General features: G+C 45.9%; 1 protein-coding gene across 1 annotated transcript; it reads right to left on the bottom strand.

Annotated features, from left to right (window-relative positions):
* Positions 1-27,236: 27,236 nt before the first annotated feature.
* Positions 27,237-134,656, bottom strand: LOC139275278 (CD99 antigen-like). The gene is made up of 11 exons (XM_070892529.1): positions 134,379-134,656; positions 76,977-77,033; positions 66,102-66,128; positions 63,173-63,235; positions 49,870-49,908; positions 47,457-47,516; positions 43,803-43,862; positions 36,109-36,126; positions 34,471-34,581; positions 31,108-31,170; positions 27,237-27,618 (listed from the first exon to the last, which is right to left on the bottom strand). The coding sequence occupies exons 1-11, from the start codon at positions 134,437-134,439 to the stop codon at positions 27,575-27,577; spliced, it is 603 nt and encodes a 200-aa protein (XP_070748630.1). The 5' UTR covers positions 134,440-134,656; the 3' UTR covers positions 27,237-27,574.
* Between the last annotated feature and the right edge of the window lie 9,523 nt (positions 134,657-144,179).

Below are 144,179 nucleotides of genomic sequence, written 5' to 3'. Positions count from 1 at the left end.
ATTTGGGCTGCCGCATTTCCTACATTACAACAGTGACAACAAAAGCACTTCATTGGCTGTAAAGCGCTTGGGACGTCCTGACAGCATGAAAGGCGCTATAATAATGCAAGTCTTTTTTTAAAATTTCATAACGTCGGTGACTTCCACTCGATCTCAGTCTATCTGCTGCAGAAACCCTCTTCCATACATCTGTCACTCCTAGATCTGACTATTCCAATGTTCCCCTTGTTGACCTTCTAACCTCCACCCTCTGAAAATACTGCTCATCCAAAGCTCTGTTGCCTGTATTTAATCCTGCACCAAGTCCTGCTCTCCTACCTTTCCTGCCCTTGCTAACCTACACTAACTTTCAGACCCTCCAATTACCCCCAATATTATGATATTCAACCCTCATGTTTAAACCACTTCACATATCTCTGTAATCCCCACCAGCGGTACAACTCGCCCACAAACTCACCATCCTGACGTGGAAATATATTGGCATTTCTTCATCGTGGCTGGGTCAACATCCTGGACATCCCTCCCTAACAGCAGTGTGGGAGTACCTTCACCACACGGACTGCAGCGGTGCAAGAAGGTGGCTCACCACCACCTTCTCAAGGGCAATTAAGGATGGGCAATAAATGCCGGCCTTGCCAACGAAGCCAACATCCTGTGAACGAATGTTTAAAAATTGTGTGCTCCTGGTCCATTGTTGAGGCACACACCTATTGTAAAAGAGAACAGTGGGTAGGAAAACTAAGAAGGATGGAAAATCATGCTCACAATGTGAACAAGATCACAATATAAGGAATGGTGAGGGAAGGGAGGTAGGGGGAATTCGGCCATGCAGAATCCAATTAAAGCCATAATAGGGGTGACCTGAAACGAGTAGTGGAAATCTGAAAAGCTCTCCCCGAAAATCTGTTAAGGCTGGGGGTCAATTGAAAATTTCAAAACTGAGATCGATGGATTTTTGTACGGTAAGAGTATTAAGGGATATGTAACCAAGGTGGATAAATGGAGTTAAGATAGAGATCAGCCGTGATCCAATTGAATGGTGGAACAGGTTCAAGGGGCTGAATGGCATCCTCTTTTTTCTTTGCTCCTATGCTACTAATGAAGTATACCCTATGGCTGTTGCCATTATATCATCATCATCATAGGCAGTCCCTCGGAGTTGAGGATGACTTGCTTCCACACTAGAATTGAGTCCTCAGGTGACTGAAGAGTTCAATGTGGGACCCACAGTCTCTGTCAGTGCTGAGGGATGTAGGATTTGTTCCTCCCAGCCCAATAGTAAAAATTGGACTATTAAATATAAAAACTGAGAACTGCATTACAGCCCGCAAAAAGAGCTGGCCAGGGAAGGGTTATTCATACATTGCAGCCCAACCATCAGACATCATGAGAGACAATGATATCTGCCATCAATCTAAATCACCAGACAATGGCAGCAAAAGAGAGACATTCACACCTTCAATGGTTTTCTATCTGAAAAGATAGAGGAACATTCACATATTCATTTACCTTAAGGGGTTACATTGTTAAAAAGCAAACCCTGGACCATGGCTCCAGAAAGGCTGATATCAGTGTAGGCCCAGTCAGTGGACTGGACCTTCAACCATTTGAATACGAATGCTACTAGATCATCATCATCATCATAGGCAGTCCGCAAAGGCACGGTGGGGAAGGGCCACAGTTTAAAGCCCTTCTGCCCCGGTAAACCCGGGGGCAGGAATCAGTACAAAACTCCCCTCGGGCTGTACTTGTAACTTCTTTTTTGTGTACATGGAGCACCATGATCTGTAAACACCTATGTAGGGCCATGTACAATGCAAGGTCTGTTTCGTAATGCACGTTGGAAAGAAAAATGTAAATGTACCGTCACCCATTCCGTGTACTGTATAGTGACACATGTAATGTAATTTGTTGAATGTACTACAATGTATCCCATATTGTACCGAATTGTACTTGAACTGAAAAGCAAGGAAATGTATCGAACAGAACTGCTGTCAGCACCCAAATGTAGTGTATGGGATTGCTGACTGCAGCGAAACGTACTGAACTGCTTTTGAATGTACTGTACAAATTTTTATATGAATAAAGTATATTTTGAAATTAAAAAAATCATCATCATAGGCAGTCCCTCGGAATCGAGGAAGACATGCTTCCATTCTTAAAATGAGTCCTTAGGTGGCTGCACAGTCCCTGTCACAGGTGGGACAGATAGCCATTGAGGGAAAGGGTGGGTGAGACAGGTTTGCCGCACGCTCTTTCCGCTGCCTGTGCTTGATTTCTGCATGCTCTCAGCTACTAGAAACCAACAATTAAGTCACCTTGTGACAGTTACATTGTAAAGGAACTCACCCTATAGACAGGCGGGGGCCAAAGTAATCATGGAAAATGAGGGACAATTAGCCATCAAGAGTTCACATTCGAGATCAACAGCTGGTTTTTGGTATAAAGAAGACCCATTTTCGAAGGCAAAGCAGTACAGGAACAGAATCGAAACAGCAACAGAAGCCAGTCAGTCTTCGGGACACAAACTGCAACCAAGAAAAGGGCCTACAGTCGACCTCAGAAGACAGCCGAGGAACTGGTGATTGTATGTTGGTTCCAGCCGAATCATAGAAGGGTTTTGTGATTGGGTCTGGGTAACTTAATATGTAACAGTCAAATCGTCGACGGGTTTAACTGTGCCATATTGTGCGAAGCAAATGACCCTTTGGTAGGGGTTTGTATTCTGGGGTTTGTTTGTCCCATATAAATCCTCAAGTATTTATACAGGGAAGGTAATTGAGTGTATGTTCAATAAACAAACCAATCTTGGTTGAGCCAAAGCCCTGTGCCGTGTGTATTTTTGTTCTTATAAATCCTGACATCAAAGAACTGTGTAACGGGGGACTAGGTATTTAGGAACCCTTACAGGGAGTACTGTACTGTTGGAGGTGCCGTCTTTTAGATGAGGCGTTAAACCGAGGCCCCATCTACTCTCTCGGGTGGACGTAAAAGATCCCATGGCACTATTTCGAAGACGAGCAGGGGAGTTATCCCCTAGTGTCCTGGCCGGCATGTAATCTATCGCCTATTGACAGATATTAGAAGTTAGAATTAAGAAGCTTATTTTACACGTCTCTAATTAATGAATGACCTTTATGTTTGTAACTTCCTTTATATGCATTGATTGTGTGTAAAACCCACTTATAAATGATAGAAAATGGCTGTATAACATAAAATGAGTTTTAAAATGTCCAAAGGCTAAGAAGCAAAGCATCATGGTGAATTGAGCCATTATTATGTTAACCATTTCTGTAACTGCTGATACAGCTTCATTTAGAACTAGAATGCTCAAGGCCAAAATTATTAATCAATGCAGCATGTACCATTTCTTATCATAATTTTGTAAAGCCAAGCTCAGTAATGAATTCTGTGTGACATGGTCTGTATAATTGTTCTCAGAGAAGTGATTCCTGCCACAGAGGGAGAGGGGAGATAGAGATAACATAAATGTAAAAGGCAGTAGATTCAATATGCTCTATTGTGAGGCTGAAAAAGCTACAGATTTTCACAACATTTGAATGGGAGCAAAAGGGTATAAAGTAACAGCTATTCTACTCAGAAGGCAGTGCGAATCAAGACAACAGGAAGAAAGAATCTTCAGAAGGAAAAGAGGATAAGGGTTCAGCACCACGATCTCTCTCAAGAGGACACCATCGAGAACAGGCTGTGACTATCATTTGTTAAGTATTACTTTTTGTAACAGAACTTAATATACTTGATAAATCTCTGTTGTTTATACTCAATATACCTGTATTAAAAGCATTTGTTATAATCTGAACAAGAGTCTCCTAGTTTGAATTAAATATAAACCCTGAGAATATTTGAATTGTTATAATTAGCAAAATGACAAAAAGTTAAAAATGTTAAAAACTACAGATATTTATCCCTCAATCAACATCAGTAAAAATCAGATTATCTGGTCATTATCGCATTGCTGTGTGTGGGAGCTTGCTGTGCTCAAATTGACTGCCGCATTTCCTACATTACAACAGTGACTACACTTCAAAAACAACTACATTGGCTGTAAAAGGCTTTGGGACATCCGGTGGTTGCAAAAGGCACTATATAAATGCTAGTCCTTTCTTTCTTTTGAAGGGACTGACTCACGCCCCTTAAAACAAAAGACCTATAGTTCTCTCAGATTCCGGAACATCACCCAAGTGATCATTCTTCAAATGTAGTCTTGACCATGAGTGTCGACATGCTACTTGTAGTTGGCGAGGGTTCACAGCTGAAATCGATCCCGTCCTCCACCCAATATTCACACATCACTGGTTTTCCAGCATTAGCATGGTTTTATGAAAGGGGAAATCATGTTTGACAAATTTGCTGGAGTTCTTTGAGGATTTAACGAGCAGGTTGGATAAGGGGGAACCAGTGGGTGTGGTGTATTTGGATTTCCAGAAGGCATTCGATAAGGTGCCACATAAAAGATTACTGCACAAGATAAGAGCTAAGGACTGGCTAACTAACAGAAAACAGAGAGTCGGGATAAATGGGTCATTTTCCGGTTGGCAAACAGTAACCAGTGGGTGCTGCAGGGATCGGTGTTGGGTCCTCAACTATCTATGATCTATATTAATGACTTGGATGAAGGGACCGAGAGTAATGTAGCCAAGTTTGCTGATGATACAAAGATGGATGGGAAAGCAAGTTGTGAGGGGGACACAATAAATGATGACCTTTCAATCAAACCGTTAGGAACTGCTGTACTGCAGGTCATGTATTATATAGGATCATGTGTGATACACGGCACAGAAACAGGCCATTCGGTCCAACCAGTCCATGCTGGCATTTATGCTCCACTCGAGCCTCCTCTTGTCTTTCCTCATCTAAAATCTGCAAAGGGATATAGACAGGCTAAGTGAGTGGGCAAACATTTGGCAGATGGAGTATAATGTGGGAATATGTGAGGTTATCCACTTTGGCAGGAAAAATAAAAAAGCAAATTATTATTTAAATGGAGAGAGATTACAAGATGCTGCAGTACAGAGGGACCTGGGGGTCCTTGTGCATGAAACACAAAAAGTTAGTATGCAGGTACAGCAAGTGATCAAGAAGGCAAATGGAATGTTGGCCTTTATTGCAAGGAGGATAGACTACTACAATTGTACAGGGCATTGGTGAGACCACACCTAGAGTACTGCGTACAGTTTTTGTCTCCTTGTTTAAGGAGGGATATACTTGCATTGGAGGCAGTTCAGAGAACGTTCACTAGGTTGATTTGGGAGATGAAGAAAGACGAAGACTTATGAAGAAAGGTTAGAAACATAGAAACATAGAAAATAGGTGCAGGAGTAGGTCACTTGGCCCCTCCAGCCCTCACCGCCACTTAACAAGTCCATGGCTGAACATGCAACTTCAGTATCCCATTCCTGCTTTCTCGCCATACCCCTTGATCCCCCTAGTAGTAAGGACTTCATCTAACTCCTTTTTGAATATATTTAGTGAATTGGCCTCAACAACTTTCTGTGGTAGAGAATTCCACAGGTTCGCCACTCTCTGGGTGAAGAAGTTTCTCCTCATCTCGGTCCTAAATGGCTTACCCCTTATCCTTAGATTGTGACCCCTGGTTCTGGACTTCCCCAACATTGGGAACAGTCTTCCTGCATCTAACCTGTCTAAACCCATCAGAATTTTAAAAGTTTCTATGAGGTCCCCTCTCATTCTTCTGAACTCCAGTGAATACAAGCCCAGTTGATCCAGTCTTTCTTGATAGGTCAGTCCCGCCATCCCGGGAATCAGTCTGGTGAACCTTCGCTGTACTCCCTCAATAGCAAGAATGTCCTTCCTCAGGTTAGGAGACCAAAACTGTACACAATATTCCAGGTGTGGCCTCACCAAGGCCCTGCACAACTGAAGCAACACCTCCCTGCCCCTGTACTCAAATCCCCTCGCTATGAAGGCCAACATGCCATTTGCTTTCTTAATCGCCTGCTGTACCTGCATGCCAACCTTCAATGACTGATGTACCATGACACCCAGGTCTCGTTGCACCTCCCCTTTTCCTAATCTGTCACCATTCAGATAATAGTCTGTCTCTCTGTTTTTACCACCAAAGTGAATAACCTCACATTTATCCACATTATACTTCATCTGCCATGCATTTGCCCACTCACCTAACCTATCCAAGTCGCTCTGCTTCATAGGATCCTCCTCACAGCTCACACCGCCACCCAACTTAGTGTCATCCGCAAATTTGGAGATACTACATTTAATCCCCTCGTCCAAATCATTAATGTACAATGTAAACAGCTGGGGCCCCAGCACAGAACCTTGCGGTACTCCACTAGTCACCGCCTGCCATTCTGAAAAGTACCCATTTACTCCTACTCTTTGTTTCCTGTCTGACAACCAGTTCGCAATCCATATCAGCACACTACCCCCAATCCCATGTGCTTTAACTTTGCACATTAATCTCTTGTGTGGGACCTTGTCGAAAGCCTTCTGAGACTCCAAATATACCACATCAACTGGTTCTCCCTTGTCCACTCTACTGGAAACATCCTCAAAAAATTCCAGAAGATTTGTCAAGCATGATTTCCCTTTCACAAATCCATGCTGACTTGGACCTATCATGTCACCTCTTTCCAAATGCGCTGCTATGACATCCTTAATAATTGATTCCATCATTTTACCCATTACCGATGTCAGGCTGACCGGTCTATAATTCTCGGTTTTCTCTCTCCCTCCTTTTTTAAAAAGTGGGGTTACATTGGCTACCCTCCACTCGATAGGAACTGATCCAGAGTCAATGGAATGTTGGAAAATGATTGTCAATGCATCCGCTATTTCCAAGGTCACCTCCTTAAGTACTCTGGGATACAGTCCATCAGGCCCTGGGGATTTATCGGCCTTCAATCCCATCAATTTCCCCAACACAATTTCCCAACTAATAAGGATTTCCCTCAGTTCCTTCCCCTTACTAGACCCGCTGACCCCTTTTATATCCGGAAGGTTGTTAGTGTCCTCCTTAATGAACACCGAACCAAAGTACTTGTTCAATTGGTCAGCTATTTCTTTGTTCCCCGTTATGACTTCCCCTGATTCTGACTGCAGGGGACCTACGTTTGTCTTTACTAATCTTTTTCTCTTTACATATCTATAGAAACTTTTGCAATCCGTCTTAATGTTCCCTGCAAGCTTCTTCTCGTACTCTATTTTCCCTGCCCTAATCAAACCCTTTGTCCTCCTCTGCTCAGTTCTAAATTTCTCCCAGTCTCCGGGTTCGCTGCTATTTCTGGCCAATTTGTATGCCACTTCCTTGGCTTTAATACTATCCCTGATTTCCCTTGATAGCCACGGTTGAGCCACCTTCTCTTTTTTATTTTTACGCCAGACAGTAATGTACAATTGTTGTAGTTCATCCATGCGGTCTCTAAATGTCTGCCATTGCCCATTCACAGTCAACCCCTTAAGTATCATTCGCCAATCTATCCGAGCCAATTCACGCCTCATACCTTCAAAGTTACCCTTCTTTAAGTTCTGGACCATGGTCTCTGAATTAACTGTTTCATTCTCCATCCTAATGCAGAATTCCACCATATTATGGTCACTCTTCCCCAAGGGGCCTCGCACAACGAGATTGCTAATTAATCCTCTCTCATTACACAACACCCAGTCTAAGATGGCCTCCCCCCTAGTTGGTTCCTCGACATATTGGTCTAGAAAACCATCCCTTATGCACTCCAGGAAATCCTCCTCCACCGTATTGCTTCCAGTTTGGTTAGCCCAATCTATGTGCATATTAAAGTCACCCATTATAACTGCTGCACCCTTATTGCATGCACCCCTAATTTCCTGTTTGATGCCCTCCCCAACATCACTACTACTGTTTGGAGGTCTGTACACAACTCCCACTAACGTTTTTTGCCCTTTGGTGTTCTGCAGCTCTACCCATATAGATTCCACATCATCCAAGCTAATGTCCTTCCTAACTATTGCATTAATCTCCTCTTTAACCAGCAATGCTACCCCACCTCCTTTTCCTTTCATTCTATCCTTCCTGAATGTTGAATACCCCTGGATGTTGAGTTCCCAGCCCTGATTATCCTGGAGCCACGTCTCCGTAATCCCAATCACATCATATTTGTTAACATCTATTTGCACAGTTAATTCATCCACCTTATTGTGGATACTCCTTGCATTAAGGCACAAAGCCTTCAGGCTTGTTTTCTTAACACCCTTTGTCCTTTTAGAATTTTGCTGTACAGTGGCCCTTTTTGTTCTTTGCCTTGGGTTTCTCTGCCCTCCACTTTTCCTCATCTCCTTTCTGTCTTTTGCTTTTGTCTCCTTTTTGTTTCCCTCTGTCTCCCTGCATTGGTTCCCATCCCCCTGCCATATTAGTTTAACTCCTCCCCAACAGCACTAGCAAACACTCCCCCTAGGACATTGGCTCCGGTCCTGCCCAGGTGCAGACCGTCCGGTTTGTACTGGTCCCACTTCCCCCAGAACCAGTTCCAATGCCCCAGGAATTTGAATCCCTCCCTGCTGCACCACTGCTCAAGCCACGTATTTATCTGCACTATCCTGCGACTCCTACTCTGACTAGCACGTGGCACTGGTAGCAATCCCGAGATTACTTCTTTTGAGGTCCTACTTTTTAATTTAGCTCCTAGCTCCTTAAAATCGTTTCCTAGGACCTCATCCCTTTTTTTAACCTATGTCGTTGGTACCAATGTGCACCACGACAATTGGCTGTTCTCCCTCCCTTTTTAGAATGTCCTGCACCCACTCCGAGACATCCTTGACCCTTGCACCAGGGAGGCAACATACCATCCTAGAGTCTCGGTTGCAGCTGCAGAAACGCCTATCAATTCCCCTTACAATTGAATCCCCTATCACTATCACTCTCCCACTCTTTTTCCTGCCCTCCTGTGCAACAGAGCCAGCCACGGTGCCATGAACTTGGCTGCTACTGCCCTCCCCTGATGAGTCATCCCCCTCAACAGTACTCAAAGCAGTGTATCTGTTTTGCAGGGGGATGACCACAGGGGACCCCTGCACTACCTTCCTCGCACTGCTCTTCCTGCTGGTCTTCCATTTCCTATCTGGCTGTGGACCATTCACCTGCGATAAGACCAACTCGCTACATGTGCTACTCACGTCATTCTCAGCATCGTGAATGCTCCAGAGTGAATCCACCCTCAGTTCCAACTCCGCAACACGGTCCGTCAGGAGCTGGAGGTGGATACACTTCCCGCACACGTAGTCGTCAGGGACACTGGAGTCGTCCCTGAGTTCCCACATGGTACAGGAGGAGCATAACACATGACCGAGCTCTCCTGCCATGACTTAAGGTTGAGCAGGTTGGGCCTCTATTCATTGGAGTTTAGAAGAATGAGAGGTGATCTTATTGAAACATAAGATACTGAAGCGGCTCGACAAAGTGGATGTGGAGAGGATGTTTCCACTCGTGGGAGAATCAAAGCTTTGAAGGCACAGTGGCCCCGACCTGCAAGGACCATCAGCAGGTCGGGGCCTTCAAAGGAGCGGCGTGGAGCATACCACTTCAAGGTGCAGCACAGGAGGGCGATGGCTGTGAAGAGGGAGACTGGATTGGACATCACCATAACCCAGTTCGGTGATTGGAGCGTGGGCAGGTACAGCAGGAGTGGCGAGGTCGGGGCAGAGGAGCAGCGAGAGATTGCAGAGTGACGTAATCAGGGCCCAGGAGAAGTGCGAGTTCGGGGCCCAGAAGAGGCGAGGGCCCAGGGGCAGCACGAGCCAGCCCCACACTACGATATGTGTGCGCAGTAGGCCCGTGCAGCAGAGTTGGTCTTCAGTCGTCTTGGTTAATCCTTGCCACTGGACAAAGACCTAGCTCTGTCAAGCCCGTGTGGCGGCTGGTGTGCAACGGCCACCCCACGTTAAAAAAATCCACGCACAGGCATCTTCCACCCTTCAACATGTAGTTCGGGACCTGGAATATTAGGTCCTTCATTGAAACACCTGTGAACTCATCCCTTTTTGGCGTGAAAGCAAGTCATCCTCGATACGAGGGACCATTGATGATGATGATGATGAGTAGATATCAATTAAGAATGAGAACCCTGGACTTTCCTTCTCTCTCTAGGCTCTGGGCTCTGTGGTCAAACCCTAACTGCCAGGCCAACTGAGATCAACTAAGTCAATGCGTACTGTAATGTATTTGCTTCATGGGTTCTTTGCTTAAGAATGCATAGTAACACATTGCTATTAAGAAAGAACTAGTTGGTTTATTAACAAAGGTTTAACAATCGCACTACACAAACCAGTTCATCCACTAGGCTCACAACTGCATACCTCTTCATGGATGGCCTAGACCCAACTGGCTGGGGTTTTATTGATTCTTGTGAATATCACATGACTGGCTAAGCCATTCACAATGCAATAGCTCTACAACTATTTTTGTTGTATCTGTAAAACAAATGTAAATCAAATGACCCCTTATTAAAGGGGCACTAAAACCGACAATTTAAACAAATTAAACTTTAAACTTTAAACGGTTAAATTAAAATTTGGTTGCCGGGGGTGATGATGCACTCCTGTCCCTCCGGCGCCCACCTTTCACAAAAGGCCGCGAGCGTACCGGTGGACACCCCGTGCTCCATCTCCAGGGATACCCTGGCTCGGATGTAACCGCAGAAGAGAGGCAGACAGTCGGGCTGAATGACCCCCTCGACCGCCCGCTGCCTGGACCAGCTGATGGCCCCCTTGGCCGTGCCCAGGAGCAGTCCTACGAGGAGGCCCTCGGACCTACCCGCTCCCCTCTGCAGAGAGTGCCCAAAGATCAGGAGTGTGGGAGCAGCCCTTCAAATATTGAAGGAGAGGCAACAGTTCTACAAGCGTGTGAGCATACTCACCAGTTCAAACGTTATGCACACCAGGGCTTAAAACTAGGACAGTCCTGGTCTCTGTGACTCAGTACCACCCCAGGCAGTATGTTGAGTCACCAGGAGAGCTTGCTTCACAGTATGAATAAAAATATCAAATAAACTGTGGCATTATTATTATATACGGAGACCACAGTCGTGTTTAATCTCTAGCATATCTACTGCCGATTGAATTCTTACAACCTTCCATTGATTTACATTTTAAATGGGGCTGTCACAACAGAAAGGTTTTGAATAGCATAATGATTAATCTCATCCCAGAGATCGGATCACATATATCAAAATGTCTATGATATTGTCAACAATGTGGATAACAATGAATAATCTTTATAATAATTTTACAACAGCACTAAAAGCACATTAATAGTGCTGTCATGAGATTCCCTCTGGTAATAACTTCACTAATAACACAGCCTGTATTGTTGACTGTAACTGCTAGGATTTTGTGTTCTCTTCTCTCTTTCCCGTCCTCCTCCGAATATTCCTCCAATTTCCTTACACCCTGTTCCCAAAAATGGTGACTTATGCCGGGTTGTGATTTTATAGGTTATAACCAATAACCTTTATTGGTTAAAAATCTATCTATCTGTGACTTGAATACATTCAACGAGCTAGCCTCAACTGCTTTCTTGAGCAGAGAATTCCACAGATTCACAACCCTCTGGGAGAAGAAATTCCTTCTCAACTCGGTTTTAAATTGGCTCCCCCGTATTTTGAGGTTGTGCCCCCTAGTTCTAGTCTCCCCGACCAGTGGAAACAACTTCTCTGCCTCTATCTTGTCTATCCCTTTCATTATTTTAAATTTTTCTATAAGATCACCCCTCATCCTTCTGAACTCCAACGAGTAAAGACCCAGTCTATTCAATTTATCATCATAAGGTAACCCCCTCATCTCCGGAATCAGCCGAGTGAATCGTCTCTGTACCCCCTCCAAAGCTAGTATATTCTTCCTTAAGTAAGGTGACCAAAACTGCACGCAGTACTCCAGGTGCGGCCTCACCAATACCCTATACAGTTGCAGAAGGACCTCCCTGCTTTTGTACTCCATCCCTCTCGCAATGAAAGCAAACATTCTATTCGCCTTCCTGATTACCTGCTGCACCTGCAAACTAACATTTTGGGATTCATGCACAAGGACCCCCAGGTCCCTTTGCACTGCAGCATGTTGTAATTTCTCCCTATTCAAATAATATTCCCTTTTACTGTTTTTTTTCCCAAGGTGGATGACCTCACACTTTCCGACATTGTATTCCATCTGCCAAACCTTAGCCCATTCGCTTAACCTATCTAAATCTTTTTACAGCTTTTCTGTGTCCTCTACACAACCCGCTTTCCCACTAATCTTTGTGTCATCTGCAAATTTTGTTACACTACACTCTGTCCCCTCTTCCAGGTCATCTATGTATATTGTAAACAGTTATGGTCCCAGCACCGATCCCTGTGGCACACCACTAACCACCGATTTCCAACCCGAAAAGGACCCATTTATCCCGACTCTCTGCTTTCTGTTCGCCAGCCAATTCTCTATCCATGCTAATATATTTCCTCTGACTCCGCGTACCCTTATTTTCTGCAGTAACCTTTTGTGTGGCACCTTATCGAATGCCTTTTGAAAATCTAAATACACCACATCCATCAGTACACCTCTATCCACCATGCTCGTTATATCCTCAAAGAATTCCAGTAAATTAATTAAACATGATTTCCCCTTCATGAGTCCATGCTGCGTCTGCTTGATTGCACTATTCTTATCTAGATGTCCCGCTATTTCTTCCTTAATCATATCTGTAGTGGGAAAAATGCTTGAAGCTGTTAAACTAACCGGCCTATAGTTACCTGCCTTTTGTCTGCCCCCTTTTTTAAACAGAGGCGTTACATTAGCTGCTTTCCAATCCGCTGGTACCTCCCCAGAGTCCAGTGACTTTTGGTAGATTATAACGAATGCATCTGCTATAACTTCCGCCATCTCTTTTAATACCCTGGGATGCATTTCATCAGGACCAGGGGACTTGTCTACCTTCAGTCCCATTAGCCTGTCCAGCACTACCCCCCTAGTGATAGTGATTGTCTCAAGGTCCTCCCTTCCCATATTTCTGTGACCAGCAATTTTTGGCATGGTTTTTGTGTCTTCCACTGTGAAGACCGAAGCAAAATAATTGTTTAAGGTCTCAGCCATTTCCACATTTCCCCTTATTAAATCCCCCTTCTCATCTTCTAAGGGACCAACCGTCCCATTTTAATCAGCGTGTCCGGATATCGTCCTCCGAGGAAAACTAGCTGTGGTGGACGGAACTCACAACCCAACAAAATCATCCGACTTGCTGATTCTAAAGAGTCCATGGACTAAATTTAATTTCACCCGTTTGATAGGATAGACGTGCTTGACATGTTAGGTCTGAATAGTGAGTGCCAGGAGGTTGCTTATTTAACCATCAGGGCCATCATAGCTGAGGCTGAGGTTGCTCCCTATCCTTGCTCCCCTGGCTGGCCTCCCATCTTCCACCCTCTGTATATTTCTGCTCACCCAAAACTCTGCTTCCTAACTCACACTGAGTCCCCTTTACCCATCGTCCCTGTGCTCACTGACCAACATTGGCCCTTGGTCCAGCAACACCTTGAACTTATGATTCTCTCCCTTGCGTTCAACCCCCTCCATGGCCTCGCCCCTCCCTATCTCTGCAACCTCCTTCAGCTCGACAATTTAAGACAGAAATAGACAGTTTCTTAAACAATAAGGGGTAAGGGGTTATGGGTGGAGCTGAGTCCATGATCAGATCAGCCATGATCTTATTGAATGGCGGAGCAGGCTCGAGGGGCCGTATGGCCTACTCCTGTTCCTATTTCTTATGTTCTTATGTAACCCTCCGAGATCTCTGCAATCCTCCAATTCTGGTCTCTTGTGCCTCCCAGATTTCCTTCGATCATTGGTAGCCGTGCCTTTTGTTGCCTAGGCCCTAAGCTCTGGAACTCCCTCCCTAAACCTCTCTGCCTCTCTACCTCTCTTTCCTCCTTCAAGATGCTCCTTAAAACCTACCTCTGTCCAAGCTTTTGATCACCTGCCCTAATATCTCCTTCTGTGGCTCAGTGTCAAATTTTGATTGATAACGCTCCCATGAAGCACCTTGGGACATGTCACTACGTTAAAGGCACTATATAAATGCAAGTTGTTGTGGAGTGGCTAAATACTGATCAGGAGCTTCTACGTTGCATGATTTCAGGCCTCCTCCCCCACCGCCCTTATTCCTGTGATGCTGAGACCAGTTGTAGTACCCTACTTGAGCTCGATCTGTAATAGGCTATTTTCACCAGAGGCCAGGGGTCAAACTTGGGACCTTTGTAAAGTTATTAATCTTCAGAGAAACACAAAAGGAGACCATGACCTAAAATTGATTAATCCAAGCTTTTGGAATTTAATACAAGCTTTTGGAAGTATAGTTGGACAATTAAGGACATTCTGTGGTCAGGAACCAAAACTGACTTCATGCATAACAACAATGGAGTTATTACATGAGGCCCTGAACTTGATTGACCAGGGTGGAGGAAACAAGCTCACTGGAGACTACAAATCTGCAAAAAGACCGGACAACAAAGGACCTTACAAAATACACATTTTTGGATAACAGAACATTTAGCATAAGGAAATATCTTTTGCATTGTCGACTCTGTGTACAAATTAGTAGCCATTCAACCTCATCACCACAGCCAGTTAAACAAATCACCACATCGATAATTGGATCTCGGCCCAGCGGGAAACTTATTCATACTATGGATATAAATATGCCAGCTAGAAGCACCTCAGCAGAAGAAGGACAGGAAGACAGAAGGACAGGAAGACAGAAGAAGAACAGGGACAGAAGAAGAGCAGGCAACACAGAAAGAAACAACAGGCAGGCATGGAAGGAAAGGAACAGAAGCTGCAGAACCAACAGGTTACGGAATCAACGACCACGAATCTCTGGTGATTGTATGCCTAAAGTCAAATTTCTCTCAGAAGTCTAGTCCTGTAGTTTTAGTCGTTTTTTGTTGCGTATTAAAACGGATACTGGGTTAAGCCTACAATTTTGTGTCACGTGTTGTCCTTTCCCCACTGTAAGTTCTGAGGTCTAAGAGTCAGGGTAGAGTAAAAAACAAACACCCTACGCCTTCCTGGGCATATGACTCACTAGCGCATGGCACTTGCGACCAGGAAGCGTTTCAATTTTCAATCAACAAGTATTTGAATTTCCCTGCTAAAATCAATGCCCGTGACGGCAAACGGAGGGAGCCACTTACACATCACGCAATCCTGTCAGTTTGAAATGAAGTGCTCTTTGTCAGTGCCTTGCATTGCTTCAGTGCTTCTGGCTGGCTGCATGACATCATCGACACTTAGACCTCCAAGCCTTTGTTAGAATGGTAACCTTCCAGTCTGTGTCGATCTCATTGGACGGGGATACGGCTTTTGGGACCCTTCAAGATCCAAAAGCGATGCAGTTTTTTTTTTGAAGAAGAAGACCTCTCCCTTTAAACAAGTACCTACTCAAGGCACCACGAACGGCTTGCAATATTAAAACCAGGCGTTTCCGAATGGCACTAGCATTCGAGACCAAACAAATCCCCTTCCATCAGGCGAGATGCTGGCAACACCAGCTGTAGTTGTAGTTTAAATCTAAGCAGCTGATGTCAGAACATTCTATCACTATGGTAATTAAAGAGAAAGGACATTCCAATGAAGGGTCAAGGACGAGTGAGAAACAGCAGCGCAAAAGATTTGAAAAATGTCGTGAGGTAATATTTCAACACTGTGGCCAATCCCACCAATTGAAGAAGAGGCTTTCCTGGGGCGGGGAGGGGAGATGGTTTACAAAGCATGATAGGATTTTTTATATACGATGGTGTGTTATCTCTGAGGTAAACACGTCAGTTGGATGCAGTTTAAAATTCAACAGGGTGAAAAGAAAGAAGGGTGACACATACAGTGTCTGACAGGGAGATGATTGTGACGTCACTTAACACATAGCAGAATTGTGATGTCACATTCCACATGGCAATAGGAACAATTCACATTGTGTGCAAGCTGCAGATTAGAATTGCAATACCTCATAGTCAAATCATTGTCTATGGAAGCTCAATGCAAGATGCAAATCTAGATTTTTAATAAAGACTTTCATTTATAGAGCGCCTTTCATGGCCTCAGGATGTCCCAAAGTACTTAGCAGCCACTGAAGTACCTTTGAAGTGCAGTTGTAATGTAGGAAATGGGGCAGCCAATTTGCACTCATCAAGGTCACCGAAGGAATAGAGTGTTTGAAGACCAGAACCTCAAAACCGGCACAAAGCTCATGGTCTGCAGAGCAGTAGTGATACCTGCCCTCATATATGCTTCTGAGACATGGACTATATACAGCAGGCACATCAAAGTACTGGAGAAGTACCACCAACGTTACCTCAGGAAGATCCTGCAAATCCATTGGCAGAATATGCTCAGCAATGTCAGTGTTCTCGCGCAGGCCAACATCCTCAGCATCGAAGCATTGACCACGCTCAATCAGCTCTGATGGATGGGCCACATCGTCCGCATGCCCGATACGAGACTCCCGAAGCAAGCGTCTACTCAGAGCTTCGACGCGGCAAATGAGCCACAAGTGGCCAGAGGAAACGCTTCAAGGACACCCTCAAGACCTCCTTGAAGTTCAACAACCCCACCGACAACTGGGAATCCCTGGCACAAGATCGCTCAAAGTGGAAGAGAATAATCCCACAGTGAGATAATGACCAGATAATCTTAATTAATGATGCTGGCTGAGAGATAAATATTGGCCAGGCTACCAGGGAGAAATAAAAACAGAAAATGTTGGAAATACTCAGCAGGTCAGGCAGCATCTGTGGAAAGAGAAACAGAGTTAACGTTTCAGGTCGATGACCCTTCGTCAGAACTGTCGAGGAGAACTACCCCGTTCTTCTTCGAAATAGTTAATGACAAAGTTTACGTCTAACTGAGAGAGCAGAAGGGACCTCGGTTTAGCGTCTCATCCCAAAGACGGCACCTCCGACAGTGCAGTGGAGGCTCCCTCAATACTGCACTGGAATGCCGGCTTAGATTTTGTGGCCAGGTTTCTTGAGTGGGGATTGAACCCACAACCTTCTGACTGAGATGAGAATGCTAGCAACTGAGCCACAAGAAATGTATTGTAATTACCCGCCCCCCTCTCCTGATACAATGGGATACGGTCCCACAGGATCTGGCTGCCTTCAGTTACTTAGCCGAGTGGCCAGTCTTTGTGTGCGAGCCCAGGCAATGAGTCTGAGCCGGCACTGCGACCATGGGGGCCCTCACAGATGAGCTTGAACTTGTCTTCATCCAATGCCCACACACACTTTCCAGTAAGGTCACTGGAGAGCAACTAGCAGCAGATACTTTTGTTGTTCTTCCCCCTCCGTCACCCCACGGGTGCACTGGCCAACTGTACTGTTTGCTCACTTGGCACATAGAAACATAGAAACATAGAAAACAGGAGCAGCAATAGGCCATTCGGCCCTTCGAGTCTGCACCGCCATTCAATATGATCATGGATGATTCCCTACCTCAACACCATATTCCCGCTTTTTCCCCATACCCCTTGATGCCTTTTGTGTTTAGAAATCTATCTATCTCCTTCTTAAGTATATTCAGTGACTTGGCCTCCACAGCCTTCTGTGGTAGAGAATTCCACAGGTTCACCACCCTCTGAGTGAAAACATTTCTCCTCATCTCGGTCCTAAATTTCCTACCCCGTATCCTGAGACTGTGACCCCTTGTTCTAGACTTCTCAGCCAGGGGAAATATTCTCCCTGCATCCGGTCTGTCCAATCCAGTCAGAATTTTATACGTTTCAATGAGATCCCCTCTCATTCTTCTAAACTCTGGTGAATACAGGCCGAGTCGACCCAATCTCTCCTCATACGACAGTCCTGCCATCCCAGGAATCAGTCTGGTGAACCTTCACTGCACTCCCTCTATGGCAAGTATATCCTTTCTTAGGTAAGGAGACCAAAACTGCACACAATACTCCAGGTGCGGTCTCACCAAGGCCCTGTATAACTGAAGTAAGACATCCTTGCTCCTGTACTCAAATCCTCTTGCAATGAAGACCAACATACCATTTGCCTTCCTAACTGCTTGCTGCACCTGCATGTTTGCTTTCAATGTCTGGTGTACAAGGACACCCAGGTCCCTCTGTACGTCGACACTTCCCAAGCCATCACCATTTAAATAATACTTTGTCCTTATGTTTTTCCTACCAAAGTGGATAACTTCACATTTAGCCACGTTATACTGCATCTGCCATGTGTTTGCCCACTCACTCAACCTATCTAAATCGCCTTGCAGCGTCTTTGCATCCTCCTCACAACTCACAATCCCACCTAGTTTTATGTTGTCAGCAAACTTGGAAATATTACATTTGGTTCCCTCATCCAAATCATTTCTATATATTGTGAATATTGTGAACCAAAGATGAAACTAGGACAGTCTAGATCTCATCAGTCTCCATTATCCTTTACACAGTCCATTTAAGACTGAGGTGAGGAGGATATTTCTTCACTCAGAGGGTTGTGAATCTTTGGAGTTCTTTACCCCAGAGGGCTGTGGATGCTGAGTGTCTGACTATATTCAAGGCTGAGATCGATTTTTGGAGTCTAGGGGAATCAAGCGATACGGAGATCGGGCGGGAAAGTGGAGTTGAGGTCGAAGGTGAACCATGATCATATTGAATGACGGAGCAGGCTCGAGGGGTCATATGGCCTACTCCTGCTCCTAATTCTTATGTTCTTATTGACACACTGATCCTAAATTGAGCCCTGAGAGAATTTATAAAACAAAACCATTTTAAGGAAATTTAGGATTAGGTTTGGATCAAGATTAAATCAGTTCCAAATAGCAGCAAGAAAAGAAATCCAGCATTCTCATTTTTAAATCACTGAAGGTAAATAAAATTAGGCTGCGATAACAAAACATACAATCCTCAGCAAGTTATGCCCAGAGCGAGGTTTAATAATGGAAATACTCTGGTACCCTAACAGAGTAAAAACAGCTTAAACCAAAGCACAGCCTCGTCTTTTGGAGATATGACTCATCGTTATCTCAAGGTCAGTTGTCAAAGATTGAAAAAGAAAAGAAAGACTCGCATTTACGCAGTGCCTTGTCAAATTACTGAGAAACATCTCAGAGGGCTTGGCGTACAATGGGCTGCTTTGAAGTGCAGTGATCGTTTCAGTGTAGGCATTGCTCTGCAAGATTCCACAAGCAGCAATGAAATGAATGACCACTGCTCTGCAAATAGCAACACACTTTCAAACAGGCAGACAAAGCCACAAAGCAAAATCTCATCTGAAAGGACAGCGTGTTTGATGGTGCCAGACTCCCTCTCTATTACATTCGATGATTATATTCCAGTGGCGCACTGAGGGAGTGCTGCACATTGTCGGAGGTGTCATCTTTCTGATGAGACGTTAAACCGAGGCCCCGTCTGCCCTCTCAGGAGGACGTAAAAGATCCCATGGCACTGTTTTGAAGAAAGGCCAGGGAGTTATTCCCGGTGTCCTGGGGCCAATATTTATCCCTCAGCCAACGTCACCACAACAGATTATCTGGCTATTATCTCAATTGCTGTTTGGTGGAGCTTGCTGTGCGCAAATTGGCTGCCATGTTTCCTACGTTATAATAGTGATTACACTTCAAAAATATTTCATTGGCTGTAAAGCGTTTTGGGATGTCCCGAGGTCGTGAAAGGTGCTATATAAATGCAAGACTTTTTCTTTCAGTGTGCTAGCCTAGATAGCTCAAGTATTAGAGCAAGGAGCTTAAACCCACAATTGCCTTGATAGTAGCTTTTATGCAGGAAAATGGGTTAAAAATAACTGCATGGCTTTCTGCTATCCAGTTTGGTATTTGATCTTTTTTCCACTTGAACCTCGGTAACCCTTCAGTGGATTTTGTTACGAAACTTATATAATCATTACAGTGATAATGAGGTCACTTTAGATGAAATCATGTCAAGGGTTCGGGCTGTGAGCAGAAGAGTAAACACATTGATCGTTTTTATGCTGTGGTACAGTAGAAATAGTCCATTTAACATTCTTAACTTGCAGCAGGCAAAAGCTGTCCAGGAAAGTGGGACACTGGACTAGGTTGTACTGAGGTTAGATTTAGTTTCCCATGTGTTATCTAATCCCAATTAGAATCCCTGAATGCTTCGTGAAGCATCACCGAGCCAAAGAATTAAATAGAAGAATTGGGTGATATGTGCTTTCTTATTGTGAAAGTCCTGCAGATGCAATGATCCTCACCTAAACTCCAGAAGTAACCCAACTTCTGAAGGTTATATATACAGACAAAGGCAGGAAACACTCAGCGGGTCAGGCAGCATCTGTGTTGCGAGAAACAGAGTTAACGTTTCAGGTCGATGACCTTCCGTCAGGAATCCCCCAAGGATCTGCCCATGGTCCCCTCCTATTTCTGATCTCCATGCTGCCCCACAGAGTCCTCCTCTGTTTCGGATGCCCCCAAAAATTTGTCACCATCCTCCGCCTGCTCCACGATGACATGCAGGCCGTGATCCTGACCCAATCCGCGTCCGGACCGGGGTCAAGCTTTTGGTCACCTGTCCTAATATCCCGTTACGTGGTCCGGTGTCAAATATTGTTTGATACTTGCTCCTGTGAAGAGCCTTGGGATGTTTTACTACGTTAAAGGTGCTATATAAATGCAAGTTGTTGTTGTGAATTTCTCTCCACACACTAGCTTAAAGAAAACTGCAATATTTATATTTTTCATACAATGTTAATTAGCCTAATCCTTCAGAGTAGCCAAGTGCAGCTGAGTATCAGCTGTGGCTCAGTGGGTAGCACCCTCAGCTCTGAGTCACATGTTTGTGGGTTCAAGTCCCACTCCAGAGACTTGAGTATAAAAATCTGGTGCTGCACAGTCAGAGGTGCTGTCTTTTGGCCCCGCCTGGTCTCTCAGGTGGATGTAAACAATCCCGTGGCACTATCTCGAAGAGCACAGGAGTTACCCCAGGTGTCCTGGCCAATATTTATCCCTCAATCAACATCACCAATCGCAACATGGCTGCCGCGTTTCCTACATTACAGTACAACACTTCAAAAATACTTTATTAGCTGCAAAGTGCTTTGGGATGTCCGGAGTCGTGAAAGGGGCCATATATATGCAAGTCTTTCTTTCTTTGATATTGTTTCAGGCAACCCTTTCCAATGTCATCTTTTCCCCTGAGATAGCAGGGAGTTCTCATCCAGGATGAAACCTCTGGACTTTGAAATACTGTCCTCTGCAGGAGTAAAGTGACAGGATTGATTTTCAATAGAAATTCACAAATTGGACAACTTCTAAAACCATGCACTGCACAGGCCATGGAGGAGATTATCGAGCAAACGTTTAAAGCACTCGCATTATATTCCCCTCTGCTGTATTAATGGAGGTATTGAAAATAAACAGGCCAATTCTTCATTAAAATGACAGCGCAGGATTTGGTCTGGGTATGGTAAACTGTTGCCGATAGCAACCGTTCCCATCTAGTCTCTGCACTGTGCCCCGCGCTGCTGCTTAGTGTAATGGCCACATTTCACAGATGATCAAAGAAAAGTGAGACTTGCATTTATATAGCACCTTTCACGATCCCAGGATGCTCCAAAGGGCTTCACAGCCAATGACGTACTTTGCAAGGTAGGAAGCGCGGCAGCCAATTTACACATAGCAAGATCCCACAAAGAGACATGAAATAAATGACCAGATAATCTCTTTTTTTTAAATAGCCATTGATTGAGGGATAAATGTTGCACCAGACTGCAGTTATACACCAGGTGTGAAGCAGATGGTGTGTGACACTACCTCAGCGCTAGTGTCACACCACTTTACTAAATTTAATTTGGGCAACTTGCACGGAAATTACACGAGTTTATTTTCAAACTCTGCATGGCCTCATCTCTGTAACCTCTATGTTCCTATCTCTGTAACGTCCTGCAGCCCTACAACCCTCCATGATCTCTGCGCTCCATCAATTCTGGCCTTTTGTACATCCCCAATTTGTATCGTTTCACCATTAGCGGCCGTGCATTTAGCTGCTTAAGCCCTAACCTCTAAAATTCCATCCCTAATCCTCTCAATCTCCTTTATAAGCCACTCCTGAAAACCACCTTCTTTGACCAAGTTTTTGGTCACCTGTTCTAATGTATTCTTAATGTCAGCTCCAGGGACTTGAGAACAAAATTCTAGGCTGACACTCCAGTGCAGTGCTGAGGGAGTGCCGCACTGTCGGAGGCACCGTCTTTCGGATGAGACGTTAAACCGAGGCCCCGTCTGCTCTCTCAGGTGGTCGTAAAAGATCTCATGGCACTATTTCAAAGAAGAGCAGAGGAGTTATCCCTGGTGGTCTGGCCAATATTTATACCTCAATCAGTATCACAAAAACTGATTATCCTGTCATTATCACATTGCTGTTTGTGATAGTTTGTGCTGTCTCTGGAGTGGGACTTGAACGCACAAACTTCTGACTTACAGAGACGAGGGTGCTACCCACTGAGCCACAGCGACACTAGACATGCAAAACTATGCAGTTTGTAATTAAAAGGCAGAGCCCAGTTAAATTGGGATTAGCTGGTTTGAAAGTGACTTTCCTTCAAAGCATTAGTTGTGTGTGTTTTTATTATTTTCTTAGAACAAGGAGTTGTAGAATCAGATCTTTGTGGAAAACTATTTTGTTCATTTTTTTCATGCATATTATATAAAATAAACCAGTTTTGTTAGTTTACAATTGTGTCTCATAAATGCAAGAGAAGGCCCATGGTGCCATTAAGTTGGATTACAGTAGCTTGCATATGCGATAAGTGTTCAATGCTCCAATTCCTGAATCACACTATTATTTAATTAGATATTGGGTAGTAAAAGTTGCACTCCAGAGCGCACAGGATGGGAGGTCCACTTGGGAAAGTGACCAGTGATGCTGAGCCTAAAATAATTACAGTGCAAAACTTGAAATGTGTATCCTTTTAACTGGGTTCTTCTATTTTAATATGCAATTAGAAATTAACAGTCTTATACATAAGAAATAGGAACAGGAGGCGGCCACACGGCCCCTTGAGCCTGCTCCGCCATTCAATACGATCATGGCTGATCTGATCATGGATTCAGCTTCACTTCCCTGCCCACTCCCCTTAACGATTAAGAAACTGTCTATTTCTTCTTATATTTATTCAATGTCCCAGCTTCCACAGCTCTCTCAGGCAGCGAATTCCAGATTTACAACCCTCAAAGAGAAGACATTTCTCCTCATCGGTTTTACATGGGTGGCCCCTTATTTTAAGATCATTCCCTCTAGTTCTAGTCTCCCCTATCAGTGGAAACATCCTCTCTGTATCCATCTTGTCAAGCCTCCTCGTAATCTTATACGTTTCAATAAGATCACCTCTCATTCTTCTGAATTCCAATGAGTAGAGGCCCAACCTACTCAACCTTTCCTCATAAGTCAACCCCCTCATCCCTGGAATCAATCTAGTGAACCTTCTCTGAACTGCCTCCGAGGCAAGTTTATCCTTTCGTAAATGTGAAAACCAAAATTGCACGCAGTATTCCAGGTGTGGCCTCACCAATACCTTATATAGCTATAATAAGACCGCTGCTTTTATACTCCATCCCCTTTGCAATAAAGGCCAAAATAACATTGGCCTTCCTGATCAGTTGCTGTACCTGCATACTATCCTTTTGTGTTTCATGCACAAGTACCCCCAGGTCCCAATGTACTGCGGCACTTTGCAATCTTTCTCCATTTAAATAACTTGCACTTTGGCAGAAAAAAATCAAACTCACACTTTCCAACATTATACTCCATTTGCCAAATTTTTGCCCACTCACTTAGCCTGTCTATGTCCTTTTGCAGATTTTAGATGAGGAAAGACAAGAGGAGGCTCGAGTGGAGCATAAATGCCAGCATGGACTGGTTGGACCGAGTGGCCTGTTTCTGTGCCGTGTATCATACATGATCCTATATAATACATGACCTGCAGTACAGCAGTTCCTAACGGTTTGATTGAAAGGTCATCACTGCTGAAACTCCCTCCCCATTCTTGGTAGGTGACCCGGCCAGATAATACCACTGGGTGCCTGCTACAATTATAATTAGCTCAACCATAAAAGATCTGCTCGTGTCAAGGCAGAGCAAGATGGATAGGCACAAAGCCACATCCAAATAATCCAGGCCCTGGTGACTTTTTCTCCATCTTGCAGGGCACACTGTAATCCAAATATTTACTCGTAACAATTTCCAACCAGGATGGACAATAGTATCCCAAGTACACAGACATTACAACATGGAACCAAGCCATGCGACCCAACTTGTCTGTCAATGTTTACGCTTCACGTGAGCAAATACTTCTAACCCACCCTGTTCCCATATCCTTTCACTCCCCTTTCCCTATAACCACCAATCCAATCTAATCTGCAAAGGACAGAGGAGAAATTTCTTCACTCAAAGGGCGGTGAATTTTTGGAATTCTCTACCCCAGAGAGCTGCGGATGCTCAGTCGTTGAGTATATTCAAGATTGAGATCAACAGATTTTTGGAGATGAAGGGAATTGAGGGATTATGGGGATCGGGCGGGAAGGTGGAGTTGAGTTAGAAGATCAGCCATGAATTGCCTACTCCTGCTTCTATTTCTTATGTTCAATGTTGATAGTTTCTGCCTCAACCACTGACCCCAGAAGTGAAATCCACAGCCCTACATTTTACTGTGTAAAGTTTTTCTGTGCAGCTTGTAGTTTCCCAAATCAGCATGGTTAAACTAATTAGAGCTCCTTGACAGGGCTCCTTGGTGATGAATTCAGTAGTGGTGTGAATTCAGGAGTGGAGTGTGAATTGATGTCATGCAGATTTTCAAAAGGCATGTAAAGAGATTGTAAAACAAGATTGTCAGCTAAAATGGAGATGTATGGAGGTCACGTTTGATTTTTTTTGACCATTTTGCCACACGAAGGAGTTGGAGAAGGGTACTTTTAGAAGCAATGTGTACTTTCAAGTTAAACAAGCGGCACCCAAACAAAAAGGTGGTTTATTGATGTTGATTCTGTCAGAAACTGAGCAATGTGTTAGTTTGGATATTCGAAAGCTACTTTGCTGGTCACTTGGTCGGCGTTTTGACAAACGTTTAACAGAACAGAGACCATAAAAGGCAGTCTCTGTGCCCAGGACTGCCAGATAGAATGCAGAGGACTGCAAGACAGAACAGAGAGGGGTTCTGAAGAGGGATGGGATTGCTGTCATTTAAAAAATTTCTATTTAATATACACACCATTTATAAAGCCAAATTAATTGAACGAAGCGAATCTTATCACAGCTATTTCTCGCTAAGTCAGGCAGCATCTGTGGAGAGAAACAGAGTTAATATTTCGGGTCTGTGACCCTTCGTCAGAACTGGCAAAGTTTGAGATGTAACAGATTCTTAAGCAAGTGTTCCCATGGCAGCTGGTGATCATTCCACCCACATCTAGACTCATCTTTTGTTTGCTAACTTGTGCTATTACCATCTCATTTTTGCACATCATCCCTTTTGTCACTCAAATCTCTCCTGCCTTCCACCATATCACAGGCCTTCCCTTTTGTCCTTGCCTCCCCTCCCTTCCCTTCAGAATCTGCTTCATCCTGAACATTTCTAGTTCTGACGAAGGGTCGCAGACCTGAAACGTTAACTCTGCTTCTCTCTCTCTCTCGCTCCACAGATGCTGCCTGGCCCGCTGAGATTTCCAGCTTTTTGTTGGTTTTATTTCAGATTCCAGTATCCGCAGTATTTTGCTTTTGTATTTCTCTGTAGGTTTGCCTGAACAGTAGCTGAATGATTCAAACCAAGCTTTGCAACAACTCGTTGAAGTGGGTCCTCCTTTAGATAGATTGAAGAGTTATACACGCAAAGAACAAGAGTATCTGGTCCTGATGCCCAGAGGAAGGACTTCAATTTGTTCCTGTTGGAGTGCTGTGCACGCGCCACCCAGTGGCCGGGAATGGTTCTAGACGAAGGGTGGTTCTGGATAAGGGAGTTCTGGATAAGAGAAGTTCAACCTGTATATCCAAGTTTGTAAAAAAGGTAAATAGGGAAAATTATTTCCACTGGTTGGTGGCGCAACTTAAAAAGAAAGTGCAGGAAAAAAACACTGATTTTTCTGATTTTTTGCAGATTGCTGAAAACTCTGGGAACTTGTCTAGAGTAATGACTACTGGGTATTTGGATCAGAGACTAAACAAACAGTCAGGTTCACAAACAGTGCGAGTTCTTTAATCACATAGTATAGCATCGAAGTTACATGTATGCAAATTGTAACGTTGTATTTTATTACACAGTTCCATGTTTGAAGTAGAGTAAATTCAAAACAGTCGTGCCTGGTCTGGTTCCTTTCCCAACACGCACCACCCCCCCCACCCGCCAACTTCTATTGCCCTCCCACCGCCCCCGCCAACTTCTATTGCCCTCCCACCACCGCCTCCACCCCCCCCACCCCCCCACAACTCCTATCGCCCTCCCCTCCCACCTTCTTTGTGTATTTGCAGGTTGGAATAAAAATAGCATTTTTTGCGTCTCATTTACTTTGAAACCCAGTTTATATACCTGTAAATCAGGGAGTAGTCAACCAGCACTGTGCAAAATTAACTTCTGTGCCCAAATATAGTAAAAAATTGATGAGTGAACATTTCCTGAATTACTGGAATCGGAGTTATTCAGGTCAGGAATGGGAGTTGTGGGGTAGGAAAGAACAAAACAGTACTTAAAATAATCTCTATAGGCCATGCAGTATTACAATCACTCTCCACTACCAATTCGCTCTACCTAACCCCCCCTCCCCTCCCCTCCCCTCCCCAAACCAGCACCACTCTCCAAAAATCAGTAACAAAACTCTATTGGGGGAGGAACAAAGAATTATTCCTTTTTTTTCAATTCCCCAACAAGTTTCGACTCAATTACCACAACATAAAATGCACAGCACTGCAAGTCTCAATGAAACACGATACAAACTTTCTGAATGACATTTAACAGTATGATCACTCGAGAGTAAAAACACCAGGTTTTTAAATATGCGCCAGTCATTAAACTACACAAAATTAAACATTACCTACAAGTATTCCAAGATCTAAAACCTTTAAAATATGCCACTGTGTGCCCTTTCGACTTGCTTTAAAAAAAAAAATCAAGATATTATTTGCTCCACAATGTCAGGCTGATTTTCAGCGCACAGAGGGTGCATTCTTTAAAAAATAAGCTGTTATATTCAAAATTTACCATTTCTATAAAAAGCTCAAGTACGTGAATTCATTTACAGCTGCACCAGAAAAATAGTGCTTGTGTCACTCTTTTAAATTTCAATTTTGTACTTTATATAAAAAAAAAGGGAACGGTTCTGGCACTTGGCAATTTATTTTACAAACAGCTTTAAAAAGTTTCTCATTTAAAAGCAAGGGTTAAAAAAAAAAAAAAATCCACATTACTAAAACCAGGGTTGGTCAAAAATCAAAAAATGAAATGTCAAAAATAAATCTGAACCATAAAGACCCGAGAGTGCACAAGAAACAAGTCGGATGTAGGCGAAAGTGTCTGGTCGGACGACAGCCATTAGCTTCCAGCTTTTTTTCCCCTTCAGCCACCTTCTAGTTAGTGCCAGCAGGCTGTGATTGCAGAAGAGTACTGTAAGCTAAAGAACACACACAAAGAAAATTATTAATGGCTTTGTACTAAATACGCGGATGGAAATTTTGCTTCCCAGTTTGCTAGCCCATGATTTTCCACCCAAAATGATCGGAAAATCACAGGTTTCCACCTCATCACATCTAAACGCCACGTTAAAATTAGGATTTCACCCCCCCCACCAATCGATAATGAGGTGCACCGTCCAATGGCTCACCGATTACATGCACCTTCCTGTGCGGAACTGCGAAATGCCAACAGACCAGAAATGCCCCACTCACTCCTGGTCTATGCAGTCAGCTAATCACAGCAGGTCTGAGAGAGCTGGGCCTCGTAAATTTAGACAGATTTTTGAACGATAAGGGAGTCAAGGGTTATGGGGTGCGGGCAGGGAAGTGGAGTCCATGATCAGATCAGCCATGATCTTATTGAATGGCAGAGCAGGTTAGAGGGGCCGTATGGCTCACGCCTGCGCCTATTTCTTATGTTCTTACAACCAGCCTTACACAATTGCTGAACCACTTTTCACATTAGATTTTAGTGTTTTCCTCGTCATATTGTAGTTTGCCACCCCTATCTAATGCCATAAATATAACCGTGAAATAACAAAAACAGAACACACAAGCTTGAATAAATTCTGACTTCAGGAAGTCAGAAGCGAATAGCTACTTTAATCGTTCAAGAATTGTATAAAAAAGAAATGATTGCCTATCTGGGAGAGGAGGAAAAGACTGCAGGTTAATGGAGGGATTGAACAGCAAGTAATAACTGAATGGGTTTGATTGATTAGCTGTTTTCATACAGTCAGGCCCAGGACACCAGCTCCCGGTATTTACATCATTAAATCTGGCTCCTTTGCCCCAGCAACACAATTGGGAGATTATCTTTGAATTGCTACTCCCTTGTAACAATAAACCAAATCTGCAAATTACCACAGAGACCAAAAACAAATTGCTCGTTTCAGCTTGTAAGTGAACTGAATTGAAAGCATTTCTCCCCTCACAGTGTTGATTGGTTCCAGCAGCCACGGACAGAACTGAAAAAAACATAGTATAAATTTAGATCCATTCTTTCCAAGCCGAATAGGAATTTTTAAAGTTCTCCCATTTGTATTTCGCCACATTCAGAGGGACATAGGAGGAGGCCATTCAGCCCCTCGAGCCTGTTCCACCATTCAATTAAATCATGCCTGATCTGTATTTTAACTCCATCTACCCGATTTGGTTCTGTAACCCTCAATATCCTTGCTTAATAAAAAATAATAAAAATCGATCAATCTCAGTTTAGAAATTTTCAACTGACCCCCAGCCTCAACAGCTTTTTTTTTTGGGGGGGGGGGGGGAAATGTTCCAGATTTCCACTCACTACCCGAAGTGCTTCCTGATCTCACCCCTCAACGGCCGAGCTCGAATGTTAAGGTTATGTCCCCTTGTTCTGGATCACCCCACCAGAGAAAATAGTCTCTCTGTACCAAATAAACTCCCTTAATCATCTTAAATACCTCAATTAGATCTTCTATACTCAAGGGAATACAATGTAAGCACCAATTCTTGTACAACACAGAAATTGGTGGCCAAATGCCCCACAAAAGGTCCCTGGCCCAGCCCCCTGGCCTACAGTGGCTTCCGGTTAAGCAACGCCTCAGATTTCAAAATTCTCACCCTGGTTTTCAAATCCCTCCATGGCCTCGCTCCTCCGCATCTCTAACTCGCCTCCAGTCCCACAACGCACCCCCCCACCCCACCTACCCACTGACATGTCTGCGCTCCTCTAATACTGCCCTCTTGAGCAACCCTGATCATAATCGTTCAACCACTGGTGGCCGTGCCTTGTGTTGCCTGAGCCCCAAGCTCTGGAACTCCCTGCCTAAACCTCTCCACCTCTCTTTCCACCTTCAAGACGCTCCTTAAAACCTACCTCTTTGACCAAGCTTTTGGTCAGCTGCGCTAATTTCTACTTGTGCGGCTCAGTGTCAAATTTTTCATCTCAATACTCCTGTGAAGCGCCTTGGGACGTTAAAGGCACAATATAAAGACAAGTTGTTGTTGATCTCAACTAGAGCATCAAGAGGGGGGGGGGGGGGGGAGAAAGAGGAAATATTGCATGATGACTGTGGTGTACCAGTTTCAAGTTGCCAGCCAGCTTCTTCAGCAATGTCCCTTTAGCGACGGGGACAAATGTACGAGGAAGAAGCTTGTGGGTTGTGAGCGTCATTGGCAACGCAAGACCAGCAATTATCGGCCATGCCTGGTTTTCCCGAGAAGGCGATGGTGGGCTGTCTCAAGTCCCGCTGTGCAGGGGGTGAACACGCTCTCACAATGCTGTTGGGTCGCGTGTTTCAGGTTTATGACCCAGTGGCACAGCCTCGCCACCCCATCGTCCTACTGTTGCGTGTCCCGGGACCCTCCCAAAAACGTGTGTTTTTCCCACCCCTAAAATTAAAGTTGCTTCTTGGCCAGGTTGTGGTGGCTGGTGTCCACGGAGATATATCCCAATGTAACTTCAGAAAGGCAGGGACAAACACAGGGGAAAAACAGGAAGGCAATACACAGTGGCTATTTCAGAATCACGCGGTCAAGCTCAACTCCTTCGCACGAGGGGCGGCTTGTAATTCTCAACAACAAATAAGCTGGAGGTCCAACCAATGACCCCCATCACCGCAGTCGGATCCAGGTTGGAGTCCCGTGCATCACCGACTTTGAACCTCAGCTCGGGGAAGTTCAGAGTTCAAGTGGAGACCGAGCTCTAACCCACGGGTAGAAGTGGGAAAGATATTGGGGGGAAAAATTCGGGTCATGTGCACAAACGGCTTCCGGGCGGGTCCCCACGACCGGCTCCCGCGCAAATCTGCAAGGTTCAGCTGCGGCGTTAACCGGTAGCATCTCGGGCCGCTGCACCGGCGAGGACAATGTCACCACCGTGCGCGGTAGTCCGCACCCCACAATGAAAATTGGTTAGCGCCGCACAGAGCCGCCGCGGGCAATGCCGGTGACAGCGTCATGGGCTGAAGGACGCTCGCAGGGTGATGATGAAAGGGGACGTGTGGCAGTAAAAAAAAAAAATTACCGGTCTACCGGTCGTGCCTGGTTTGTAGATAGCGGGGCCCGTGCGGCACTCCCCGGTGGTCCAGTGATGGCCCCGTTTCCCACCCGCAGAGTCTGCAGCGACCCGCCCCTTTAAAAAGGTAGGGGAGGGGCCCCGTCAACGCGGCAGCACTGTGTGTCCCACCACGCGTGCCTTTGCACCCCCCCCCCCCCCCAAACGAGGAACGGCAGTGCAATATTTTGTGCTGAAGTTCCCGTCGGGAACGGTAAGCCCGATATCGGTCGCAGGGCGAGACTCCCGTGTCGGGCACAGGATCCCGCGGCTGGTACCGCCACTCTCGCCCCGATTGACTTGAATTGACGAGCTTTCTTCCGTTATTGTATTTGTTGCATTTTGAAAAAAAGAGTTCCCGAGAGGCGAGGACTGTTGGATTGTGCAATGGAATACATACACTGAGGGTCCTCTCGCTTGCCAGCTACGTTATCCTGCTTGGCGGGCTGCTCGCTCGAGTTCCCTGGTCACAAAAACAAGAGTAAGTTGAGAGAGTTCTGAAGCAGCTCGATTCATTTCCCCCCCAAACCAATCGAAAACCAACAAAAGTTCCTAACCCCAAATCTTGCCGCCCCTGTTGGACACAAGGGGATGGTTGGGAAGAGACATCAATTCAATGAGTGCCGCAGGTGATCGAAGGGCTACATTGCCCCTGGCATTGATGCCTCACCAGAATACGACCATGGCAATGGTGCTATCCGGTTCACGTATCCCTAAAATGTTATTAAGCACTAATGTGTCGGCACTGGTTGTGGGAGACAACCACGAAAATGTTTTTAAAAACTGGATTCCCTGGGGGAGGGGGCATTTAAAGTGCTAAACGATTGGCTTTGCGTTAGGGTTCGGGTAAACTGAGCCGGAATCCACCAGCATGCCCTGTCCTGAACCCGGAAGGAAGGCGTGTGGTATATTGGCCTTTACTACAAGAGGATTTGAGTATAAGAGTAAAGTCAACTCTCTGCAATTATATAGGGCCCTGGTGAGATCACACCTGGAGTATTGTGTGCAGTTTTGGTCTCTTTACCCAAGGGACGATATGCTTCCCATTGAGTGAGTGCAATGAAAGTTCACCAGACTGATTCCTGCGATAGGGGGATTGTCCTACAAGGAGAGATTGAGCAGACTAGGCCTATATTCGAGAGTTAAGAAGAATGAGAGGTGATCTCATCGAAACATACAAAATTCTTACAGGGCGGATGCAGGGATCACGTTTCCTCTGGCTGGGGAGTCTAGAAACAGGGATCACTGTCTCAGAATAAGGGGTTGGCCATTTTAGGACTGAGATGAGGAGAAACTTCTTCACTCAGAGGGTGGTGAATCTTTGGAATTCTCTAGCCCAGAGGGCTGTGGAGGCTCAGTCTTTGAGTAGATTCAAGACCGAGCTGGATAGATTTTTGAATATGGAGGAAGTGCAGGAAAGTGGAGTTGAGGTAGAAGATCAGCCATGATCTCTCATTGAATGGCGGAGCAGGCTCGAGGGGCCGAATGGCCTACTCTGAATTCTTGGAGGAGACGGCAGCACTTCCGTCAGTTCAGTCCCAAGTCCAGCATCGGTTCCCACTTTGCACCAACCTACAATTGCGGATTGCGAAAGCACCAACTCGGCATTGGACCCAGCTGCATTTCATTCACAAATATAAAAAAATCACGATATACCCTTCTCCGTGTTACCAGCCGGAGTGGAACACGGGGGCGAATTCACTCACACTGCCCCAATTCTGCTGGACACACAATGTTCTCTTCGAGCTGTGAGGCCACGCAGGTCTCTGCCAGTTCTACACAGCCCGAGACCGGCTTTGCCAACGTTAAATTTATTTCGCACATTGGCGCCCCCTCCCCCAAAACAATTATGGGGGAAAACATTGCACCCAAACTATGTCCTGCTGAGTCTAACTGTTAGCTTGCATCCTAAAAGGAGGGAAGGGAAAGTAATGGAGGCCATCTTCGTGGCATTTTAGCAGCTCGAAGGGTTCTCTCAGCACCAACACACATCCTGCCCCCAATCAGATCCTCTGACCCATGCAAGCTGGGTGTTAGCAGCAAGGCCCATTTACTGTGGGACAAATGTAACACCCCTATTTAAAAAAGGAGGCAGACAAAAATCAGGAAACTATAGACCAGTTAGCCTAACATCTGCCGTTCGGAAAATGTTCGAGTCCATTATTAAGGAAGCAGTAGCGGGGCATTTGGAAAAGCATAATTCAATCAAGCAGAGTCAGCATGATTTTATGAAAGGGAAATCATTTTTGACAAATTTGCTGGAGTTCTTCGAGGATGTAATGAGCAGGGTGGATAAAGGGGGAACCAGTGGATGTGGTGTATTTGGCTTTCCAGAAGGCATTTGATCAGGTGCCACGTAAAAGGTTACTGCACAAGATAAAAGCTCACAGGGTTGGGGGTAATATATTAGCATGGGTAGAGGACTGGCTAACAAACAGAAAACAGAGAGTCGGGATAAATGGGTCATTTTCCGGCTGGCAAACAGTGATTAGTGGGGTGCTGCAGGGATCGATGCTGGGTCCTCAACTATTTACAATCTATATTAATGACTTGGATGAAAGGACCGAGTGTAATGTAGCCAAGTTTGCTGATGGGTGGGAATGCAAATTATGAGGAGGACACAAAAAAATTGCAAAGGGATATAGACATGCGAAGTGAGTGGGCAAAAATCTAGCAGATGGAGTATAATGTCGGAAAATCCATTTTGAGGTTATCCACTTTGGCAGAAAAAAATAGAAAAGCAAATTATAATTTAAATGGAGAAATGTTGCAAAGTGCTGCAGTAGAGAGAGACCTGGGGGGTACTTGTGCATGAAACACAAAAAGTTAGTATGCAGGTACAGTAAGTAATCAGGAAGGCAAATAGAATGTTGGCCTTTATTGCAAGGGGGATAGAGTATAAAAGCAGAGAAGTCCGACTACAACTGTACAGGGTATTGGTGAGGCCACACCTGGAGTACTGTGTACAGTTTTGGTCTGTATTTAAGGAAGGATATACTTGTGTTGGAGGCTGTTCAAAGAAGGTTCACGAGGTTGATTCTTGAGATGAGGGGGTTGACTTATGAAGAAAGCTTGAGTAGGTTGGGCCTACACTCATTGGAGTTCAGAAGAATGAGAGGTGATCTTATCAAAACATATAAGATAATGAGGGGGCTCAACAAGGTGGATGCAGAGAGGATATTTCCACTAATAGGGGAAACTAAAACTAAGGACATAGTCTCAGATTAAGGGGCCACCCATTTAAAACTGAGATGAGGAGAAATTTCTTCTCTCAGAGGGTTGTAAATCTGTTGAATTCTCTGCCCCAGAGAGCAGTAGAGGCTGGGTCATTGAATATATTTAAGGCGGAGAGACACAGATTTTTGAGCGATAAGGGAGTAAAACGGTTATGGGGAGCGGGCAGTGAAGTGGAGCCGAGTCCATGATCAGATCAGCCATGATCTTATTGAATGGCGGAGCAGGCTCGAGGGGCCAGGTGGCCTACGCCTGCTCCTATTTCTTCTTATGTTCGTGCATTCCGGCATCATGAGTTCGCATCCCCTTTTTCCTCAGCCCTGTGCCTGGGAAATAATGTGTCCGGATGCCGACATATGGCTACGTGGTAAAGTCCCTTGGATGCCTCCCCAGTTACGGGAGGTTTATAAAATTCCTAAAATCAAACAGCCTCCCATCAGTTTTTCTGCTGCTGTCTTCCTGCTCCTCTCAAAAAAACATTTTTCCAAAGGGACTGGTTAGCCTCCAATTTAATTGCAAATAATCTTACCCATTCCGAAACACAGCTTCTTCTTTTGGTAAAGGACGTAACTAGATACTCCACCTCCCAAAGCCAGCAGCAGGCCAGTGACGATGCCTGTAATGGTACTGTTTCCACCACCTAAAAATAATTTTATGAGACAGAATTAAATTATTTCTCCTTAAAAGGATCCTGCCTGTTTTGACGAGCACAGCACTTTTGTAGAGCATTCTTTTCTGTCGGTCAGAGGACGTGTGGCAAAGAACCACTAGGTGGCAGCAAGGTACAAATTTGCAAGCACACGACCACTTCACAACAGCAGTTTTGTTGTGCGCGATACTCTCGGCTCACCCTGTACAGACTCGCGTGCCGTAGGCAAGCTTCCCAAGTGCGCAGTTGCAGAAAGCCGGGAGGGGCGACCGACCGGCGCTTCTCTCCGTCAGAGCGACAGGCTGGCACTGAAATAGCCGGCGGACACAGTCAAGTTGTTGGGTAACGGCGTGTACCACCGCACATCCGATCGAAACGCTGCACCCCGACGGCAATGGAACAAAGCGACTTAAATGTGGCCTAGTGGGGCAGGAGTCATGTTTTGGGTGCGACGGTTCACCTCTTAGCGCGAGGGGTGAGGCACAAGCTCAAGGTACAGAGTCTCTGCAGGAGATACCACCCCCCCCCCCCCACAAAAAAAAGCCAAAAACCTATCAGGCTCTTGTTCGCAACGGAATTTGATGAATTACAGAGCTGACCGAGTCAAGCAGTCAAGCCTGGGGCCAACTTTAACTCGCTCCGTCCAGCGAACGGCCAAATAACTTGTCCCGCTCTCGCTCCGCCGCCATTTTAACTCCAGCCTTCTGCTGGGGCTCCCGGGTGACAGCCCAAACAAGGCGGGGAGCATCATTAAATCACTTTGGGATGGCCCAGGGCATCTTACATAAATGCAAGATCTTCCTTTCTACGCAGATCACCCCTTGCAGAGGAGCCCCATGCAATTTTTTTGAAGGCCGACAGGGTTTAAACACCCCCCCCCCCCCCACCGCCGGTGATTCCATAAACTTTCTCCACATAACCTATCCGCAATAGCCGCGGCTGTGATGCTGACCTCGTGATTAAAATATGCAATCAATTTTACTGCAGTACCACTGCTTTTATGAGACGTTCCCCTCACAGACCTGGTTAATGCCGCAGTAAGCCGAGCAGAAATGGGGGGCCGACAGCATAAAGATTCAGATACAAAGGCTAAATACTGCGGATACTGGAATCCAAAATTAAAACAAAATGCTGGAAACACTGAGCAGGTCAGGCAGCAACTGTGGAGAGAGAAACAGAGTTAACGTTTCAGATCTGTGGAGAGAGAGAGAGAGAGAGAGAGAGAGAGAGAAACAGAGTTATCCTTTCCAGGTCAATGACCAAATTCTGACGAAGGATCATTGAACTGAAACGTTAATTCTGTTTCTCTCTCCACAGATGCTGCCTGGCCTGCTCAGTGTTTCCAGCATTTTCTGATTTTATATAGATTCTGAAATCAGAGGCTCTATTATGGGCTGCCCGATTTGTCACCTCATTACTCAGTGTATAGTCCTTTCAATAAATATTTTATTTTTAGCCAATGTATATTCCTTTAAATAAATAATTTATTTTTATGTAAAATGATGATTATAGCCATACCTTCGCCACCTGCAGCGTCTGAAAAAAGATTTAAGAAAAAAAATTAGATAACATAAGAACATAAGAAATAGGAGCAGGAGTTGGCCATTCGGCCCCTCGAGCCTGCTCCGCCATTTAATACGACCATGGCTGATCCGATAATGGTCTCAGGTCCACTTCCCTGCCCGCTCCCCATAACCCTTATTCCCTTATCGTTTAAGAAACTACCTGTTTCTGTCTTAACTTTATTCAATGACCCGGCTTCCACAGCTCTCTGAGGCAACAAATTCCGCAGATTTACAACCCTCAAAGAAATTCCTCCTCATCTCGGTTTTAAACGGATGGCCCCTTATTCGAAGATGATGCCCCCTAGTTCTAGTCTCCCCCATCAGATCTTCCTGGGAAAGGAACTTCGAAGACAACCAACCAACCTGTACAGCACTGAAGGAAAAGAAGTCTCTGGGAGTAATGGACACTAAGCAGGAAATGTCAGGAATTGAGGGGGGGGGGGGGGGGGGTGAGAGGGCAAAGGTCAATCCAAACGTGTGGTTAAAGAAGTGAGCTTTTAGGAAGGCTTTTGAAGGTTGGTAGAAAGACAGCAACATCGAGGAGTTTGTCGAGAACATTTTTGAGCAGAGGAACTAGGCAATTAACGAGCAAAATCGCAAAGCATTTTTTCACCCAAAGGGTGAAGGAAATATAGAGCTCTCTCTCCCTCCCTTCCCCCCAACCCTCTCTCCCTCCCACTCCCCTTAAAAGGCTGCAGATGCTGGATCAATTGATATTTTCAAGACGGAGATTAACAGATCTTTGAGAGGCGAGACTATCAAGGGATTATGGATCAAAAGGTGGGAAAATAGAGAGAAGGTTAGAACAGCTCCGATCTGACTGAACGGCAGAACAAACACAAGGGGCTGAATGGCCTACTCCTGTTACCATCAACTGCTACTTCCCACCACCACATAAATGCACCCCGACAGGGTTTGGAGCGTTGTGTATTTGATGAAAATAGTGGAGACATTTCACCGGCTCACATTCTCAGATGAAGAACAATGCTTGAAATAAAAATGAAAGGGGGTGGGAAGGAACGGTTAATTATTCCAGTAACTTTACGGGCAGACCCAACAAGGCCGTGGTCACAGAGAACATTAGAAGCAGTTACAATGGCGTGCCCAATATTAGTAAATCCTCTGAACCGCCCCCCACCCCCCACACACCTCAGATGAATGACCTATGCAATGAAACAAGAACAAATAACACATTCCGTCCTGCAAGCAATCAGGAAAAGACTGCTTTATACAGTGTTACTTGGTAACTTTGTTAGTTGCCACAATCTCAACCACTGTCTTCCTCCATGTGCATCCTCAGAATGCTCCAAGTGGCTGCCACATGGAATGAAGGCTCATGCAATACAGCGAAGGCCTGATTTACAAGGACACTCTCAAAGCCTCCCTAATAAAGTGCGACATGCCCACTGACACCTGGGAGTCCCTGGCCAAAGACCGCCCCAAGTGGAGGAAGTGCATCCGGGAGGGCACTGAGCACCTTGATTCTCATCGCCGAGAGCATGCAGAAAACAAGCGCAGACCGCGGAAAGAGCGTGCGGCAAACCTGTCCCACCCTCCCTTACCCTCAACGACTATCTGTCCCACCTGTGACAGGGACTGTGGCTCTCGTATTGGACTGTTCAGCCACCCAAGGACTGATTTTAAGAGTGGAAGCAAGTCTTCTCGATTCCGAAGCACTGCCTATGTTGATGGGATTTTAATCACGCCACCAGTGGAAAGGGCAAAGAGCGATAGTATTGCTAAGAGGGCACTTAACTTGTGGCATGGATGCTGGGATAACACTACCTTCCTATTGCCTTCTTGAATAAAGGGAGGAAACAGCACCGAATTCAAGCTTGGTCAACATACAAAAGGAAGGTGGGCTACAAATATTACCTGAACCTTACTAGGAGTACCACTCAGTACTCAAGTTTCAATTAAAATAACTGCATTCCTCCTCAAATGTTATTACAATTCAGTAAAATGTTTACCACACACCAGATTCCACAACACAGAGCAGGCTATTTACAACAAAAACTTGTATTTATATAGCACCTTCAATGTAGTGAAACGTCCCAAGGCGCTTCACAGGAGTATTAGGAAATAGAAAATGTGACACCGAGCCGCACAAGTAGAAATTAGCGCAGGTGACCAATAGCGTGGTCACAGAGGTATGTTTAAGGAGGAAAGAGAGGTAGAGAGGTGGAGAGGTTTAGACCGGGAGTTCCAGAACTTGGGGCCTAGGCAACAGAAGGCATGGCCACCAATGGTCGAGCAATTATAATCAGGGATGCTCAAGAGGGCAGAATTAGAGGAGCGCAAACATCTCGGGGGGGGGGGTTGTGGGGCTGGAGGAGATTACAGAGATAGGGAGGGGGCGAGGCCATGGAGGGATTTGAAAATAAGGAGGAGAATTTTGAAAATTGAGGCATTGCTTAACCGGAAGCCAATGTAGGCCATTTATTTTAGGACCCAACTGATCTACGCCAGTGACTATGCTCCACACAAGCCTCCTCCCACCCTACTTTATTTAATCCCATCAGCATATCCTTCTATTCTGGTCTACCTCACGTGCTCATCTAGCTTCCCCGTAAATGCAGCTGTGCTATTTGCCTCAACCACTTCCTGTGGCAGCGAGTTCCACATTCTCACCACTCTCTGGGTAACGAAGTATCTCCTGAATTCCCAATTGGATTTATTAGTGAACATCTGAATTATTGCCCAGAGTTCCGATCTCGCTCGTAAGTGAGATCTAGGCGTCTACCCTGTCAAAAACCGTTCATAATATTAAATGCCTTTCATCAAATCACTCCTCAACCTTCACTTTTCTGGAGAAGAGAGCCCCGGTCTGTTCAACCTTTCCTGATAAGTATATCCTCAGAATTCTGGTAAAAAGAAATTTGCACCTTCAGTACTTCGATATCCTTTTTATAATATGGAGACTAGAACTGAGCACAGATGTGGTCTAACCCAGGTCCTATAGAAGTTTAACAAACTGCTCGGTTTTTCAATCCCTTTAGAAATGAACTCCAGTGCTTGATTTTCCTTGATTTAATGTTACGGCACCTCAGACAGTGCAGCACTCCTTCAGTACTGCACTGCAGCGTCAGCCTGGATTAGAACATAAGAACATAAGAAATAGGAGCAGGAGTAGGCCATACGGCCCCTCGAGCCTGCTCTGCCATTTAATACGATCATGGCTGATCTGATCATGGACTCAGCTCCACTTCCCCGCCCGCTCCCCATAACCCCTTATCCCCTTATCGGTTAAGAAACTTGTCTATTTCTGTCTTAAATTTATTCAAATGTCCCAGTTTCCACAGCTCTGAGGCAGCGAATTCCACAGATTTACAACCCTCAGAAGAAATTTCTCCTCATCTGTTTTAAGTGGGCAACCCCTTATTCTAAGATTATGCCCTCTAGTCTCCCCAGAGTGGAAACATCCTCTCTACATTCACCTCGTCAAGCCCCCACATAATCTTATACGTTTTGATAAGATCACCTCTCATTCTTCTGAATTCCAATGAGTAGAGGCCCAACCTACTCAACCTTTCCTCATAAATCAACCCCCTCATCTCCGGAATCAACCTAGTGAACCTTTTCTGAACTGCCTCAAAAGCAAGTATATCCTTTCGTAAATATGGAAACCAAAATCGCACGCAGTATTCCAGGTGAGGCCTCACCAATACCCGATATAACTGTAGCAAGACTTCCCTGCTTTTATACTCCATCCCCTTTGCAACAAAAGCCTCATTTTCTTGGAGCAGGTCTTGAACCCACAACCTTCAGGCTCTCAGGCCAGCATGCTACCAACTGAGCCAAGGCCGACACAGAATTCAAATCCTTGATGAGAATTCAATTATCATATCAGCCTGCAAGCTACGTTCCACTTCGACTTTAAATAACAGGAGTAGGCCATTCAATTAGTTCATGGCCAAAGTTCCCTTTAAGCTGTGCGGCCGTGTCTAGCCCCAGGGGTCCCGCACAGCCCGTGAGCCGTCTTTTAAACTGAAAAAACCTGCTCATACACAGACTTTCAAATGGGCCGCACGGCCCCCCCACCAAAAAAATTACTACAAGCAACATCGATAATGGCTGATCTGTACCACAACTCCATTTACCCGCCTTTGCTCCTTATCCCTGAATAAACTTACCGAACGAAAATCTACCAATCACAAATTTGAAAATTTCAATTGACCCAGCCTTTTGGGGGAGGGGGGGGGGAAAAGAGTTCCATATTTCCACCACCCTTTGGGTGGAAAAAGTGCTTCCTGATTTCAATGGCCTAACTCTAATATTAAGATTGTGCCCCCTTGTTCTCCATCATCATAGGCAGTCCCTCGAAATCGAGGAAGACTTGCTTCCACTCTAAGAGTGAGTTCTCAGGGGACTGAACAGTCCAATACGGGAATTACAGTCTGTCACTGGTGGGGCAGACAGTGGTTGGAGGAAAGGGTGGGTGGGTAGTCTGGTTTGCCGCACGCTCCTTCCACAGTCTGCGTTTGGTGTTTGCATGCTCTCGGCGACAAGACTCGAGGTGCTCAGCACCCTCCTGGATGCTCTTCCTCCACTTAGGGCGGTCCTGGGCCAGGGATTACCAGGTGGCGGTGAGGGTGTTGCAACATCGAGAACAAGGCATCAGCAGCAGATGGAATCCCCACCGAAGAAGCACTATTGGCACGAATGCACGACCTCATCTCTCATCTGGAAGGATGAGAGCATGCCAGGAGATCTCAGACATGCGGTAATCGTGACCAAAGGGGACAAGGGCAACTACAGAGGAATCTCCCTGCTGTCGGCCACTGGGAAAGTCATCGCAAGAATCCTCCTCAACCGTCTTCTCCCTTTGGCTGAAGAGCTCCTCCCAAAGTCACAATGCGGATTCCATCCACTAAGGGGTACAACGGACATGATCGTCACCGCGCAGCAGAGAATGCGCAGCAACTACAAGAGAAACGCAGCGAACACACCAACCCTTGTACACGGCCTTCTTTGACCTCACAAAGGCCATTGACACTTAAAAAAGGAGGGAGAGAAAACAGGTAATTATAGACCGGTTAGCCTGACATCAGTAGCGGGGAAAATGTTGGAATCAATCATTAAGGATGAAATAGCAGCACATTTGGAAAGCAGTGACAGGATCGGTCCAAGTCAGCATGGATTTATGAAAGGGAAATCATGCTTGACGAATCTTCTAGAATTTTTTGAGGCTGTAACTAGCAGAGTGGACAAGGGAGAACCAGTGGATGTGGTGTATTTGGACTTTCAAAAGGCTTTTGACAAGGTCCCGCACAAGAGATTGGTGTGCAAAATCAAAGCACATGGTATTGGGGGTAATACACTAACGTGGATAGAGAACTGGTTGGCAGACAGGAAGCAGAGAGTCGGGATAAACGGGTCCTTTTCAGAATGGCAGGCAGTGATTAGTGGAGTGCTGCAGGGCTCAGTGCTGGGACTCCAGCCCTTTACAATATACATTAATGATTTAGATGAAGGAAGAGAGTGTAATATCTCCAAGTTTGTGGATGACACCAAACTGGGTGGCGGTGTGAGCTGTGAGGAGGACGCTAAGAGGCTGAAGGGTGACTTGGACAGGTTAGGTGAGTGGGCAAATGCATGGCAGATGCAGTATAATGTGGATAAATGTGAGGTTATCCACTTTGGGGGCAAAAACACAAAGGCAGATTATCTGAATGATGACAGATTAGGAAAAGGGGAGGTGCAACGAGACCTGGGTGCCATGGTTCATCAGTCACGGAAAGTGGGCACGCAGGTACAGCAGGCGGTAAAGGCGGCAAATGGTATGTTGGCCTTCATAGCTAGGGGATTTGAGTATAGGAGCAGGGAGGTCTTAATGCAGTTGTGCAGGGCCTTAGTGAGGCCTCATCTGGAGTACTGTGTTCAGTTTTGGTCCCCTAGTCTGAGGAAGGACGTTCTTGCTATTGAGGGAGTGCAGCGAAGGTTCACCAGACTCATTCCAGGGATGGCTGGGCTGTCGTATGAGGAGAGACTGGATCAACTAGGCCTTTATTCACTGGAGTTTAGAAGGATGAGAGGGGATCTCAGAAACATAAGATTCTGACGGGACTGGACAAGTTAGATGCGGGAAGAATGTTCCCGATGTTGGGGAAGTCCAGAACCAGGGGACATAGTCTAAGGATAAGGGGTAGGCCATTTAGGACTGAGATGAGGAGAAATTTCTTCACTCAGAGAGTTGTTAACCTGTGGAATTCCTTGCCGCAGAGAGTTGTTGATGCCAGTTCATTGGATATATTCAAGAGGGAGTTAGATATGGCCCTTACAGCTAAAGGGATCAAGGGGTATGGAGAGAAAGCAGGAAAGGGTTACTGAAGGAATGATCAGCCATGATGTTATTGAATGGCGGTGCGGGCTCGAAGGGTCGAATGGCCTACTCCTGCACCTATTTTCTCTGTTTCTAACCGCGAGGGTCTATGGAGCATCCTCCTCAGTTTCGGCTGCCCCCAAAAGTTTGTCACCATCCTCCGCCTGCTCCACGATGACATGCAAGCTGTGAACCTGACCAACGGATCCACCACAGGCCCAATCCACATCCGGACCGGGGTCAAGCAGGGCTGAGTCATCGCACCAACGCTCTTCTCGATCTTCCTCGCTGCAATACTCCAGCTTACTCAACAAGCTCCCCACTGGAGTGGAACTAAATTGCAGAACCAATGGGAACCTATTCAACCTTCGTCACCTCCAGGCTAGATCCAAGGTCGTCCCATCCTTGTTCTCCATTCACCCATCAGAGGATTTATTTTTTATTGATTCTTTTCTGGGATGTGGGCGTCACCAGCAATTACTGCCCAGCCCCAATTGCCCTCGAGAAGGTGGTGGTAAGTTGCCTTCTTGAACAGCTGCCATCTATCACTACAATACCTTCATCCACAAAGCTACAAGGGGAGCTCGTTGAAAGTTACATTTGGAAGAAGTGGACTGGCAAAATGGCAGGCAGATGATCAGTTCCTAGGCTTCGACTACAACAAGCACTGTTACACCAGCCAAGAGCAGCTCACCAATCATCATCTTGGCTTACATTCAGAGACCCCCTCCACCTGTGCAAAAAAAAAAACCAGACCCACAGCAACAACTAACATCTGAACTGTGTGGAGGGAAATCAGGATTAAATACATATTCTACAGTAGCAATCCCACACACTACCAGTCTACCTTAGTCAAAAGAATGACCTTGGGCTAGAATAATTTCTGCCCGACGTACGATGAGACAATATGTACAAGTTGAACCTCCCTTATCCAGAACCCTCGGGACCTGGCCTGTTCTGGGTAAGGGATTTTTCCGGACGAGGGGTGGTCACGTTAAATTGGATGGTACAGGTACTGAGCAAGGGGTTATCGGGGCTGGGAGTGCGGCAGAGAGATCATGGCCGGGGGCAGGGGGGTGGTGGAGAAGGATCATGAGGGGTCAGGCCAGCGATTGCGAGAGTCGGCAGCGAGGAAGGACTTAAATTTGTTCATGTCGGATTTCTGCGCATGCGCCACGCGGTGGCCGGGAATGGTTCTGGACGAGGGGTGGTTCTGGATAAGGGAGTTTCAACATGTACCAGTTATTCAGTAATACGCCAAAGTATGTGGTTTGCATATCGAGGTCATTGAAAAGGAACCAAATAATGACTTTAAAAGGTGTTACCGTCAACATTGGGCTTGACAGGGAGACCATCTTCGAGATCACTATCCGCAAATTGACGACCTGCCAAATTAAAAGAAACAAGAGAAGGTGGTGAGGAACATAATAGAGAATGGACTGAGGAACTGCTTACTCTGAAAAGTCAAGGAACTTTTACTCACACCACTTTCCAGTAAAGATCGATCATAAATTAGGGCAGCAGCCAGGCTGGCTAACAAGAGCCATTTAAAATAATCTTTGACACAGCAATTAAACTTGGAGAAAGAGTGACTGATGCCAGAAGACAGACACAATGCAATTTGCCAGTGTCAGTGTTTTGCATTCCACAGTACGGCTAAGTATCAGCCGTGGCTCAGTGGGCAGCACTCGCGCCTCGGAGTCAGAAGGTTGTGGGTTCAGGAACTGGAACCCAAAAAAAATCCAGGCCGACACTCCCAGTGCAGGGAGTGCTACACTGTCGGAGGTGTTGGTCTTTCGAATGAGACGTTACAACGATGCCCCGTCTGCCCTCTCAGGTGGATGTAAAAGGTCACATGACACTGTTTTGAAGAAGAGGGGAGTTATTCCTGGTGTACGTTCCAATATTTATCCTTCAATCAACATTAACAAAAACAGATTATCTGCTCATTACCGCATTTCTGTTTGTGGGAGCTTGCTGTGCGCAAGTTGGCTGCCATGTTTCCCACATTACAACAGTGACAACACTCCAAAAAAAAAAGTACTTCATTGGCTGTAAAGCACTTTTGAGACGTGCGGCGGTTGTGAAAGGCGCTATACAAATCCAAGTCTTTCTTTCGTTTTATAGCCTTGGCACATTTCTCTTCTGGCAGCCTTTCCGGGGTGCCGAATGGGCAGAGCCTGCGCCCAGGTTGCCTGGCGGTAGGGAGGCTCGAACCATTTTCGTGTACAGGCGAGTTGGAGGAGCCAGACGGGCACTCCCACTGCAGCGCCCTTATCTGGCGAGAATGAGGTACGCCCGGCTTGATGGGTGGAGCAAGGTTCGGATGCTGGTGGAAGTTTTGGCGTGGGTCCCACAAGACCACCCACCCCCTCCTGGCCCCACAATTTAGCCGAAGTCTACAACGGTTCCTTTACGGATCGCTGGCTCGGCTTCTCGGCCTTCAGGAGAAATGGGACGGACATGCTCCAGACATTGAAAGCTATAGATTTGAAACTTCTCGGCGCCCTTTTTTGGGCAGGTGTGCTGGGTGCCCAAAGATCCGGCTGAAAGTAGATTCAAGCAGGCAAATGGGTGCAGAAGACCCTCCAGACTTTCAAATTGCTGGTTACCTTTTTCAGGCAACTGTAAATCCTCCCCCCTCCCCCCCAGAAATCTTGGAAGGACCAACAAGGTCCTAAGTTCGATGTCCAGCGACCATCTCCACCACTGTGGTGACAGAAGTACCACAGGTGGCCTCACCATACCTGGGCGGGTGAGCTGGGGAAGTGAAAAGCCAGATATCCAGCACTAAGGGGGACCAACACATGAGGGGAACCTGTGAAGGCATCAAGTGAAGACAAGAATGGTTCAGCTGCAATGCTCCCTGAAGTCAAATAGGCTGACATTAGATCGAGATGCAGACACAAATGGTTACTTGGACATGGTATTAAAAATTGTTTAGTGCCTGTGGAACTGCACTCCAGCAAGGAGTTAACGGTTCCAGGAGGGGAAGAAAACTTGGTGGGGGGGGGGGGAAGAAATAAGCAAGTTGAATCCCAATACTACTTGGTGGCAGAGCAGGTTAACTGCTGTATTTAACCACGTTGAACTGTTTTTGCTACATTAAAAAAAGATTTGCATTTGTATAGCACCAGTCACAACCGCTGGACGTCTCAAAGCGCTTTACAGCCAATGAGGTACTTTTGTAATATGGAAAACACGGCAGCCAACCTGCGCACAGCAAGCTCCCACAAACAGCGATGTGATAATGACCAAATAATCTGTTTTTATGATGTTGATTGAGGGATGAATATTGGCCAGGACACCGGGGATAACTCCCCTGCTCTTCTTCGAAATAGCGCCATGGGATCTTTTACGTCCACCTGAGAGGGCCGACGGGGCCTCGGTTTAACGTCTCGTCCGAAAGACCACCGACAGTGCAGCACTCCCTTAACACTGCACTGGTGAGCCAGCCTAGATGTACTGTATAAATTAAAGTTATTATTGCAGTATTAGGGACTGCTCCAATCAAACTTGTAAATTCTACAGTGCACGGTGTCAGAAAAAAAAAACGAACACACCCACAGAGTTTCCAATGCGCATGGGTGTGTGAAACACCCCAAAATTCAGTCATATACTGGCAAGCTTATTCAAGAGATAGGCCCACCACTGCCTTCCTCGGGCAAATTCAGCCTGCCAGCGTCCCAGGGTCAAATTCAAAAAAGTGAGAATGTGAGACTGAGGCATAGGCTGAAAACTTAAGCATCGGTGGGGTGGTGGAGCAGAACGGACAGTAGCCAATCAGCTGCCCGCTGCATACCCTGCCAGATTATCCTTTCCATTGAAGAAGTGGATGTAAAGGAAACTGGGGCAAGGTGTACAACAAGCGGGATCCACTAACTCCGCACGTGCGACGTGGAATTTTATCCCCATGTTGTTGGGGGCAAGGGAGAAGGAGCATTACTCGACATCAAGACAGGTTCATGCTATATCTGACCGGGGAGGGGTGATTTTGACACTATGTACCAGCACCAAGAGCGCCTCCTGTTGAGAAGCACCAGGTTCAATTTAAACCTTTGGACAACAGAATTTTTCTTGCATGTAGTCGAGTCACGACCATTGGATTTGGTGCAATAGTAGCAGAAGTAATGCCAGATGGAAGATGGAAGGGTGTGGGGGGGGGAGAAAGTATTGGAATGATGGGTTTCTCGGGGTTGACTAAACCTACTCATCAGTCATGTGTACATGGCACCTCACCACTGTTCCTGAAGGTACATTCTGCCAGTGAACACCCCCAACCCTCGTTCTAGATTTATTCTCTCAATTTATATTATTCCTTGCAAATATTACAATCCAAAAATTATGTACAAGCTTGACGTTAAAATTTGTCTGATGTCCAATAGTAACAGATGCAGAGACACCACCTCCCCCTCCCCCAGACAGACACCACCCCCTCCTCCTCCTCCCCCAGACAGACACCACCCCCTCCTCCTCCTCCCCCAGACAGACACCACCCCCCCCCTCCTCCCCCAGACAGACAGACACCACCCCCCCCCCCTCCTCCCCCAGACAGACAGACACCACCCCCCCACCTCCTCCCCCAGACAGACACCACCCCCCCACCTCCTCCCCCAGACAGACACCACCCCCCCCTCCCTCCTCCCCCAGATAGACACCACCCCCCCCTCCCTCCTCCCCCAGATAGACACCACCCCCCCCTCCCTCCTCCCCCAGATAGACACCACCCCCCCCTCCCTCCTCCCCCAGACAGACACCACCCCCCACTCCCTCCTCCCCCAGACAGACACCACCCCCCCTACCTCCTCCCCCAGACAGACACCATCCCCCTACCTCCTCCCCCAGACAGACACCATCCCCCCACCTCCTCCCCCAGACAGACACCATCCTCCCACCTCCTCCCCCAGACAGACACCACCCCCCCCCCTCCCCTAGACAGACACACACGCACTTCACACTTCAGAAGCTTGTGCCATTACCTGAACCACCAGCGTTAGGCACATTTGCCGGCCTGGAGGGCTTCGTTGGAGTGTATTTGTCTGTCAGAAAAGTAAAACTGCAGTTTAGGGTTTGAAATCCGTCACTGGCCAAGAACAGGTGACATTACAATATTGTGACATTGTCGACAGCACAGTGTTACAGCAACAGGTAGAAAGTACAACTTGTGTTTCATGCACCTTGACGAGATCAGCGTGGAGCCAGATTGCTCGCTCATCTGCCGACAATCACTGGAAAAAAAACACATGGATCTGCGTAGCCCAAATGTCTCAAACTGAACTGGTACAAGACCGGATCTGGGTTCGATGTCAGGCGGCGATTCATCTCCCAGAGAACAGCGGATCTCTGGACTCGGCTGCCGTCTCGTGCGGTCGCAAAATTCTTTCAAGCGAGAGCTGGACCTGTTAATGGCTGCAGCGGCAATCACCTCTTACAAGGGAAAGGTGCTGCAAGGAATTCCAGGCCGGACTGATGGCTCGGAGAGGAATTTCCCAGATTTTTCTTTCTCTCTTTCTCCCCCGGCCTCTCTCTCCCCCTTCCTGCCCCCACCCCCGCGGTTCAAGGTGGAGTGGGGAGTGTACATGTGATATGCAAGGCATTGCAATTGTGTGGGACAGGCTCGATGGACCAGAGTGTCTTTACCTGCTCGTCCATGTTAGTGTGTTTCCAATATGTCTGGGGCTAGATTAGCTCCGTGCAAATAGGTTGAAAATTCACGGGAACAGCTCACTCCCCCACGGTCTAGCGGGCAAAGGGGCCCACCTGGTATTGACACGAAGCTACATGTAAACTGAAAGACCACTTTGAAATCTGTCCTGGGTTAGCAAGGAGACGACTGGCAGATCGCCAGGGTCCCCACTCAAACTACTCTTGTTGGTGTGCACATGCGGGTTAAAAAAAAACTTGGATTGTGATCCTTTCAAGGTAGAATCTTCTATGGCGGTCTCTCGTATCAAGGATGACTTGCTTCCACACCAAAAAGGGATGTGATCAATGAGTTCACTAGTGTTTCAATGAAGGGCCTAATATTCCAGATCCCAAACTGCAGGTTGAAGGGTGGAAGATGCCTATGCGTGGATTTTTTTTAATTTTTTTTTATTAACGTGTGGTGGCCATTGCACACCAGCCACCACACGGGCTTGACAGAGCTAGGTCTTTGGTCCAGTGGCAAGGGTTAACCAGGACAACTGGAGACCAGCTCTGCTGCACACACCCTAGTGCGCGCACATATCGCAGTGCGGGCTGGCCCCTGCTGCCCCTGGGCCCTCGCCTCTTCTGGGCCCCGAACTCACTCCTCCCCACTGGGCCCCGATCGCATCGCACTGCAATCTCTCGCCGCTCCGGCTGTACCTTCCCACACTCCAATCACCGACCTGGGTTATGGTGACGTCCAAATCAGTCGCCCTTTTCACTGCCGTCGCCCTCCTGCACCAGCTTGCGCTGTACGCTGAAGTGGTATGCAGGCATGCTAGCCAGGGGCCGCTCACCTTTTATGGACCCCGACCTGCCACTGGTGACACCAGGGTCAGGTCGGGGCCATAAAAGGCAAGCGGCCCCTGGACAGCGTGGTGGCCCTGACCTGCGAGGAAGGTAGAATAGTCTTGAGTGCTCAAATATGAAGATTGGCAACACGGGCGAGGTACCAGAAAGCTCTCCGTGCCTTGTGGAACACTGCACCTTCAGGATTTGTTGGGCAGTGGTGGGGCTGCAGAATTGTAGAGAGTTCTATCCATCCTGTGAAGTATTTGAAGCTCATAAAAAGTGAATTATTTGGGGAGAGGGACTGGAATTACATAATTTCAGCAATAAATAACTGTGCACCAATTACATAGCACACAAGACTAAGCGACTGAATGATGTGAATCTTCACACAGATAGGGCACATTTCAGTGTCAGGGTATAATCTCCCCACCCCAATTTAACCTGTCCCCATTATAATATTGATATATACATACACACACACATATAGCTGCACCTGTGGACTACTGTGGCATTGCAGCCAGTGTTGTGTACAAATAGAGGGAACAGGTCACCTGACGAGAGTTCCGGAATGTTCTGCCATCTTAAGGCTTGCGTGTGTTTGTGAGTTGTACTGAAGATATAACAATGGCGACGAGGATGGGATAATCGGGGGGAAAAAAACTGCAATTTTTGTTGGAGGATTCAGCCAACCAACAAGACTTTGAGAGCTTCTCTGTTTTGATTAACAGCTACAAATCCAAGGTAAAATATGATCAATGTGAACAAACCTAACTTGAGTTGTACTGAAGATAGAACAAATATATTTCACAATATATTTCTTTGCCAAAGGTTAAATCATCAGTGTACCGAAAGGGTGAATTACAGTCTGCAATAATGCACATGCAAACCTCAATTTGAAATGGTTGTACTTACCTTTACCATTAATGGCATCATCTAAATTAAATCCATCAGCTGAAAGAAAAATAAGGGGGATGGCGGTTAGAAAATAAAGTTACCAGCATCTTTGAACACACACACACACACAAAAAAAATAGTGGTTCCAGAGGACTGAGCTAATGAATTCCAATCTCACCACGGCAGCTGGGGAATTTAAATTCAGTTAATTAAATAAATCCGGAATTTAAAAAAAAACTGTAATCAGTAATGATGAAACTACCAGATTGTTGTCAAAACCCATCTGGTTTATTAATGTCCTTTAAGGAAGGAAATCTGCCACCTTTACCCGGTCTGGCCTATGTGTCAACTGTAGCTCAGCAAGTAGCACGCTCGCCTTGGAGTCAGAAGGTTGCGGATTCAAGTCCCAACTCCAGGAACTTACAACACATAAATCTAGGCTAACACTCCAGTGCAGTGCTGAGGGAGGTGTCGTCTTTCAGATGAGACATTCAACCGAGGCCCCGTGTGTTCTCTCTCAGACTATTTCAAAGAGGAGCAGGAGAGTTATCCCCAGTCTCCTGGCCAATATTTATCTCTCAATCAACATAATAACAGATTATTTTGGCATTATCACATTGCTGTTTGTGGGAGCTTGCCGTGTGCAAATTGGCTGCTGCGTTTCCCACATTACAACAGTGATTACATTCTGTAAAGCGCTTTGAGATGTCCGGTGGTCGTGAAAGGCGCTATATAAATTCAAGTCTTTCTTTTCTTTTTTAATGTGTGACTCCATAGTGGTTAACTCTTCACTGCCCTCTGCGATTCAAGGCGGCAGCTCACCACCACCTCCCAAGGGCAATCAATGCTGGCCTTGCCAGCGATGCCCACATCCCATGAATGTATACACACACACACAAACAAGCACTGGCTTCCTTAAATCAGACTGAATTCATCATCATAGGCAGTCCCTCGGAATCGAGGAAGACTTGCTTCCATTCTAAAAATGAGTCCTTAGGTGGCTGAACAGTCCTCTAGGAGAACCACAGTCCCTGTCACAGGTGGGACAGATAGTCGTTGAGGGAAGGGGTGGGTGGGACAGGTTTGCCGCACGCTCTTTCTGCTGCCTGCGCTTGATTTCTGCATGCTCTCAGCGATGAGACTCGAGGTGCTCAGCGCCCTCCCGGATGCACTTCCTCCACTTAGGGCGGTCTTTGGCCAGGGACTCCCAGGTGTCAGTGGGGATGTTGCACTTTAGCAGAGCGGCTTTGAGGGTGTCTTTGTAATGTTTCCTCTGCCCACCTTTGGCTCGTTTATCGTGAAGGAGTTCTGAGTAGAGCGCTTGCTTTGGGAGTCTCGTGTCTGGCATGCGAACAATGTGGCCTACCTAGCAGAGCTGATCGAGTGTGGTCAGTACTTCGATGCCGAGGAATGGGAATGAGCCATTCAGCCCCTCGAGCCTGTCGAACATTCATTTAGATCATGGCCAATTTGTACCTCAACTCCCTATCCCTCGATACCCTTACCGAACAAAAAGCTATCCGCTCGGCCTTGAAAGCTTGAAATGATGCGAGTGTCCACAGCGAATTGAGGGGGGATCTGGCCTGTGTAAATTGGAGTCCAAGAGAGGCGGGCAGAAATGTGATGGAGCAACAGGCGGCCTTTAAAGAGGAGATGGTTCAGGGGACAGTCCAGGTTCATTCCCACAAAGTGGGAAGTGGGAGGGCAATCAAGGTCAGAGTTCCCTGGATGATGGAGGATCTGGAGAGCAGGATGAAGTAGACTAAAGGGGGCGTATGACAGATGTAAACTTGAGAATACAAGGGATCAGATTGCTGTAGCAAGCAGCTGACACAATCCTAGCCAGCCACATGGCCTCCTCCTATGCTGTAACTCTCTGGTTCTGTGAGAGGTTTAACTTTGAAAGGGTACAGAGGAGATTTACGAGGATGTTGCCAGGACTGGGTAATTTTAGCTATGGAGGAAAGATTGGATAGGCTGGGGTTGTTTTCCTTGGAACAGAGATTGAAAGATTAACCATTCCTTTCCCTTTTGGATGCTGACTGGCCTGTTGAAAATTCCTATTATGTCTGTAATGTACCCATGAATGACTCCACGAGGCAATGTGTTGTACTCAAACTGTAGTGACCTTGGTCCTTTACTCGTAACTCCAGAGTGAGGCAGCCGCATGGTGACTCCCCTTTTATACAGCCCCTGCCACCAGGGCAGGGAACCCCGGTCTCCACCAGTTACACCCTCTAGTGGTGCCAGCATGTATATACACACAGTGTAAACCTAACTGATAGTACATCAGGTAAACAAGTCTCCATCTTATGCAACTATACAGTGACTACACAGAGAGTATATCTATAGTCTGCATATATAACAATTCCATTTACAGATCTGTGCCTTGGCTACTACTTTCTTTCCTCCTCCACCTCCCTCCCTCCCTTCTCTCCTTCCCCTCCCACCCACTCTGTTGATTGAGCAGCCTGGCTCTTGGTTCGGTGACATTTTCTCCCCAATTGCTATCTACTCAAATACTTGAGCTAACGTTAAGCTAGGGCTAAAAACAGAAGGAATATGTAGACTAGTTCACAGATAGCTGTCCTTCTGTGACCCCTATCCCCAGAAACCTAATGCAGTCAGGATTTTGTTTACAGTGTCAGTGATATTGCCGATTCTTGGATTATTTCAACGTGTCTTTCCTGTGATAGCACTGAAAGAACCGCAAAAGCATCAATTTGTCAAAGCCATTTATTCGTGGATCTATACAGCAAGACGGTCATAGAATCAGAAAAATTTACAGCATGGAAGGAGGCCATTTCGGCCCATCGTGTCCGTGCCGGCTGACCAAGAGCTATCCAGCCTAATCCCACTTTCCAGCTCTTGGTCCAAAGCCCTGTGGGTTATGGCACTTCAAGTGCACATCCAAGTACTTTTTAAATGTGGTGAGGGTTTCTGCCTCTACCATCCTTTCAGACAGTGAGTTCCAGACCCCCATCACCCTCTGGGTGAAAAAAAGTTCCCCTCAAATCCTTCTAACAATTACTTTAAAATCGATGCCCCCTGGTTATTGACCCCTCTGCGAAGGGGAATAGGTCCTTCCTATCTACTATCTAGGCCCCTCATAATTTTATGCACTTCAAATCAGGTCTCCCCTCAGCCGCCTCTGTTCCAAAGAAAACAACCCCAGCCTATCCAATCTTTCCTCATAGCTCAAGTTCTCCAGTCCTGACAACATCCTGGTAAATCTCCTCTGTACCCTCTCTAGTGCAAGCACATCGTTCCGGTAATGTGGTGACCAGAACTGCACGCAGTACTCTAGCGATTGATGTCAGCTGTCAGTGCTTGAAGGGTCTCTACCTGAACCATTAACTTCGCAAATACTGACGCACGTTTTTTTCTGCATTTTAGGTAGTGTGCATTTAGTTAATTGTATTTCAAAATTTTTTTTAATCCATTCCGACGTGCGGTAGTCGGAAACTATAGTCATCAGTCACCGGGAAGCTGCCAAGGTTGTGATATCTCAAAGAGTTTGTGTCACGGGGCAAGACTCTATAAAAAGGAACAGAGGAAAAAGGTACACAAGCGAATACGACTCTCAATGCTGACTGGGAGCTGCATTCCCCACGGCGAGGGAGACCAGCACATGGAGCAATCTGAAAACCAGGCAGAAAGTCGGCAGGACTTCATTTCGCATCGCTGTCCCTGACTGAGCTGGTGCACATCAGCTCAAGGCTGTAAGCTGGTCCCCCAACAGCAGCAAGGCTGGGAGCTTTACACTGCGACAAATCAGCCTCGAGTTCCTCATCATCATAGGCAGTCCCTCGGAATCGAGGAAGACTTGCTTCCACTCGCAAAATGAGTTCATAGGTGACTGAACAGTCCAATACGGGAATTACAGTCTCTGTCACAGGTGGGACAGACAGTCGTTGAGGGAAGGGGTGGGTGGGATTGGTTTGCTGTACCCTCCTTTCGCTGCCTGCGCTTGATTTCCGCATGCGCTCGGCGACGAGACTTGAGGTGCTCAACCCTTCCCGATGTTCTTCCTCCACTTAGGGTGGTCTTTGGCCAGGGACTCCCAGGTGTCGGTGAGGATGTTGCATTTTATCAAGGAGGCTTTGAGGGTGTTCTTGAAAAGTTTTCTCTGCCCACTTTGGGCTTGTTTGTAGTGAATGAGTTCTGATTAACATAGAAACATAGAAAATAGGTGCAGGAGTAGGCCATTCGGCCCTTCTAGCCTGCACCGCCATTCAATGAGTTCATGGCTGAACATGCAACTTCAGTACCCCCTTCCTGCTTTCTCGCCATACCCCTTGATTCCCCCTAGTAGTAAGGACTTCATCTAACTCCTTTTTGAATATATTTAGTGAATTGGCCTCAACAACTTTCTGTGGTAGAGAATTCCACAGGTTCACCACTCTCTGGGTGAAGAAGTTTCTCCTCATCTCGGTCCGAAATGCTTACCCCTTATCCTTAGACTGTGTCTCCTGGTTCTGGACTTCCCCAACATTGGGAACATTCTTCCTGCATCTAACCTGTCTAACCCTGTCAGAATTTTAAACGTTTCTATGAGGTCCCCTCTCATTCTTCTGAACTCCAGTGAATACAAGCCCAGTTGATCCAGTCTTTCTTGATAGGTCAGTCCCGCCATCAGTCTGGTGAACCTTCGCTGCACTCCCTCAATAGCAAGAATGTCCTTCCTCAGGTTAGGAGACCAAAACAGTACACAATACTCCAGGTGTGGCCTCACCAAGGCCCTGTACAACTGCAGCAACACCTCCCTGCACCTGTACTCAAATCTCCTCGATATGAAGGCCAACATGCCATTTGCTTTCTTAACCGCCTGCTGTACCTGCATGCCAACCTTCAATGACTGATGTAGCATGACACCCAGGTCTCGTTGCACCTCCCCTTTTTCTAATCTGTCACCATTCAGATAATAGTCTGTCTCTCTGTTTTTACCACCAAAGTGGATAACCTCACATTTATCCACATTATACTTCAACTGCCATGCATTTGCCCACTCACCTAACCTATCCAAGTCGCTCTGCAGCCTCATAGCATCCTCCTCGCAGCTCACTGCCACCCAGTTAGTGTCATCCACAAATTTGGAGATACGACATTTAATCCCCTCGTCTAAATCATTAACGTACAGTGTAAACAGCTGGGGCCCCAGCACAGAACCTTGCGGTACCCCACTAGTCACAGCCTGCCATTCTGAAAAGTACCCATTTACTCCTACTCTTTGCTTCCTGTCTGACAACCAGTTCTCAATCCATGTCAGCACACTACCCCCAATCCCATGTGCTTTAACTTTGCACATTAATCTCTTGTGTGGGACTTTGTCGAAAGCCTTCTGAAAGTCCAAATATACCACATCAACTGGTTCTCCCTTGTCCACTCTACTGGAAACATCCTCAAAAAATTCCAGAAGATTTGTCAAGCATGATTTCCCTTTCACAAATCCATGCTGACTTGGACCTATCATGTCACCTCTTTCCAAATGCGCTGCTATGACATCCTTAATAATTGATTCCATCATTTTACCCACTACCAATGTCAGGCTGATCAGTCTATAATTCCCTGTTATCTCTCTCCCTCCTTTTTTTTTTTAAAAAGTGGGGTTACATTGGCTACCCTCCACTCCAGAGGAACTGATCCAGTGTCAATGGAATGTTGGAAAATGACTGTCAATGCATCCACTATTTCCAAGGCCACCTCCTTAAGTGCTCTGGCATGCAGTCCATCAGGCCCTGGGGATTTATCGGCCTTCAATCCCATCAATTTCCCCAACACAATTTCCCGACTAATAAGGATTTCCCTCAGTTCCTCCTCCTTACTAGACCCTCCGACCCCTTTTATATCCGGAAGGTTGTTTGTGTCCTCCTTAGTGAATACCGAACCAAAGTACTTGTTCAATTGGTCCGCCATTTCTTTGTTCCCCATTATGACTTCCCCTGATTCTGACTGCAGGGGACCTACAATTGTCTTTACTAACCTTTTTCTCTTTACATATCTATAGAAACTTTTGCAATCCGTCTTAATGTTCCCTGCAAGCTTCTTCTCGTACTCCATTTTCCCTGCCCTAATCAAACCCTTTGTCCTCCTCTGCCGAGTTCTAAATTTCTCCCAGTCCCCGGGTTCGCTGCTATTTCTGGCCAATTTGTATGCCACTTCCTTGGCTTTAATACTATCCCTGATTTCCCTTGATAGCCACGGTTGAGCCACCTTCTCTTTTTTATTGTTACGCCAGACAGGAATGTACAATTGTTGTAGTTCATCCATGCGGTCTCTAAATGTCTGCCATTGCCCATCCACAGTCAACCCCTTAAGTATCATTTGCCAGTCTATCCTAGCCAATTCACGCCTCATATCTTCAAAGTTACCCTTCTTTAAGTTCTGGACCATGGTCTCTGAATTAACTGTTTCATTCTCCATCCTAATGCAGAATTCCATCATATTATGGTCACTCTTCCCCAAGGGGCCTCGCACAACGAGATTGCTAATTAATCCTCTCTCATTACACAACACCCAGTCTAAAAAGGCCTCCCCCCGAGTTGGTTCCTCGACATATTGGTCTAAAAAACCATCCCTTATGCACTCCAGGAAATCCTCCTCCACCGTATTGCTTCCAGTTTGGTTAACCCAATCTATGTACATATTAAAGTCACCCATTATAACTGCTGCACCTTTATTGCACGCACCCCTAATTTCATGTTTGATGCCCTCCCCAACATCACTACTACTGTTTGGAGGTCTGTACACAACTCCCACTAACGTTTTTGATGTTCTGCAGCTCTCGCTTTGGGAGTCTTACATAAGAACATAAGAATTCGGAACAGGAGTAGGCCATCTAGCCCCTCGAGCCTGCTCTGCCACTCAACAAGATCATGGCTGATCTGGCCGTGGACTCAGCTCCATTTACCCGCCCGCTCCCCATAACCCTTAATTCCCTTATTGGTTAAAAATCTATCTATCTGTGATTTGAATACATTCAATGAGCTAGCCTCAACTGCTTCCCTGGGCAGAGAATTCCAGAGATTCACAACCTTTTGGGAGAAGAAATTCCTTCTCAACTTGGTTTTAAATTAGCTCCCCCATATTTTTGAGGCTGTGCCCCCTAGTTCTAGTCTCCCTGACCAGTGGAAACAACCTCTCTGCCTCTATCTTGTCTATCCCTTTCATTATTTTAAATGTTTCTATAAGATCACTCCTCATCCTTCTGAACTCCAACGAGTAAAGACCCAGTCTACTCAATCTGTCATCAAAAGGTAACCCTCATCATCTCCGGAATCAGCCTAGTGAATCGTCTCTGTACCCCCTCCAAAGCTAGTATATCCTTCCTTAAGTAAGGTGACCAAAACTGCACGCAGTACTCCAGGTGCGGCCTCACCAACACCCTGTACAGTTGCAGCAGGACCTCCCTGCTTTTGTACTCCATCCCTCTCGCAATGAAGGCCAACATTCCATTCGCCTTCCTGATTACCTGCTGCACCTGCAAACTAACTTTTTGGGATTCATGCACAAGGACCCCCAGGTCCCTCTGCACCGCAGCAAGTTGTAATTTCTCCCCATTCAAATAATATTCTCTTTTACTGTTTCTCTCTCCTCTCTTCCCCCCCCCCCCCACCCCAAGGTGGATGACCTCACATTTTCTGACATTGTATTCCATCTGCCAAACCTTTGCCCATTCGCTTAACCTATCTAAATCTCTTTGCAGCCTCTCTGTGTCCTCTACACAACCCGCTTTCCCACTAATCTTTGTGTCATCTGCAAATTTTGTTACACTACACTCTGTCCCCTCTTCCAGGTCATCTATGTATATTGTAAACAGAATGCCTTTTGGAAATCTAAATACACCACATCCATCGGTACACCTCTATCCACCATGCTCGTTATATCCTCAAAGAATTCCAGTAAATTAGTTAAACATGATTTCCCCTTCATGAATCCATGTTGCATCTGTTTGATTGCACTATTCCTTTCTAGATGTCACGCTATTTCTTCCTTAATGATAGCTTCAAGCATTTTCCCCACTACAGATGTTAAACTAACTTGCCTTTTGTCTGCCCCCTTTTTTTTTTAAAAAACAGAGGCATTGCATTAGCTGCTTTCCAATCCGCTGGTACCTCTCCAGAGTCCAGAGAATTTTGGTAGATTATAACGAATGCATCTGCTATAACTTCCACCATCTCTTTTAATACCCTGGGATGCATTTCATCAGGACCAGGGGACTTGTCTACCTTGAGATCCATTAGCCTGTCCAGCACTATCCCCCTAGTGATAGTGATTGTCTCAACATCCTCCCTTCCCAATTCCTGTGACCAGCAATTTTTGGCATGGCTTTTGTTTCTTCCACTGTGAAGACCAAAGCAAAATAATTGTTTAAGGTCTCAGCCATTTGCACATTTCCCATTATTAAATCCCCCTTCTCATCTTCTAAGGGACCAACATTTACTTTCGTCACTCTCTTCCGTTTTATATTTCAGTAAAAGCTTTTACTATCTGTTTTTATGTTTTGTGCAAGTTTACTTTCGTAATCTATCTTTCCTTTCTTTATTGCTTTCTTAGTCATTCTTTGCTGTCGTTTAAAATTTTCCCAATCTTCTAGTTTCCCACTAACCTTGGCCACCTTATACGCATTGGTTTTTAATTTGATACTCTCCTTTATTTCCTTGGTTATCCACGGCTGGTTATCCCTTCTCTTACCACCCTTCTTTTTCACTGGAATATATTTTTGTTGAGCACTATGAAAGAGCTCCTTAAAAGTTCTCCACTGTTACTCAATTGTGCCACCGTTTAGTCTGTGTTCCCAGTCTACTTCAGCCAACTCTGCCCTCATCCCACTGTAGTCCCTTTTGTTTAAGCATAGTATGCTCGTTTGAGACACTACTTCCTCACCCTCAATCTGTATTACAAATTCAACCATACTGTGATCACTGATTCAGAGAGGATCTTTTACTAGGAGATCGTTTACTATTCCTGTCTCATTACACAGGACGAGATCTAAGATAGCTTGCTCCCTTGTAGGTTCTGTAACATACTGTTCTAAGAAACAATCCCATATGCATTCTATGAATTCCTCCTCCAGGCTACCCCGTGCAATTTGATTTGACCAATCGATATGTAGGTTAAAATCCCACATGCCTCCATTATTCCTTTGATTATTGCCCGCCCCACCGTGAAGTTATTATTTGGGGGCCTATAAACGACGTCCACCAGTAACTTTTTCCCCTTACTATCTCTAATTTCCACCCACAATGATTCAACATTTTGTTCATTAGAGCCAATATCATCTCTCACAACTGCCCTGATATCATCCTTTATTAACAGAGCTACCCCACCTCCTTTCCCTTCTTGTCTATCTTTCCAAATTGTCAGATACCCCTGTATGTTTAATTCCCAGTCTTGGCCACCCTGCAACCACGTTTCAGTAATGGCCACCAAATCATACCCATTTGTAATGATTTGTGCTGTCAACTCATTTACTTTATTTCGAATGCTGCGTGCGTTTAGGTCGAGTGTTTTAATATTAGTTTTTAAAACCATGATTTTTTAGTTTTGACCCCTCCTGCAGACCCTTTATATTCATACATATTGTCCCTTCCTATCACCTTGTGGTTTACACTTACCCCAGTGCTACTCTGCTCTGTTGCCTCCTGCCTTTTGCATTCTTTCTTGGGGTCCTGTTCATCTGAGCTCTCACCCACTCTAACTAGCTCAGAGCCCTCTCCTGAGTTCCCATGCAGACAATGTGGCCTGCCCAACAGAGTTGATCAAGTGTGGTCAGTGCTTTGATGCTAGGTATGTTGGCCTGCTCGAGGATGCCAACGTTGGTGCGTCTGTCCTCCCAGGGGATGTGCAGGATCTTGCGGAGACATCTTTGGTGGTATTTCTCGAGTGATTTGAGGTGTCTACTGTATATGATCCATGTCTCTGAGCCATACAGGAGGGCTCCTCACACCACGCCACATACAGAGGCTGCAGTGGAAGATGCCATCACCAAGTGTAAAATAAAAACTAAAAGGGGATATCTGAAAGGTGTTATTGCAGAGACAAAGTTATTGTCTCCTCGAACACAGAATAAATGGACTGAAGCTGCCATAAATCTTTCCACTGTTGTGTTGTAGTGCTGCGGTGCTCTTCTGGGAGATCACAGGACGTTACTCAATGATGAATAGAATAACCGCAATTCTAAACACCAGGATTATCCAATTACATTTTTCCCCTTCAACACCTAAAACAAATTCTAAGACCCAAACTTCCCAGTCACTATATTGTACAGTTCAACCTACCGAATCCGGCAACCTCTGGACCGAAGCCAAGCCGGTTTTGTGTGTTTTTCCAGACTTTGGAACGTCTTTCTGACGTCATGAATCCAGAAACACCCGAGCCCAGGTTCGGGTATTTCCGGATTTCAGAACGTCAGAAAGGGCGGGCGCTCGCCGAGGACGACCCAAACAGCTCGAGTGGGCCCCTGCTGCCGAGGAGCTGACTGGGCGAGGCCCCACCTTTGTGGAGGAATTCCTTGTCTGGCCCGAGGTAGGTGGGGTCAAGCAGCCAAGGTCAAGGGGAGGCAGGGGGGCCGGGTCTAGGTTGGGCCGCGCGAAGTCGATTCGCTGAGGCGGACGGAGTCCGGATATCAGAACATTTTCCGGTTTCCGGACGACCTCGCCACAGATCTGCCCGGTGTCCGGATTCCGAAACATCCTGGATTCCAGAACTCCGGATTTTGAGGTCGAACCTGTACAAGGCAAACTCAATTTGAAACTCCAGAACTGACGGAAAAAAAAAAAAAGAGACTTGTGTTTATATTTTACCACATCTCACACTGCACAACGCATACAATAAGTTACTGTGTAGTGACTTTAAAGTAAAGAAGGATTTCCATTGATACAGCTTCTTTCGTGACTCGGCACGCCCCAAAGTGCTTTACAGCCAATGCTGTACTTGTATGAAGTGTAGTCACTATTGTAATGGAGGAAACACTGCAGCAATTGTCGTACATCAAACTCTCATGAACAGCAGTTATAAAGGACCAGATCATCTGCTTGCGTGATGTTGATTGAGGGATAGATATCGACCAGGACCAGAATTTCCTTTAAGCTGTGCGGCCAGACAGCAACAGGAAAAGCTGCTTCCCGGTTTTTCCACTGAAAGCAACGCGCATGCGTAGACATTTAAAGGGACCGCGCACTAAAAGAAACAGGCCACGCAGAACAGAGTGCAGCTTGCGGGGAACCTTTGCCAGGACACCCCTGGTCTTCTTGACTTGGTGTCTACTGTATATAGTCGCTGGAGAAATACCACCAACGATGTCTTCACAAGATCCTGCAAATTCCCTGGGAGGATAGACGACCAATATTAGTGTCCTTGACCAGGTCAACATCCCCAGCACCGAAGCACTGACCACACTTGGATCAGCTCCGCTGGGCAGGCCACGTTGTTCGTATGCCCGACACGAGACTCCCAAAGCAAGCGCTCTACTCGGAACTCCTTCACGGCAAACGAGCCAAAGGTGGGCAGAGGAAACGTTACAAGGACACCCTCAAAGCCTCCCTGATAAAGTGCAACATCCCTACCGACATCTGGGAGTCCCTGGCCAAAGACCGCCCTAAGTGGAGGCAGAGCATCCGGGAGGGCACTGAGCACCTCGAGTCTCATCGCCGAGAGCATGCAGAAAACCGCAGGCAGCGGAAAGAGCGTGCGGCAAACCAGTCCCACCCACACCTCCCCTCAACGACCATCTGTTCTACCTGTGAAAGGGACTGTGGTTCTCGTATTGGACTGCTCAGCCACCTAAGGACTCATTTTAAGAGTGGAAGCAAGTCTTTCTCGATTCCAAGAGACTGCCTATGATGATGATGATGGTGGTCTTCTTGAAATAGCGCCGTGGGGGCAGACGGGACCCCAGATTAACATCTCATCCAAAAGATGACACCTCCCTCAATACTGCACTGTAGTGTCAGTCTAGATTACGTGCGCGTTGCTGGAGTGGGGCTTGAACCCACGACGTTTTGACTCAAAGGGGGAGTGCTACCAACTAAGACACGTCTGACACCAAAGTAGGCCAATGTGGCAGCCATTTTCCCGGCAGTAAAATCCCACTAACTAATTAATGAGTTAATCGGTCTTTTAGGTTGTTGATTGAGGGAAGAATATTGGCCAGCAAACTGCTGCACGAGAATGTCAGACAAGACTATGAAGTCCAGGAGTGAGATGTTAGCATTTTCGCCTCCAAGTCAGAATTCAAGTCCCACTACAGAGATCTGACATTTCAATGCTGAGGGAGCGCTGTACGATTGATATACAGTCTTCGGGTGAGACGTTAAACAGAGGCCACGCCTGTCCTCTCAGGTGGACATAAAAGATTCCAGAACAATTGTCATGGCCAATATTTATCCCTCAACCAACGTCACGGAAACAGATTGGGCCGAAAATTGCGGTGGGAGGCTTCCTTCGTACAAACGCCTCTGACCTGAAAAAAAAATCTATGAAACTACTCGCTGATCCCGGAGGAACGTGGGATTCTGGTCTGAGGCCTTCATTCGCTGCACACCATACGGAGGTCTGCCTTCCAAGTACGGATGCAGCTGCTGGAATCCTGTGGGCCTGGGCCACCAATCACTATCTAGTATTCTCATTGATAAAAATGGGAGCTCTGTTTGTATGGGCTCCCATTACCATCAATGAGAAAAACCCACTAAAAACAAGACACACAGCAAAATAAATTAAAAAAAACTCAATTTAAAATTAAATCTTTTAGAAAATAATTTTGGGGGGAATTAAAAAAAAATGTGTTTTAATAGGGTTAAAAACTTACCTTCATGGACACGGTTTTTAATATAAAAATGAATGATTAAATTTAATTTTTCTATGTTTTAAAAAAGTGTTACGTTAGTGAAAATAAGTTTATACGTAAAAGTTTGAAGGACATTCGTTGGGCAAATAGCCCAATCTCTCCCGTGTGGATGTCCTTCCCCCGAGAATGCGTAGAAGAAATTTTGACAGATCAGAAAAGCCGATTCCATTGCATGGACTCGCCATGTGCGTGCGCACTTTGGACAGGCCCGGTAAGGCCACAATTCTCGGCCCATTACCTCACTGCTGTTTGTGGGAGCTTGCTGTGCACAAAATGACTGCATTTCCCACAATGCAACCGTGACCACTTCAAAAAGTACTTCATTGACTGTAAAAGCGCTTTGGGACGTCCTGTGGTCATAAATGCACGCTCTTATTTTAAGCATCCATTTTAAAGAAAAAGGAATACAGATCGTCTATAAAAGCATTATTGACGCCTTAAATACGAGGCAGACAGACACGTGCACAAACTTACGATCGTTATTCCGGTTCTTTGGGATTGAAGGGACATTGTGATCGTCAAAATCTAAATTTGTGTCTGAAACACAAAAAGAGAGAGAATTAGAACATCCTAATATGACACCCACTGGCACGATGAAAGGTCATCAACCTGAAACAGTAAAGTTGTTGGAAGGCACTTGCCCACAGTAGACGTGAGCCTTCATCATCATAGGCAGTCCCTCGAAATCGAGGAAGACTTGCTTCCACTCTAAAAATAAATTCTAAGGTGACTTACAGTCTCTGTCACAGGTGGGACAGACAGTGGTTGAAGGAAAGGGTATGTGGGACTGGTTTGCCGCACGCTCCTTCCGCTGCCTGCGTTTGATTTCTGCATGCTCTCGGCGACGAGACTCAAGGTGCTCAGCGCTCTCCCGGATGCACTTCCTCCACTTAGTGCGGTCTTTGGCCAGGGACTCCCAGGTGTCGGTGGGGATGTTGCACTTTATCAAGGAGGCTTTGAGGGTGTCCTTGAAACGTTTCCTCTGCCCACCTTTGGCTCGCTTGGCGTGTAGGAGTTCCAAGTCGAGCATTTGCTTTGGGAGTCTCGTGTCAGGCATGCGAACAATGTGGCCCGCCCAATGGTCGAGTGTGGTCAGTGCTTCGATGCTAGGGACGTTGGTCTGATCGAGAACAGCAACGTTGGTGCGGCTGTCCTCCCAGTCGATTTGCAGGATCTTGGAGACATCTTTGGTGGTATTTCTCCAGCGATTTGAGGTGTCTACTGTATGTGGTCCATGTCTCAGCCATACAGGAGGGCAGGTATCACTACAGCCATACCCATCAAGACAGCTCCGGATTCACAACCCTGTTCAGGGCAGAATTAGCAGATCCCGACTGTAATTAGCTTTAGTGCCCCTGGCCTGGGAGGGTAGGGGAAGGAAGCAGGGCTCCTACTCAGGAAATCTCTCAAACCCTTGCTGGACAAAGTGTCCAGGTTGGGCAAGGACAGAATCAGTCTCGGCTGGGCTGCCCTGAAGGAGAAACAGCTTTTTTTTTTTGCACCATTGTTTGCGAGATGTGGGCAGCAGTGGCATTGATTGCCCATCGCTAGTTGTTAGAGCGTATTAAGGGTTAACCATGTCGTGTAGAACTGGAGTCACATGTAAGCCAGACAAGGTAAGGGCGGCAGGCTCCCTTACGGCACCAAGTGATCAATAGTTGCTGGTGCAAGGTGTGGCAGGATAGCTAGTGTCAGTGGTAAAGTGCTCAAGCACGTCAGTGGTAGAAACCGGGGAGGGGAGGGGTAAGTTAAAGTGTCTCAAGTTATGTATCAGACAGAAAGCTGCCTGGATCCCACTGACAGTGATTTTTATTCAGGCTTCTGGATAGGCCGAGATTCAGTGGGGTCCTTCTTTAAATTGGCAGATTGGGAGACTTTATTGAGGTGTATAAAATTATGAGGGGCCGAGATAAGATGGGAAGGACCCATTTCCCTTAGAGGGGTCAACAACCAGGGGGCATAGATTTAAGGCAATTGGTAGGAGGTTTAGAGGGCATCTAAGGGGGAAATTTTTCACCCAGAGGGTGCCGGGGGTCTGGAACTCACTGCGTGAAAGGGTGGTAGAGGCAGAAACCTTCACCACATTTAAAAAGTACCTGGATATGCACTTAAAGAGCTGTAACCTACAGGGCTACGGACCAAGAGCTGGAAAGTGGGATTAGGCCATCACGGACCTCCTTCTGTGCTGTAAATTGCGATGATTAGGCCCTGACTGCAATTTTAACTCAGGCCTGAGGAGGGAAATCGCCATTGCTACCTCAGCAAGCGAATGATGTTGAAATAGAGATATATACATAGGTGCCAGGAGGATCCGAAGTCCTTTCCAAGCTTTGGCCCGGACTCCCGCCCTTTCCTCAAACCAATGGGTGGCTAAGAGCCGCCTGATTCTCCAGAGATGAGCAGGAACATCGTTGCTGGGTCAAAATCCTGGAAATTCCTCCCAGACAGCACTGCGGGAGCACCTTCACTGCACTGACTGCAGTCGTTCAAGGCGGTGGATCACCTCCACCTTCTCAAGGGCAGTGAGGGATGGGCAATAAATGCCGGCCTTGCCACATCCCAGAAACAAATATATTAAAAAAAAAGTGTTTTATTTTAAAATATAACATGATACTCCCTGTTTAGAAGGGGGATAGAGTATAAAAGCAAAGTCTTGCTGCAACTGTACAGGGTATTGGTGAGGCCGCACCTGGAGTACTGCGTGCAGTTTTGGTCTCCGTATTTAAGGAAGGATATACTTACATTAGAGACTGTTCAGAGAAGGTTCACTAGGTTCATTCCGGAGATGAGGGGGTTGATTTATGAAGATAGGTTGAGTAGGTTGGGGCCTAGACTCATTGGAGTTCAGAAGAATGAGAGGTGATCTTATCGAAACATATAAGATAATGAAGGGGCTCGACAAGGTGGATGCAGAGAGGATATTTCCACTCAAGGGAAACTAAAACTCGGGGACATAGTCTAAGAATAAGGGGCCGTCCATTTAAAACTGAGATGAGGAGGAATTTCTTCTCTGAGGGTTGTAAATCTATGGAATTCTCTGCCCCAGAGAGCTGTGGAGGCTGGGTCATTGAATATATTTAAGGCAGAGATGGACAGATTTGAGCGATAAGGAAGTAAAGGATTATGGGGAGCGGGCAGGGAAGTGGAGCAGAATCCACGATCACATCAGCCATGATCTTAAGAACATAGGAGCAGGCTCAAGGAGCCAGGTGGTCTACTCCTGTTCCTATTTCCTATGTTCTTAAGATGTTCAGCAGGTTTCGGAAACCGACCCATAAATGGGCTGCGTTCTATATCAACGCTAAATCTTTTTGAATTGGCCTATATTGTAGAAGCATAATCCGAAAGTGAGACATTTCTGAGCGTACTTTATTACTATTTAAACCACAAAAACAAAACTTACCGAAATCAGGCAAAGTGGGCTTGACAGCTGCAGAGGAAAATATGCAATTAGAAGAGAAATGTTTAGTGTGCAATACCTGCCCCCAGTTACATCCACAGAATAAATGGTCAAATATTACAGCCAATCAATAGCTTCGGAAAGTGTTTCCCCCATTGCATATGACTGATGGGGAGGAAGGGGGTGGGGTGTATATGCAAGGCTTGCAGAGTCAAGTAATGTTTCACTTGCACAGTAATGTTTTAAAATGCGCTAAAAGAAAGACATTGTAAACAAGAACCTCCCTCTCCATAAATTTATTTCAACTAAAGTATAGTTGCCATTTTTTTTTTTAAATAAGAGGATAAGACACTGATTAACATTTCAACTAAAATAAAAACGAAAGTGCAAGTTAATGCAGGCGCTCCAACAGCTTGGTGGGCAGGCAATGCTCGGCGAGATGCTGATGCACGGTCAGCTCGGAAGGTCTCAATGTTGTTGCGGCAGTTGACCTCGGCTACAGCAAACAGTTGGAGCTCCGAGTGACTCCAGTGTGCCTGGGGTTCGGGGGGAGAAATGAACTAGCCACTTCGGTTCCCACCACTAAATCGAGTGGTCCCTCTGCGAGGCATCCAATGAGGACAGGATGACAGGAGCCAAGCCACCCACTGCCCACATGGGGCAAAGATAGGCAGACGTCACTTATAATGGGACTGATCATAGCTCTCAAACATTGATAACCGCTCTGCAGTTGGCTTGAAATGCAGGGACTTATGCAAGGCAAATGGGCTGGCTATTTTGTTCACAGCAAGTTCCCACAAATAGAGCCAAGATAAACAACCTGTTAATCAATTTGTGGTGGTATTGGCAAAGGAGGAGAGTTAGCACGTTTACAAGACTCAATTGTTTCAATAGCGTTATGGGAGTCTTAACATCCACTTGAACCAATAGGCAAACAATGATATTGATTTAACAGCTCATCTGAAAGCACTCTCTCAGGCTTGTACCAGAGAATGTCTTCCTAGATAGTGTGACCTGGGAATGGAGCATGACTCGGGAACCTTCCGACCGAGAGGGAAGAACACCACCACCTGTACCAAGATGGCACTATATGGCCACTGGAGAGTGACCAGGATCACTATACAAGGCTAAACACTGAGCCATCACTGGAATTAGCCTATAGCCCGATTATAAGAACGTAAGAAATAGGAACAGGAGTAGGTCATAAGGCCCCTCGAGCCTGCTCCGCCATTTAATAAGATCATGGCTGATGTGATCATGGACTCAGCTCCACTTCCCCGCCCGCTCCCCATAACCCCTTATCATCTTATCGTTTAAGAAACTGTCCATCTCTGTCTTAAACTTATTCAATGTCCCAGCTTCCACAGCTCTCTGAAGCAGCAAATTCCACAGATTTACAACCCTCAGAAGAAATTTCTCCTCATCTCGGTTTTAAATGGACGGCCCCTTATTCTAAGATCGTGCCCTCTAGTTCTAGTCTCCCCTATCAGTGGAAACATCCTCTCTGCATCCACCTTGTCAAGCTCCCTCAATCTTATACGTTTCGATAAGATCACCTCTCATTCTTCTGAATTCCAATGAGTAGAGGCCCAACCTACTCAACCTTGCCTCATAAGTCAATCCCCTCATCCCCGGAATTGACCGAGTGAACCTTTTCTGAACTGCCTTCAAAGCAAGTATATCCTTTCCTAAAAATGGAAACCAAATCTGCACGCAGTATTCCAGGTGTAGCCTCACCAATACCTTATATAGCTGTAGCAAGACTTCCCTGCTTTTATACGCCATCCCCTTTGCAATAAAGGCCAAGATACCATTGGCCTTCCTGATCACTTGCTGTACCTGCATACTATCCTTTTGTGTTTCATGCACAGGAACCCCCAGGTCCTGCTGTACTGCAGCACTTGGCAATCTTTCTCCAATTAAATAATAACTTGCTCTTTGATTTTTTTTCTGCCAAAGTGCATAACCTCACAATTTCCGACATAAAATGCCATCTGACAAATTTTTGCCCGCTCACTTAGCCTGCATGTCCTTTTGCAGATTTTGTGTGTCCTCCTCACACATTGCTTTTCCTCCCATCTTTGTATCGTCAGCAAACTTGGCTACGTTACACTCAATCCCTTCTTCCAAGTCATTAATATAGATTGTAAATAGTTGGGGTCCCAGCACTGATCCCTGCGGCACCCCACTCGTTACTGATTGCCAACCAGAGAGTGATCCATTTATCTCGACTCTTTGTTCTCTATTAGTTAGCCAATCCTCTATCCATGCTAATACATTACCCCCAACCCCGTGAAGTTTTATCTTGTGTCAATCAGCAAATCTCAAGGTTATGTTCCCTGTGCCCAAGTCCAAATCATCTATAGATTCACTCAGAACAAGTGAACTCAGCACTGACCCTCGATGTGCAGCCCTTCCAACCCTTTCCCAATCGAAAGCAACACTCTTGACAAAAGGTCATCGATCTGAAACTTTAATTCAGTTTCTCTCTCGCCACAGATGCTGCCTGACCTGCTGCCTATTTCCAGCATTTTCTGTTTTTATTTCAGATTTCCAGCATTATGCTTTTGCATTGGCGATTCATTTTCCCCAACACTCTTTCCTGGCCATCAACCAACTTGCTAGAAATGCTGCTACACTTCCTCCTGCACATCATGCCTACATTTATTTTTAAACAAGTCTCGTCAGGCAAACACCCATCAAAAAACGACATTTAGCAAATATCGCTTCCCTTTTGTAATGTATGCACCTGTATGCTCTCAGGTTTGTCGAGCTGTTTTCCCTCTTCCAATATTTGAAGGGGCTGCTCCTCAAATTCTGGTTGCACTTCAGAACAAGCTCCTGATCTTTGGGCACCCTGTGCGGGCAGGTCGGAAGGCCTTCTCGTAGGACTGCTCCTGGGTCTGGACAAGGGTGACATCAGCCGGTCCAGGCAGCGGGCAATCGAGGGGGTCGTTCAGCCCGACTGCCTGCCTCTCTTTGGCAGTTACATCCGAGCTAGGGTGTCCCTGGAGATGGAGCACACGGTGTCCACCGGTACGCTCGCGGCCTTCCGCGAGAGGTGGGCGCTGGAGGGACTGGAGTGCATCATCACCCCCGGCAACCAAATTTTAATTTGAACCACATCGAAAGTTTAATTTGTTTAAGCTTGTTGGTTTTAGTGCCCCCAGCCCCCTCCTCCCCTTTTAGCCAGGAGGCACTTGTATAATTTGTGTTTTGGTGTCCTCAGGGGAAAAAAAAAAACCAAGAAAAAAAACAGGGGAGGGGGCACCTGAAACGGTTTTGGAGTGTGCCCCTCCCCCCCACGTTTAATCAGGGCGAACTTGATTGTTTTCCACAAAAATAGTTATAGAGCTGTTGCACTGAGTGGCTTAGCCAGTCACGTGATGTTCACAAGACTCAAAAAACCCCAGCCAGTTGGGTCCAGCTTATCCACGATTAGGTATAGAAACAGAGAAAATAGGTGCAGGAGTAGGCCATTCGGCCCTTCGAGCCTGCACCGCCATTCAATAAGATCATGGCTGATCATTCACCTCAGTACCTCTTTCCTGCTTTCTCTCCATAACGCCTTGATCGCCTTAGCCGTAAGGGCCATATCTAACTTCCTCTTTAAGATATCCAAGGAATTGGCATCAACAACTCTCTGCGGCAAGGAATTCCACAGGTTAACAACTCTCTGAGTGAAGAAGTTTCTCCTCATCTCAGTCCTAAATGACCTACCCCTTATCCTAAGACTGTGTCTCCTGGTTCTGGACTTCCTCAATATCAGGAACATTCTTCCCGCATCTAACCTGTTCAGTCCCGTCAGAATCTTATACGTTTCTATGAGATACCTCCTCATTCTTCTAAACTCCAGTGAATAAAGGCCCAGTTGATCCAGTCTCTCCTCATATGACAGTCCAGCCATCCCTGGAATTAGTCTGGTGAACCTTCGCTGCACTCCCTCAATAGCAAGAACGTCCTTCCTCAGATTAGACCACCAAAACTGAACACAATATTCCAGGTGAGGCCTCACTAAGGTCCTGTACAACTGCAATAAGACCTCCCTGCTCCTATACTCAAATCCCCGAGCTATGAAGGCCAACATACCATTTGCCGCCTTCACCGCCTGCTGTACCGGCATGCCAACCTTCAATGACTGATGAACCATGACACCCAGGTCTTGTTGCACTTCCAGTTTTCCTAATCTGCCACCATTCAGATAATATTCTGCCTGTGTTTTTTTCTACCAAAATGGATGTCACATTATAATGCATCTGCCAAGCACTTGCCCACTCACCTAACCTGTCCAAGTCACCCTGCAGCCTCTTTGCGTCCTCCTCACAGCTCACACCGCCACCCAGTTTAGTGTCATCTGCAAACTTGGATATATTACACTCTATTCCTTCATCCAAATCGTTAATGTATATTGCAAAGAGCTGGTGTCCCAGCACTGAGCCCTGCGGCACTCCACTAGTCACTGCCTGCCATTCTGAAAAGGACCCGTTTATCCCGACACTCTGCTTCCTGTCTTCCAACCAGTTCTCTATCCACGTCAGTACATTACCCCCAATACCATGCGCTTTGATATTGCACATCAATCTCTTGTGCTGGACCTTGTCAAAAGCCTTTTGAAAGTCCAAATACACATCCACTGGTTCTCCCTTGTCCACTCTACTAGTTACATCCTCAAAAAATTCCAGAAGATTCATCAAGCATGATTTCCCTTTCATAAATCCATGCTGACTTGGACCGATCCCGTCACTGCTTTCCAAATGCGCTGCTATTTCATCATTAATGGTGGATTCCAACATTTTCCCCACTACTGATGTCAGGCTAACCAGTCTATAATTACCCGTTTTCTCTTTCCTTCCTTTTTTAAAAAGTGGTGTTACATTAGCTACCCTCCAGTCCATAGGAATTGATCCAGAGTCGATAGACTGTTGGAAAATGATCACCAATGCATCCACTATTTCTAGGGCCACTTCCTTAAGTACCCTGGGATACAGACGATCAGGCCCGGGGGATTTTTCGGCCTTCAATTTCCTGCCTAATAAGGATATCCTTCAGTTCCTCCTTCTCACTAGACCCACTGTCCCCAAATACATTCAGAAGGTTATTTGTGTCTTCCTTCGTGAAAACAGAACCAAAATATTTGTTCAATTGGTCTGCCATTTCTTTGTTCCCCATTATAAATTCACCTGAATCAGACTGCAAGCGACCTACATTTGTCTTCACTAATCTTTTTCTCTTCACATATTTATAGAAGCTTTTGCAGTCAGTCAGTTTTTATGTTCCCAGCAAGCTTCCTCTCGTACTCTATATTCCCCATCTTAATTAAATCCTTAGTACTCCTCTGTTGAATTCTAAATTTCTCCTAGTCCTCAGGTTTGTTACTTTTTCTAGCCAATTTACATGCCTCTTCCTTGGTTTTAACACTATCCTTAATTTCCCTTGTTAGCCACGGTTGAGCCACCTTCCCAGTTTTATTTTTACTCCAGACAGGGATGTACAAATGCTGAAGTTCATCCATGTGATCTTTAAATATTTGCCATTGCTTATCCACAGTCAACCCTTTAAGTATCACTCGCCAATCTATTCTAGCCAATTCACGCCTCATACCATCGAAGTTACCTTTCCTTAAGTTCAGGACCCTAGTTTACTAATTAACTGTCACTCTCCATCTTAATAAATAATTCTACCATATTATGGTCACGCTACCCCAAGGGGCCTCACACAACAAGATTGCTAATTAGTCCCTTCTCATTACACATCACCCAGTCTAGGATGGCCAGCTCTCTCATTGGTTCCTCGACATATTGGTCTAGAAAACCATCCCTAATACACTCCAGGAAATCCTCCTCTAGCGCATTGCTACCAATTTGGTTAGCCCAATCAATATGTAGATTAAAGTCGCCCATGATAAGTGCTGTACCTTTATTGCACACATCCCTTATTTCTTGTTTGATGCCGTCCCCAACCTCATTACTACTGTTTGGTGGTCTGTACACAACTCCCACTAGCATTTTCAGCCCTTTGGTATTCCGCAGCTCCACCCATACAGATTCCACATCGTCCAGGCTAATGTCCCTCCTTACTATTGCATTAATTTCCTCTTTAACCAGCAACGCCACCCCGTCTCCTTTTCCTCTCTGCCTATCCTTCCTAAATGTTGAATACCCCTGGATGTTGAGTTCCCAGCCTTGGTCACCCTGGAGCCATGTCTCCGTGATGCCAATTACAGCATATCCGTTAACTGCTGTCTGCACAGTTAATTCGTCCACCTTATTCCGAATACTCCTCGCATTGAGGCACAGAGCCTTTGCTCCTTTAGAATTTTGCTGTAATGTGACCCTTTTTGTTTTTTGCCTTGGATTTCTCTGCCCTCCACTTTTACTATTCTCCTTTCTATCTTTTGTTTCTGCCTCCATTTTATTTCCCTCTGTCTCCCTGCATAGGTTCCTATCCCCCTGCCATATTAGTTTAACTCCTCTCCAACAGCACTAGCAAACACTCCCCCCGAGGACATTGGTTCCGGACCTGCCCAGGTGCAGACCGTCCGGTTTGTACTGGTCCCACCTCTCCCAGAACCGGTTCCAAAGTCCCAGGAATTTGAATCCCTTCCTTTTGCACCACGCATTCATCTGAGCTATCCTGCGATTCCTACTCTGACTAGCACGTGGCACTGGTAGCAATCCTGAAATTACTACTTTTGAGGTCCTACTTTTTAAATTTAGCTCCTAGCTCCCTAAATTTGTCTCATAGAAACCTCATCCAGTTTTTTACCTATATTGTTGGTACCTATGTGCACCACGACACCTGGCTGTTCACCCTCCTTTTTCAGAATGTCCTGCACCCGCTCCGAGACATCCTTGACCCTTACACCAGGGAGGCAACATACCATCCTGGAGCCTCGGTTGCGGCCGCTGAAACGCCTGTCTATTCCCCTTACAAATCGAATCCCCTGTCACTGCAGCTCTCCCACTCATTTTCCTGCCCTCCTGTGCAACAGAACCACCCATGGTGCCATGAACTTGGCTGCTGCTGCCCTCCCCTGATGAGTCATCCCCTCAACAGTTCCCAAAGCGGTGTATCTGTTTTGCAGTTGTGAGCCTTGTGAATGAACTAATGATGTGTAGTGTGACTATTAAACCTTTGTTAATAAACCAACGAGTTCTTAATTGTAATGTGTTGCTGTGAATCCTTAAGGAAAGACCCCATGAAGCAAATACATTGCACCTGTAACAAGTGTGTGGCAACTGTCCCAAAATTTCACTGACTTCATTTTCAATTGTGGATTCAAGGAATTTACCCACAACTGACTTTAAACCAATTGGTCTTTAGTTACCCAGATTATCCCAAGCTCCCTTCTTGAACAGAAGCTGCTACATTGGCCCACAGGGCAATCGGCACGTTTACGTGGGAGCACAATATCCAACGTTGACGTATTGCCAGGAATAAGCCACAGCAGTGGTGACCATGCCAACCACGAGTGACACCATCTTTATTCTGCAAGTTGGCTTGAGGTACGATGGTCTGAATGAAAGCACCAGGCAAAATTTTAAGCAGCACCTATCGCAACAAGGAGATTAAACATGGGATGCCTTTAAGGCTCAAATTTCACAAGTGACTGCAAAAAATAAATGCGTCAAATCTGCTGCAGCTATACCCGACTGCATCCCTTTAGTGGACACTCAAATTGGCCGCCCCGAACGTATTACCTATGTTTGGTGAGCAAGGACAGGAACTGGCGGTAATCTGGCAGGCAGATATAACTGTATCATTGAATCCCGATTACTGTAATTTTATAAAAAAGGTCCCGCCTGTTTCTGGAAGTTCCTAGAATGAGGTCGACGCATCAGTCAGAATGAGCGGTGTCTTGGTGATAAAGGAAATGGAAGCACCAACATTGTTTTATTTTAAATAAAAAAGGTGCAAGTGAGGAGGGAGGGACATGAAAACATGTCCTCAGTGTCCCGCTATGACCCCGTAGATCAATAACTCTTGCACAGGTCTATCAGAAGATACTGAACAAGCTACGCTCACAGGTGTATGACATTATAGCCATTATAGAAACATGGCTGAATGAGGGGCAGGTTTGGCAGATCCATATTCCTGGCTACAGGACTTTTAGTCAAGATAGAGAGGGGGTAAAAAGGCGGGGTGGGGGGGGGGTTGCTGTACTGATTAAAGAAAATATTACTACAGTGAGAAGGGATGATATGTTAGAGGGATCATCAAATAAGGCCATATGGGTTAAATTGAAAAATAAAAAAAGGGGTGATTACACTGCTGCATGTGTATTATAGATCCCGAAACAGTGGGAGGGAAATAGAGGAGCAAATATGTAGGCAAATTGCTGTGAAGTCCAAAAACCATAGGGTAGTAATAGTAGGGGATTTTAACTATCCATATATTGATTGGGACAAATATAGTGTGAAGGGACTAGAGGGTGCGGAATTCTTGAAATGCATTCAAGAGAACTTCTTTTGTCAGTATGTAGCAAGCCCAACACGAGAGGGGGCGGTCTTGGATTTAATTTTTGGGGAATGAAGCTGGGCAGGTTGAAGGGGTATTAGTGGGAGAGCACTTGGGTGCCAGTGACCATAATTCAGTCAAATTCAAGTTGGTTATGGATAAGGATATGGATAGGCCTGGAATAAAAGTTACGAATTGGGAAAAAAGGTAATTTTGCTAAGTTAAGGAGTGATTTGGCCATAGTGGACTGGAAACAGCTATTTGTGGGTAAATCGATGTTGGAACAGTGGGAGGTATTTAAGGAGGAGATCCGGAAGGCTCAGGCCAAACATGTGCCCTTAAAGAAAAAGGCTGGGAAAAATAATTCTAGAGTCCCCTGGATATCTAGGGACTTACAGGGGAAGATTAAGAAAAAAAGGGACGCTTATGTCATTTATCAACGGCTAAATACTATAGAATCTTTAGAGGAATATAGAAAGTTAAGAGGCAAAATTAAAAAGGATATTAGGAATGCTAAGAGCACGAGAAATTCTTGGCCAGTAAAATTAAGAAAAACCCTAAGATGTTCTATAAATATATTAAGTGTAGGAGGTAACTAAAGAAAGGGTAGGGTGTATTAGAGACCAGAAGGGTAATCTTAGTGTGGAGGCAGAAGATGTTGGTAGGGTTCTTAATACTTTGCATCTGTTTTCACAAAGGAAAGGGGCAATGCAGATACTGCTATCGAGGAGGAGTGTGATATTCTGGATGAAATAAATATAGTGAGAGGAAGTATTAAGGGGTTTAGCAGCTTTGAAAGTAGGGAAGTCCCCAGGCCTGGATGGAAATGTATCCCAGGCTGTTGAGCAAAGTGAGAGGAAATAGCAGAGGCCTTGACCATCATTTTCCAGTCCTCTTTGAATCTGGGCATGGTGCCGGAGGATTGGAGGACTGCTAATGTAGTACCCTTGTTTAAGAAGGGAGAAAAGGACAGGCCGAGTAATTACAGGCCTGTCAGCCTAACCTCAGTGGTGGGAAAATTATTGGAAAAAATCCTGAAAGTCAGAATAAATTTGCATTTGGAAAGGCAAGGATTAATTAAGGACAGTCAGCACGGATTTGTTAAGGGAAGATAGTGTCTGACTAACTTGATTGAATTTTGTGAGGAGGTAACCAAGAGGGTCGATGAGGGCAATGCATACGATGTAGTATATATGGACTTTAGCAAAGCTTTTGATAAAGTCCCACATGGTAGACTGATCATGAAGGTTCAAGCTCATGGGATACAGGGCATAGTGGCAAGTTGGATCCAAAATTGGCTTGGAGGTAGGAAGCAAAGGATAATAATTGATGGATGTTTTTGTGACTGGAAGGATGTTTCCAGTTGGGTTTCACAGGGCTCAGTACTGGGACCCTTGCTTTTTGCGGTATATATCAATGATTTAGATTTGAATATAGGGAGCATAATTAAGAAGTTTGCAGACGAAACTAAAATTGGCTGTGTGGTTGATAATGAAGAGGAAAGTCATGGGCTGCAGGAGGATATCAACCTACTTGTCAGGTGGGCAGAGCAGTGGCAAATGGAATTTAATTCAGAGAAGGGTGTGGTGATGCACTTTGGGAAGGCTAATGAGGAAAGAGTATACACATTAAGCGGTAGGTCATTTAATAATGTAGAACAAAAGGGACCTTGGAGTGCTTGTCCACACATCCCTGAAAGTAGCAGGTCGGGTAGATAAGGTGGTTAAGGCGGCATACGGAATGCTTGCCTTTATTGGCCGAGGCATAGAATATAAGAGCAGGGAGGTTATGCTTAAATTGTATAATACTTTGGTTAGAGCACAGCTGGAGTATTGCATGCAGTTCTGGTCGCCGTATTATAGGAAGGACATGATTGCACTAGAGAGGGTGCAGAGGAGATTTGCTCGGATGTTGCTTGGAATGGAGAATCTTAGTTAGGAGGACAGATTGGATAGGCTGGGTTTGTTCTCATCGGAACAGAGGAGGTTGAGAGGAGACCTCATTGAGGTGTACAAAATAATGAGGGGCCTGGACATAGTGGATAGTAAGGGTCTATTTCTATTGGTGGAAGGGTCTATTATGAGGGGGCATAATTTTAAGGTGGTTGGTGGAAGGTTTAGAGGGGAATTTGAAGGGGGGGGCTTCTTTACACAGTGGGGATCTGGAACTCGCTTCCTGGAAGAGTGGTGGATGCAGAAACCTTTAGGACTGCTGACCAAGGGCCATGATGCTCTTTGTCGACCGGCGTGGACATGATGGACCGAAATGGCCTCCTTCTGTGCTGTAAATTTCTATGTTTCTAAGTAACCCCCTCAACAACAGTGCAACATCTCCAAAGACATTTCAATTCGAAAAGTGGCTACGCGAATTCAATGCAACTCACAATCTAAGAGATTAATAACATTATTCATCAATACATACCTGGGGCATTTGTAGGATCATCTTTCAAAGCATCACCAAGGTCAAAATAATCTTCCCCTGAAAGATAAAACATGAATGTTGAAATTGCAATACGTCAACTTACTATAAAATCACTCAATCATTGCTGGCCATGCCTTCAGCTGCCTGGGCCTCAAGCTCGGAAACTTCCTCCCTAAACTTCTTTGCTTCTCTGCCTACTCTTGCCTCCTTTAAGATGATCCTTAAAACCTACCTCTTTAACCAAGCTTTTGGTCATCTGCCTTAATTTCCTCTTGTGGCTCGATGTCAAAATTCTGTGTTTTGTCTTGTTAACACTGCTGTGAAGCGCATTGGGACGTTTTACTACGTTAAAGGCTCTATATAAATGGAAGTTATTATATTATTATTACTTGCATTTGGACGATCTCACCTCTCGCCACAACACCAAAACCCTAAAAAGGATGTCACCTCCCTTCCAAACCAGCTCTTGATCAGATAAAAATGCAATTCAGTATGATTAGCCGGATACACAGATTCCGAGACACTCCTTTCTGGGAATAAAATCCTTGCATGCACATCAACGGGACACTGCGCTAGACACACAATGTATAAATTAGGGAGAGCCAATACAATAATCCGGGAGGGATGAGACAAAATCATATTTAAACTCCATCCATCCGCTCTGCCCAGACAAAAACACACTAGAACTAGTTATGAAGGTGTATAGGTGGTGTTCAAAATCACAAGCAGTCGAGACAGTAGATGGAGAGAAACGGTTCCCATTGGCGGAAGGGTCGACAACCAGAGGATCCAGATTTAAAGGTAATTGGCAGAAGAACCAAAGGCAACACGAGGAAAAATGTTTTTACTCAGCGTGTGGTTAGGATCTGGAATGCGCTGCCTGAAAGTGTGGTGGAGGCAGACTCAATCGTGGCTTTCAAAAGGGAATTGTATAAGTACCTGAAGGAGAAACCATTTACAGGGCTACGGGGAAAGGGTAGGGGAAGTGGGACCAGCTTAAGTGCTCTTGCAGAGATCATCATCATAGGCAGTCCCTTGAAATCGAGGAAGACTTGCTTTCACTCGAAAAGCGAGTTCTCTGGTGACTGTACAGTCCAATATGGGAATTACAATCTCTGCCACAGGCGGGTCAGACAGTGGTTGAAGGAAAGGGTGGGTGGAGTCTGGTTTGCCGCACGCTCCTTCCGCTGCCTGTGTTTGGTTTCTGCATGCTCTCGGCAACGAGACTCAAAGTGCTCAGTGCCCTCCCGGATGCTCTTCCTCCACTTAGGGCGGTCTTTGGCCAGGGACTCCCAGGTATCAGTGGGGATGTTGCACTCTGCCTCCGCAAGATCCTGCAAATCCATTGGCAGGACAGACGCATCAACGTCAGTGTTCTCGATCAAACCAATATCCCCAGCAAGGAAGCACTGACTAGCTCCGTTGGGCGGGCCACATTGTCCGCATGCCCGACACGAGACTCCCAAAGCAAGCGCTTTACTCAGAACTCCTTCACAGCAAGCGAGTCCCAGGTGGGCAGAGGAAACATTACAAGGACACCGTCAAAGCCTCCTTGAAAAAGTGCAACATCCCCACCGACACCGGGGAGTCCCTGGTCAAAGACCGCCCTAAGTGGAAGAAGTGCATCCGGGAGGGCGCTGAGCACCGAGTCTCATTGCCGAGAACATGCAGAAAACAAGCGCAGACAGCAGAAAACCAGACTCCCCATCCACCCTTTCCTCCAACCACTGTCTGTCCTACCTGTGACAGGGACTACAGTTCTCAATGGACTGAGGTGACTGAACAGTCCAATACGAGAACCAAATAACTCATTTTTAGAGTGGAAGCAAGCCTTCCTCGACTCCGAGGGACTGCCTATGATGATGAGCCATTCTATATGATTCATACAGAAGGGGCAGAAATAGTCAAACCACTTCTCACTTGCATTCATTCCCTTTCTCTTCTCTTTTCTGATTTCCGCCAGGCAGGGGAGTTAAAATTTAGGCTCCAACCGTCAATACAAGTGTAGCCATTTACAATATTCAGCCCAACTTTCAATGTGCATCAGCGAGATGAATAGAATTTGTGATTAGTCACTTGGCACATCCCTTTAAGAACATAAGAACATAAGAATTAGGGACAGGAGTAGGCCATCTAGCCCCTCGAGCCTGTTCCGCCATTCAATAAGATCATGGCTGATCTGGTCGTGGACTCAGCTCCACTTACCCGCCCGCTCCCCGTAACCCTTCATTCCCTTATTGGTTAAAAATCTATCTATCTTTGACTTGAAAACATTCAATAAGCCAGCCTCAACTGCTTCCTTGGGCAGAGAATTCCACAGATTCACAACCCTCTGGGAGAAGAAATTCCTTCTCATCTCGGTTTTAAATTGGTTCCTCCGTATTTTGAGACTGTGCCCCCTAGTTCTAGTCTCCCCCACCAATGGAAACAACCTCTCTGCCTCTATCTTGTCTATCCCTTTCATGATTTTAAATGTTTCTATAAGATCACCCCTCATCCTTCTGAACTCCAAGGAGTAAAGACCCAGTCTACTCAATCTATCATCATAAGGTAACCCCCTAATTTCTGGAATCAGCCTAGTGAATCGTCTCTGTACCCCTTCCAAAGCTAGTATATCCTTCCTTAAGTAAGGTGACCAAAACTGCACGCAGTACTCCAGGTGCGGCCTTACCAATACCTTATACAGTTGCAGCAACACCTCCCTGCTTTTGTACTCCATCCCTCTCGCAATGAAGGCCAACATTCCATTTGCCTTCCTGATTACCTGCTGCACCTGCAAACTAACCTTTTGGGATTCATGCACAAGGAGCCGGCGCCTCACAACTTGAGCCGCCTCGGGGAAATCCCCTCCGTGCCTTTCAGTCCCGCGCGGAGGGGTTTCCTGTACGGGCTGCTCCTGCACACCCTCAACTTTGCCATCCTCGCCGGCCGTCCGGACACGCCATGGCGTACCATCTTGCCGTCCGGAGGAGGCGGGGGTCCCCGATGGAGGGCACTCTACGCAGGGGTCCTCCCACTATTCATCGGGGACTTGGCCTGGAGGGTGGTGCACGGAGCAGTGCCGTGCAACAAATTTTTAAGCCGGTTCACGGACTCCCAGGCCGCCTGCAATTTCTGCGGTCTGGAAGAGTCCGTGTTCCATGTTTTTATGGAATGCACAAGGTTGCAGCCCCTGTTTTATTATTTGAAGGGGCTGCTCCTGAAATTCTGGCTGCACTTCAGTCCCACTCTCCTGATCTTTGGGCACCCTGTGCGGAGGGGAGCGGGTAGGTCCGAAGGCCTCCTCGTAGGACTGCTCCTGGGCACGGCCAAGGGTGCCATCAGCCGGTCCAGGCAGCGGGCGGTCGAGGGGGTCGTTCAACCTGACTGCCTGCCTCTCTTCCGCTCTTAAATCCGGTCCAGGGTGTCCTTGGAGATGGAGCACGCGGTGTCCACCGGTACGCTCGCGGCCTTCCGCGAGAGGTGGGCACCGGAGGGACTGGAGTGCATCATCACGCCCGGCAACCAAATTTTAATTTGATTTTACGTTTTTTAAGTTTCATTTGTTTTAATTGCCGGTGCTTTTAGTGTCCCCCTTCCCTTTTATAGGGGGCACTGGGGAAAATTGTGATTTTAGTGCCCAAACAAAAAAGAAAGAAAAACAAAAAAAAAACAAAAAAAAAGGGGGGGGGGGGAAAAGGGCCTTGTAAATGTCTGCTGTGTCATCCAGGGTGGGTGGCACGGTTTAATGTTTTCTGTTTTACAGATAAACTCTAAAAGAGTTTCATGCACAAGGACCCCCAGGTCCCTCTGCAGCACAGCATGTTGTAATTTCTCCCCATTCAAATAATATTCCCTTTTACTGTTTTTTTTTCCACCAAGGTGGATGACCTCACACTTTCCGACATTGTATTCCATCTGCCAAACCTTAGCCCATTCGCTAACCTATATAAATCTCCTTGCAGTCTCTCGGAGTCCTCTACACAACCCGCTTTCCCACTAATCTTAGTGTCATCTGCAAATTTTGTTGCACTACGCTCTGTCCCCTCTTCTAGGTCATCTATGTATATTGTAAACAGTTGTGGTCCCAGCACTGATCCCTGTGGCACACCACTAACTACTGGTTTCCAACCGGAAAAGGACCCATTTATCCCGACTCTCTGCTTTCTGTTCTCCAGCCAATTCTCTATCCATGCGAATACATTTCCTCTGACTCCGCGTACCTTTATCTTCTGCAGTAACCTTTTGTGTGGCATCTTATCGAATGCCTTTTGGAAATCTAAATACACCACATCCATCGGTACACCTCTATCCACCATGCTCGTTATATCCTCAAAGAATTCCAGTAAGTTAGTTAAACATGATTTCCCTTTCATGAATCCATGCTGCGTCTGCTTGATTGCACTATTCCTAGCTAGATGTCCCGCTATTTCTTCCTTAATGATAGTTTCAAGCATTTTCCCCACTACAGATGTTAAACTAACCGGCCTATAGTTACCTGCCTTTTGCCTGCCCCCTTTTTCAAACAGAGGCATTACATTAGCTGCTTTCCAATCCGCTGGTACCTCCCCAGAGTCCAGAGAATTTTGGTAGATTATAACGAATGCATCTGCTATAACTTCAGCCATCTCTTAATACCCTGGGATGCATTTCATCAGGACCAGGGGACTTGTCTACCTTCAGTCCCATTAGTCTGTCCAGCACTACCCCCGTAGTGATAGTGATTGTCTCAAGGTCCTCCCTTCCCACATTCCTGTGGCCTGCAAATTTTGGCATGGTTTTTGTGTCTTCCACTGTGAAGACGGAAGCAAAATAATTGTTTAAGGTCTCAGCCATTTCCACATTTTCCATTATTAAATCTCTATCTTCATCTTCTAAGGGACCAACATTTACTTTAGTCACTCTTTTCCGTTTTATATATCTGTAAAAGCTTTTACTATCTGTTTTTATGTTTTGCGCAAGTTTACCTTCGTAATCTATCTTTCCTTTCTTTGTTGCTTTTTTAGTCATTCTTTGCTGTTGCTTAAAATTTTCCCAATCCTCTAGTTTCCCACTAACCTTGGCCACCTTATACGCATTGGTCTTTGATTTGATACTTTCCTTTATTTCCTTGGTTATCCACGGCTGGTTATCCCTTCTCTTGCCGCCCTTCATTTTCACTGGAATATATTTTTGTTGCGCACTATGAAAGAGCTCCTTAAAAGTCCTCCACTGTTCCTCAATTGTGCCACCGTTTAGTCCTTGTTTCCAGTCTACTTTAGCCAACTCTGCCCTCATCCCACTGTAGTCCCCTTTGTTTAAGCATAGTACGCTCGTTTCTGACACAACTTCCTCACCCTCAATCTGTATTACAAATTCAACCATATTGTGATCACTCATTCCGAGAGGATATTTTACGAGATCATCGTTTATTTTACCTGTCTCATTACACAAGACCAGATCTAAGATGGCTTGCTCCCTTGTAGGTTCTGTTACATACTGTTCGAAGAAACAATCCCGTATGCATTCTATGAATTCCTCCTCCAGGCTACCCCGTGCGATTTGATCAATCGATATGTAGGTTAAAATCCCCCATGACTACTGCTGTTCCTTTTTCACATGCCTCCATTATTCCCTTGATTATTGCCCGCCCCACCATGAAGTTATTATTTGGGGGCCTATAAACTACGCCGACCAGTGACTTTTTCCCCTTACCAACTCTAATCTCCACCCACAATGATTCAACATTTTGTTTATTGGAGCCAATATCATCCCTCACAACTGCCCTGATATCTTTTATTAACAGAGCTACCCCACCTCCTTTCCCTTCTTGCCTATCTTTCTGAATCGTCTGAAAGATGCATTCATATAACACTTCTGATATTGGAGGAATTTCTTAATGGCCTTTGTCAGCTAATTTAGATAAGCACTACAAAACACGCACACACACCCCAAAAGCAACTGCCAAGGTATTTGATTGGTATGTGGCCCAGGTAAGTGAAACAATGGGCTAGCTATCGGAACTGTAACACCTGTCCCTTCAGTAAAGCATTTAAAATATCTCCTCCTTTTCCAAGCTGGGTTTTATCTTAGTTAGATCTTGAACAAATGAACCAGATTTATTCTGTGTTCTCAGCATCTCCAACCATTTTTATCTCAGCAGCCACCACTTCAACTTCAATCACACTTGCTATTTTATATAAAACCAAAACAGACGAAGACCCATTTCTGTCACACCCTGTTCATGAATATTTCCTTCTGCAGTCCCACTTTTAAAATTCTGTGGACAAGAGAATTTTTTTCAAAATCATTTCGGGTATAAAGATCCCAGGGCACTATTCAAAGAGCAGGGGAGTTTTCCCCTGGCGTCTTGACCAATATTTATCCTTCAACTACCATAAACAGATTTAACTGTTGTTAGTGGGAGCTTGCTGGGCACAAATTGGCTGTCGCGTTTCCTACATTACAACAGCAACTACACACCAAAATTACATGCTTTGAGACATCTTGTGGTCATGTAAGGCGCTATATAAAGTGGAAGTCTTTTTCTTCAATTAGCTGTAAAGCTTTGTCAGACACCCCGATGTCGAGAGAGGCGCTATATAAATGCAATTTTGTGTTCTTTTCCAGTCAAAATACACTTTACATTTAAATAAAGTGGCCATATATCTACCCACCTGACTTATGTTCCCTCAAGTTTGTTATCGCTCCGAATTTGGTATATGTAAGGGATAAATTGAAAAATTTGCAAATAGGTGATCAGAATTATGCTGAAGATAGTGAACTTATCAGTATTAGGAGAGTCTGTATAATTGCCTACGTATGTAACACTTGCTTAGATAGGTATAGCACACTTATATGCATTAAACTATAACTTAACCTTAGTAAACACTTAAACAGCCGAAGTCAGCAGTTTTGTTTAGAAGTCCCTAAGAGATAAGGAAGCCAGTACAACCACACTATGCGTCGGATAGACTGGGGTAGAGGGCAAAATGGAACAAAACAATGATGAGAGATGGACAGTTGCATGTACCACTCAGAGCCCGTCTGATAAGAGTCGACAAATCAATGTAACTTCGCTGATAGCAATAGACCTATCGATGATTTTGTAGGCAGATAGCTCCTTTCCGAAACCTGTATAAATTCTACTTGAAAACTCTTGTATTTCGGAGGTTCCACGACTGAATCTTCCCGTGCATTGCTCGTAATAAAACCGGTAAACCTGAGGTTTTGTTTAATTACTTCCCTGTCGTTGTACAGTGGGAGCTGGGCGAGGTGTCGAGTAACTATATCAGTTAGTCCACCTTGAGGGACAGAAGCCTCCTTTTTACCCCGACATTATAGTCAGCAATCGTAGAATTGCATCTATGCCTCACATCAGTTATCTACATTCTTTCCAACACCTTTGTTCCTCAAACGGACGAGTCCATTTCATGCTCAGAATGCGCTCTCCTCGTCCCTGATCACTACCCTTCAAAAATCTGAACAATGTTGGGCAGAAAGCTAAGTTTGAAGGAGTCCTAAAAAAGGAAAAAGAATGGGAGAGAGAGGATTAGGGACGGAATTGCAGAGCTGAAGGCCTCAGCAGCTGAAGACAATGGTGGAGCCATTAAAAGCGGAGGTGTGCAAAAGGCCAGTATTAGAGGAGTGCAGAGACCTCAGGGGGTTGTAGGGCTGGGGGAGGGGCGAGGCAACGGAGGGATTTGAACACCAGGATAATTTTTAATTCAAGGTCAAATGTCCCAATAGCTCAGTTGGTTCGGTGTCAAATGTTATCTGATAACGCTCCTGTGAAACACCCTTGAGGTATTTTACTATGTTAAAGGCGTTATATAAATGTATTTTTTTTTATTTGGGCATCATTGGCAAGGCCAGCATTTATTGCCCATTCCCAATTGCCCTCGAGTGGCTTGCTGAGCTATTTCAGAGGGCAGTTAAGAACCAGTCACATTGCTATGGGTCTGGAGTCACATATAGGCCAGACCGGGTAAGGACGGCAGATTTCCTTCCCTGAAGGACATTAATGAACCCAAGGGGTCTTTACAACAATAATTACCGATACCAGCTTTTTATTCAATTAATTTAATTTAAATTCCACAGCTGCTGTTGTGGGATTTGAACTCGTGTCTCTGGATCATTAATCCAGGCCTGTGGATTACTAGTCCAGTAATGTTACTGTACCCTTATTGTTCTAGTAAAGTAACCAAGTGTTTTCAGGTCTCTCATCCATCACATATTTCCAAGTGTGCGTGCGTAAGTATGTAATACCCAGTCTGTCTGATTCTCCATGAATAATTTCAATAGATGAGTTAGTGCGAATCACATAACTTCATTTTTCATTTTACTGCCCTTGCAGTGATATAGGTAGAGTCCTAATGGGCTATCTGTTGATTGGAATAACAAAAAAAAACACAGGAGAGGGGAGGGCAGCATTGGCAGAGAAAGGCGCTGGGACTATTACCTTTTATATATATATTGCTGTAGTGATTCCCAAAGCATTCACCAACACGTAAATTAAAGTCAAACCAGCTTTCATTTATCAAAGAAATCAAAAAGCTCATATCTTTCAAAAAAAGGGAGTTGGATAAGTATTTGAAGGAAACAATTATATGTGCAGGGCTACGGGGAAAGGACAGGGGAGTGGGACAAGCCAAGATTCGGCAAGGGCTCGATGGGCCAAATGGCCGCCTTCCGTGCTGTCACTGTCATGTATCCTACGTGGTTACTGCTTGTACTATTATAAGGTATGCCACCAGAGGGCACCGCTGTGGGAGACTTGCAGGTTGCCGGAACAGGAGTGCCTGGCCTAGTATAAAAGGCAGGCCACCATGTGTGATCCTTACTCTGGAGGTATCAATAAAGGACTACGGTCACTACAGTTCAAGTACAACACATTGTCTCGTGGAGTCATTATCAGAGCATCTAAAGACATAACAGTAACCATTCAATGATTCGAAGCTGCTGCACTAGCAAACAAAACTTCCACCCATTTAATCGCGGAAGTGGAGGAGAGCAGCCACGAGACAAGAAATGACGACATCAACGCTTTTGCAATTTACAACATGGAGTAATGGAGAGGACCCTGTCCAGATGGTGTGTAAATTTATATTTTTTGGCGAGGTAAATTTTAATGCAATTGAAAGCTCAGCCTCTGATAAGGATAAGTAGCAGTTGGTACATGTGTGAAATCAAGGCACGCAGTGAAAGACTTCAGGAGTCGAAATGAGGACTAGACCAATCACGGAGTCATCATCATCATCATCATCAGCAGTCCCTCGAATTGAGGATGACTTGCTTCCAAGTCAAAAAGTTCACAGGCGTTTCAATGAAGGACCTAAGATTCCAGGCCCTGAACTACATCATGAAGCGTGGAAGATGCCTGTGCGTGGATTTTTTTTTTTTTTTTTTTTAAAAACGTGTGGTGGCCGTTGCAAACCAGCCACCACACGGGCTTGGCAGAGCTAGGTCTTGGTCCGGTGACAAGGGTTACCCAAGACGACTGGAGACCAGCTCTGCTGCACGGACCTAGTGCGCACATATATTGCAGTGTGGGCTGGCCCGTGCTGCCCCTGGGCCCTCGCCTCTTCTGGGCCCCGAACTCACGCCTCTCCTGGGCCTGATCACGTCCCTCTACAATCTCTCGCCACTCCTTCGCCCCGACCTCACCGCTCCTGCTGTACCTGCCCACGCTCCAATCACCGACCTGGGTCTTGATGACGTCACTCTTCGCTGCCGTTGCTCTCCTGCTCCAGCACGCGCTGCTCCCTGGAGTGGTGTGCCGCCACACTGCTCCTTCTGCTCCCCGGCCTGCTCCCATGGTGCTCGCAGGCTGGAGGCCACTCAGCCAACGACTGAACCAATGACTGCTCACTAATTATACAATATATCATCAATACAGGCATTTAACCAACAGGCGGATTCCTAGCTGCTGAAGCTCTCCGGAGTTGCGTCAAAAACAACCCAGGAGAGTTTGGAAATATTATGGCACCAACTGTGCTAAATGTCTTCAGCTAATTATTTCAAATAGGTGACTGCTGGCTTGGCAGTCAGCCAGCAAAATGTCGGCCAATATTTATCCCTCAATCAACAAAAACAAATTATTTGGTCATCATCACATTGCTGTTTGTGGGGAGTTGCTGTGCGCAAATTGGCTGCCGCGTTTCCCACAGTATAACAGTGACTGCACTACAAAAGTATTTCATTGGCTGTAAAGCGCTTTGAGACGTCTGGTGGTTGTGAAAGGTGCTATCGAAATGCAAGTCTTTCTTTTCTTTTTTCTACCTTATAAACACAGTTACTTCACGCTGGAAAATAAACACCCCAGACCCTCCCAAATCACAGCCAGTTACAGCCACGTTTCCGTGGAGTTCCTGGCCTGTTTCCTGGGGGTGGGGGGAGGAAACTATCAGAGCAAATTATACAATGCCACCATAAAACATTAACATCCTCACTACCATCAGGCCCTTACAACCCCATTACATTAAAAACCCATATCTGTGGGTTCCATTCCATATATTTAAACAATTTCAAAAGTAAAAATAGAAAATTGAGTTGGGTAAAAAGGAAAAAGACCAATTAATTTTTAAATCTTTTCTTGAAGAAAGCATTGAACAGGCTACATTTAAAGCTTTGCAGCGTATTTAAACAAGAACAAGTGGGTACAGTACAAGGCACATGCCTTAAGACCACTTTTGGTACGGTGTGTATTTCTTGTTGCAAAAATCAATGAACCACAAGATGACCACTTACTATAAAGCTGCAAGGTATCTTATTTAAAATTTGCTAGGTTGAGAAGAAAAATAGCATATTGTAGCCAATCTTCCCTCCAAGCTGTGCGGCTACGCAGCAACAGGATGGATCTCAGGGCAGACCGGTCACCGACTCTTCCGTTATAAACACCGCACATGTGCAGAAATTTAAAGGGACCACGCATTTTTTTGTAAACGCAGAACAAAGCTCAGTTTGCAGGGAACATTGATTGCAGCTTTTAAATACAATCCCCACCCCTTGTAGCAAGTGTGTTGGTGTTAACCCGATTCGCCCACTAGAAGCGCTGAACGGTTTAACCATCATGAATTGTAGGAATGAAACCCTAGCCCCAGACACCCTCCAGAGGATTCGGAGTGTAAACTGTTGCCTGCGGTTTTTTACACGGGGGCAATTCTTAAATAATTAAGCGTCGCCTTTGAAATCGACTCCTACGGCAACGACAAATGATTAGCGATATAGGTGGCTGCCTCGATAACTGTGGAGAGGGTAAATGGTGTGGATTGTATAGTACACAGTGCATTTCCTGTGGCACTTCACATGTTAGTTGGGGGGGGGGGGGGGCGGGGGTCAGAGGTTGGTCAGTGTGCAGTTTCGGTTCGGATCGAGTCTAAAAGGGTGGCATTAGGAGAGAGGCAAGGCTCAGCATCGTTCGGGGCCTAGCCGCATTGAGTGGAAAGCATGTTCATAGAGTCAACTCACGAACTCCAGCTCAGTCTACCACGCAGTACATTTAGCAGCAGGCAGTCAAGTTTTCCCCGAGACAGCGCCTCCCTAACCCGCAATCTCCACTACCTCCCAGTTCCCCTCCAAATCACACGCACTCTGATTTGGAAATAGATCATAAGAACATAAGAAATAGGAACAAGAGTAGGCCATATGGCCCCTTGAGCCTGCTCCACCATTCAATACGATCATGGCTGATCTGATCATGGACTCAGCTCCACTTCCCTGCCCACTCCCCTTATCGTTTAAGAAACTGTCTATTTCTGTCTTAAATTTATTCCATGTCCCAGCTTCCACAGCTCTCTGAGGCAGCGAATTCCATAGAGTTACAACCCTCAGAGAAAAAATTCCTCCTCATCTCCATTTTAAATGGGCGGCCCCTTAATCTAAGATCATGCCCCCTAGTTCTAGTCTCTCCCATCAGTGGAACTATGCTCTCTGCATCCACCTTGTCAAGCCTCCTCATAATCTTATATGTTTCAATAAGATCACCTCTCATTCTTCTGAATTCCAATGAGTAGAGTCCCAACCTACTCAACCTGTCCTCATAAGTCAACCCCCTCATCCCCGGAATCACCCTAATGAACCTTTTCTGACCTGCCCCCAAAGTATATTGCTGTTACGTCATCGTAGCTGGGTCAAAATCCTGGAACTCCCTCCCCAACAACACTGGGAGTACCTTCACCACACGGACTGCAACGGTTCAAGGCAGCGGCTCACCACCACCTTCTCAAGGGCAATTAGGGATGGGCAATAAATGCCGGCCTTGCCAGCGACGCCCATAACCCCAAATGAATTAAAAGAAAGCGGAGGTAACGAGTCCAAGAACAAATAATGCATAGTTGCACTTTTCGGCCTCACACCCCTTCTGGCTGTGGAGCCCGATAAGTTAATATGACAAGAAGATTAGCATGGACTAATCAGTGGAAAAAGGAGTTCGATATAAACACACAAAACTTATTAAAATAGAAGAGAAATTTAGTCCTAAGTTATTGCATAAAACTGCACGAAGTGGAGATACTTCTCATTCACAGAATCCAAACTTAAATAATTGTGCATTAAAGACCGAGCAGTCGTGATATTTGCGTGTGTGAAAGTCAATACAACGTGTAAGCTGGCAACAGAATCATGGGGCCCAAGTTTCCACATGATTTGCGCCTGATTTTTTAGGAGCAACTGGTGGAGAACGGACTATCTTAGAAATCGCAATTCTCCAGAGTTTTTTTTCTGCAGTTCTAGGCATATAGAACAGTTTCACTTTGGAACAGAATTTTTTCTTCAAAAGGGGGCGTGTCCGGCCATTGACTCCTGATTTGAAAGTTTCCACAGTGAAAACGTACTCCAAACTAACTTAGAATGGAGCAAGTGAAGATTTTTGTAGAACTGAAAAAGCCTTGTCTACACATTAAAAAAAATCAGGCGCAGGTTACAAATTAGGCGTCGGGAACGAGGTGGGGGGGGGGGGGGGGAAAGGGAAGTCATTAAATTCTATAATAAATCCTTATTTATACTTATTCAAATAAATCCAACCTGAATAAAAATTTGTAAGCAAAGATTAAATAAACCATCTTCCTACCTGTGTGAAAGTGCTTCAGCCAGGGAGAATGCTGCGTTCGTTCCCGCGTGGGGGGTGGGGGTGGGGGGGAATGTAGGAAAGCATCCCAAGGAGCTTAATCAGACAAAAACTTACACCAAGCTATAGGAGAAATTAGGCTGGGTGACTGAGCTTGGTCAAAGAAATAGGTTTTAAGGAAAATCATAAAAGGAGATCAGAATCAGCAATGAGTGATGCAAGTATAGTACAAATTCTATTTGTAGATTGTATATAAAAATGTCTATCGTGCAATATTGAACTGTCTTCAGTAGGAAGTAAAAAAAACATCTCGTGCCTGTTGTGCATTAAAGGGATACCATTCAGCCTTTTGCATGACTCCAGAAATAGATCCAAAACAATAAAGATATTGAGCAACTTCATAAATTCAGTTGATCGTTGGCAGAAACCTTAAAGTTATAAACTATTTCTATGCACATAAAAAAAAATAAAGATGTTGCATGCTTTCTTCTTGCTGTGGTATGCTAGCTACAAATTCCATCAATTAGTGTTTCAAGTCAATGAATCCACGCACAGGCATCTTCCACCCTTCTATATGTGGAAGCAGGTCATCCTCGATACGAGGGACTACCCGATACTAAAGGAGAGGTTTAGTGTGGGAATTTTAAGAGCGTTGGGCCGCTACGACTGAAGGCACGGCTGCCAACGGTGGGGCGAAGGGAGTGGGGATGCACTAGAGGCCAGACTTGGAGATCTCAGAGGCTTGTGGGGCTGGAGGAGGTTACAGAGATAGGGAGGGGCTAGGCCATGAAAGGATTTGATAAAGTGCGACATCCTCACCGACACCTGGGAGTCCCTGGCCAAAGACCGCCCCAAGTGGAGAAAGTGCACCCGGGAGGGCGCTGAGCACCTCGAGCCTCACTGGCGAGAACATGCAGAAATCAAGCGCAGGCAGTGGAAGGAGCGTGTGGCAAACCAGTCCCACCCGCCCCTTCCCGCAATGACTATCTGTCGCACCTGTGACAGAGGCTGTGGCTCTCGTATTGGACTGTGCAGCCACCAAAAAACTCACTTCAGGAGTGGAAACGAGTCTTCCTCGATTCTGAGGGACTGCCTATGAAGAACACAAGAATGAGCATTTATTTAATTTTTTTTTTAAAAAGTGTCGGTGGACTGAGCCAATGTAGGTCAGCGAGCACAGGGGTGATGGGCAGGTTTGGATACATTTTGGATGAGCTCAAGTTTATGCAGGCCAGCCAGGAGAGCACTGGAACAGCCAAGTCTAGTCACATGGCACGGAGGCTCGAGCGACACGCACGTCTTCTCTTGCTAATCTCAGTAGATTTCGCTGCCTTCCATTAGCCCATCTGGAGAGCGCAATGTCTCCTATTGCTCAACAGCAAAAACTAGGAGTTAACGAAATGTGACTTAAGAGGCAGGACTATCCCCCCACCATGCAGCAAGTGAAAGGGAGGTAGTACAGGTACAACGTCCCGAAACCGGAATCCTCGGGACTGAGGCCATTCGGGTATTTCCGGATTTCGGAGAAGAAAATCAGACATCCCGAATCCGGAAAACTAGTGGACGATTTGGGGATATTTCCGGACCTCGGAGACAATCCAACGTCCCGAATTCGGAAACCCTTGGGCCGATTTTCGTGTATTTCTGGACGTCGAAGCATTAAATCCGACGGCAGCCTCGAGACCGGGCCGCATATTTTTTTGGATTCATGTTTGGGAAAAGGTATGTACAGCTTAAAAGTCCGGCTTTCGGGAAATACTTGAGGATTCCGGACAACGACTCTTACGATCTGCACAATTTCCGGTTTTCAGAACTCCGGATTTCAGATGTTCGACCTGTAATGGCAAATTACTGGTCATACAATAATTGCTCTCCATATGGGGTAGTGCTAGTCGTTAATTGGTAATTATCCACAGAGGCAGGACTCTGAAATGTGGGGGAAATCAGAGCTGTAGATTTATATTCCACTATGTGCAGTCTGCAGCATTTCTGATAGTGGCTGATGAGCAAGGCATTGGTTAAAATAGCGCCCTCGATTTAAAAAGTTAACACTGACCCGATCTCAGCATAAATAGGCCATTACTAATGACTAAATTCTACTTGCACAGTGTAACCGGTTTCCTCACCGTTACCCATTAGAGTTGGCACAGCACTGGCATATTACTTTCACTGCAGAACATTGAGGGGGGAGGGTGTGAGAATGTGTAAAGAAAGGTTGTGAATGTGGTAGATGGATAGAGAATGTGGCAAAAGGATAGGGATAGGGAATCATGGGAAAATAGCTAAAGAAATGTCAAGATGCAGACAACTGCAGAATCGACAGAAAAAAAAAAAGGGGTTACCAAGAGTTGAAGTTGAGGTTAAACACGGGTCATGAGAAAGACGCAAGGCAGCACAAAGAAAGAAAGCAATCCTAGATAGGAGGGGAAAAGTAATAGCTTTTACTGATAAGGAGGAAGGGAAACTAATCGGGTTCTTTACTGATAAGGGAAGACAGTGTAGCAAAGCTACAACTAACCTGACCCTGACACCAGCCCTAATTGGGAGACTTTCTTACCTGCCATTGGACGTACTCAGGTGGGGGGGGGGGGGGGGGGCAGAAAGGGATTGGATAGACCAAGTGCTAATTAAATGTGTTCTGTTTTGAAAATGTATAACTGTTGTTGTGTCGCGCTAAAAAGGAGCTTGTCCAGGAGAAGGTAAACAGGCTCTGATTAAGAGTGTCCCTTTGTCTTGACAAGTCCCGGCTGGAGAATCTTCAATAAAGGTCCTTTACAGAAAAGGCAAGGTGTTCGTGTCAGTGTATTCGCTGAAACAGATTGAGGGAAAAAGAATCTGTATTAACAGGTGAACAGCAAGAGATCATGGTCCATATTGGTACCAATGACATAAGTACAAAGAGGAATGAGGTCCTACAGGCAGATTTGAGAGAGCTAGGAAAGGGATTAAAATGCAGGACCTCAAAAAGGTAGTAACCTCCAGATTAATCCCGGTCTCATGCACGAGTAAGTATAGAAATAGGAGGAAACAACAGATGAATGCGTGGCTGGAGAGATGGTGCAGGAGGGAGGGCTTCAGATTCCTGGGGCATTGAGGCCAGTTCTGGGGAGGTGGGACCTGTACGGGCCGGACGGGTTGAACCTCAATAGGGCTGGAACCAACATCTTCGCGGGGAGGTTTGCTAGTGCTGTTGGGGAGGGTTTAAAGTAATTTGGCAGGGGGATGGGCACCAGGATGCAACATTGGAAAGGGGAAATAAAGCGGTCAAAGGATTGGGAGAGGCAGAGAGCACTGAAGTAAGACATAGTAAGGTATTAGATGGGGTCAGACTAAGAATACAGGATAAGAACATAAGAACATAAGAATTAGGAACAGGAGTAGGCCATCTAGCCCCTCGAGCCTGCTCCGCCATTCAATAAGATCATGGCTGATCGGGATGGTCTAAGATGGCTTTATAGTTATGTATGTGAACGCACGAAGCATCGTAAATAAGGTAAGTGAGCTGCAGGCACAAATAGCCACATGGGAAGAAATATGATGTTATGGCAATAACAGAGACCTGGCTCAAAAAAGGGCAGACTTGGGTATTAAATATTTCTGGTTATATTGTATTCAGGAAAGATAGGAGGTGGTGTAGCAGTATTAGTCAAGGAGAATGTTAGTGCTGGAGAGGGAGGATGTCCTGGAGGGGTCAAGGAAAGACTCTATGACTAGAGTTAAGAAACAATAGAGATGCCATTACACTACTAGGTGTATTCTATAGACCACCAAATAGTGGGAAAGATATGGAGGAGCAAATCTGCAGAGAAATTACAGAGAGGTGCAAGAACGATAGGGTAGTAATAATGGGGGACTTCATCCATTCCAATATAGACTGGGATTGTAATAGTGTAAAGGGCAGAGAAGGGGAAGAATTTCTGAAGTGTGTTCAGGAGAACTTTTTTGATCAGTATGTTTCCGGCCCGACTAGGGAGGAGGCATTGCTGGATCTGGTTCTGGGGAATGAGGTCGGTCAAGTGTCAGGTGGTGAACATTTAGGGAACAGTGATCATAGTATCATAAGGTTTATAGATTAGCTATGGAAAAGGACAGGGAGCAAACGTAAAAATGTTTAACTGGGGGAAGGCCAATTTCAGTGGGCTGAGAATGGATCTGGCCCGGGTAAGCCAGAATCAAAGATTGACAGGCAAAACTGTAGTGGAACAAGGGCCGGTCTTTGAAGAGGAAATAGTTCGGGTACAGTCGAGGCACACTCTCACGAGGGGGAAAGGTGGGGCAACTAAAGTCAGGGGTCCCTGAATGACGAAACAGAGAGTAAGATGAAGCAGAAAAAGAGTGCGTATGACAGATGTCAGGTTGAGAATATATCTGAGAATCAGGCTATATATAGAAAGGTCAGAGGTGAAGTGAAAAAGAAAACAAGAGGGGCAAAGAGAGGGTATGAGACTAGAACGGCAGCCAACATAAAGGTAATTAAAAAGTCGTCTTGGGCATATAAATAGTAAACGGGTAGTAAACGGAGGGTTGGGGCCGATTAGGGACCAAAAAGGAGAGCTGTGCATGGAGGCAGAGAGTATGGCTGAGGTACTAAATGAGTACTTTGCATCTGTCTTCATCAAGGAAGAGGATGCTGCCATAGACAGTGAAGAAGGAGGTAGTGGAGACCCTCGATAGGATACAAAGTGAAGCGGTATTAGAAAGGCTGGCTGTACTTCAAGTAGATAAATCATCAGAAGCAGATGGAATACATCCTAGAATGCGGAGGGAATTGAAGGAGGAAATCGCGGTCATTATATTCCAATCCTCCATAGATACCTGGGGAGGGCGCGGGGGGGGGGTAAAGAGGACTGGAGAATTGCAAGTGTGACACGATTGTTCAAGAAAGGGTGTAAAGATAAACCCAGCAACTACAGGCTAGTCAATTGAACCTCAGTAATGGGGAAGCTTTCAGAAACAGTAATCAGGGATAAAATTGTCACTTAGATAGGGGTGGATTAATCAAGGATTTGTTAAAGACAAATCATGTTTAACCAACTTGATCGAGTTTTCTGATGAGGTAACAGAGCGAGTTGATGAGGGTAATGCGGTTGACGTGGTGTACATGGATTTCCAAAAGGCATTTGACAAAGTGCCACATAATAGTCTTGACAGCAAAGTTGAAGCCCATGGAATAAAAGGGACAGTGGCAGCATGGATACAGGATTGGCTCAGTGACAGAAAACAGAGAGTAGTGGTGAACGGTTGTTTTTCGGACTGGAGGAAGGTATTCAGTGATGTTCCCCAGGGGTCGGTTCTAGGACCACTGCTTTTCTTGATATATATTAATGCCTTGGACTTGGATGTACAGGGCACAATTTCAAAATCTGCAGATGACACGAAACTTGGAAGTATAGTGAACAGTGAGGACGAAAGTGATAGACTTCAGGAAGACGTAGACAGGCTGGTGAAATGGGCCGACACGTGGCAGATGAAATTTAATGCAGAAAAGTGTGAAGTGATGCATTTTGGTAGAAAGGAAGAGGAGAGCAACTATAAACTAAAGGGTACAATCCTAAAGGGGGTGCACGAAGAGAGAGACCTGGGGGTATATGTGTGCATAACTTGAAGGTGGCAAGGCAGTTTGAAAAGGCTTAGGTAGAGAGTTCAAAAGTGTGGAAATGATGATGAACCTGTACAAAACACTGGTGTGGTCCCAACTGGAGTACTGTGTCCAATTCTGGGCAACACACTTTAGGAAGGATGTGAAGACCTTGGAGAAGGTACAGAAAAGATTTACAAGAATGATTCCAGGAATGAGGGACTTTCAGTTACGTTGATAGACTGGAGAAGGTGGGGGTGTTCAAAATCATGAGGGGTCTAGACAGAGTAGATACACAGAAACTGTTCCCAATGGCAGACCAGAGGACACAGATTTAAGGTGACTGGTAAATGAACTAAAGGCGACGCAAGAATTTTTTTTGTTTTAAAAACACAGCGATTGGTTAAAATCTGGAATGCACTGCCTGAAAAGGTGGTGGGAGGCAGACTCAATCTTATCTTTCAAAAAAGGAGCTGGATAGGTACATAAAGGGAAAAAAAAATTGCAGGGCTACAGGGAAAGGGCGGGGGAGTAGGACTAGCTGAGAGTTGGCAGGGGTTTGACAGGCCGAATGATGGTCTTCTGTGCTGTAACCATTCTATGAAGTTTACAAGCTGTTGCCTTTTTTTTAAATATAAAAAGGAAGTTGGATATAACAAAAGAAATTAAGAGCCAGGAAAGGAGATTGTCTTAAGGAGAGGCACAATCAAGCCAGCTGAAGCTTTCTCAAGTTACAAATTCATTAGTTCAAGGTTGACCTGTCTATGTGGTTTTGTTTGTGCAGTCTCTCGCTGATAACACAAGTTGTAAGGTGCCAGGGGGAACCTTCGGTCACAACTGCAATATTGGAAACTGTTGCAGTATCCCCAGAAAGTGCCAGCAGCCTCGAGTGCTAAAAAGGGGGCAGTACCCATGCATAAATGGCACTTGTTCACTTTACACCCTTTTCACTTCCAGCTCACCCCAAGAGCGGAGGAAGGCTCAGGGTTGTGCCCGTCGGTGTCAATCACCTATCGCTTGCTGCCCTGGCCATTAACTGGGGCCAAGCATGCCCCCCGCGCAGACCCGCTCCCTGGTAGGGGGTCTTACGCGAGGAAACAATGATGTAAATTGAGCCAGAATGTACCAAGGCCTCAAGACACTGGTGGAAGGGGAGCATATTAACTGATCTAGTGCTATACTCCTCTTCGGGGCAGTCCCAGGGCTCAGTCGGACTTACCACTTCAAGTCCCACCACTAGCTTCTTTGGGGCACCCCTGCATTTGGGGACCCATTGACGTATATGCAGGACATTGAAAGAGGACTGGGAACATAGAAAAAGATAGGAACAGGGAGGAGGCCAAACAGCCCCTCGAGCCCGTTCCACCATCCCAATCAGATCATGGCTCACCTTTTCTCCATATCGTTTGATATCCTTGCCCAATGAATCAAAATGTCAAACTCAGTCTTGTATGGTTCAATTGATCCAGCAGAGTCTTTTGGGGGAGCGAGTTCCAAACTGCCACGACCATTTGGGACCGCACATGACCTAGCTCTAATTGTAAGCTGGTCAGAGGAAATCATCTCTGTATCTATCGAATCCCCGTTCACTTTAAACACTGATTAGATCAGCCCACAATTTTATGCAACCCATTTTTATAATCCTTTGAGCCCTGGTATCGTTCTGGTAAATCAGTGTTATACCCCTTCAAAAGAATATTCCAAAAAAATATATATCATTCAAGGTTCAACATCCAGAACTGAACACTGAACTCAAGAGGGGATCTGATCAATGCTCTGCACAACAGCAGAATTTCCTCACTTTTGAATTCCAAGCCCCTTGAGAAAGCATAATATTCCATTCGCGTTTTTGATTACTTTGTGCACCAGCTCACTAGCTTTAAGTGATGATCCATCTCCCCTCTTGGCCTCTCTGCAACACCTGGGAACAGAGTACTCCCCCAGGCACATGAATAAAAGATCAGCGGATTTGTTTATTAGGCCAGAACGTCTACACAATTTTCACCCGACTAGCATTTGTCAACATTATCGTTTCCCATCAAATTTTAAAGCTACTCGCTTCAACTGCAACTCCCAAACCCGCGACCTCTATCACCGCGAAGGACAAGGACAGCAGGTGCACCATTACTTCCAAGTCACGCCCCATCCGGACTTGGAAATATAAATCGGCCGTTCCTTCATCGTCTCTGGGTCAAAATCGTAGAACTCCCTCCCCAACAGCACTGTGGGAGCACCTTCACCACACGGACTGCAGCGGTTCAAGAAGGCGGCTCACCACCATCTTCTCAAGGGCAATTAGGGATGGGCAATAATTGCTGGGCCTTGCCAGAGACACCCACATCCCGTGAACAAACAAAATTAAAATGTAATCTTTTGGGAAGTAAATTGCCCTTAAATGATTGAAACTCAAATTTATAAAAAGAGAAGGAAAATCCCATCGCTGTGGAGTTAAGTTCATGGATGATAGCAATGCCTTAGCAATCGGGTCGAATGCACTTTATTACCAATTCCTGGTGATTTATCCTGTGATTCCATCTCTTTCCACAAAGATGCAGAATACAAGATGACTCAGCAGTAACAGCTGGGTTTATAACGCAGAGCATGGCTTTCAAGGTAGTCAAGAATGTCTGTCCCCATGCCAAGTATTCACCAACTTACTGTCTGCTCCAACATCTCCCCTTCAACAGAGCCTAAAGTGGGAAAGAATTAAAAGCAAAACCTCACAAAACGCACAACTCCTCAGCGAATTAAGTGCAACAAGCGGCCAAGTCACATTCCTGTTGCATTTCTCTCGCTCTGAACTGGAGGAGACAGCAATTCGTGACTCATAGGGCGTCATTCCGCATCTAGTAGAGTATTGTTTTAACAAGCAAAGCATTGCTAGGTGAATCATCTCTCGCATATTCAATTTCAAAATAATGTACAGTACAATGTTTACCTAGACATGCGGACAATTTACATACGTATCAGGTTCTCACACTCACCGGTGTCATTAATACCCAGCGTAGTAGCAGTTGCAGAAAAAAAATAGGAAAAGCCCATTACTGGCCAAGTGCGAAAGCAAGCAGTTATTAAAACTGTTATGTCCCAAGTAAAGCAATGTTACTGATTACTGTCGACTTGAGTAAGTGTGACCTGTTATATATGTATACCTGTATTTACTCTGTACAGCCACCAGAGGGCTCATCCCCTGGAGTCCCAAGGGATCCCATAATCCCTTGGGAGCACAGGTATTTAAGGAGGCTTCATAGGTTGGAGAGGCACTCTGGAGACCTGCAATAAAAGACTACAGTCACACTTTACTTTGAGCTCAGTGTTCAGTCTGACTCTTTCGCCATACACAACATGACCTTAGTCTCTTTATTCTGACTCCAGAGTGTTGGTACAGCATCGAAGATCTGCTTATATGCAGTGCTCCCAAGGGATGCTGGGATCCCCTGGGACTCCAACAGATGCGCCCTCTGGTGGCGGTAATATGCTGGTTACAAGGTGTTGCATACATAACAAAAACTCAAGCCCAACATGTTACGCACGAGACATGCAAAGAAATACCAAGCATAATTAAAATGGCCAAGGGGGTCCCGATGGCCAAATGCAGAATCCACATGGTCTTCACTCCAGCCATTTCAGATAACTTGCATCTTTTTTTAAGTTTACGACTTAGAAACACACCCGGGGCTGCCAGTAAGCCACTGGGAAAGCTGAGTCAGTGGCACAGCTGACTACTGTGCTACAACAGCCAGGCCACCCAACCTGCATACAAAGTTAGCAAGAAGACTGGCGTCTATTTCTGTGCATTAAAAAGGACTAAACAAATGTGCAATTGTGGAGAATTTTCAAACATTGGAAACCACACAGAGGGGGGCGGGGGGGGGGGGGGGGGGGGGGAAAGAGAGAATTGGCAGCTTATTCACCCTGTGCGAAGATATACCAAAATTGTATAGATGAAAATAAGCATTTAAAACCACAAAGCAAACAAGCAAAGGATTTGTATTTGCAGAAATCTCCACCTAATTAAGTGTCTGCATCAACAAAACTCAAAATAGACTTGCTATCAGTTACATAGCATCCACTTTCAGCTGAAAACTAATACACAAAACCCTTTCCAAATTTAATTTGCTCAAGGACTCTAGCCTTTATGACCGGGCGAACAATATCGGTATCATCTCACTGGATAGTACATGTGCGCGCACACACATACAGGAATAAAACAAATGGTTGTAGTACGCGTTCAAATGAGGCTGAATTCACGGCCCCTATGGGCATGTACTCGGTGCGCCCGTGCCCACAAGGACTCCGCAAGTTCCGGATTCAGGTATGCACTGCAGACGCACAGAAGCCTGGAACTTGCGATCTGTCAATAATCCTCGACAGATCCAGAAATAAAAGGACCTCTGTGGATGGAGTTAGGCTAGGGCCTGCTTTTATCAGTGTTGAGTATGCAATAACTCAATAGGCTTAGTAGCATGAACTCAATCAGGTGCGACCTGACTCTACTTCATTAGCTCTCAAAGTGAGCAGTAAACATGGAGGCTTTCTTTACATACACACACAAGGGCTGCACGCGTGTGTCTGTGGCCCAATGACCTCCGACGGTCGCTCCCCCTGGTGGCAGGTAAACCCAGGCATAAATACATTACAATCAGCGCAAGAATTTTAAAGGACAGAAAAATACATTTTTCTCATTAATTTAAACACCTTTGAAATAAGGCAAGTTTATTTTTTTTAGACCCTTTAAAATATGTGAATTTATTTTTCAAAAAATTTAATTTTTGTTTTAAATAATTTTATTCCATTTTGATGAATTTTAAATAAATGATTTTTTTTTTAAAGTGTATTTATGGGGTAGTTATTCCCATTCATATCTATGGTGAAAACGGAACTCACAAGTATGAATGGGAATGCCCCCGCTTTGATTGGTTGGGCCAGCCCACGTGATCCCAGGGACGCTTGCCAAGTGACTGCGCTCCTGGGATATGTGAGTCTCTACGCAGGCCTAGGCGTGGAGGCCCAGGTGCGCGAATCTCCAAACATCCCGGATCACCAGGTAAGTTTGTGGATGTTTCTCTCAGGTCAGAGGCATCCGCCCGTGGGAAGCCTCCGCCCGCAATTCCTGCACCATTATCAATCACTGAGATTTTAGTGAGTCAACGAATCACTAATTAAATAGGGTCACAGGAACCACAAAAGGAGAGTCAGTAAGACGCCGAGAGTACAAGAGCTGTAGCAAAGATCCTTGTCCCAGCTTCTCTCTTCACTGGTCCTAATTATGTTGTTGGAAGACAACATTTTGGACCACGAAAGTTCAGGTTCTGGACACTACCAGAGATTCAGAATCCCACTCACATCTGAGGAACCACACAGAGTGTCACTGCTTACAAATTATGTAAAAATAATTAAGTGGCCACATTCCCTTCCAACTCAAATGTAACAACTTCTTGTACATTTAGATTGATTTATAAAACATTATAGAACACTCACAAGTATAAAGAAAGTGATGCCTGGTTATAATTTCAATGTTCTCCTGGCCGACTTCTCAGCAACCTCAAACTTCAGCTCATCCAAAACTCAGCTGCCCCAATCCTAACTCACACCAAGTCCCCTTCACCCATCATCGCTGACCTACATTGGCTTCCGGTCCACCAATGTCTCGAATTTATAATTTTCATCCTGGTTCTCAAATTCCTCTGTGGCCTCATCACTCCCCATCCAGGTAACCTGCTCCAGTCCGACAATCAATGTTCCCGTTCATTTTTTGGGCTGCGCTGCCCCTTTAAAATACCACGCGCGCGCAATTTTTCCCAATGGAAAGCCGTCAAACCTGCTGAGTGGAGGTTCAGAGCAGTTCGCGGCAGTTTAAAGGGAACATTGTCTGCAACTCAGAGATTGCTGCGTTCTAACTCTGGCTTCTTGTGCATCACCAATTTCCATCGCCTCATTGGTGGCAGTGCCTGCAGATGCCTCGGTCCTGTGGAAATTTACTTTTAAAGTTACATTTTCTGTTAAATGTACCCTTTTATAATAAAACAAAATGGAATCTCAATTCTCCCAGAAGTCCCTACAGCAGACAGCCTGCCTCTGTATAAACATGTTAACCTTGATTGATAGCCAACTAATTTAGAAGCTTGGGAACTATCTGTGTGAGCGAGGGAACCTTGAGCGTAGTCTCCCTAACAGAAAGAGCATCCATTTGTTTTAGGATTATACTCCCTAGCAGTATCCGTCGCAATGATAAATCTTAGAAGCTCCAGATAAAGGCTGTATAGATAAGTAGGAAATGAAAACAAGGATCTAATGTTAATTAAGTGATTGAAGAACTCCTTATGTGTATTTGCTGACCGCAAGGGCAGAACTGATACACATGGTGGAACCATAATTTCTTTGTTTGTTCTTCTGTATAAAGATAGTGTGTTTTTGTATTACTGTAGAAGTCTTTGCAGAGCTTTTTACTTAGCAGGACTTTTCCTTGCAGCAAGTAAATTAAAGGGACATCTACCGAGCTGTTTATGTCCGAGTTTCATTTTTTTTTTAGTTAAATTGAGTCGAGATTGCGACAGTCCCAAGCTTTGGAATTCCCTCCTTAAAACCTACCTCTTGCACCCAGCTTTTGGTCACCTGTCCTAATATCTCTTCACGTGGCTCGGTGTCAAAATAACATTCGGCAACGCTCCTGTGAAGTGCCTTGGAACGTGACAGTAAGATAAAGGTGCTATATAAATGCAAGCTGTTATAAAGGATAGCAGAAAGATAAATGAAATGGGCTAAAGGGGTGCTAAAACTCCCAACTTTAAATGCAAATAGGTTAAGAGAAAAACTTGGATTTATATAGCGCCTTTCACGAACACCAGATGTCTCAAATCGCTTTACAGCGAATGAAGTATTATTGGAGTGTATTCACTGTTGTAATGCAGGAAACGCGGCAGATAGGATCGCATCAGATTTCAATTAAAATAGAGAAGGCAAAAGTTATTGCATAAAGATGGAAATAAGCATTTAAAACCACAAAGCTATCAATAATGGAAAATGCAGGGTGTAAGAAGAATCCTTCGCCAGTGCACACTGCCAAGCAGATCAACAATTAGGGTAGCAATGAGTCTAATGAGAAACAGAAGTGGAGACACGCACTGCTCTTCCTCCTGAGATCTCTTTGGCACAAATGCCTCAGAATCCCTCAGCTCAGGGATTCCTGTTCCATTGCTGGAACGTGAACAGATAATCTAGGCTGCCGTTCACACCACATTTACTGCCTAGGTTCCCACATTAAAGACTGCCCAGTTGTTCTGGCATTGGAAAGCTGCCAGTGGTGTAGAAGAGGTCACCCAGAAAAGAGTCAAAGTTGGAAACGCAAGTGCTCTATAATGGTACTTCATATTATAATTATATGTTTCTATGTAAAACGACGTTGGAAAAACTGCACCCAGAACAATTGGACAGCTAAACTGCAAGAAAATGTAGCAGAGCCATGGCACATGATCATATTGAATGGTGGTGCAGACTCGAAGGGCCAAAAGGCCTACTACAACTCCTATTTTCTATGTTTCTATGTTTCTACATCCTGCTGGAAGAAGGGCTGGTAAACCGGAGGTTAGCATATCTCACTTGCAGTTCTTCATAATCCGAGCTTCTAATTACAGCCATGTCAGCTGTGGCTCAGTGGTAACATATTTGCCTCCGAGTCAGAAGGGTGTGGGTTCAAGTCCCTTTCCAGAGACTGGAGCACAAAAATCTAGGCCAATATTTATCCCTCAATCAACATCACTAAAACAGATCATCTGGTCATCATCACATTGGGGTTTGTAGGAGCTTGCTGTGCGCAACTTGGCTGCTGCGTTTCCCACATTACAACAGTGACTACACTTCAAAAAGTACGGCATTGGCTGTAAAGAGCTTTGGGACGTCCTGTGGTTGTGAAAGGTGCTATATAAATGCAAGGCTTTCTTTTTAAACCATAACTACCACGAGGTGCCAAGACACATCCCCCAGAGAATTACATTTATTCACCCAAAGGACTCCATAATCTATATAGGAAACCAGTATCCTCCCTCAACCACCCCTCGCTCCCAGGGGAATTGAAGATGGGGAGGAAAGGTCCATATTGCGGCACATCAAGAGCAGAAGAGAAAATTAGGTGGCAACAACTTGCATTTATATAGCATCTTTAAAGTTCCAAGGCGCATCACAGGAACGTTATCAGACAAAATTTGACACCGAGCCGCATAAGGATCTATTAGGACAGGTGATGGTTCATAGATTTTAAAAAGGAGCAAATTAAAGAGAGGGGTGGCATTGTTACTCTGACACCTCCATCCTCGGTCTCCGACACTGTTCCAATGAAGCTCAACGCAAGCTCGAGGAATAGCACCTCATCTTTCGTTTAGGCACTTTACAACCTTCTGGACTCATCAAGTTCAACAATTTCAGAGCGTAACCGCTGCCAATCTTTGGACAGCTTTCCTCCACACCCCGCCCCCCCCCCACCCCACCGCCCAGTCCCCCTCAGAGCCTGTTTCTTTCTTTTTATCTCCTTGTCTCTAATGGCAGTCGGTCATTATCCCGCCATTCACACCCTATCTTGACTAATGTTTTTCAAACTCCTGGCATTACCATTTGAATTTGGGCCATCATCCCTTTTGTCTCTCGAATCTCGCCTGTCTTCCACCCTATCACAGACCTTCCCTTTCAGTGCTGGTTAAGAATCTGTTCTTTCCGAACACTCCCCAGTTCTGACGAAGGGCCACTGACCCGAAACGTTAACTCTGCTTCCTCTCCACAGATGCTGCCTGACCCGCTGAGATTAAGCATTTTCTGTTCTTATCCAGATTCCAACATCCCCAATATTTGGCTTTTGTATTAGGGTGGAATTCCATGTGTTGGGGTCTAGACAGCTGAAAACACAGCTATAAATGAGAACGTGTTGATTAGGTGACCACAAGACTCCCAAAGCAAGCGCTCTACTCTGAATTCCTTTACAGCAAGCGAGCCCCAGGTGGGCAGAGGAAACATTTCAAGGACACCCTCAAAGCCTCCTTGATCAAGTGCAACATCCCCACTGACACCTGGGGGTCCCTGGCCAAAGACCGCCCTAAGTGGAGGAAGAGCATCCGGGAGGGCACTGAGCACCTCGAGTCTCGTCGCCAAGAGCATGCAGAAAACAAGCGCAGACAGCGGAAGGAGCATGTGGCAAACCAGACTCCCCACCCATACTCTGCCCCACCTTTGACAGAGACTGTAATTCCTGTATTGGACTGTTCAGTCACCTGAGAACTCATTTTGAGAGTGGAAGCAAGTCTTCCTCGATTCCGAGGGACTGCCTATGATGATGACTTGGATTTTTAAAAAAGGTAGGAGGAAGGGAAGACTGTGAAGAGGCAAGGTAGTTTAGTTTTGAAGTCTTGGGAAAGAATGGATGTCAGGATCAGTGAATGGGTCTCAACATCTGAGACACAGAGGGTGGAGAGAGTAGAGATGGAGTAACCGTGCAGTATATCACAGCTACAGAACAGCATCAGCAGACAAATGTCTCAGTAGACCATCTCTCCGCCACACAACAAAAAATTCCAGAAATTACAAAAGAATTTCCATCAGCATAAAAAGTAGCCCTCATGAATTTAGGACACAGATCTAATCTGGCGGCTCAGGAAATAATCGTAAATTGTTCTTGCTTCACGCTTAGGCTTCAGATGACACTCGAAAGTGCTGGATTTGAATAGTCTGCTTGTAATTGATTACGGTCTCCATTGTTTGCTATGTAACAAGAGTTACTCATGGTTCTACACAACCAAGTCAGTCATTAAAGATTCTTTAAAAGCAGGAAGACACATTGATAAAGCAAAAAGCACACACATTTGGCATCCTAGGTTTTCTAAATGTGCTGAGGGGGCGCTGCACTGTCGGAGGTGCCGTCTTTCGGATGAGACGTTAAACCGAGGCCCCGTCTGCTCTCTCAGGTGGACATAAAAGATCCCGTGGCACTATTTCGAAGAAAAGCAGGGGAGTTATCCCCGGTGTCCTGGCCAATATTTATCCCTCAATCAATGTTACAAAAACAGATTATCTGATCATTATCACATAGTTGCTTGTGGGAGCTTGCTATGCGCAAATTGGCTGCCGCGTTTCCTACGTTACAAAAGTGACTACACTCCATTGGTTGTAAAGTTCTTCAAGACATCCAGTGTTTTGTAATTGCAAGACTTTCTTTCCTTAAATGGGGGCACAAAGACTATAAAAGCAAGGTCATGCTAAACCTAGACTCAGACTTAGCTCGGTCAAGCCCGTGTGGTGGCTGGTGTGCAACGGCCACCACACGTTTAAAAAAAAATCCATGCACGGGCATCTTCCACCCTTTGGGAACTGGAATATTAGGTCCTTCATTGAAACACCTATAAGCTCATCCCTTTTTGGCGTAAAAACAAGTAATCCTCGATACGAGGGACCGCCCATGATGAATGATACAAACTATTGGTTAGATCACAACTTGAATACTCTGTCCAGTTTTAGGTGCCCGAACTTGGGAAGGATGTTAAGGTCGTGCAGAAATGATACAAAAATGAGATGCTTTCATTAAAAAGGAGGCTAGCAGTTCTGGGGTCCGTTCCACTGGGATAAAGGTGATGTGATAACGCTATTCAAAGTTATGAAGGAACATAGGATAAAGCTATTTCCACTGGCTGGAAGTCTGCAGCGAGAACATAAATTTAGGACAATCAAAAGAACAAAAACAGGAAGATAGTTTGGTTTTTCAATGCAAGGTTGCTAGGACACAGAATCCCCCACCAAAAACAATAGGGGGAAACAGTATCCATTATAGCGATTTAATAATGATTATTGGAAAAGGGCCAGAGAATGGCACTAACCAGATGACTTTTGAGAGAAACAGCAGAGGCATGTTGGGCCAAAGGGCTAGCTTCTGTACTGTATAATGCTAAGGAAACTTCTTGCAGTTATGGCCTTGCAAGACTGTAGGATAGGATGCCACCATCACCAAATCCGTGCATGCAGAGGAGCCAGTACAACTCGCTTGCAATTACCATCTTCAGGTCTGTAAGACAATATACCAAGCTCATATTGACTGTCACACACGTACATTTCAAGAATGGGAATTAGACAAGATACCCTTACAAATCATGAAATATTTGAGGGTTGGTAAATGTTGAAAATAAATACCGATTAGAGACTGCTGTCCTAGCTCTTGGTGGTGTTGATTCTGATGTGGAGACCCAGGTGCTCACAGTTCTATTACCTGTGCAAATACTTCAGTTAGTAAAATGAAGAAGAACAGCCATTCAGACCAGAGGCTTCCAGCTTTGACTGCAGTCTATGCAGTCTCACCTGATCTCAGCCGGGGCGACAACTGACTTGGGGATGCCAGAGCTTGAGGGCGACGAGGTGGGGGGTGGGGTGAAAAGCCAGCATCCCCACGACTGGATTACTAGCCAATGTCACCCTCTGAAGGCGAATGTGAGATGTTGGGTGAGAACACAGTTGGGTTCAGGCCTTGGTGGTCATCCCTCCCCTCCAAGAGCCACAAAACCCACCTCTTTAGCCAACCTTTTGGTCACCCCAGCTGAAATCTCCTGGCATCGGTTTATTTCTCCCGAGTACGCCGCTGTAAAGTGTATCGGTAGGTATTTCTACGTTGTAGGCGTATACAAGGCGCAAGGTTTTTTTTTATTTGTTCCTGTGCCAGCATTTATTGCCCATCCCGAATTGCCCTCGAGAAGGTGGTGGTGAGCCGCCTTCTTGAACCGCTGCAGTCCGCGTGGTGAAGGGGCTGGTAGGGAGGGACCTCCAGGATTTTGACCCAGCGACTGTTAATGTTGTTACTGCTGATACTCGGTTCCAAGACTCTCTCATAAATACCAGCCACTTGCCCAAGATATTAACGGGGAAATGACATGCATGGAACTATAGTGATAATGAAGAAAGCTGCAGACTGCAGAAAGATATCCATGAACTGGTCAGGTAGGCAGGTGAGCAGCAAATAGAATTCAATCCGGCAAAGAATTCATTTGGGAAGGGCTAACAAGGCAAGGGAATACACAATAAATGGTAGGACACTAAGTTTAGAGGAACAGAGGTACCTTGGGGTGCATGTCCACAGATCCCTGAAGGTAGCAGGACAGGTAGATAAGATGGTTAAGAAAGCACACAGGATACTTGTATTCTATGCCTCGGCTAATAAAGGCAAGAGCGGGGGGCGGGGGGGTTATGCTTGAACTACATAAAACACTGGTTAGGCTGCAGCTAGAGTACCGCGTGCAGTTCTGGTCACCACTTTACAGGAAAGATGTGATTGTGCTCGAGAGGGTACAGAGGAGATTTACGAGGATGTTGCCTGGACTGGAGAAATTTAGCTATGAGGAAAGATTGGGGTTGTTTTCTTTGGAAGGCAGAGGGGAGACCTTATTGAGGTGTATAAAATTATGAGGAGCCTGGATATAGCAGATAGGAAGGACCTGTTTCCCTTAGCAGAGGGAAAACAACCAGGGGGCATAGATTTAAAGTAATTGGGGGAAGGTTTAGAGGGATTTGAGGGGAAATGTCTTCACGCAGAAGGTGGTGGGGGTCTGGAACTCACTGCCTGAAAGGGATGGTAGAGGCAGAAACCCTCACCACATTTAAAATGTGCTCGGATGTGCACTTAAAGTACCGTAACCTACAGGCTACGGACCAAGAGCTGGAAAATGGGATTAGGCTGGTAGCTCTTTATTGGCCGGTGCGGACACGATGGGCCGAAATGGCCTCCTTCTGTGTCGTAAATTTCGATGATTCTATGATATCCCATTGGAATTCAATGTCTCTAGTTAAGGAGGACAGAAATAATTTGCAACACACATCTTAATGTAAAAGGAACATTTGTTTAGATTTTACTTTCTTAAAAGCCCTCAACATTTATTAGTCATCCAAGATATGGAATAAACCAGGCTCATTTCATCTGTGGTCAGGGAGCCTTAACAGGAAGCTATAAAATGATGATGCCATTTCCCAATCTGTTCTTCCCACTCAGTTTCCCCCCCCCCCACCCCACCCCACCCCATTCCTCTCCTCCCCAAATAAATATTCCCTGCCATCTTTTCCCAATTTCCTCTCATGAAAGTATTGATTATTACTACAGTGCAGTTCCATCAGGTGAAGAACACAAGAAATAGGAGCAGGAGCAGGCCATACGGCCCCTCGAGCCTGCTCCGCCATTCAATATCTTGGCGGATCTGAATTGCCTGCAATACTTTAGTGCCTCACCCTGGTGATGGATGATAATCGTCCATGTGACAGCCTGGAGCATGCGCAGCTAGGCTATTTGGCCATGTGGGCATCGTAACCAAGCCCACACACCTTCTAGCTACATGCAGCACAAGCCTTGCACCCTTGGCATCACCTCCTTCCCTCTACGCAGGGACAGGAAGTGATCTGGAAGGCCTTTATTGCAAAGGGGTTGGAGTATAAAAGCAGGGAAGTCTTGCTACAGTTATACAGGGTATTGGTGAGGCCACACCTGGAATACTGCGTGCAGTTTTGTTTTCCATATTTACCAAAGGATAAACTTGCTTAGAGAAGGTTCACTAGGTTGATTCCAGGGATGAGGGGGATGACTGATGAGGAAAGGTTGAGGAGGTTGGGTCTCCTCAGAAGAATGAGAGGTGATCTTATCGAAACATATAAGATTACGAGGGGGCTTGACAAGATGGATGCAGAGAGGATGTTTCCAATGATAGGGGAGACTAGAACTAGAGGGCATGAGATTAGAACAAGGGGCCGCCCATTTAAAACTGAAATGGAGGAGGAATTTCTACTCTGAGGGTTGTAAATCTGTGGAATTCACTGCCTCAGAGAGCTGTGGACGCTGGGTCATTATATAAATTTAAGACAGAGATAGGCAGTTTCTTAACCGATAAGGGATTAAGTGGGTTATGGGGAGCGGGCAGGGAAGTGGACCCGAGTCCATGATCAGATCAACCATGATCGTATTAAATGGCGGAGCAGGCTCGAGGGGCCGTATGGCCTAGTCCTGCTCCGATTGCTTATAGAAACATAGAAAATAGGTGCAGGAGTAGGCTATTCGGCCTTTCGAGCCTGCACCGCCATTCAATAAGATCATGGCTGATTATTCCCTCAGTACCCCTTTCCTGCTTTCTCTCCATACCCCTTGATCCCTTTAGCCGTAAGGGCCATATCTAACTCCCTCTTGCTTAAACAAAGGGGACTACAGTGGGATGAGGGCAGAGTTGGCTAAAGTAGACTGGAAACACAGACTAAACGGTGGCACAATTGAGGAACAGTGCAGGACTTTTAAGGAGCTCTTCCATAGTGTGCAAAAAAAATATATTCCAGTGAAAAAGAAGGGCGGCAAGAGAAGTGATAACCAGCCGTGGATAACCAAGGAAATAAAGGAGAGTATCAAATTAAAAACCAATGCGTATAAGGTGGCCAAGGTTAGTGGGAAACTAGAAGATTGGGAAAATTTTAAACGACAGAAAAGAATGACTAAGAAAGCAATAAAGAAAGGAAAGATAGATTACGAAAGTAAACTGGCGCAAAACATAAAAACAGATAGTAAAAGCTTTTACCGATATATAAAACGGAAGAGAGTGACCAAAGTAAATGTTGGTCCCTTAGAAGATGAGAAGGGAGATTTAATAATGGGAAATGTGGAAATGGCTGAGACCTTAAACAATTATTTTGCTTCCGTCTTCACAGTGGAAGACACAAAAACCATGCCAAAATTTGCAGGCCACAGGAATGTGGGAAGGGAAGACCTTGAGACAATCACTATCACTAGGGGAGTAGTGCTGGACAGGCTAATGGGACTCAAGGTAGACAAGTCCCCTGGTCCTGATGAAATGCATCTCAGGGTATTAAAAGAGATGGCTGAAGTTATAGCAGATGCATTCGTTATAATCTACCAAAATTCTCTGGACTCTGGGGAGGTACCAGTGGATTGGAGAGCAGCTAATGTAACGCCTCTGTTTAAAAAAAGGGGGGCAGGCAAAAGGCAGGTAACTGTAGGCCGGTTAGTTTAACATCTGTAGTGGGGAAAATGCTTGAAACTATCATGAAGGAAGAAATAGCGGGACATCTGGATAGGAATAGTGCAATCAAGCAGACGCAGCATGGATTCATGAAAGGGAAATCATGTTTAACTAACTTACTGGAATTCTTTGAGGATATAACGAGCATGGTGGATAGAGGTGTACCGATGGATGTGGTGTATTTAGATTTCCAAAAGACATTCGATAAGGTGCCACACAAAAGGTTACTACAGAAGATAAAGGTACGCGGAGTCAGAGGAAATGTATTAGCATGGATAGAGAATTGGCTGGCGAACAGAAAGCAGAGAGTCGGGATAAATGCGTCCTTTTCCGGTTGGAAATCAGTGGTTAGTGGTGTGCCACAGGGATCAGTGCTGGGACCACAACTGTTTACAATATACATAGATGACCTAGAAGAGGGGACAGAGTGTAGTGCAACAAACTTTGCAGATGACAATAAGATTAGTGGGAAAGCGGGTTGTGTAGAGGACTCAGAGACTGCAAGGAGATTTGGATAGGTTAAGCGAATGGGCTAAGGTTTGGCAGATGGAATACAATGTCGGAAAGTGTGAGGTCATCCACCTTGGGAAAAAAAACAGTAAAAGGGAATATTATTTGAATGGGGAGAAATTAAAACATGCTGTGGTGCAAAGGGACCTGGGGGTCCTTGTGCATGAAACTCTTGAGTTTACCTGAAAATAAACATAAACATTAAACCGTGCCAGCCGCCTGGGTGACACAGCAGACATTTTCAAGGCCCCCTTTTTTTTTCCTTTTTTTTTTTGGGGCGCTAAAATAAAATTTTTTCCAGTGCCCCCTATAAAAGGGGAGGGGGACACTAAAAGCACCGGCAATTAAAACAAATTAAACTTTAAAACGTAAAATCAAATTAAAATTTGGTTGCCGGGCGTGATGATGCACTCCAGTCCCTCCGGTGCCCACCTCTCGCGGAAGGCCGCGAGCGTACTGGTGGACACCGCGTGCTCCATCTCCAAGGACACCCTGGACCGGGTGTAAGAGCGGAAGAGAGGCAGGCAGTCAGGTTGAACGACCCCCTCGACCGCCCGCTGCCTGGACCGGCTGATGGCACCCTTGGCCGTGCCCAGGAGCAGTCCTACGAGGAGGCCTTCGGACCTACCCGCTCCCCTCCGCACAGGGTGCCCAAAGATCAGGAGAGTGGGACTGAAGTGCAGCCAGAATTTCAGGAGCAGCCCCTTCAAATAATGAAACAGGGGCTGCAACCTCGTGCATTCCATAAAAACATGGAACACGGACTCTTCCAGACCGCAGAAATTGCAGGCGGCCTGGGAGTCCGTGAACCGGCTTAAAAATTTGTTGCACGGCACTGCTCCGTGCACCACCCTCCAGGCCAAGTCCCCAATGAATAGTGGGAGGACCCCTGCGTAGAGTGCCCTCCATCGGGGACCCCCGCCTCCTCCGGACGGCAAGATGGTACGCCATGGCGTGTCCGGACGGCCGGCGAGGATGGCAAAGTTGAGGGTGTGCAGGAGCAGCCCGTACAGGAATCCCCTCCGCGCGGAACTGAAAGGCATGGAGGGGATTTCCCCGAGGCGGCTCAAGTTGTGAGGCGCCGGCCCCCGAGGGAGGTTCCGGGGTTTGGCGCCGATGAGGAATTCCGTCCGGACGGGGGTCAGTTCGGACGGGATCTCCCCACGTGCTTGAGCCTCCTCGATGCACCTAACGGAGTCAGGGCCCAGAACTGTTTTTAGTGACTCGATGGCATCGGCCGCGTGGCGGACGTTGGCAGAATTTAGGCGCCGCGCCAGCGTGTCTGGCGCCATCCAGCCCGCTCCTCTGCCATCGAGCAGGTCCCTGACCCTGGTCACCTCACCAACCACAGCCCTCTCTTCCGACCGCCACATAAAACCTCGGCCGTGGAGGTACGGATTCCCGAGCAGCGGTTCCTGCAGGACGGCCGCCACTCCAGCTGGCGGAGAGCTGCGCTTGGTGGAGACTTTGTTCCAGACCCTGATGAGTTCCCTGTAAAAGACAGGCAGCTCCCGGAGGGCGGTCCTGGCACCCCCTAAGTTCACAAACAGGAGCTGCGTGTCATAATTGAGGTCGCGCTGCTGGCGGAAGAAATACCTCGCCAGAGCGCACCACCTAGGAGGGGGCTCGACGTAAAGGTATCTCTGCAGGGTCTGAAGACGGAAAGTCGCGAGCTGGGCGCTGACGCACACCAACGACTGATCGCCCTCCTCAAGCGGGAGACTCAAGACCGCGGCAGAGACCCAGTGCTTCCTGTTGTTCCAGAAGAAGTCCACCAGCTTCTTCTGTATCTTGGCGACAAACGCAGGGGGAGGGGTCAAAGTGACCAGCCGGTACCACAACATTGCGGCCACCAGCTGGTTTATGACTAGCGCTCGACCCCTGTAGGACAGCACTTTGAGCAGTCCTGTCCAGCGCCCTAGGCGAGCGGTGACCTTGGCCTCCAGCTCCTGCCAGTTCGCCGGCCAGGCTCCCTCGTCGGGGCTAAGGTAGACTCCCAGATAGATGAGATGGGTCGTGCTCCAGGCAAAAGGCCTGAGCTCCTCCGGCAGGGAGTCCACCCGCCACTGACCCACCAGGAGTCCGGAACATTTCTCCCAGTTGATCCTGGCGGAGGACGCGGCCGAGTAAATCTCCTGGCACTCACGCATCCTCCGCAGATCAGCGGGATCCTCTACCGCGAGGAGCACGTCATCGGGGTAAGCCGAGAGGACGACCTCCACGCACGGCCCTTGCAGAGCCATCCTTGTGCATGAATCCCAAAAAAAAGGTTAGTTTGCAGGTGCAGCAGGTAATCAGGAAGGCAAATAGAATATTGGCCTTCATTGCGAAAGGGATGGAGTACAAAAGCAGGGAGGTGTTGCTGCAACTGTATAAGCTATTGGTAAGGCCGCACCTGGAGTACTGCGTGCAGTTTTGGTCACCTTACTTAAGGAAGGATATACTAGCTTTGGAAAGGGGTACAGAGACGATTCACTAGGCTGATTCCAGAAATGAGGGGGTTACCTTATGATGATAGATTGAGTAGACTGGGTCTTTACTCGTTGGAGTTCAGAAGGATGAGGGGTGATCTTATAGAAACATTTAAAATCATGAAAGGGATAGACAAGATAGAGGCAGAGAGGTTGTTTCCATTGGTGGGGGAAGACTAGAACTAGGGGGCACAGCCTCAAAATACGGAGGAGCCAATTTAAAACCGAGTTGAGAAAACATTTCTTCTCCCAGAGGGTTGTGAATCTGTGGAATTCTCTGCCCAAGGAAGCAGTTGAGGCTAGCTCATTGAATGTTTTCAAGTCAAAGATAGATAGATTTTTAACCAATAAGGGAATTAAGGGTTACGGGGAGAGGGTGGGTAAGTGGAGCTGAGTCCACGACCAGATCAGCCATGATCTTATTGAATGGCGGGGCAGGCTCGAGGCTAGATGGCCTACTCCTGTTCCTAATTCTTATGTTCTTATATCCAATGAACTGGCATCAACAACTCTCTGCGGCAGGGAATTCCACAGCTTAACAACTTTTTGTGAAGAAGTTTCTCCTCATCTCAGTCTTAAATGGCCTACCCCTTATCCCAAGACGAAATCCCCTGGTTCTGGACTTCCCCAACGTGGGGAACATTCTTCCCGCATCTAAACTGTGCAGTCCCATCAGAATCTTATACGTTTCTATGAGATTCCCTCTCATCCTTCTAAACTCCAGTGAATAAAGGCCCTGTTGATCCAGTCTCTCCTCATATGTCAGTCCAGCCATCCCTGGAATTAGTCTGGTGAACCTTCACTGCACTCCCTCAACAGCAAGAACGTCCTTCCTCAGATTGGGAGACCAAAACTGAACACAATATTCCAGGTGGGGCCTCACCAAGGCCCTGTACAACTGCAGTAAGACCACCCTGCTCCCATACTCAAATCCTCTAGTTATTAGGCCAATATACCATTTGCCTTCTTCACCGCCTGCTGCACCTGCATGCCAACTTTCAATGACTGATGAACCATGACACCCAGGTCTCATTGCACCTCCCCTTTTCCTAACCTGCCGCCATTCAGATAATATTCTGCCTTCGTGTTTTTGCCCCCAAAGTGGATAACCTCACATTTATCCACATTACACTGCATCTGCCATGCATTTGCCCACTCACCTAACCTGTCCAAGTCACCCTTCAGCCTCTTAGCGTCCCCCTCACAGCTCACACCGCCACCCAGTTTCGGGTCATCTGCAATCTTGGAGATATTACACTCAATTCCTTCCTCTAAATCATTCATGTATATTGTAAAGAGCTGGGGTCCCAGCATTGGGCACTCCACTAGTCACTGCCTGCCATTCTGAAAAGGACCCGTTTATCCCGACTCTCTGCTTCCTGTCTGCCAACCAGTTCTCTATCCACGTCAGTACATTACCCCCAATACTATGCGCTTTATTTTTGCACACCAATCTCTTGTGTGGGACCTTGTCAAAAGCCTTTTGAAAGTCCAAATACACCACATCCACTGGTTCTCCCTTGTCCACTCTGCTAGTTACATCCTCAAAAATTTCCAGAAGATTCATCAAGCATGTTTTCCCTTTCATAAATCCATGCTGACTTGGACCGATCCCGTCACTGCTTTCCAAGTGCACTTTCATCCTTAATAATTGATTCCAACATTTTATTTTTCTCTTCACATATTTATAGAAGCTTTTGCAGTCAGTTTATATTCCCTGCGAGCTTCCTCTCGTACTCTATTTTCCCCCTCTTAATTAAACCCTTAGTCCTCCTTTGTTGAATTCTAAATTTCTCCCAGTTCACAGGTTTGTTGCTTTTTCTAGCCAATTTATATGCCTCTTCCTTGGTTTTAACACTATCCTTAATTTCCCTTGTTAGCCATGGTCGAGCCACCTTTCCAGTTTTATTTTTACTGCAGACAGGGATGTACAATTTTCTATGTACAATTGATGAAGTTTATTCATGTGATCTTTAAATGTTTGCCATTGCTTATCCACCGTCAACCCTTTAAGTATCATTCGCCAGTCTATTCTTATGTTCTATACTACCTGCCTGTTCACCCCCAAAAAATGATGGGGGCAAATGAGTATATCCATAGGAGGATCCCCCTCCCTGCTGCAGGGTCAGATGAAGAACTGAAATGAATTTCCCCCCCACCCCACCATCCCCCCACCCCGAGTCCCCGTTCTCAACTTCGTTGCAACTAATAAAAATCAAACTGGGTGAAGCTTCAGAAATTTAGCTCTCAATTGTCTATTGTAGCAAAAAGATCGACTCAGCTGCAATGCTGACCAACTCAAAATTTCTCGTTGTTTTTAAAGTTGCAACAGTCTTCCCCCCGCCCCATGTGGCTACCGCTTTCTATCTTTGCATACAGCTATAACCGCTTTCACTTTTGCAATAAAAAGGAAATACTCCATCATCAATTGTTATTGGAAGTGCTTCAGACGTGAAGCCATTCATTCATTCTCACAGTTGAAGAAAAAGACAGCTCCTCTCTGTTGCACGGGTTGTGTTTCGCCACCTCGTGGCATTGTCTACGGATAATGAGGTCGAAATCTTTCAGCTGACCGTGAAGAGCAAGCCAGAGACCAGCTTTGTCCTTTTTGGAGGCTTCTCTCATTGCAGAAACGAGAGCGAGCGAGCGAAAAAAAAAACTGTGTGAATGGTAGTCATTGTCTCGCTGGGAGGGCGGGGGGGGGGGGGGGGGGGGGGCGGGGGCGGGAGCGGGAGAGAACGGGGTGTGAAAAAGCTGAATAGCGGCGAGAGAGTTATGGTGATGCAGACTGTTGCCTGCCGATGGGACTGAATGAACCAGCAGCTTCACAACAGGGCTGGAAACAATAGTGAGCCCCGCTAGGTTGCAGGCAACGCGATATTCTCACAAAACAATGCAGTCGGAGTGCAACTGGCATGTCTTTCTTTAAAAATACATCACAGGCAGTCCCTTGTATTGAGGATGACTTGCTTCCACGCCAAAAAGGGATGAGTTCGCAAGTGTTTCAACGAAGGACCTAATATTCCAGGTCCCGAAATACATCTTGAAACATAGAAACATAGAAAATAGGTGCAGGAGTAGGCCATTCGGCCCTTCGAGCCTGCACCGCCATTCAATGAGTTCATGGCTGAACATGCAACTTCAGTACCCCATTCCTGCTTTCTCGCCATACCCCTTGATCCCCCTAGCAGTAAGGACTTCATCTAACTCCTTTTTGAATATATTTTAGTGAATTGGCCTCAACAACTTTCTGTGGTAGAGAATTCCACAGGTTCACCACTCTCTGGGTGAAGAAGTTTCTCCTCATCTCGGTCCGAAATGGCTTACCCCTTATCCTGAGACTGTGTCCCCTGGTTCTGGACGTCCCCAACATTGGGGACATTCTTCCTGCATCTAACCTGTCCAAACCCGTCAGAATTTTAAAAGTTTCTATGAGGTCCCCTCTCATTCTTCTGAACGCCAGTGAATACAAGCCCAGTTGATCCAGTCTTTCTTGATAGGTCAGTCCCACCATCCCGGGAATCAGTCTGGTGAACCTTCGCTGCACTCCCTCAATAGCAAGAATGTCCTTCCTCAGGTTAGGAGACCAAAACTGTACACAATACTCCAGGTGTGGCCTCACCAAGACCCTGTACAACTGTAGCAACACCTCCCTGCCCCTGTACTCAAATCCCCTCGCTATGAAGGCCAACATGCCATTTGCTTTCTTAACCGCCTGCTGTACCTGCATGCCAACCTTCAATGACTGATGTATCATGACACCCAGGTCTCGTTGCACCTCCCCTTTTCCTAATCTGTCACCATTCAGATAATAGTCTGTCTCTCTGTTTTTACCACCAAAGTGGATAACCTCACATTTATCCACATTATACTTCATCTGCCATGCATTTGCCCACTCACCTAATCTATCCAAGTCACTCTGCAGCCTCATAGCATCCTCCTCGCAGCTCACACTGCCACCCAACTTAGTGTCATCCGCAAATTTGGAGATTCTACATTTAATCCCCTCGTCTAAATCATTAATGTACAGTGTAAACAGCTGGGGCCCCAGCATAGAACCTTGCGGTACCCCACTAGTCACTGCCTGCCATTCTGAAAAGTCCCCATTTACTCCTACTCTTTGCTTCCTGTCTGACAACCAGTTCTCAATCCATGTCAGCAACTACCCCCAATCCCATGTGCTTTAATTTTGCACATTAATCTCTTGTGTGGGACCTTGTCGAAAGCCTTCTGAAAGTCCAAATATACCACATCAACTGGTTCTCCCTTGTCCACTCTACTGGAAACATCCTCAAAAAATTCCAGAAGATTTGTCAAGCATGATTTCCCTTTCATAAATCCATGCTGACTTGGACCTATCAGGTCACCTCTTTCCAAATGCGCTGCTATGATATCCTTAATAATTGATTCCATCATTTTACCCACTACCGATGTCAGGCTGACCGGTCTATAATTCTGTTTTCTCTCTCCCTCCTTTTTGAAAAAGTGGGGTTACATTGGCTACCCTCCACTCCATCGGAATTGATCCAGAGTCAATGGAATGTTGGAAAATGACTGTCAATGCATCCGCTATTTCCAAGGCCACCTCCTTAAGTACTCTGGCATGCAGTCCATCAGGCCCTGGTGATTTATCGGCCTTCAATCCCATCAATTGCCCCAACACAATTTCCCGACTAATAAGGATTTCCCTCAGTTCCTCCTCCTTACTAGACCCTCTGACCCCTTTTATATCCGGAAGGTTGTTTGTGTCCTCCTTAGTGAATACCGAACCAAAGTACTTGTTCAATTGGTCCGCCATTTTTGTTCCCCGTTATGACTGCCCCTGATTCTGACTGCAGGGGACCTACGTTTGTCTTTACTAACCTTTTTCTCTTTATATATCGATAGAAACTTTTGCAATCCGTCTTAATGTTCCCTGCAAGCTTCCTCTCGTACTCCATTTTCCCTGCCCGAATCAAACCCTTTGTCCTCCTCTGCTGAGTTCTAAATTTCTCCCAGTCCCCGGGTTCGCTGCTATTTCTGGCCAATTTGTATGCCACTTCCTTGGCTTTAATACTATCCCTGATTTCCCTTGATAGCCACAGTTGAGCCACCGCCCCTTTTTTATTGTTACGCCAGACAGGAATGTACAATTGTTGTAGTTCATCCATGCGGTGTCTAAATGTCTGCCATTGCCCATCCACAGTCAACCCCTTAAGTGTCATTCGCCAATCTATCCGAGCCAATTCACGCCTCATACCTTCAAAGTTACCCTTCTTTAAGTTCTGGACCATGGTCTCTGAATTAACTGTTTCATTCTCCATCCTAATGCAGAATTCCATCATATTATGGTCACTCTTCCCCAAGGGGCCTCGCACAACAAGATTGCTAATTAATCCTCTCTCATTACACAACACCCAGTCTAAGATGGCCTCCCCCCTCATTGGTTCCTCGACATATTGGTCGAGAAAACCATCCCTTATGCACTCCAGGAAATCCTCCTCCACCGTATTGCTTCCAGTTTGGTTAGCCCAATCTATGTGCATATTAAAGTCACCCATTATAACTGCTGCACCTTTATTGCATGCACCCCTAATTTCCTGTTTGATGCCCTCCCCAACATCACTACTACTGTTTGGAGGTCTGTACACAACTCCCACTAATGTTTTTTGCCCTTTGGTGTTCTGAAGCTCTACCCATATAGATTCCACATCATCCAAGCTAATGTCCTTCCTAACTATTGCATTAATTTCCTCCTTAACCAGCAATGTTACCCCACCTCCTTTTCCTTTTATTCTATCCTTCCTGAATGTTGAATACCCCTGGATGTTGAGTTCCCAGCCCTGATCATCCTGGAGCCACGTCTCTGTAATCCCAATCACATCATATTTGTTAACATCTATTTGCACAGTTAATTCATCCACCTTATTACGGATACTCCTTGCATTAAGACACAAAGCCTTCAGGCTTGTTTTTTTAACACCCTTTGTCCTTTTAGAATTTTGCTGTACAGTGGCCCTTTTTGTTCTTTGCCTTGGGTTTCTCTGGCCTCCACTTTTCCTCATCTCCTTTCTGTCTTTTGCTTTTGTCTCCTTTTTTTTTCCCCTGCATTGGTTCCCATCCCCCTGCCATATTAGTTTAACTCCTCCCCAACAGCACTAGCAAACACTCCCCCTAGGAGATTGGTTGCGGTCCTGCCCAGGTGCAGACCGTCCGGTTTGTACTGGTCCCACCTCCCCCAGAACTGGTTCCAATGCCCCAGGAATTTGAATCCCTCCCTGCTGCACCACTGCTCAAGCCACGTATTCATCTGCGCTATCCTGCGATTCCTACTCTGACTAGCACGTGGCACTGGTAGCAATCCCGAGATTACTTCTTTTGAGGTCCTACTTTTTAAATTTAGCTACTAGCTCCTTAAATTCGTCTCGTAGGACCTCATCCCTTTTTTTACCTATGTCGTTGGTACCAATGTGCACCACGACAACTGGCTGTTCTCCCTCCCTTTTTAGAATGTCCTGCACCCGCTCTGAGACATCCTTGACCCTTGCACCAGGGAGGGAACATACTATCCTGGAGTCTCGGTTGCGGCCGCAGAAACGCCTATCTATTCCCCTTACAATTGAATCCCCGATCACTATCGCTCTCAGGATGTGTGAAGGATGGAAGATGTCTGTGCGTGAATTTTTTTTAAACTTGTTAGCCGTTGCACACCAGCCACCACACGGGCTTGACAGAGCGAGGTCTTGGTCCAGTGGCAAGGATTAACCAAGACGACTGGAGACCTGCTCTGCTGCAGAGACCTAAGGCGCACACATATCACAGTGTGGGCTGGCCCGTGCTGCCCCTGGACCCACCCATGTATTAAAAATACAACCATGGTGTTAGATAACAATATTTCCTGCGAACAAGTGAATGAAAGCTTCCTGCCTCGAAAATAATGGAAAGCAATGCCCTTTTGCTTTGTCATTTTGGCACGTTGGAAATTACACTTGAAAGCTGGAGATTACTGCTCTGCAAGTTTCCTGCACACGAAATTAAAGGCGAACTGCGGGCTGTGAAGCATACAAGTGGAAATAAATCCCTGACCAAAAACTCTTATCTTTTGAAGTCAGAGCCCCTCATTGTGACCTGACTGTCTGCCTCTATCTTAACTGGAGCTGTGGCTCCTTAAAACCTTCCTCTTTGACCAAGTTTTTGGTCATCTGCCCCAATATCTCCTTCGGTAGCTCAGTGTCAAATTGTCTCTTATGACGTTCCTTGGGATGTTATATTACGTTAAAGGCGCTATATAAAATGCAAGTTGTTGTTGTGGTCGGGAAAAGGTGTGTGGGGGGGGGGAAAAGAGGAGAAAGAGAAACAGAATGTGTGATTGTGTGTAGAACGACAATATTCTCCCACAAATAAAAATGGCGGCAGCACCTTTCATCGCTTAGATCCGTGCGTTTGCAAATTGTCTTCCCAAAGCCCTCTGCCTCATCCACCTCCTTTCGACCCTTCTTAAACTCCCCCACCCACCCCCACCACTTCAAGCTTTTGATCACCTAAGCATCATCATCATCATAGGCAGTCCCTCGAAATCGAGGAAGACTTGCTTCCACTCAAAGTGAGTTCTCAGGTGACTGAACCGACCAATACGGGAATTACAGTCTCTGTCACAGGTGGGACAGACAGTTGTTGAAGGAAAGGGTGGGTGGGGAGTCTGGTTTGCCGCACGCTCCTTCCGCTGCCTGCGCTTGGTTTCTGCATGCTCTCGACGACGAGACTCGAGGTGCTCAGCTCCCTCCCGGATGCTCTTCCTCCACTTTGGGCGGTCTTCAGCCAGGGATTCCCAGGAGTCGGTGGAGATGTTGCACTGTGTCAAGGAAGCTTCGCGGGTGTCCTCGGAGCGTTTTCTCTGCCCACCTGGGGCTCATTTGCCGTGTCAAAGCTCCGCGTAGAGCACTTGTTTTGGGAGTCTCGTGTCTGGCATGTGGACGATGTGGCCCGTCCAACAGAGCTGATTGAGCGTGGTCAGTGCTTCGACGCGGAGGAGGTTAGCTCAGCACCCTTCCTCCTCTCCCAAACATCTCTCAAATGCTTTGGGGTATTTGACATTTTAAAAAAGGTGCCATTGCAAGGGGAAGAGAGTATAAAAGCAGATAAGTCCTGCTACAACTGTACAGGGTATTGGTGAGGCCACACCTAGAGTACTGCATACAGATTTGTTCCTTAAGGAAGGATATACTTACATTGGAGGCTGTTCAGAGAAGGTTCACTAGGTTGATTCCAGAGATGAGGGGGCTGACTGATGAAGATCGGTTGGGCCTATACACATCGGAGTTCGGAAGAACAAGAGGTGATCTTATCGAAACATCCAAGATAATGAGGGGGCTCGACAAGGTGGATCGGGCTAAACTTTCCTTTCATTGTCGGCGAGTTTCTCGCCAGTACAGCTGTTTTTCCGCCTGGAGAAAGTTTCCCCCTTAGTTTTCCAATGGTACCGCCCAAATCTCAAAACACCTGCCTGGCCCAAACCGCCAACGTGCACCGCCGAGAAAATCGGCAGGTCGTAAGTTTGGCCTCAACGGAAGCCCGTCCAGATCGCCGAGGGAACTGCCCTGTGAAAGCTGCTTAAACAGAGTGATAGGCGAGTACCCTGCAAAGCAAGGTAAGTTAAAGGTTCTTTATTTATTTGTTAATTATAAAATGGCAATTAGGTCTTGGGAATGTTTAATTTGTTTTTAAGTGACTTTTTAAAAAAAAAAAGTTTACCCCTCTCCCTGGGCCCAACCGCAGCCTCGGACTAATTTTTTTTTTATAAAAAACAGCCCGTTTTACTTAGTTTCCCCTTAACCGCAGAGAATAATGGTGCAAAATCAATTTTCTCGCCGGGTGATTATTTTTAAACTTAAAAAGCAGAAATTTTCACCGGCATTTCTTACAAAACGTGAGCGGTTTTTCTGGGTGGGCAATCGGGCATTAAGGGGCTCTCGGAAAAGTCAAGCCCACAGTCTCAGAATAAGGGGCCACCCATTTAAAACTGAGATGAGGAGGAATTTCTTCTCAGAGTATTGTAAATTTGTAGAATTCTCTGCCCCAGAGAGCTGTGGAGGCTGTCTTTGAATATTTTTACGGTGCAGATAGACAGATTTTTGAGCGATAAGGGAGTCAAGGGTTATGGGGAGAGGGCAGGCAAGTAGAGCTGAGTCCATAATCTTATTGAATGGCGGAGCAGGTTCGATGGGCCTAATCCTGCTCCTGTTTCGAACGTGAAAATTCTTCACTGAAGATTCTCTGAAATAGGATTTTGTTGATAGCAGTACTTAAAGCCAAAAAAAAGTGCACACAACCTTTGTGAAAGATTTTTATTTTATAACTCATGATTTGCTCCATTAAAATGAGCAACTGACTAAAAAATTCCATAGCTGCCCCAACCAGATAAGCAGAGAGTCACACAGATCGCATGTTCCCAGGCTGGTACCCCACCCAGTCGGGGGTTAGTAGTTGCCATAACAAGCTACAATCGGCCTTGCCAGCGTCCCTGTTCCCCAAGCAGCACCTCAATAGAGAGATTATGAGAATAACATTTAAATGTCTTCGCATATGCAGTACTTACAATGCACACCGCTCCTTTTATGGCCCCGACCTGCTGCTGATGGTTTCTCGCAGGTCGGGGCCTCCACGCTGCTCCCTGGGCCGCACGCCAAGTTGCCCAAGGAGCAGCGTGGAGGCAGGCCACGACAAGGGTACAGCGTGAGCTGGTGCAGAAGGGCAACGGCAGTGAAGGGTGATGGCGGCAGCAAGGTCCAGGTCGGTGATTGGAGCGTGGGCAGATGCAGCAGGAGCGGCGAGATCGGGGCAAAGGAGCGGCGAGATATTGTAGAGGAACATGATCGGGGCCCGGGGAGACACGAGTTCGGGGCCCAGGGGCAGCACGGGCCAGCCCACACTGTGATATGTGTGCGCACTCGGTCCGTGCAGCAGAGCTGGTCTCCAGTTGTCTTGGGTAATCCTCGCCACTGGACCAAGACCTAGCTCTGTCAAGCCCGTGTGGTGGCTGGTGTGCAACGACCACCCCATGTTAAAAAAATCCACGCACAGGCATCTTCCACCCTTCACGATGTAGTTCGGGTTCTTGATTCGAAACATCTGCGAACTCATTCTTTTTTTTGGCGTGGAAGCAAGTCATCCTCGTTTCGAGGGACCACCTATGATGATGATGATGATGACGAACAATGGAAAAGCCATTAGTGTGACCATTGCTGGTAACGCACCATTTTGGTCATCTCCACCTCAAATGGCGAGTCTATTGAGCAGTTTACATTCGGCACTGACGACACCTAGTTTATGGGTACAGTGGTGTAATGGCTGAGTAATCCAGGAGCCCTCGACAACAGTCCAGACAACGTGAGTTCAAGTCCCACCAAGGCAGTTTAAGAATTTATATACAGTTTTTTTTTAAATCTCATACGCAAAGTACAAGTAGTTCTTGGATTGTTGTTAAAACCCAACTGGGAAGGAAACCCGCCATCTTTCTCGGACTCCACTCCCACAACAACACTGTTGACTCTCAACTGTCCTCGGATGTGGCCTAGGAAGCCGCTCAGTTGGAAACCAGCAACACATGCACTGGTGCCATTTCATTTCCAGAAACGTACCATTGTCAATATGACTGGGATATTACGTTAGATGAGAGGTTTCCTTCCGTCATTAATTCTGTGCAAACCTCCCAAAGAACCGGCATGCTTCCTAATTACAGCTGTGGCTCAGTGGGTAGTGTCATGTATGCTAACTATATAGTCACATAAGGCGTGCCACCAGAGGGCACTGCAGTGGGAGACCTGAGGGTCACCTGCATCGGTGTGCAAGGCCCAGTATAAAAGGCTGCCCACCATGCTGGTGTCTCACTCTGGAGTTACAATAATGGGACTACGGTCACAATAGCTCAAGCACAATACTAGACCTCGCGGAGTCATTCATAAGAGTATTAAAGACATAACAGGTAGCATTTGCGCCTCCGAGTCAGAAGGTTGTGGGTTCAAGTCCCACTCCAGAAACTCAAGCATAAAAATCTAGGCTGACACTCCAGTGCCGTGCTGAGGGAGTGATGTCTGTAAATTCAATAAGTCCACCTGATTACAACGGTAATTGGAAAAGTACACCAGTTCTTTGGGAGGATTAAAGAAAGGAAGACTTGCATTTATATGACGTCTTTCACAACCACCAGACAAAGCACTTTACAGCCAACGACAAACTTAAGTGTAATCACTGTTGTAATGTAGGAAACGCAGCAGCCAATTTGCACACAGCAAGCTCCCATAAACAGCAATGTGATACTGATAAGCCCAGATAATCTGTTTTAGTGATATTGATTGGGGAATAAATATTGGTCAGGGCATTGGGGATAACTCCCCTTCTCTTCTGCTTTGGGATCTTTCACAGCCACCTGAGAGCAGATAGGGCCTCAGTTTAAGATCTCATCTGAAAAGTGGCACCTCCGACAGTGCAGCATTCCCTCAGCACTGCACTGGAGTATAAGCCTGGAATTTGTGCTCAAGTCCTTGGAGTGGGACTTGAAACCACAACTTTTTGACTCAGAGGCGAGTGTGCTACCCACTGAGCCACAGCTGACACACGAATCTTGTTCTCGTTCTGCCATGGGTTTCTGAAGTTGCTGCTGTCAGTGGGCTTCCTGAAGTGCAGACTTCCACGGAGAACACAATCAATTAAATGCCACTGACTGTTGTATATATAAACAACCGATCGCCCTGGGAGCCACATCTAGCAGGGTGATGTTGGAGGAACCACTGACAATGCATGTTCCAGCAGCTGAAAAGCCAGTAGCATAAATATCCTCTGACAACAGTCTTTAGATCTGCTCGCGCTATACGTAGTGAAAATTCACAACATGCCAAACTGAAGTACGTTCGAATTCCGGAACACAGATGGGTTATTAAAGAATTTCTGAAGGCCTCTTTTTCTTATTATTATTATACACAAAATGCTTGAATAGCCAGTTAGTTTCATTCAAAAGTTAGTGCCTATTGTCTGTGTTTCAGATCAAGGAATGTTTCACTGATGACTGTGTTGCCATTGTTTCTCAGGAGCATGAAACACACAGTAAGGCACAAGCAAGTTAGCAAGATTCTCCCGACTCTGAATAAGAGATGCATCCCTCCCCGCCCCCAGGACATCTTGACTGGAAACTATTTTACAAGATTGCACGCTGCTGACTTTCTCCCCTGACAATTCTAAGGTTGTTTATAGGTGCCATAGGCCAGTGAGGTCAAAGATGCACATGCCGTTGTTTTGAAGTGAAACCATCTACGATCAAAATTGCTACGCTGTACGGTGGGGCATTCCGTGTAGCACTCAATCACATATCAAAACGGGGGGAGGGGGTGGGGGGGAGACAGAGAGACACACAGAGACAGAGAGAAAAAAAAAGGAGAGAGAGAATGCAATTGGGATGAGAGATAAAAAAAAAGGTCATGACTAAACATGGTAGAGGGTCATAAAAATCTAGGCTGACACACCAGTGCAGTGCTGACTGTCAGAGGTGCCGTCTTTCGGGTGAGACGTTAAACTGAGGCTCTGTCTGCTCTCTCAAGTGGACGTAAAAGATCCCATGACACTATTTCAAAGAGGAGCAGGGGAGTTACCCCAGCGTCCTGGCCAATATTTATCCCTTAATGAACATGAAAGGCACTATATAAATCCTCATCTTTCATTTCATTTCTTTTTTTTTTAGAGTCAGTTCAATAATTCAAATGGCAAAAAACACTTCAGGAAGAAATGTTCAAAGTGGCAAATAGCACATTTCCTTGCTCTTTTGCCATTTCCACTGACTGTTAGGTATTTACACAATATGTGAAACACACGCTCAGAGAATCCAGATACTGATCTTCCTTTGGCAATTAACAACTTCTTGCTCTCTGCTGGTGCTAAAATAGCAATGCGCTACGTCACTAGAAAAACATCCACCATCGGCACTTGGGACCTTTATCCTCAATCGCGCACAAAGTGCTCTTTGAGCTTTTAAATTAATGTTACAGCACCAAACATTACACAGACAATAGTGCTGGTTTCCGCCCACCCCCCGCCCCCCTCCAAAAAAAAACAGGAAGGCTTACACATTTCAGAGTGCTACTGAAAATTACACACACATTTTGAAACGAGGACTTGGTGAGAAAATGCATTTTGAAAGCAGGTATAAATCCTTCTGCACAGGAAGCTCGCCAGACACGGGAGCCGATTTCTGCCCAACTTCTGGAATGAATTTAAATACTCAAAGGGTCCGTTCAGTTGTAATTCCCAGAGGAGCCTTGACCTTGGGAAGCCTCTGCTCCCTCCCCCCAGCCCTCATTAAATTTCACTTCCAAACATACGCCATTTAATCCAGTCCCAATCCAAGCTGCACAAATGCAGGTCAGAAAATCTCGGGTTCAATTTATACCCTGCATCCAGTTAACCACGAGCTTCAGAACTCCTGGGCAACGAATAAATAAAAAGATTCCCGCTTATATGGAATCATACAGCACAGAAGGAGACCATTCGGCAAGAGCTATCCAATTAGTCCCACTCGCCACTTCTAATCCCGATCCTTGACCCTGCTAGAAAGTGTGCGGCTGTGGAGAAGAATGGGCTTGGCTATAGAATAGTATAGAAACCTCCCTGATAAAGTGCAACATCCCCACCGGCACCTGGGAGTCCCTGAGCGGCCAAAGACTGCCCTAAGTGGAGGAAGAGCATCCTGGAGGGCACTGAGCACCTCGAGTCTCGTCGCCGTGGGCATGCAGAAACCAAGCGCAGGCAGCAGAAGGAGCGTGTGGCAAATCAGACTCCCCACCCACCCTTTCCCTCAACGACTACCTGTCCCACCTGTGACAGAGACTGTAAGTCCCGTATTGGACTGTAAAGCCACCTGAGAACTCACTTTTAGAGTGGAAGCGAGTCTTCCTAAAAATTGAGGGACTGCCTACGATGAGGAGTACAGAAGGAGGCCATTCAGCCCATCGAGTCTGCGGTGACTCTTTCGAAGAGTGATTCAGTTAATCCCACTCACCCGCTCTTTCCCCATATCCATGCAATATTTTCTTCAAGTATTTATCCAATTCCCTTTAGAAGGCTCCTATTGAAACCGCGCACAGGCATCTTCCTCCCTTCAAGATTTAGTTCGAGACCTGGAATTTTAGGTCCTTCATTGAAGCACCCATGAACTTTTTGACGTGGAAGCAAGTCTATCGCCCCATCAGGCAGTGTATTCCAAATCCTAATTGTTGCAGAAAACTAATTCTCATGTTGCCTCTGGTTCTTTAGCCAAGAATGGAACTTCTTATCATGCTTATCCAGCCATCTCAACATACATCATACAACAGGTAGGTAGACACACTGATGTCCTTCAAGTTCAGTGCCTTGCCATTCACAATCTAAATGGTCACTTGAGGAAATGTCATTTACCATGGGGCTAACAGCATCTGTGGAGCAAAAGAAGCGCTTCCAATCCTAATTTCTATTCAGCGACCATCCGCGTCAAGAGTGAGAAAATACAAGACATGGTAGGAATTCATTATTCCAGCCATACCAGAGTTCTACTTCAGTTATTTCACATCTCATGTCCACTCTGTGCTACACTCACCAGTTTAAGCGAGTATCGCTACATCGCACAGAAGAGATCCTCCATGAAATGTATTAGAGTGTCTTTTAAAATGGAGGTGCAAAGTTAAAAGTTCAAATCCCTGTGCATTAGATTGAGGGATTGTTTCAACACTCAACTGCAGTCCCTGGCAGAAAACACACCAGTTTAATTGGGACACGATCATAGATTAAGACAGACAGACACAGACTTGCATTTATATGGCGCCTTTCACAACCTCAGGACGTCCCAAAGCGCTTTACAGCCAATGAGGTACTTTTGAAGTGCAGTCGTTGTTGTAATGTAGGAAATTTGTACACAAACAGCAATTTGATAATGACCAGTCATGTTTTAGTTATGTTGGTTGAGGGATAAATATTGGCCAGGACACTTGCTCCTCTTAGAAATAGTATGAGTTTTTTTTATGTTCACCTGAGAGCAGACAGGGTTTCGGTTTAACGTCTCATCCGAAAGACTGCACTGGTGTGTCAGCCTAGATTTTTGTCCGAGTCTCGAGTGGGAATTGAACCCACAACCTTCTGACTCAAGAGGCAAGTGAAGTACCCACAGAGCCACAGTTGATAAAATCAGCTCAACTAAAGGAGCATGGCAACCAATTTATCTATATCCCAGCACCAGACCCTTCGGACGCAATGGTCCATCCCTATCTTCGACTAACATTTTAAGTCAAATGAAAGCTTATGCTGTAGAGCTTTAGCAAGATCTCTATGGGCTAGAATATAAACATGCTGCTACTTAAAATTTTTCCCAAAGATAGTTATTTTCAATTTTCCGCATCACAATAATACATGGAGCAAGAAATGTCCATTTGTCCATGTTGCACACAATTCAATTGGTCAACGGACTTCGTCATAGCCACTGAAATCTCCCAAGGAAGGATTGCATAAAGTTCCACAACAACTCACGCTTATATTCGGCAGAGTAAAATGTAGAGGGGAGAATGGACAGTGAGCAGCAAGTGGAGGTTACCAAAGAAGTGAGTTTTGGAGGAGGCTTTTGGACATGGGAGTGAAATACAGTGGGCTTTAAAGAGAGAGTTCTCGAGCGCAGTGCCGCAATGTGAATAGACTGGAAAGGCTGGGGTTATTCTCCTTCGAGCAGAGAAGATTTGATAGAAGTGTTTAAAATCATGAGGGGTCCGGACAGAGTAGAGAGAGAGAGAGAGAGAGAGAGAGAGAGAGAGAGAGTGTTTCTATTGGCGGAAGGGTCGAGAACCAGAGAACACAGACTTAAGGTGATTGGCAGAAGAACCAAAGGTGACAAGAAAAAAAAAGTGGTTAGGATCTGGAATGCACTGCCTGAAAGAAAGAGTTGGACAAGTACCCGAAAGAAAAAAATTGCAGGGCTACGGGGCAAGGGCGAGGGAGTGGGACTAGTTGAGGTGCTCTTGCAGAGAGCCGGCATGGAATAGACGGCCAAATGACCTCCTTTCGTCCTGTAACCATTCTATGATTCTAGGGCGGGGGAGTGAGACTAGCTGAGAGCTGGCATGGGCTCGATTCTATGGGCTCAATTTTCCCTAATGATTTGCGCTGTTTTTTTGGAGCAGGCTGCTCTTTTTGGCCTAAGTTGAAAAACCAGAGTTTCCCCAATCAATTTGCACCAGTGTAAGTCAGTTAGTTACAATTTTTTTTAGGTCAGTTTTTTTTTCAGCCAAAGGGGGCGTAACCAGCCACCTATGCCATTTAGGGAAGTTTGGCCAGCTGAGAGTTATTCCAGTTGTGCTTAGGCCAGTGTATGTGGCCTCTGCAGAAAAACCATCCGGAGAGTTAAAGGAAATCGTCGCAGCAGATGTCCGGACACACTAAAAGAATTGAAAAACACACGAACGCAGCAAGTTAACCTCCAGCCCTGCCTAGTCCTGCCACCAATGACGTAGAAAGGAGGGGACTGCCGAGTGGTTGAGGGTGAAGAAATCAAGCTGGGGAATAAGGTGGAGCCATGGGGAGAAACACAAACAAGGGCAGGAAGTCTCCCTGTCCACAAAGACAATGCAAGAAAAACACTTGCCTTAAAAAAACAACTATAGGTCTTTGCCCAATCCAATCCATGGCCCTGCACTTCACACTGTAATCACTTATGTTACCTCGACTTATAAATACAAGTTGTTGCCGTGTATTTACTTATGATTAGAACCCCCAATCCCATTGCTAGCCAGACAACAAAATAATAAGATAGCACCTTGATTATGGTAAAACGTCCCAAGGCAGTCACAGGAGTGTTATCTACTGGGCCACACAAGGAAATATTAGGATAGGTGACCAAAAGCTTGTTCAAAGAGGTAGGATTTAAGGAGCGTCTTAAAAGGAGGAGAGGTGGAGTGGTTTGGGGAGAGAATTCCACAGCTTAGTGTCTTGGCAGCTGAAGGCACGGCTGCCAATGGTGGAACGATTAAAATCAGGGATGCTCAAGGAGGGTAGAATTAGAGGAACATAGATATCTTGGAGAGATGTGGGGCTGGATGAGGTTACATGCAATTCTCTGGAGCCTGGAAGCGTTCCTATTGAAGTCTGGAACCATTCCTTTTGTCTGAACATGCTTGCAGAGTAGCACAATCCTCCAAGTATGATCTCATCACTGAACCACACAGGTTGGAGTATCGCGTTGTGCTCAAGATGCGACCTTGAAGATAATTTTGCTCCAAATGGAGAAACCAAGATGAAGGGGTAAAAATCTACACTGCAGGATCGACTTCAAACTTTCAAAATTCTTTGCACCATTTATTAAGGGACATCACTTCATCATGTGCACCTTTCCTATTCAAACAGATGTTTATTCCATGTTAAAAATCAATCTGCATTCCTAGACCGTCCATTTAATTGGTCCAGTTTCATAAGAACATAGGAAATAGGAGCAGGAGCAGGCCACACGGCCCCTCGAGCGATTTAATACGATCATGGCGATCGTGGACTCTGGTCCACTTCCCTGCCCGCTCCCCATAACCCCTTATCGGTTACAAAATGGTCTTAAATTTATTCAATGACCCAGCTTCCACAGCTCTCTGAGGCAGCAAATTCCACAGATTTACAATCCTCGGAGAACTCAACTCTGGTATCAGCAACGTAATAAAAGCATGAACAGGGACAGAAAAACAAGAATACATCCTGCAAAGCCCCCAATAGTCAGAGACAACTTTTCACATCTGAATGAACTAATTTTTCCCACTGCCCAACCCTCACATATGGATCATCATCAAATGGCTTGTGGATTGCAGTAGATACTGGTGAAGCAGGTCACACTAACATGGGACTATGCCTTGTGACTTCAGACTTAGGCACAGATTGATAGCATCCTGTAAATACGCAAGGATTTTTTTCCACTGATGTTAAGCAAATCTATCTTGTTTGGAGTGGGGTAAGTGGCTATCTAGCAATGCTATAAAAAAGGTAAACCAATCAAATTATTTTTCCAGATTATGTTCTGTGACGTGGAAACAGTTGAGACTTTAAACTTTTATAGTTTAAAAAACAAGCTTCGGAAGCCAATCAATAATCCCATCTCTTTCCTAATTTTTCACTTGCCAAAAAAAAGGAATGGTAACTATATTCGTGAATCACCCCCATTTTTAAATTGCAAACACCAGGGCAAATCCAGCATTCCAATTTGGGGCATCACTGGCATGGCTACTATTTATTACCCAGCCCTGGTTGCCCCAAGATGGTTCTTAGATAGGATGACACAGGATATACGGCACTTTCGGCCCAATCAGTCCATGCCGGCATTTCTGCTCCACTCGAGCCTCCTCCAGTCTTTCCTCATCTAAATCTATCAGCAAACCCTCAATTCCCATCTCCAACATATGCTAATCTAGCCTGCCCTTAAATCCATCTGGCACCAAGCTTATGGTCTACAGGGCTGTGCTGATACCCACCCTCCTGTATGGCTCAGAGACATGGACCATATACAGTAGACACCTCAAAGCTCTGGAGAAATACCACCAACGCTGCCTCCGCAAGATCCTGCAAATCCCCTGGGAGGATAGATGCACCAATGTCAGTGTTCTCGATCAGGCCAACATCCCCAGCATCGAAGCACTGACCACATTCGACCAGCTCCATTGGGCGGGCCACATTGTTCACATGCCCGACAGAAGACTCCCAAAGCAAGCGCTCTACTCAGAACTCCTACAAGGCAAGCGAGCCCCAGCTGGGCAGAGGAAACGTTTCAAGAACACCCTCAAAGCCTCCTTGATAAAGTACAATATCCCCACCGACACCTGGAAATCCCTGGCTCAAGACCGCCCTAAGTGGAGGAAGAGCATCCGGGAGGGCGCTGAGCACCTCGGGTCTCGTCGCCGAGAGCATGCAGAAACCAAGCGCAGGCAGCGGAAGGAGCGTGCGGCAAAACAGACTCCCCACCCACCTTTTCCTCCAACCACTGTCTGTCCCACCTGTGACAGAGACTGTAATTCCTGTATTAGACTGTTCAGTCACCTGAGAACTCACTTTTAGAGTGGAAGCAAGTCTTCCTTGATTTCGAGGCACTGCCTATGATGATGATAAATGCATCTATACTATTCGCTTCAATCACTCCCTGTGGTAGCAAGTTCCACATTCTTACTACTCTCTGGATAAAGATGTTTCTTCTGAATTCCCTATTGAATTTCTTGGCGACTATCTTATATTGATGGTTTCTAGTTAGAGTAACATAGTAGCTTCAGAGCACAATTAAGAGAGTGGAACTAGTACCACAGACCAGACTGGTAAAGGATGACTGTTTCCTTCCCTAAAAAAATGACATTACAGTTGATCCGACAATCTGACTGACTGCTTTACAGCCACTTTTATCAATATCACATTTTTAATTCCAGATTTATTCACTGTATTTTTTTTTTAAAACAAATTCAAATTCTTAAAATTACAATGATGAGATTTGAATTCAGACTCTGAATTATTAGTTCAGGCCTCTGGATTACTAATGCAGTAACATAATCACTACTTCAAATCAAAATGCAAGTGAGTAAAGGCTTGTCTGGCAACAGAAAGCTGCATTCAAATACCCAAGCTGCAGAAAGTTATCAAATCATGGTCTGGGCAGATACCGAGAGAGATCTAGTGACACATCAAAGTGTGTGCATATGCTATTGTTGGTTCCACCCTGTAGCAGCAGAATATCTTCAGTTTAATTTATTTTTAAGACAGCACTGTACATGTAACCTTCACCGCACTGTAGCGGTTTAAGGTAGCCCACCAGCACCTTCTCAAAAGACAACTCGCGATGGGCCAAAAATGCCAGCGCCACCCACATCCGGAGAATGAATTTTAACACCGAGATAAATAAACCAACAGTGGTTAAAAATGGCAGCGTCCCTTTTCTGTATTTTTCCATGAAACACACACCTATGGTGCAATCGAGGTGGGTTTGAAAATAGTGAAAATGGGGGTGGCTTTAAAAAGGAGGCATTGGCACCATTACTGAACTGGAGAGATGAGCTCCAAATGTCTCCCTCCTTGATGTGATCGTCATGCCATTGCCCAAAACTGCACAAACTATACAAAAGCAAAAATACTGTGGATGCTGGAAATCTGAAATAAGGAACAGTTAGTTGGTTCTGAGGAAAGCTCAAAAAAAAAACTTGAAATATTAACTCTGTTTCTCTCTCCACAGATGCTGCCTGGCCCTATGTGAGCGTTTCCAGCATTTTCTGATTTTATTTCCGCACAAATTATCCTGAGTTAAACCATATTTTTAAAAACAGGATAAGCCACAATACAGATACCCACTTCTCCCCCACCCCCCAAAAAGACTGGAATTGGACACACAGATACTGAGATCGTTGCAATTGTAACATAGACATGAAAGAGAGACTTTTTTTGGGCATGGTTGGACTTCAAGTCAAACTTTAGGTGCCAAAAAAAGGAGTTTGCATATTTCTTTGTTCATTTAAAGAACTTAAGCTCTGCAGATTTCAATTTTCATTGGGATGTTGGATATGAATTTAAATGTTTTTAAAATATAAAATGAAGCAGTATCACCCCAGGGCAAGTATGCATGATGATGAAGGTGAGGAATTGGAAAACCTTATGCAAAATAAAAAGGGATCAACGTGTGAGGTTGAGGAGGGAGGGGAAAGTTTTATGGGCATGGCAGGAAATCCACCAACAGAAGACGTTTTAAATAACCTATATACAAAAACAAACCTTAAAGATGCAACTGGGGAACGCCAAGATAAATCTTACCTTTCGTTGCAACAAAGACAAAAGCCAGGCCGATGAGGAGGATAGTTCTTGAAGACAACATGGTTTCCCTAAAAAGTTTTGAAAAAAAAAGTTTCTTTTTTTGTTCTTCGGGGTGAGCAGAAAGACCAAAGCAAATAACTTTTCTCAACAAAGGCGGACACTTCGAGCACAGAAAACTTCTTTTAAAAATAAAAGCGGATGAGTTTTTCTCCGTGTTGTATGTAAAGCCACCGATGTCTAGAGTTGCGAGGCAGGCTGCGATCTGCTATGACTGTAGCGCTGGGTATAATTGCTGAATGAAGGCTCCGCCCGGGGGGGGGGGGGGGCTGAGTCACCGGCTCCTGTCAATCATTCAGACTGACAGCCCCCCCTCCTCCAATCAGCGAGGGCCAGCCGCCCGGCCTGGCCAATCGCCGCCTAGCGCTGCTGAGGTTGAGAGGAGAGGGCGGGATCTCCACTGGGCTGCACTATTTGGCTCAATATCGCCTCCAGCCAGACCCCACCCTGCTCTCGGCAAGAGCTCATGTTTGCTCGTCTGCGCCACTCCAACTTTGCTGGAGAAAGCCAAAGCCTGCAACAGGAGGTAAAGGGAAAGAGCTGCGGGAAATCTCAAAGGCCCTGCACCCTCTTAAGAAAAATCTAAGCAGCAACCTAGGCACAGGAGTAGACCATTTAGCCCCTCTGCCACACCCGGGAGTCCCTGGCCAAAGACCGCCCTAAGTGGAGGAAGAGCATCCGGGAGGGCGCTGAGCACCTCGAGTCTCGTCGCCGAGAGCATGCAGAAAATAAGCGCAGGCAGCGGAAAGAGCGTGCGGCAAACCAGTCCCACCCACCCCTCCCTCAACGTCTGTCTGTCCCACCTGTGACAGAGACTGTAATTCCTGTATTGGACTGTTCAGTCACTGAAGAACTCACTTTGAGTGGAAGCAAGTCTTCCTCGATTTTGAGGGACTGCCTATGATGATGATGAGCACCCTCGTCTCAGTCAGATTACATTCCCACATTACAACAGAGACTACACTTCAAAAGTACTTCATTGGCTGTAAAGTGCTTTTGAGCTGTTCGGTGATCGTGAAAGGCGCTATATAAATGCAAGTCTGTCTTTTTCTTTACAAGGTTGTGGCTTCAAGTCCTACCCCAGAGACTTGAGCACATAAATCTAGGCTGACACACCAATGCAGTGCTGAGGGAGCGCTGCACTGTCGGAGATGCCGCCTTTCGGATGAGACGTTAAACCGAGGCCCCGACTGCCCTCTCGGGTGGGCACAAAAGATCCCATGCACTATTTCAAAGAAGAGCAGGGGAGTTCTCCCCGGCATCCTGGCCAATATTTATCCCTCAAGCAACATCACGAAAGCAAATTATCTGGTCATTATCACATTGCGGGAACTTGCTGTGTGTAACTTGGCTGCCGCGTTTCCTCCATTACAACAGTGTCTATATTTCAAAAAGTACTTCATTGGCTGTAAAGCGCTTTTGGACGTCCGGTGGTCATGAAAGGTGCTATATAAATGCAACTCTTTCTTTCAATGAGGTTATAGCTGATCTGTGACCAACTCGATGGGCCCAAGTTTCCACATGATTTGCGCCTGATTTTTAGGAGCAACTGGTGGAGAATGGACTATCTTAGAAATCGCAATTCTCCACATTTTTTTTTCTGCAGTTCTAGTGAGGTAGAACAGTTCTACTTTGGAACAGAATTTTTTCTTCAAAAGGGGACGTGTCCGGCCACTGACGCCTGATTTCAAAGTTTCCACAGTGAAAACGTACTCCAAACTAAAGTAGAATGGAGCAAGTGAAGATTTTTGTAGAACTGAAAAAACCTGTTCTACACATTAAAAAATCAGGCGCAGGTTACAAATTAGGTGTCCAGAACGAGGTGGGGGGGGGAAGTGGGGAGGAAGGGAAGTCATTAAATTCTACAATCAATCCTTATTTATACTTCTACAAATATTATACAAATAAATCCAACCTGAATAAACATTTATAAGCAAAGAAAAGATTAAATAAACCATCTTCCTACCTGTGTGAAAGTGCTTCAGCCATCGTTCATTGCCACGGGGGGGTGGGGAAGGAAACCGCCGTTTGCCGCCGCGGAGGGGAGGGAGGGGAAGGAGACAGCGATTTGTTGCCGCCGCGGAGGGGAGGGAGGGGAAGGAGACAGCGGTTTGTTGTCGCGGAGGGGAGGGAGGGGAAGGAGACAGCGGTTTGTTGCCGCCGCGGAGGGGAGGGAGGGGAAGGAGACAGCGCTTTGTTGCCGCCGCGGAGGGGAGGGAGGGGAAGGAGACAGCGGTTTGCCGCCGTGGAGGGGAGGGAGGGGAAGGAGACAGCGGTTTGTTGCCGCCGCGGAGGGGAGGGAGGGGAAGGAGACAGCGGTTTGTTGCCGCGGAGGGGAGGGAGGGGGAGGAGACAGCGGTTTGTTGTCGCGGAGGGGAGGGAGGGGAAGGAGACAGCGGTTTGTTGCCGCCGCGGAGGGGAGGGAGGGGAAGGAGACAGCGGTTTGTTGCCGCGGAGGGGAGGGAGGGGAAGGAGACAGCGGTTTGTTGCCGCGGAGGGGAGGGAGGGGAAGGAGACAGCGGTTTGTTGCCGCCGCGGAGGGGAGGGAGGGGGAGGAAACCGCCGTTTGTTGCCGTGGAGGGTGGGGAGGGGAAGGAGACAGTGAGAAGGGTAGCCTCAGTGCTGATGTGCTGATGGCAATGTGCTTTTATTAAAAAAATGTTCAAAAATTAAACAGCTACAAAGAACTACAAAAATGGCCGAGTGCCAATGTTTTTTTCACACTGAGCATGCGCGAACGCTCCAACGCGCACGCGCAGCGTTGCCGGCAGGAAAAAAAACTAATTTAAATAGTACCCGCCCCCTCCCACTTACAAAATCGGCGCGAGTGTAGGCTCCGCCCCCCTGGGCGCCGCGCCATACAGACAAGGAGCTGCAAAGCGCTCGAGAATAGCGCGTTTTTTTTCTGGCGCCGTTTTAGGCGCGAAAAACGGGCGCCCAGCTCGGAGGGGCGCCCGTTTTTTATCCTGTGGAAACTTGGGCCTGCCTTTGCACCATGACCCTTAAACCTTTGGTTAACAAAAGCCTATCAATCTCACATTTAAAATGAACAACTGACCTAACATTAAATGCTGTTTGCAGAAGAGAGTTCCACACTTCTACAAAAGTAAAAAACAGCAGATGCTGGAATCTGAAATAAAAACAGAAAATGGTGGAAATACTCAGCGGGTCAGGCAGCATCTGTGGAGAGAGAAACAGAGTTAACGTTTCAGGCCGATGACCCTTTGTCCAAAATGTCATTGACCCTAAACATTAACTCTGTTTCTCTCTATGCAGATGCTGCCTGACCTGCTGAGTATTTCCACCATTTTCTGTTTTTATTCCAAGCTTCTCCCATCCTTTGTGTGTAGAAGGGATTCCTAACTTCACTCCTGAAAGGCCTGGCTCTACCTTTTAGACTATACCCCTTAGTCCTAGTCTCCCCAACCAGCAGAGAGAGTTTCTCTCTACCTACCCTATCAGTTCCCCTTCATACTTTGAAAACTTTGGTCAAATCAACCCTTAAACCTCGGCCATTTAATTAGATCACGGCTGATTTGTACCTCACCATCTACCCACCTTGGTTCCCTCACCCTTTATACCCTTTGCCTAACTAAAATCGATCAATCTCAATTTTGAAATGTTCAATTGACCTCCGGCCCAAACGGCTTTTTCAGGGAGAGAGTTCCGTATTCCCCCTCCCAAGAGGAAATAATCTAATTCTATCTACCCTATCAAATCCTTTAATCATCTTAAACACCTCAATTAAATGACCTCCTTAATCTTCTATGGTCTAAGCAATACAAGCCTAGTCTATCCAACATGCCCTCATAATTTAACCATTTTAATCCCTTTCAAATACTTCAAATACACAGTGCACTAGTCAAGCATCTTAAAGATAAAAGATCCATTAGCCTTGTATTTATATATCGCCTTTCACATCCTCAGGGCATCCTAAAGCGCTTCACAGCCAATGAAGTACTTTTGGAGTGTAGTCATTGTTGTAATGTGGGAAACACGGCAGCCAAGTTGCGCACAGCAAGCTCCCACAGACAGCAATGTGATAATGACCAGATAATCTGTTTTAGTGATGTTGGTGGAGGGTTAAATATTGGCCAGGACACCGGGGATAATTCCCCTGCTCTTCTTCGAAATAGTGCCATGGGATCTTTTATGCCCAGCTGAGAGAGCAGACAGGGTCTCGGTTTAACGTTTTATCTGAAAGACGGCACCTCCGACAGTGCAGCACTCCCTCAGTATTGCACTGGAGTGTCAGCCTAGAATTTGTGCTCAAGTCCCTGGAGCGGGTCTTGAATCCACAACCTTCTGACTCAGAGGGGAGAGTGCAACCCACTGAGAGAAGGCCTTCCTGTCATTTGGTTCAGGAAAGGAAGCCTGGAAGCTTTTAGAATTATGCACAGTATTTTTCTGATAATTTTAATGGCTGTTTTCTCCCTTCCCCTTCTTTACTGCCAGTGCCACTTGAGCAAAGTACCAGAGAAAGAAAGACTTGGATTTATATAGTACCTTTCACGACCAGCAGACATCTCAAAGCGTTTTACAGCCCCCTCCCTAACTCTGTAATCTCCTTCAGCCTCACAATCCCCCGACATGTCTACGCTCCTCAAATTCTACCCTCTTGAGCATCCCTGATTATACTCGCTCAACCATTGGCAGCCGTGCCTTCTGTGGCCAAATCTCTAAGGTCTGGAACTCCCTGCCTACACCTCTCAACCTCTCTTTCCTCCCTTAAGATGCTCCTTAAAACCTACCTCTTTGAACTAGCTTTTGGTCACCTGCCGTAATTTCTTCTTATGTGTTTTTTTGTCTTATAACACTACTGTGAAGCGCCTTGGGACATTTCAATACAATTTGCTGTTGTTGAATTGTGCTCCAGCAAGCTGCCAACGCAGAATCAAACAATCATGCAGCACAGAAGGAGGCCATTCACCCCATCGAGCCTGTGCTGGCATGGTGGGACCAGAACGTTTCAAAGGGCCATTGAGAAATGAAGTGAATGGGCAAAACTGTGGCAGATGGAGTTCAACGTGGGAAAGTATGAGGTCATCCACTTTAGGCCTTAAAAAGCTAGATCAGAGAATTTTCTAAATGTTGAGCAGCTGGGAACTGTGGATGAGCAGAGAGATAAAATGCAACATCCCCACCGACACCTGGGAGTCCTTGGCCAAAGACCACCCTAAGTAGAGGAAGAGCATCCGGGAGGGCGCTGAGCACCTCGAGTCTCGTCGCCGAGAGCATGCAGAAATCAAGCGCAGGCAGCGGAAACAGTGGCAAACCTGTCCCACCCTCCCTTACCCTCAACGTCTATCTGTCCCACCTGTGACGGGGACTGTGGCTCTCATATTGGACTGTACAGCCACCTAAGGACTCATTTTAAGAGTGGAAGCAAGTCTTCCTCGATTCCGAGGGACTGCCTATGATGATGATTAGGGCTGCAGGTACAGAAATCAATAAAAGCTAGTGGACAGGTTCAAAATAATCATTAAAAAGGCTAATGAAAGATTGGCTTTTATCTTAAGGAGGCTGGAATACAAAGGGATGGGATTATGTTACAACTGAACACAACTCTGGCTAGACATCATCTGGAGCATTGCGTTCAGTTCTGAGTCCCACACCTCAGGAAGGATATATGGGACTTGGAGCAGGTGCAGCAAAGATTCACTAGCATGATACTGTGGCTAAAAGGGTTGAATTATGAGGTCAGGTTCCTTAGATTAGGCTTCTATTACCATGAATATAGAGGATTAAAGGGTAGTCTAATTGAGGTGTTTAAAATGATTAAAGGATTTGAGAGGTAGACAGAGAGAAAGTATATCTTCTCGTGGGGGAGTCTAAAACAAGGGGTGGGGGTGGGGAAATAACCTTAAAATTAAAACTGGGCCATTTAGAGGTGATGTCAAAAAGCACTTCTTCACACAGAGGGTGATGGAAATCTGAAACTCTGCAAAAAGGCTGTTGAGGCTGGGAGAGGTCAATTGAAAATTTCAAAACTGAGATTGATGGACTTTTGTTAGGTAAAGATATTAAAGGTTACGGAACCAAAGTGGGGATAGATGGAGTTAAGATACAGATCAGCCATGATCTAATTAAATGATGGAACGGGCTCGAGGGGCTGAATGGCCTACTCCTGTTCCTATGTTCCAATGTTCCTAGCCCCACCATGGGATCTGCTGGCACAGAAACGATGGGCTAGATGGCCACCGTCTCAGCGCCATTATTCTGTGCTGGGAGCTTGCTGGAGAACAGTTCCACAGAAATAAAAACAGAATTAAAGGGTTTTCAGAATAAGGGGTCGCCATTCAAAATGGAGATAAGGAGGGATTTCTTCACTCAGAGAGTCGTGAATCCGTGGAATTCTCTACCCCAGAGAGCTGTGGAGGCTGGGTCATTGAATATATTTAAGGTGGGGATGGATAGATTTTTGAATGATAAGGGAGTCGTGGGTTATGGGGAGCGGGCAGAGAAGTGGAGTTGAGGCCAAAATCAGATCAGCCATGATCTTATTGAATGGCGGAGCAGGCTCGAGGGGCCGTATGGCCTACTCCTGCTCCTATTTCTTATGTTCTTATGAAAAAGTTGGAAACATTCAGCAGGCCAGGCAGCTTCTGCGGAGAGAGAAACAGAATTAATGTTTCAGGTCGATGACCTTTCATCAGAACTGGAAGAGGTTAGAGATGAACAGCTCTTAAGAATCATAGAATCATAGAAATTTACAGCAGGGAAGGAGGACATTTCGGCCCATCGTGTCCGCACCGACTGACCAAGAGATAGCCAACCTAATCCTGCTTTCCAGCTTTTGGTCCATAGCGCTGTAGGTTACGGCATTTTAAGTGCACATCCAAGTAAATGTGGTGAGAGTTCCTGACTCTATCACCCTTTCAGGCAGTGAATTCCAGAGCCCCACCACCCTCTGGGTGAAGAAATTTCCCCTCATATCTCCTCTAAACCTCCCCCCAATTAATTTAAATCTATGCCCCCTGGTTGTTGAACCCTCTGCCAAGGGAAACAGGTCCTTCCTATCCACTATATCCGAGCCCCTCATAATTTTATACACCTCAATCAGGTCTCCCCTAAGCCTCCTCTGTTCCAAAGAAAACAGACCCAGCATCTCCAATCTTTCCTCAAAGCCAAAATTCTCCAGTCCAGGCAACATTCTTGTAAATCTCCTCTGCACCCTTTCCAGTGCAATCTCATCTTTCCTGTAATGTGGTGACCAGAACTGCGCACAGTACTCCAGCTGCGGCAAACCAGTTCCACCCGCCCCTTCCCTCAACGACTATCTGTCCCACCTGTGACAGAGACTGTGATTCTCGTATTGGACTGTACAGCCACCTAAGAACTCATGTTAAAAGTGGAAGCAAGTCTTCCTCGATTCTGAGGGACTGCCTATGATGATGATGATGAACCAGTGTTCATACAGTTCAAGTATAACCTCCTTGCTCTTGTATTCCATATATCTTCTTAACCACCTTATCTACCTGGCCTGCTACCTTCAGGGATCTGTGGACCTGCACTCCTAGGTCCCTTTGTTCCTCTACATTTTTCAGTGTCGTATCATTTAATGTGTATTCCCTTGCCTTGTTAGACCTCCCCAAATGCATTACCTCACATTATCTGGATTGAATTCCATTTGCCACTGTTCTGCCCACCTGATCAGTACATTGATATCAGTCCGCAGCTTTCTTCTTCATTATCAACCACACGGCCTATTTTAGTGTCATCTGCAAACTTCTTAATCATACCCCCAACATTTAAGTCCAAGTCATTGATACATACCACAAAAAGCAAGGGACCTAGTACTGAGCCCTGCGGAACCTCACTGGATACAGCCTTCCAGTCACAGAAACACCCATCAACCATTACCCTTTTGCTTCCTGCCTCCGAGTTAATTTTGGATCCAACTTGTCACTTTGCCCTGGATCCCGTGGGCTATTACTTTTGTGACCAGTCTGCCATGTGGGATCTTATCAAAAGCCTTGCTAAAATCCATATGCGCTACATCATATGCACTGCCCTCATCGACCCTCCTGGCTACTTCTTCGAAAAATTCAATCAAGTTAGTCAGACGTGACCTTCCCTTAACAAATCCATGCTGGCTGTCCTAGATTAGTCCATTTCTTTCCAAATGAAGATTTATCCTGTCTCTCAGGTGTTTTTCCAATAATTTTCCTACCACCAAGGTTAGGCTGACTGGTCTGTAATTACTCAGTCTATCCCTTTCTCTCTTTTTAAACAAAGGTGCAACATTTGCAGTCCTCCAGTCCTCTGGCATCTGTAGCCAAAGAGGATTGGAAAATAATGGTCAAAGCCTCTGCTATTTCCTCTTTTGGTTCTCAACAGCCTGGGATATATTTCATCTGGGCCTGGGAATTTATCCACTTTCAAACTGATAAGCCCCTTAATACTTCCTCTCTCACTATGTTTATCTCTAATATTTCACACTCCTCCTCCATCATTGCAAAGTCTGCATCGCCCCACTCTTTTGTGCAAATTATCCATTAAGAATCTTATCCACGTCTTCCGCCTCCACACACAGATTTCCTTTATGGTCTCTAATAGGCCCCACTCTTTCTCTAGTTATCCTCTTGCTCTTAAATTATTTATAAAACATCTTTGGGTTTTCCCTGATTTTACTTGCCAACATTCTTTCATGCTCTCTCGTTGCTTTATTGATATATTTTTTAATTGCACCCCTGCACTTCTTATAGTCCTCTAGAGTCTCTGCAGTGTTGAGTTATCTGTATCTGTCATAAGCTTCCCTTTTTTACTTTATCTTACCCTATTTTTCCCTTGACATCCAGGGGGTTCTAGATTTGTTAAACACACCCTTTTTTTTTAAGGAAACATACTTGCTCTGTACCCATGGGATCTCCTCCTTGAATGCCTCCCACTGCTCTGACACTGATTTACCATCAAGTAGCTGTTTCCAGTCCACTTTGGCTAAATCCCATCTCAGCTCAGCATTAGAACAGAAGAAATAGGAGCAGGAGTAGACCAGCTGGCCCCTCAAGCCTGCTCCGCCATTCAATATGATCACTAGCACCAAAATGCTCTCCCACTGATACCCCTTCCACCTGTCCCTCTTCATTCCCCAAAACCAACTCCAGAACAGCCCCCTCCCTTGTTGGGTTTGTTACATACTGGCTAAAGAAGTTCTCCTGAATGCATTTTAGGAATTCCGCACTCTCTGTACCATTCACACTATCTTTTTCCCAGTTAATATTCGGATAGTTGAAATCCCCCAATATTACAGCTCAATAGTTTGTGTACTTCGCAGCAATTTGCCCACATATTTGTTCTTCTATCTCCCTCTGTCTGCTTGAGGGTCTATAGTACACTCCCAGCAGTGTGATCGCCCCTTTTTTGTTCTTCAATTCAACCCATATGGTCTTGTTTGATGACCCCTCTAACATATCATCCTTTCTCACAGCTATAATTGTTTCTTTAATTAATACTGCAACCCCCCCCTCCTATATTACCCCCTTTCTATCCCGTATAAAACTCTGGAACCAGGAATGTTGAGCTGCCATACCTGCCCTTCATTCAGCCACGTCTCAGTAATAGCTATAACATCATACACCCAAGTGTCAATCTGTGCTCTCAGCTCATCTGCCTTATTCCCTATACTCCTTGCATTGAAGTGTAAGAATTTGTCGAAAACATCGACAGCAAGTGCATATGCATATAAAAGCGCAGGCAGCGGAAAGAGCATGCGGCAAGCCAGTCCCACCCACCCCTGCCCTC

Source organism: Pristiophorus japonicus, chromosome 10 (genome assembly GCF_044704955.1).
Source record: "Pristiophorus japonicus isolate sPriJap1 chromosome 10, sPriJap1.hap1, whole genome shotgun sequence".
In the NCBI taxonomy this organism is placed as follows: Eukaryota; Metazoa; Chordata; class Chondrichthyes; family Pristiophoridae; genus Pristiophorus; species Pristiophorus japonicus.
The sequence above is the reverse complement of the archived record's forward strand: the minus strand, read 5'-3'. Positions and strand labels throughout refer to the sequence as shown.

Bases quoted from the DNA above. Each gene is read 5' to 3' on its own strand.
- LOC139275278 (XM_070892529.1), bottom strand. From the start codon at position 134,439: ATGTTGTCTTCAAGAACTATCCTCCTCATCGGCCTGGCTTTTGTCTTT. The intron at 47,517-49,869 runs GTAAGTACAACC...CTTTTCTGACAG, and splicing joins TGATGCCATTAATGGTAAAG to ACAAATACACTCCAACGAAG. The intron at 27,619-31,107 runs GTATGTATTCCA...TGTGTTCTTTAG, and splicing joins CAAGCGAGAGGACCCTCAGT to CTTACAGTACTCTTCTGCAA.